Source organism: Hevea brasiliensis, chromosome 13 (assembly GCF_030052815.1).
Source record: "Hevea brasiliensis isolate MT/VB/25A 57/8 chromosome 13, ASM3005281v1, whole genome shotgun sequence".
Lineage (NCBI taxonomy): Eukaryota > Viridiplantae > Streptophyta > Magnoliopsida > Malpighiales > Euphorbiaceae > Hevea > Hevea brasiliensis.
This window is the reverse complement of record NC_079505.1, coordinates 84,168,362-84,280,345: the sequence shown is the minus strand read 5'-3', so window position 1 is coordinate 84,280,345 and position 111,984 is coordinate 84,168,362. Positions and strand designations below refer to the sequence as shown.

Here is a 111,984-nt window from a genome sequence, read left to right as displayed (position 1 = left end):
ATAATCCTCTCTCCCTATATATATATATATATATCTTCCAAATGACAAATTTCTAACAACAGAGACACAAACCTTGCGCGTCTGGAACGGCTGCAAGCACACAATGGTGGCGTCACAAATTGGTTATTGCAATAAAGTTTGTGGGTTAGCACATCACAGTCCGCTGAGAAGCGTGGTATTTGTGTGCTGCTCATGCAATTATTGAGATTTATGTCAACAAAATTTATTGATATGACCATGTGCCACTGTCAATATCAATTTATAAAAATGACAATACGTCCCAGAAAAGAAAACGTAGACGAACCAGTCACAAGAATCAGTAGCCAAAATCATTTCCCCAAACACGTCTGGAACAAGAAAACCATGAAAAAAAAATCTTGTAATTAAACTCTTACCTCCACGCATATTAACTTCCATAAAGCTATGTACAGATGGTCACTCCCAAGGAAGTTACCAAGAATTCTCGCAGCTTGCAAAACTCAAGAAATTTTACGTAGTTACAGACCTCCATGCATATCCCAAAAAAAAAAAATCCAACCAAAAACCAAGAAACAAAAATTAAGTATTTAAAAGACATCTCACATCATCACCATAAGCCACTCAGTGTTCTTTGTTATCCCAAGTTTTTAGTGTTATTTTCAGTGACAGATTACCGAAGAGACGGAGAGAGGGTAAAGGAAAGTATTCGCATACTCAAAGGAAAGTGTGCCACCATTGACCAACGGCTTGCCATTGTTAACAAGGCAATCATTGTAGCGAAGACGCTTGAAAATCTTGGGATTGATGAGCCGAGCTGAACTGAACCAGCCACAGGTAAGGTGAATGCCAGAGATATCGCAGCCAGTGACGCACACGTTCATGATCTCAACAGTGTAGGTAGGAATACCGTTAGGAAGAGGAGCAGTGGCTCCCTGGTTTATCAAAATATCGGCCTTTGTACACTTCTCTCCCCATATTCTATCAGGTTCCTCCGTTGCCAATGCTGTGTAAGGAGATACAAATAAGAAAATGGGGCTTTACAATAAATTCTTCAAGAATTGATAGCCTACGCTTTTCAAGAAGGTGCTACACTTGGCAGCTAATTAAACATTGCGTGAACACAACCAATTAACCCCCGACAAGGGACGCGTCAGCAGACAATACACTTTTTGGACGTGGTGGATCACAGGAATTATGTTTACAGGGGGAAAAAAGGAAACAGACAAATTAACTCTATTTGCAGGAGCATTATTCAAATTTATACCTTCTGTTTTCCATGTATGTGTCTTTTGATTTTCGATCTACTACTCCATTTGAAAATGCAAATTCAAAAGAAGTTTCAGCCAACTTAGAAAACGGTTTCTTCATATTAACACATGTATTCATAAAAATGGTTAGTAGTCCAAAACATTCACAAATAGAGAATTAACAGGTAGCAGAGTAAAAGCTGGCAACATGCGCCCTAGACATTAGACGCACGGGTCACAGGCTAACCAAGGCTTTTCAATGAAAAGGTTCTAAGAAAAGGTGTGATTATAACCCGATGGGTCATGAGGATCCCATAAAAAAAATAAGTCGCTGTAATTCTGTGTGGCTGGAGCACAATAGCCAACGGTGCACTTTAGCGTCAAGCATAACGAGAAAATAGAACAGACATGCACCTCTGACACCCCAATTGTACGCACATCTGTATATTCTACATTTACATGGACGCTAGTCGCTCTTACCAAAAACCCACAGCGAACAAATGCGTAACAAAAATCTGAATCGTTTCAGGATGCCTCACACAGCCAAGAATAGCACAGCAGCAAAAACCCAAATTCCCACCATAAGAAACATTCGTTTGGTCTCTCTTCATTTCAAAAACTAAAACAGGAAGCCTAAAGGAATAGGTAAGTCGGAATTATCTTACATCTCCTAAGAAGCTTTCGATGTGGAGCAAATTTTGTATAGTCCCCTCCTTTGGAGACTGACTTGTTCGATACCATGGATGTGCTGTAACTCACACCTGGAAACCAGAAATCCCGATGCAAAAGGAAGAATTAGATATGCTATTTAAGAGAAAAAATAATATCAGGCTATTTGTATAGTTTATTCCTACTGAAAAAAGGCGACAAAATAAAGGGAGAGAAGGAAAGTGGCGAGGAAACAAACATGGATACCCACCAATGTCACTGAAAGACAGACGCATCATCCATTAAACAAAATGCAAACCGACCATAATAATGATAGAAACAATAAACAAATACAAGGAATGTCTAGATCCATGGAATATTACAATATATAATATTGTACAAGAATACATATACGCACCTGTCGAATAAAGAAGCATGAATAATAGCACTACGGAGAAAAAAAGAACCAAAACGACGGCGACTCTACGCTTTGAAAAGGCTCTCATCTTCGAGGATGAATCTCTACTTTTAGGTGCAGAGATAGAGGAATCCAAGAACTTTTTTTATTTTCCCGAAGAGAAAAAGAACAATAAAAGTCAAATATATCGATAACTCAATGGAAGCAGCGAGTCGACTCGGCTGACTAAACCACCATGGATATGATGTTTCACTGGAAACGAAGAGTCTCTGAGCCTCTCTCTCTCTCTATCTCAGTCTCAGATATTGAAATCTGCATAAAAGAACGCGTTTGCATCTAAAAATGAGTGTTCATAATATCACATCATCAGTTAAAAAGGAAAAACTCAAAAACAACAACCGTCCGATTAGAACATAAAGCGGTTCAGATTTGACTGCAAATGTAGCTATAAATCCCTAGGACTCACGAGCTAGTATTTAGCTTTAAAATGACCTAGAAACGACGGCGATTGGTACAAGCCTCAAACAACTTGTTTAGCGTAAAAAAGCAAAAACACTAAAAGCACACGGCGATTGGCTTAATGGAGTTTTTTTTTTTCCCCAATAAATAAATTAATAATAAAAAAAGAGAAGAGCAGTTGTCTCTCGAAACGAAGACTTGAGGCAAGTCTTGAAGGAAGCGGAAGGTACTATGCTGTGACTGAAATGGAAAAGGTGTATTCTCCGGGAAAATTTTGGAAACAGGAAAATTGGAAATAAAAAAATGGCACCGGCAGCAATTGCAGCAGCGGAATTTACTGCGCGAGAACAGTGTCGACAAGGCAAAGAGTACAGTACCGCAATACAACAGAGACAGCGAGAGAAAGAAGCTTAAGAGACAGAAATGGCAGAGAGAATCGGTAAAGCCAGAAATGACAAAACCACATGAATTCCTAAAAGTGGTTCTCCGATCAAACGCATTTAATTTCCATGACCAAGGCTAATGAATATACGCATACAAAACTATACAAGCGTATGTCTAGGAGAGTGTTTCCTTCACCTCTGAAAAGGACTTGGATGATCAATCAACAATCAACACCGAAACGCGCGCTTTTTAGAGGGAGAAACTCTGATTCCTGGTTTTCAAGTCAAGGGAGAAAAGGGGGAAGAGGTTTTGAGTTTTTGTCTCGTTGTGGGAGTTACGAGCCATGGTGCCATTTCCATCGGCTGTATTTATAGCGTGGATTGGGAAGGTTAGGAATATGCTTAACCATGGTTAAAGCGCACGTGGCTATGTTAACTGTAAATATGTGAGCAGCTGAAGATGCACGTGGCTGTGTGACAGAGACAGTGGATATGATGGTTGCGGTGATTAGGGAACGTGTGGGCATATTTTAAGAATCTAATGTGGATTAGTAATAATAAATAATAATTGCAGGGATATTTATGATGCCGGGTTTGTTGGCTTTTTGGTCCCAATCACAAACTCTTAATGGAATTTTTGGCGTTTGTTTTGGTGAAGCCTGAAGGGCTAGAGCAGGGTTCATGGAAACTTGTCAACCAAATTGGGATGGGGTTAGATAAAAAGGCCTAAAAATGGCATTTCTGGCTAGAAGGTGGTCATGGTTATTACCTTCCTGCAGCTTTCCCAGTGTCTCAACGGGGCGGTCATTCTAGTTCTGTCTCAGAATATCATTATTGTGCACAAATTCACCAATTAAATGAAGCTCTAGAATTTCATTACTGGGTACAAATTCACCCACTAAAAAAAATAAACAAGTCTGTCTTTATATGTGCCTTTTGATGCTAGCAATAATGTGAGATAAACAGTCAAGGCAAAAATCTCTACCCTCATTGATCCAATTTTCACTTGATAACAATATGGGTTGGAATCACGCAATGAAGCAACATGGTAAGCGGCCAATCTCACCGCTAAATTCCCCCCTTGCTTACCCTGCACCGAATCCCTAGTTACGGTTTGACCAAACTCAATATGGCCCTTCTTTTTCCTTTATTTTTGCCAAAAAAAATTGATCTTCTTTACAAAAATATATAACTACATAATTGTCCATCACATTCTTTTTCTTTTCAGATATTAGCAAAAAAAAAAAAAAAAAAAAGAAAAAAGTAAAACAGAGAATGCATTTAAAGATTGTGCTTGAAAGGCAAAAAGATGACTTAGAATTACCTTTTAAAAAACATTCTTTTAAAAGTCATTTAGAATTAAGATTTAAAAATTTTAAATAAATATTTTTTAAATACTTTTCTAAAAACAATTCAAGCATACCACAAAAAGGTTCTACTTTAAATTAAAGTGCAAAAAAACAAGTCATTTGCGTCAAGTAGAAACAATGGAGATAAAAACTGGTCCCTTGACGTTCATTAGCTCTGCAAGCTTCTTAGCACCACCCCAGGATGAACAATCGCGGAAATTAAAGAACGAACATCACGTCCTTTCAGATTGTGTTTCAAGTCATCTTATGTTTAGTCTTCACATTATCATGTAATCTAATTCTAATTAGATAATTGAAATTTCTTGACTGCCTATCAATTTTCTGTCATAATCTCGGAGGTGGATCATGCGTGAGAAATAAGAACCTAATAATGAATATCATCATATACAAAGAAGTTTGGTAACAACGCTAGTTTCTAACAAGTCAAGACGCAATCCGGCATGACCACTAAGGGAAAATTATACCCGGTCCGCGTGTGGCCAATTCTGCTCTGTGGAGGATATGAACTTGATCCAAGCCACGGGGCAGTTCAGCCCCATCCACTTCCTAGCAGTTATGATTGGTTTCATTTCGATTCGGGCGGTCACTGGTTCACGATTTTGGAGGAGAAAAACTGAACCCAGCCCTTGCTATTCCCGAGGCCCTTGAACCGTTGACCAATCACAGGCCCAACTCCAACCGAGGCCGAATTAATTATGCCCGAAGATTGCATTTATATACACAACTGGCAGGTTAGACGGTTAGTACCAATGGTACTCCCCACTAGCATGCTAACGGCTACAGTTCCACAAAAATCACAGAAGCGCCACTCTAATCCAAAATTTGGCAATTGTAAGGGACTCTGCAGTTCAATACTCTGATCCAGCAGCTCAGATCCCTGCACCTTCTCATTTTTCACATCTACTTGAAACAAAATTACGGGGGAGTAGTTGACGAGAGCCCAATGCTAGAGAACATTCAATGAACAATTCTACACCTAACTTAGCAATGTTCAAAAGCCTATGTCTAGTGAAGTCATGAAAACCAGGTGCCTTTACAGTCCTCCAGGAAAAAGGAAGCAAAAGTGCTGTTAATTTAATGTGCTCTGATCATTCTGCTTTGTTAGTTAGGATATTTCATCTTTTCCAACAGCCTCACCTTGTCAAGCAACTCTTGGATAGTATTGGAAGCATCCTGCAACAAAAAAGCAACACATGAGATGCCCTACTCAGGTAAAAAGGAAGCATTCCAATTTCAGAAAGGAAACATAAAATATTTTTCTCCTTTAAAAAGGAACAAAAACCTTCAACTTTTTCCTCAAATTTTCCTCTTCTAGGTCACGTCGGTCCCTCTCCTCCGAAAAAATATCAATAAGACTTTCTTGTTCCTTGTTCAATTCCTCAATTTTTTGCTGTGCTTCCTTTAACTGGGCCAGAGCATACAGGAGTTTCAGAGGAAAACTAACTTTAAAAAAATGCAAGAGAAATAGAAGTGAATTGTCTAATAACTGATTAAAATCTTTTCTTCTTCATCTTCTTACCTTTTTTCCTTTTTTTTGTGGTACAGTAAAATAAAATGGTTGCTGTTGAATGAAGGAGTCCATTACAAATAGCACAAATAACACATGCAAAAGCACATGCATTGGTCACTTGGGTTCCTGTTTTCCCCAGATCTTCCAGCACAATAATTAATATAAGATGATAAACAAACCTGCATCTCGAGCGATTTACACTTATCACACTGCAAACCATGCCTCAATTCACCTCGAAACTCTGCTTCCCTTTTCTCTAATCTATAAATGAAAAAGAAGGGAGTTAAAAGTGAAAAATGAAGCACAATACTAGGAACTGCAGAGAAAAAGAAAGTACCTTTCCTTCAGCTTTTGGTTCTCTTGCTTCAGCTGATCAATAGTGCATAAATCTGATTCTGAAAGGGCAAGTTGACTGTGATCAACATCACCTGCCTGTAAATAAAACTATAACTATTTAACAAACATTAACAGAGTACATATAAAATGACATGCGCCAAGAGAAAGGCCAACAACCAATGTCTTCAGCTTTTGTCAATAAATAGAACGGACAATCAACATCTGTAATACATTCCATTGAAGACAGCTTCATTTGATCTACTATTCAGTATAACAAATTGAAAATAAATCAATTTATAACTACAATTACTTTAAAAAACTACTCAAGCATGACCAACTCAACTCAACTCAACTCAACTCAATTAAGCCTTTATCCCAAAAATTTATTGGATTCGGCTATATGGATTCTCTTTCTCCACTCTAAACGATTTTGGGTTAAATAGTCGGAAATGTGTAATACTTCTAGGTCATGTTACTCAAGCATGACCAAAGAGGTAAATTTCAGGTGGATATGAAAACACACTAAAACTCAAGTGAGCTAAAGCCATTGCAATTCTTAGAAAACTAAGAACAGAAACTTCTATGGCAGTTCTGTTCCTCATTTAATCTACATTTAAGGAAGGACCTCAAAGTATGTTGTTTAACAATAAGCAAGTGTTCCATTCACTTACATCTTCTTGTCACTCATCCTTTTTATGAAACTTGCCACCCAAGCTTTCATTCCGGGAAAAATACCATTTATGCATTGAAGATATTATTACACATTCTTAAAAGCTTAAGGGAGCCATTTATATCTGAAGCATGCAACCCAGCACAATTTTTCCAATCCAACTAAAGCTCAATACATAATATATTTTAAGAGACATAACCTTTGACTTGGATCGTGTGACTGCTCGCTGAGAGGAATCTTCAAAGCAAGAAGATGACCGAGCCGTCCGCAACCCATATTCTCTAGTAGGATGGGCAAAATGCACATAGTCATCATCACTGACATCTTCTAAACATGATGATTCAAACGACTTCATGTTTCTACTAGAGTTGGCTGGTGACTTTTTTTTGTCACTTCCTTTGCTTGGTCCATGTCCATTCCCATAGCCAAGGTCCCCATTTCTTGCAAAGCTTTGGGATCCCTTGCCTCCTTTTTGGTTTACATGAACATGAGAAAAGAATTTGGCTGAATGTGAAGATCCCTTGCCAGTAAAGGCAGTATGCTTCTTAGATTGAGAAGATATGTGTGAATCGTCAGGAGATGATCCTACAGAACCAAGAAAAATTTGTGCAATACTACTGGCAAGTAGCCATTAAAGCATTCACCACCAGTAACAAGAAGACATTACATCTGGTAGAAGGTAATTAAAAGCACTACAAGATCCCAGAATTTACCTTCAGCTGCACTTTCATTTATGAGTTTCTTATTTCGCCGCGGAGCATATCCAATTTTGTGACAGTAAGTGGACCTAACAAAGTAATGCATGATTATAAGTCACAGATAAACACCAGAAACAATTCAATACGGACAAGCAGAGCAAAACTACAGTTAAAATTTAAAAATTGAGGGACATGAGAAACAAACCAGTAACTCTTTTGCATTTGTACAAGCCGACCCTCAAGTCTAGCAAGAACTGTTGTACGTTCAAATCCCTGCTTATCATGAGCTGGTTCAACGAAATTTGCTTCCAGCACACCTGTCAACAGAGATTAATTGCCTCGTAGTTAGTAATAGATTCCAACGAACTACAAATAGATTGCAATACCTATAACTCCACGGCCATCACTTCCAGCTGCATTCCAAAGCCTCCAAAATGGCTGAAAAACAACAGTGCTTAGTCAAAGGATAACAAAAATCAATTTAAAATTATGTTCAGCAAACATGAGCAACATGAAAATACGGATGTGGGGGAGTTCCTGGTACCAAGATATATGTTATCATGCAATTTTACAGAGATGTTAGCTAGGAAAATACTTCCTCATTACCATGTTTCAAAGTACATTAAACTTAACAATGGGGATTATAACTTTCTCCCTTCCTAATTCCCATAAACACTCCACCCCATTCAGCATAACACAGGAACAGTTAAACTTTCTCTGAGACAAATTAACAAAATATACACCATTACCATATCCATTAACCCATAGCTTAACAAGACCAGTTTTGCATTAATCATCTTTCTTAAAAATACTCAGCAATTTTGGAAGAGCAAGAAAATAAACAATCCAAAGAAAAAGAAAACAAATTTAAAAAGAAGGATGAGGCAATCGTGATGATATACTAGGAAAGAACACAAAAGATAGTACTAACAAGTGCATGCATATATTTATCACTTCATCAAACAAACCTTAATGAGTCTATTTTTGTGATAAACATTGAAACCTTGAACATCAATATGATATTTCGCATCCTTCACAAAGCCAACAGTCACAATAGCTGCCATCTGTTGTCAACAGTTGCAAACAATCAGCATTCAGTTTGAGATAAGCAAAGAAAGAACTATGATAAAAGAATCATGATGTATTACATTTGAATCTTTTGAGACCCCATCAGCACCATGCTGTGGCCGGTAAGTTATCTCTTGAGACAACATCATATCATTCACTATATTGTGGTGCTCAACATCTTGTCCACGAAGAATGATTCGAAAGCCAGGAGGGGGTCTCAAGTAAAGAATTGAAGTATAACTCTGGACATTAACATGGAGCAGCACAATCACCACCAAGTCATAGAATAAAAGGGATACAAAAATTATTAAGGTAAGCAATTATCCATTGAGAGAAGCCAACACAATTTGAAGAATCCTACAAGTGATCCATCCACATCTGAATTTACCTGCTGGTTGATATATCTTCACCAAATAATTTTGGAAAACTCATCCAAGCACATTATAACTAACCACAGTAATGGTCCAGAAAAGTTGGAAAACAGATTCTAAATCTTTACAAGGAACATGTCGTTGATGGAAGTTCTAAGAGGAAAAAGAAATTGCAAGTCTAAGCCTCATTTATTTGATTTATTTTAATTCGTACAATGTCTAATTTAGTTGTTTGTAAGTTAATTTTAGCAACTCAGCCAATGTTGGTGCTTCTCAATTCACCGGAAATTATTTGTGAAAGACGTGCATGGATCCTCGATTGGATCTAGGACTTTTCAAGTCCCATTCATAATAGTAGGTAGATTAAGTTTCAAAGCTTACATTATTCTATTCATGTTCCCGAGTCCTTAATTTAAACCTATAAGTTCATAAAATCTATAAATGAACAAATATAGATTAATAAAGAAATTTCAAAAAAATTTCACTCTTTCTTCCCTCAAAATTCTTGTCCATCAATTAGCAAAAAAAATTTAAAAAAAAATGCATAAGACCAGCCCTAAATCCCTATTCACATATGCTATTTCTTGTATCAGTATTGCATCTAGCTTGCTCCACTGGAATTAGTTCAAAATTCACCTCTTAAAGACTACTAGTCCAATCGGATATTCTAATTTTTTAGCCTTTAAAAATCACCTATAAGACAATTTCTACAGTACCATACATTAGTCTTTGAGAGTTTATAGAAACCGTTAGCATTTACATCTGAAAAGCACAATACAAACAAGGCAACAACCACATTGGGACCAAAAGTGTTGGTTATCCAATTACACTAACAGCAATGAAAATAAGAAAAGACTATATTTAAATTAAAAATAATGAAAGAACCAAAGCAGTTTGCCATATTGGCAATAAATATAGTAAGACAAAAGAAAAATCTTCTAAATTGTTCATTTGAATATTATAAAATAGTTTAAAGCGATTAGCTACCCTTAATGAGTGCCTATAAGTCAGGAAGTGCCTGGAGTTTGGAAACTCTCTTGCCATCTGTATATTCTTCTCATCTCGATTGACACCTCGAAGTTGGATATCCTGCCAGATGTAAACCACATAAAACTACCATCACAAGCAAAGATAATGATAGAAGCAGCCCATTAGTGAATCATGAAGATTTGGGCCAAGATCAAGCACCAAAGCCCTTAAGGTTATATTATAGAAAGAAGTTGGGAAGGAAGAATGAGCTGGCAGGAATGGAAGGTTCTGTTAATGAGCTGTCACCCGAGAATCATTGGGAGGTTAAGCAGTTAGAGGAAATTGCGGATGAAGAATCACATGGCAATTAGTACTGTTGAAGGGTTTTCTTTTGTATACAAATAAAGAAATTGCAGAGAGGAGAGGGGGAGAAGAAATTGATGTATTTAGCATTTTGCTAAGGGCTAGCTTGAAGCTGGTTCGGGAGAGTGCTTCCTGGTTTTGTTTTATTTTAAAGGAATTGAGTCTTTGTATTTGCTGTTTGAGCATTCTCTGTATTATAATACTAACTCAGTTCCATTTCTATTCTGATTGTTTATAATTGCTGTTCTTCATTCTATCAGATAATGTTTGAAATTTTATTTGACATCAACCACAGAAAAAGGAAAAACTTAAGCAAAGGACGTCAGCAACTGATAGCATACATGAGGATCAGTGTCAAAATCAAGCTCCAATAATCCTTGATCATCCTCCCAAAGATTGTAGATTATTATTCTTGTCCCATGATCTGACATCGGATTGAACTATACAGTAAAAAAATCAATCCGTTAATAATTTAAAGAAAGACCATAATAATACAATTGATAACCATAAAGCTGCCCCGTGCAGAAGATTAGAAACAAAAAACTTCAAACTGAAAAACAAGCATAAAATTTATAAGCATTAATTGTTGGCTAAGCAGCGATAACATAAAGGTTAAAACTCAAAACAAAAAAAGATGAATAGGAGGCAAATTTATAAGTTCACACTTGTACATGTGTGCACAAGCATGCAAGTGTCTAAATTATTAAGATAAATAACATGAACTTGTAAGTCCCAAGTCATGATGAGGGACTCTGCAGTTAAGTATATTGAGAAGTGCATAATTTATTAATTTTACTCCCATCACATTTAGTATTTTTAGTGTGTTTTTTATGTTTAATTCAGTTGGTTAAAATATATTTATCATTTAGGCATATTTTTAGATAGTTATGGAATAATTGTGTTAAATGGAGAAATTTTCAGCATTTGACCTTTGTTGTATTTTTCAGGTGTTTCTAAAGTTGTGGGTCTCCAAATTGATTGCTATTTAATCCATTGAAAAGCTAAGATAGAGCACTTCAAATGATAAAGAGGGACCAAAGCCCAAATCAGTCTCCTAGGTTGACAAAATGAGCTATGGATCTATTGTAAAAGCCCAGACTCGATGGGTCACGACCAATTTCAGTATTTATTTTGAATCTGGAGTTCCAGACGTCCAAATGAAGCAAGGCCAAGCCCAATTGAAACTTAAGAGCCACCTCTACAACCTCTATGAAGGGCTGGACGAGAGATGAGGCCATTTTAATTGTCAAAAACGGCAATGAAGTCGTCATAATGGGCTGGATCATCTGACTGAACCAGTCTCGGTTTTTGGGCCATAACTTGGGCTGTAGACTTCGAATTTGGGTCCATGAGTACCTGTTGGAAAGCTAAGAAATAGGGCTACAACTTTCCTGAAGAGGGCAAAGGCAGATTCGGAAAGAAAGTCGCTGAAAATCTGCCTTGATTCCAGAAACATGAATGCAGACTGAAAATATACATCTTGAATTTCAAAACCTTTCCTAGTTTGGTTTGGTTTCTATCTTTGGGATTAGATTTTTTTAATATAAATACGTCTTTGGGCAGCAGCTAAGAGCATCTCAATTTAGACTTTCGTTCTCCATTTACATTCTAGATTTCTTCTTTAATTTTCTACAAGCCATGAAAATGAGTGGCTAAGTTTTTAATTCAGTTCAAGGGATTCAAGTTCTTATGTGTGATTTGTGAGACCAGGTTCTCAATTTAATTTATGTCTTTTTGAATATCTATTGTTTTCTGATTTAATTGTTTTTGATCTGTTGAATGATTTGCTAAAAAGGCCTATTAGTTAATTGTTTGATTTGATCAGTTGCTAGTTCATCTTCACAATCCGTAATTGTTGTGTAAGATTGAACATGAGTAGCAATTAGATTTTATTGATTATGATCCCAGTTTTCGATAATAACCTAAGGAAAATAATAGGGTGGATTAAATGATTTATGCTTTATAAATTGTTGTTCAACTTAACTACTGCCTTTTTTTAAAGCAGTTATTAATTTGATGAGGATTGCTTAATACCAACTCAGTTAATAATTAAAGTCAATAAGAGTGCTGGGCTCGAATTGATGAATATAGGGAAGTCAGGGGTTTACCTCACCGTTTGATAAATCTACGTTAAGTATTCAATAAGAGATAATTGTATTTCTTTTGTCTATGATCAAATCAATACATTGGAATGCGAATTACCTTAGACTGAAGTTTGTTTAAATTGAGATTTTCATATTTAGTTCTTGAATTTCTAATTTCTTCTGATTTTGTGTTACAACCCCCCCCCCCAAAAAAAAATCTTTGTTTCTTTCATTTTCCATTACACACAAGTCCACGAAATTTTATAATTCAGTCTCTAGGGTTCGACCTGAATTTACCACTTGCTGCAGAAAATATTTCATTACTGGTAATTTCAGTTAATTTTATTTCTGGTGGATTCGACACCCATCATATATCATACCTCAAAGGTCAAGAAGAAGAACATTCAACAGAGCACATAAACCGTTGACCAATATCTTGTTGATAAAACTAAAAGCAGAGATTCAAAAAATTGGCCAGTTGCTAAACTTCAGTTCTTTGGACTTAAACGGTTCATAGTTCATACTCACAATATTATCTTCCTTTTCAATTCTAATTATATTTTCCCTTTTCTTTTCACACATAAATTTTGTATCTAACACACTATAGGGTAATTAAGAGCAGTTCGTGGTATTCTTAATTTCTTAGTACCTTATTTTACACTTCAAGATTAGATAATCACATTCACCTGATGAAGGAGGTCTGCCTCACTAGAAAATGGGGACCATTGAACTATTGTTTGTGCATTTCTGTTCCAATCACCAATAGAGACTCGTGTCATCTTGTTCCATTCTCCCCCTTTTCTTTCATAGTCAAGCTTTTCATAAGAATTCACAAGACACCAAGAATTAGAAGTGCATAAATCAAATATGAGAATAATAAGAATCTAACAGCAAGAAAACATGTTATCCACTGAAGCAGAAGCAAGAAATTTGTAGTCAAGTTAGTGGCTCAGGTTAGGTGGAACATGTAATCCGGACTGTAACAATGTGATCAAGACAATCAACGGACAAGGAAATTTGCAGCACCTTTAGTGGCTCAGGTTAGGTGCAACATGCAATCCAGATTCTAAGAATGTAACCAAGACAATCAATGGTCAAGGGAACTCAGAACTCCTATTAATATTAAAATATACTAAAGCCCCTGATTGGAAATCATGTGCGTGTGTGCGTATGCGTTTGTGTGCGTGCGTAAAGATAGATAGATAGATAGATGGAGAGAGAGATAGTGAGAGAGAGAGAGAGAGAGAGAGAGAGAGAGAGAAAGCGAGCATCCATCAAATCAACATATCAAGAAGTAAATACTCTAAAATGAAAAGGAAAAGAGAGAGAGAGAGAGAGAGAGAGAGAGAGAGAGAGAGAGAGAGATCAATTATGCTTCTAGCATTTGTCAAAAAAAAAAATTAAAGCAGCTATGCAACTCAATCGTGAACAATTCAACTCTTTTGGTCTTCATCTCTCTCAGCCTCTATCTATCTGTCTATCAAAATATTACTGAAACACATTTGAGAAATACAATTATCTAGTCACTGGTAAATTGAAATCCAATTTCTGACCAAAGCCCATGCATGGATTTGGCTCTTCCAATTATGGACAACAGGAAAGGGTAGCCAAAAATAGTCCACAGCAATAAGTGGAACAACAACTGCAAAATTAAGGAAAATATTAAGTTATTAATGAACAGGCAACACAATAGAGCTCCAAAAACCCAAAAAATGTACAGGAAGAAAATTGATGGTTTTCCTCCATGGAGTACAAATGAAATTATCTAATTACAAATATCAACTAGGATGGCCTCGGTCAGCACGCTTATAGTTGGGGATCAAGGGTTTGAGACCCTCTCTCCAAAAGAAATAACAAATCATGAGTTCAACTCGCCAAAGCCTACCAACTAACATGGATGATATATACTGTCAAAGCTATAAAATTTAAAATTTTGAAGTCAGAGTACATACAAACTGATATATTACACAAAGAAAAAAAAATCCTTTACATTTAAAAATCAAGAAGATATTATAATATTAATCATCCTTCAACATATTTTGCATGCTGTCTATAGAAACAGTTAATATCAACCATTCTATTTTTTGAATAGATATCATGTGAACGTGGATTACAAAGCTCTTCAATACATAATAACTTAGTTTATTACCATGGGTACCACAATATCTTCTTTTCCTGTACTCCTCAGGAAAGTGTATGACAGTAATCCAATGCTCTGCGTAGGACTGAAAGCAACACAATGAGGTGACTTCCCACAACACCAAAGCACGAATGATTCTTGACTTTAATCAAACAATAGAAAACCACATAATTAACTAAACACATGAAGCAAAGCTAAGAGATATGCATGCTGACGACTGATAATATTGACCAGCAAATAAACATGAGAAAATCAAAACACTCACAGTGAAACGGTTCTTTTAATAAATTGAACAAAAGCAACTTACACAATTGGATCAAACAATATGACCACATTGTAAAGCATCATTAATTTTATTGAAATTATAGGGAAAATCACAAGGACAGGAGAAGCATGACATGCCATTCATAGAATATGCTAGCCGCTACACATCCTGTGTAGCATATATTTAACATTAAATAGTTAATCCCATGAAAAATTACTCAATACTATTAGTACATAACTCTCCTCCCAAATATAAACAACTAGCGAGAAACCTCCATCATTCACAAAAACTGAAAGATTATCCAGGCTATAGATAGAAAGGTTGGTTGACAGATCCAACAGTCCAATCACTGGTCTTATATTGCTAAAAAGCAAATTAGTAATATTTGCTATCCACAGAGGCAAGAGCTAATAAAAAAACAATTCTAAACAATAAACACAGCAAGTACAAACCTTTTTCCATCTTTCCCATGGCAACGTGAGAATACAATAACATCTGCTCCAAGCCTCATGGTGCTAGTCTTAAATCCATTGCCATCTGATAAAAAGTATAAGCAATCTCTAAATGGCTGCCATAATACAGAAATGCAGCCATAAACAAGCAAATCAAAGAAAAGGAGTTTTACACTGTCCAATGGTGTTAGCCACTTTGCTTTTTGCAGAATAACCCAAGGACATGCATTGTCGCATTTTATCAGGATCCATTCCACCACCATTATCTGCAATAAAAGTAAACATAATGTCCCAGAGGCAAACAAATTAGAAGTGAAAATAATAGCATTATTAAAAAGGAGGGAAGGGAAGGTAAGACTGGAAAAAAAAAAAAAAAGAAAAAAAATTCTCGGCATTTGAAAATACACGATCTAAAGGCTGTTAAATTGGATAAAACAAAAAAAAAATCATGAAAAGAGATGCATACTCCATTTAGGATTAAAACAAAGTTCTAGGAACACCCCCCCGCCCGAAAAAAAAAAAAAAAGGATATATATATATATATATATCCAAGAGAACTTCAGCTATATCACCGGTAATGACTAATCCACGAATCCAACAACTGATATTCATAAATGATGCTAATATTAAGTTAAACAGAAATCTCTCAAAGAAAAATACTCATAATGAAGATGAATACCTTCAATCAAAAGCATTCTGCTTCCGTTCTTCCTACTTTCAAGCATATCAATATTAACATATGTTGCTCCATTGCAAACCTGAGATCAACAACGAAACACCATCAAACAATAAAGAACAAAATTCTATTTGCCACAAAAATCCAGTAAGAAGTAAGAAGTACCTCATCCAATGAGTTGTCTAAAAGTTCCGCAAATGCTGCAAAGTAAAAGCAATAAAGAGTGGCTAATGAACTAGAAACTCACAGAGCCAATGCAAATTCTGAACATCACATCATGTTGTGAGGATTCAAAAAGGATTATGAAAGTTTACCTCCAAGAGCCCACTTATGACTGGTTGCATTGGAATGTAAAAATTTAGGATGAACCCTGACATGATCCATCCCACCTATAGATTATAAACACACATGGGATTATTGAACTCAATAGTGTAGGAAATGAAATGCCATATAAAAGACATGAAATGACTATATGGAATAGAAAGTTGCAACTAGAGATGCTCAAAAGTTCATGAAACACTAAGATGATAATCCACAATTAATGTAATCTCAAAACTTGATACTTTGTATATGCAAATAATATTTAATCTCAGCAAAATCAAAAGTCTACAAATTAATTATGTGAATATAATTTTCCCACTTATTCATTGGGCATAATCCTGTGCTGATATAATGGAAAGTTTTAGTTTGTCGATAGTGTAGTTCATGAGCAAGTGATCCAAAGGGAGTGCCATTAATATCCCTGGCAACACTCAAAACAGGTATCTAGAATAAAACACAGGCAAATGGCTGTGCCCCTGCATACATGCAAAGAAAAAATAAAGAGGAAAGAAATCCCAACCACAAATTGCAACCTTGCGTGCCTCATATGCTACATCAGTACATATTAGCATAAGAAAAGGAAATCATCCCGTTGCAACTTTTAACAACAAGAATTTAAGCAAGTATTCTTTGCCCTGGAAATGATGTGTAGATCCTATGGAATCGTGTTCAAATTTTATTCTAAATACCTAAATAAAATGTAAATGTAATCTTAAAAATAATTATTAAAAGTACATATTCAGCTTAAACTCAAGTTATTCGAAAATAAAAACATCATAAAAAAATCTTGATTTATGCCCAACAACAAAATACACTCCTATTCCAAGAGCAAACCAAACATGGCCTTAAAACACATGTAAAAGGAATCAAAAGCTCAAATGAAATTTCATGATAGCAACTCGTTGTTGTTAGCACTATACTCTCAGTTATAAATGACCCAAAGAGAGAAAATCAAAATCCCTCTAATCTCAATAAAAAAAAAAAAAAAAAAAAACGATGTTCCTGAAATTCTTCAAACATGCAACTAGAAGACGCTCCATTTAATGAGATAAATAGAGGCAATAAACGAATGAGAAAAATAGACAATAATCCCAAAGAATAGCTGAATACCCGAAGATAAATCCCAATCACCGGAAGGCGCACCCCCATAGTCTCCAGCTTTCCAAAACTGTTTACAACTGTGACCAGTTAAACTCACATCCCCATTCCCCGATGGCGCCAACGCCGCCGGAGTTGAGGTCGGAGTCAAATCCATATTCGAAATCACCGCGGAATGCGATGGCGCCAAGGCCACCGCAACCGGAGAAAGGGGAGCTAGAAACCCCACTGGCAACACGACTCCCAACTCATCAAGCTTCCTCTTCTTCTTGGAAATTCCGTTGCCGGTTGAAGAAAGCCTAGTTCCCGGGGAAACTGCAGCGTTGGCATTGTTCCCGTCATCCGAGTCAGAGTCGGAATCACTGCTACTGCTACTGCTGCTGCTGCTGCTGAGTTCGATCAACACTGGAGGCCCCTTAGAAACGCTGTCGTTCCCTCGATTCGGTTCGGGGGTAGGCAAGGTCTCGATGATCTCCTTCTTTATGGCAAAGTCCATGAATCCTTTTTCGTCCCTTGTCTAGAAACGTAAGAGATACTTTTGAATTCAATTGCCTTTGCATGAGAGATTCAGATTCTTGGGGAAAAAACAAAAAAGAAGTTCTGCATGACGCTGTGAGGGTTGCAGGGCCGGGGACTAAAGTGCTGGCCGTCGGATTGCAGCACTTCTCTCGGTTTCCGTGCAACAGTGTATCTATTGATAAGAGCCGATTTGGCGCCTCACATGTACAACTTGGAGCGGAAGATTAAGCGGCGCCAGTTAAGAGCTTCTCAACAGTGCACAACAGTTACAATACTTACGTTACGGTCCAATCAAACCTGCTCTCTTGTTTTGGACCCACCTAAAGAGGGTACGGATATGGCATTTTATTTTATTTTAGGAAATAAAATTAATCTGATTGGCCTCTTTCATTTTGGTAACAGCAACAAGTATAGAGCCAAATAAAATCTATCGGCTCCTCTGAAAATTTGGCAAGTCGGGTCATTGATTTGGATCGGGTCCTGGGACGTATAGCCATTGGTTAATGCGATATCATATATTGGCACGATTCCTGGAAAAATCATTGGCAAAAGGATCAATTTTAAATTTTTTTTTAAATTAATTTAAAAATTAAATTGTAAAGAATAAATTTTTTTTATTTAAATTAAAAATTAAGAAGTTTAATTTTTTAAATTTTGTTACTATATTTCTTGATGTAGTAATTTAAACTTAAAAATTAAGAAATTTAAAATTTTTTTTTTGCTAAATTAGACTTATATTAAAAATTCTTAGTTAATTTAGGTAAAAAAAACTAAAAATTGGCAAAAAAAAAATTTCTTTTTAAATTGTTGATTTGCAATTCAAGATGTAATTCGCAAGATACAGACAAAAGTCAAAACTAATAGCAAATACAATCTCCAAGGGCCAAATTAAGAAAATCCAAACCAAGAGATCCTCTTATCTCTAAGAGATCGGTAACTAAAGGAACAAAGTCCCTAACAATGCTGCTTGGTAAACCTTTGAGATCTAGATCGAAAAATAAGAAGGAATAAAATCTTGGAGCTTCACATCAACAAGACAACCTGCATGTATTCCGGAAAAAAAAAACCCTAAAATGATTTTTCAATCCAATCAGCCGCTGGACTTCGGAGCCAACAAACCACAATCAACGTCGGTAGCCTCCATATGGGATGAGATAGAACTCATGGCCTCTCAATTTCTTGTAGCTTGGGAAGGATTGAAGACCATCGAAATACAGTCTTAAAACCTTGAGATAACCACAGTCAAACATGCAAATAGCCCTCCATGAAGACAGTGACCACCTAACAACAGCGACTGGCTAAACCCAAACAACGCAACACAAAGTCATTACATAGATCTTCAAGGTTATTTATTTAATTTACGCAAAGCCAAACAGTAATTTATTGTCTCATTTATTTAATTTGAAAATATGTTAATAGTCCATGAAATTCTAGACCTTTCTTACTGTTAACACCTTCTCCATTTAAATAAAAAGGTTAGGCCATAGCATATTAAAAGTCATTAGGCCCATGTAAGTTCAACCAAAGGCCCATGTAAGTTTAATATTAATTAATATTAAATATTATTTAATATTTTTAATGTATTCAAAAATATTTTGTAATCTTTAAATTATTTTTTTAAAATACATTAAGAACAATAAATAACCTTCCTTCTCATTAGAAAGGAGATAGGATAACATAACAGGAATGTCAAATGAGCAGTTCTTTCTAGCCGAATGCTTTTCAATGTTTTATTTAGTTTTTTTTTATTTCTTTGGAGAGAATATATAATAAATAGTTTTGTTTTTTTTTCCCGATTACATAATGATTGTTGAACCTAATTGTATATGTTTTTGTTTTATAATCTCTCTCTCTAACCTCCCCACCACCCCCACATTTGGCCTTTGCAATTTTTTTTTTTTTTTTTTTTTTTTTTTTTTTTTTTTTTAAATTTTTTTTCTTTTTTTTTTTTTTTTTTTTATAAGTATTATTAAGTATTGAAATTAGTTTTTGACTATCGAGGGGGGTATAAAAAAAATTTAAATAATTTTTTTTAAATTATTTTTTAATATACTCTTATTAATATATTTAAAAAAATAAATTTTTTTAACAGCGATTTTAATAGCAATACCAAATAAATTTTAAATAAGCGAGATTCAATTTTAAACTGAATAAAAAAATTTAAATTACTATTTATTATAGACTAATTGAACTTATCTGAGAGATTAATCAAACTAAATCAACTTCAAATAAATTAGTTTGATTCGATTTGGATGATTGATTATATCAATTTGATTCTCAAATCTCAATATCATATCTCATTATTCACAAATTGCATTTTAAAGAAACTCAATCGCATTATAAAATTTCAACAAAATTTGTCAGAATTGGCAATAAAAAATCCCATCTAATCAATAACCCAAAAAAACTAATTAATCAACAATAAAAAAATGAAACAAAACTTTAATATAACTGAACAAGCAATGAAATTGAACAAATTCTCAATATCTTAATCCACAAAGTGGGTATGTGACTGTGAAAAGTGAGGGTGAGTGGAAAGCCTAGAACACTGAATGGCATATTGGGGGTGAGGCTAGCCACTGAACGCCAGAGACCACGAGCACTGAAAGGCAAGGACTAAAAGAAGAGTCATGGACTACCTCCCTCATGTGACCATGACTACTATAAGGCCTCCTTCCTTGGTCTTTGTGAGTCATGAGGCGCTAGATATGTGATAATTAAATCTCAATATGTGAGAGTAAAATAAAAGAAAAAGAAAAGCTAAATGATGTTGCCTGATATTTTTGGATTAGTGGACAGTCTTAGTATTGCCCGCAACGAAAAAATATATAAGATCAGTGGTTTAAACAAGGCCACTATAATACTAAAGTCAATAAATGATAAAGGAAGTCCAAATACTGAAAATAGTAATAAAATAGAATTGTGTACCTTAACTAGTATCATGAACCATTTATATAGAGCAGATTTTGGTATCTATTTTGTCCTATTTGGGATTTTGCCAACTTATACCCAACAATTTCCTTTCATATATTACGGAAACTTACCTATAGTGTAGTAGTGACAATCTCGGTAGAAATATAGCACATCCTATTAGCATGCATCCATTCTTTAGACTGTTTGAACACCTTACTTAGTTCGAACATTTTACATTCCATCCAAACTTTATGTTATTTTATTTGAACATATTTTATCTTAATTGAACACTTTACGTTTTATCTATATATATTAGGTCCTGGCCGAACACCATGTATCCTAACCGATCATATGACCGAATACCTTATGTCTTATCTGATCATTTTGTTTATTTAATAAAGTTTAGATATAATATGAACCTAAAGATCCTAACATTTTATCATCTAGATCGGACTTTTAGTCGTACTATATCATTAGACAGAGATTAACAAGCAGTAGCAACAAAGAGGGAAGGTCTCTCGCCCAAGGTTTTAAGGAAAATAAGCTTCTATATGAGAAAAAAAAGGGATGATGACTTGTATAAACACTCTAAAAGAGGCAATATGGTGTTTTTGGTCTATTCAACTTTTCTTCACTTTTTGGTAAAAATAATTGAATTGAAAAAAAAAAATTATATAAAAATACTAAGTGAAGTAAACCATTTGAATCGAAAAAACAAACCAATTAAACCAAATTAGCTTCATTCAAATTCAATATTTAGGTTTAAATTGAAAATCACCCGTATCAGCTGTATAATGGATGCACACACGTCAAAGCATATAACAGATTAATGGCTCTAACCTACTTTTCAGAGAAGTTAATTTTCAATATTATTAAGAAAATAATGTTAAAAAATAATTTAATTATATCGGATTTCGTAATTAATATAGTTAAAACAATATTTTCTGAATAATATAGTGTAAATAATAATATTTAAAAAATCCTAATTATATTAAGTATCAAATTCGTATTTTATTTCATCGATTTGCAATCAAATCCTTGAATTTGAATATATTAGGAAATAGTTTATATCCATAAGATAATTAGAAAAATCATATTCCAGTAAAAAAAAAAAAAAAAAAAAAAAAACAACTCTGGTGAGTGCAGTGGCGAAATTAAGATTTTACCTTTAAGGGTAAAAAAATATATATAATGTGATATGCAAAATTTTATCGTGCATATAATTTTATTATAACAAAATTTTACAATTTTTCTAATAAAAAATTTACATTAATTAATAAATAATTAATAAAACATTTCAATATTATAGTAGAAATTAATATTTGTATTTTTTTAATTTAAAGTAAAAAATATTAAGTAAAAATTTAAACATTGCTGAGTCACAATAATAATATTTTTTTAATATTTATTTTAGGGAGACCAATAAATAAGAATATATTAAAAATAATTATATAATATTCTAATATATTTTATACTAACAAATTTTTAAAAATTTTGAGAGGGGTATGGTCCCTTAGGTCCTCAAATGAATTTAGCTTTGGATGAGTGCATCTAAATTAATCACATATACTTATTATTTTAAGGTTATTCACTTTTATATAAAGAAAGTGAGAAGATTGTCTTTTATTGTATAATCCTTTCATTATAATTGACCTATTATAATTCCATCGAATTAAAAAAAAAATCTAACTAAATTTAAATATGAAAATAATACATGTTTTCTCCTATTCCCTTTGTTTAATTAAATATGTTTATCTGTTTGGAAAAAAAAAATAATTGACTTGTAAGATTTAAGAAGTAAGCCGTTGGGTTGTTTTTTTTAGGGGTGAGCATTCGATTCGAATCGAACTGAACAAAATCGAATTAAATTATAAAAATCAAATTTTAAATTTTAGAAATTGAACCGAATCGAAATTGGTAAAAAATTGAATCGAATCGAACCACTCTATTTCAATTCGGTTCTGTTTAAACTGATCGGTTTTGATTTTTGATTGATTTTTTAATTTAGATTTGATTTTCAAGTTATTTTGTCTAATTTTGACTTTGGTTTGAACCTAATAACCATTAATCAATGAAATTAAATAATTAATATATATATAATTAAATATAATTCATAAATTTTTCATAAAAATAAATCAATTCAAAAATCAATTCGGTTCGATTTAGTTTGATTTGAATATATAAATTACTATTCGATTCAGTTCAGTTTAACTGATTTTTTTTCTCTTAAAAACCGAACCGAAATAACAGAAATTTTTATAATGTAAAATTAAATCAAACCGATTAAATTTTAAAATCAAATTGATTGAACCAAATTGATTCAATTCAATTTAATTTTTCAATTTAAACCGAATTCTGCTCGGCTCTAGTTTTTTTAACACAGCATCTGTACATCTCCAACTGTTCCGATGGCTCTAACATATTTTTTTGAGAATTTTGATTTTAAAAGTTAACAGTCATTTAAAAGATATTTAATTGTTTGAATATTGCAAATCAATATATTTAAAATAACATTTTTTTTCAACTCAATTGGTAACAACAAGGGAATCTAACCATATTAAATATCAGCATCCTTTTTTATTTCTTCGGTTGGCTACTAACCCTTGAATTCGAATTTAAATATATATATAAAAAAAAAACCTCTTTTTCTCCTTTGTTTAGTTGAATCTCTGTTTTTTTTTTTTTTTTAAAAAAAAAAAACCCTTTTAGTAAGGCACTTGATATAATTGACAGGGTTGTTATTGAAAAAAAGGATTTTTTTTTACACGTATTAATTAAATAATATTAAAATAGTTAAATTATGAGAATAATAAAATAATTATTTTTAATTTATTTTTTTTAATGTTTAAAATAATTTCAAAAATTATTTTTTATAATTAAGTGAGATTAAATTTAAACATTTTTTTTTACTTATATTCAATATGAGATTCATATATTAAATAAATAAATTTTATATATTTATATTTTTAATTTATAATAAATAGGGTTAGATAAAATTTTTTCTTAAATATGAATAATTATCCAATCACGCAAAAATTAGCACGTATTATGATAAAAATATATATTATATTTGAATTTATGATTACAAGTTTAGTCTGAGTCTGTTTCGACATAATTCAAATCGAAACTAGTGATTCTGTGTTGAGAAAGAAATGATGAACTAAAATCGAACAGATCCTATATAATTTTGGTTTAAGGCTGATTTTGCTCTGATTCAATAACAATTCTGCTTTCAATTTATATTATATTTTTGAACAATTCAATCGCTATCAATCCATGTGGCGCTTTCCTACACCCTTTCGGTCATTTAAAAAAAAAAAACATATTAGTATATTTATTATTGAAAGAAAGAAGACAAGCAAATCCAATGTAGGATGCCAATAATTTGAGTTTTTATATATACTCAATTTAATTGAATTTTATTAAAATAAATTTAAGTAATATATAATCAGGTTTTAAATGAATTCGAAGTTGAAAAATAATACTCGTAATAGGTTTGAATTATATATATATATATATTATAATAGTATTTATAAATTATTTTATTTTAAATTTAATGGAATTTAATTATTTTATGAAATTATTAATTTTTTAAAATATAAATTATTAATAAAAAAATTATATAGATTATTAATTAAAATATATAAAATTAAATGGATTTGATTATTATTCAAGTAATAATAATTGGGTTTATGACAGATTCATATAGTTAATAGTAAATTTTAATCAGAGAATGATTCAAGTTTTGAAAATATTAATCGAATTCAAATTTGATTTGAGTGATTTTTATGAGTACTTTACCTGTTATCATCTGTAATCCGTTTAAGTAATTTTTGCATGTACTCAAGTACTAATCATTAATTGTCATTTTAATTAAAATTATAATAGGTTTGATATAATAATACATGTATATATAATTTTATATTAATTGAGTGTTTGTACACAAATAATGAAATTTCCATAAGATTTTTGGCCAATTAAAATTCTTAAACGACTGAACATTGTCGATTTCAAATTTAATACGAACTAATAATCTGATTGGATTTGGATTCTAACTCAGCCTTGGCCGAGCCTGAGTCTATGGATTTTAATTGCTTAAAATAACTCAAGTGTGTGTACGTATATATATATATATATAATCTCATCTTTGATCACACCTTAGAAAATAATGCACACAAAACAGGTGTATATATATAGACAAAAATTAAATGGCAGCACATGTGAAAAGGAGAATGCAATTTTCCGGCTAATAGTTACAGGAGGTGAACCTTCATGAGCTGACCACTGTGCATATAATGGCTACTTTTGGATCATTCATCACCAAGTCAAAATTAGAGGTGGCGAAGTTTGCATAAATTAAGAATAGAAAAAATAAAAGCTCACGGCAGTTGGATGTCTAATCTGCGCATAATTATCAGCTGACGCTAAATTATTTAAGCGAGATGAGTTAAATTTCGTCATTAGTAGAAACAAAGATTAATCCATTTATCTAAAACTACGGGCTCAAACGCATGCGGATACCCTGAGCCGCCAGTGGTCGTCATCTTTTATTACCAATCAAGGACGCAAATTTCATATTTCCTAAATTGACTGTTTAAGATCATCCATACTTCAGCAACAAGTTGTTAATCAATTTTCTTTGTATACTATTATTAATTAATTACTATTTTTTTAATTTAAAATTTTACATGTAATGTTGAAATAATTGAGCCTCTTTGATGAATTATTCATGCTATCTCGTTAAATATATAATCTCATATTAGAATTAAGGGAAAATTTAATTTTTTATTTTTAAGAAAATACCATTTTTCAATGCTCTTGATATATATATATAATAATTCATATTTATTTGATAAAAAGAAAAAACAAATTAATATATAGCTTTTTTTTTTTAAGAATTAATATATATAGCTTACTTATATACGATTTAGTGATCGAATATTTTGAAATAGTGACTAAAATTTGCACATGCTTTATCTGATTTATTCAATAAAAAAAAAAAAAAAGTGACGAAGGGTATTAGCTATAGTCTCCTTAAGGGACCGAAATTGAATAGGAAAGGAAAATGACCTCTAATTACTCCTCATATGGTCCGTCACACCCAAATGAGAAAAAGTCATTGCTTTTCTTAAAGAGAACGTAAGAGTGATGCCCTCAATAATTAAGGTCATGATCTAGAGGTTGATGAAATTAAATATTTTAGATTTCGATCCCATAATTAAGAAGTGAATCATATTTTAGAAAGGCACTTTCATATGGATATATTATATATTTTTCAACTGCAATTATATATATATTTTACTATAGTGCCCGCATATTGCATATAATATTCTTTTCTAAAAAATAAAAAAAAGAATTTGTTGAATTTACCATGGTAAAACAATTATTCCTGCCTCTACTTCTAGCTACTTGTATTTCTTCTTGCTCCTCATCATCTTCTTCTATTCATATGAATCGGAATATCGAGCTCTCGCTGCCGTAGTTGCTGAATTTGTTGGTTACTATCGTATGCAATGTATCATTTATTTTCTGCTGTTTACAAATGAAGCCATATTAATTAAATTAATAATAATGTAATAAAATAAATTTAATGAATAAAAAGTTTAATTTGTAACCATAAAAAATCATGCGACCAACAAGTAATATATATACTTTTCTTCTGAACCACAGAGATATACATATAATAAGTGGCGACTTACAGGGAAGTTCACTTTACCTACGCCCACTTGGGAAGTGATTTATGATTATATATTTTTTCTATGGAAAGAGCCAATGAAAACGCTCGTAATTGGGTTACATATTTGGTTTTACTGGTGAGCTCTCTCCTTGAAAGTTCCACTGTTGCCTTTCCATTCAATTAATTATCATCCTACTGTTATATTTTGACATAATTATTTAATAATATTACACGTGTCGTGGACATGAAATTTAATTACCAAATAATTTTCTTATTCACTCCGCACGGCAGGCGTTGAATATAATTATAAACACAAGGAAGTGGGCTGTGGCCCACTTTCTTTTGTCATTTTTCGATTCCTTTGGACCAGGTATATTCAAACTCTAGGCGCTGTTAGTGGCGTTGACAAGTGCCATATCATTAGGAGTCGCTACATGGGTATGGAACTATATATCAGTGCAGCCTTTCCTTTGCAAGCCACTACCCGAGTTGTGAACTCCTTTCTCATTGAGCATATCTTGTGGGGTTCTCTTCTCTGCGTTTTTCAGAGTTGAAAATTTATAATACAGACAAAAGCTACATTTATTATGATCGGTTTCTTCTTATCTTGATCTCTACTTCAATTTTGGATAGGTCTCTTTCTGTTTCTCATCTTGCTCTCTGAAGAATGGATATTGGAAAAGGTAACTGGAAGAGAAACCTGTTTCTCAGGGCATGGGAAAGGTGTCGATCTCTGGGTTCTGGCAACAAGAAATCTGCAAGAAATATTCGCAACTCTTTGACAAAAAGCAAATCATGGCACCGCACCAAGAGATCAAGCGAAGGAGATAATGAAAAGCGAAAAAAGAAGTGCCACGTAGCTCCTTACGGCTGCTTCTCAGTCTACGTAGGACCCGAGAAACAAAGGTTCGTGATAAAGACAGAGTTCGCTAACCATCCATTGTTCAAGTTGTTGCTAGACGATGCTGAACTTGAATACGGGTTCAATAGCGAAGGTCCAATATTGCTTCCCTGCGATGTTGATTTGTTCTATAAAGTTCTAGCAGAAATGGATTGCGGGGAAGAGATGAGCATCCCAAGTTGGAGTCCACTAAATCTTTGCAGTCCTTGTCGTCGCTCCATCAATATCGGGTATGGAGGGTATAGACCAGTCCATCGTGCGAGGATGCTAAAGATGAATCGAATATAACGATATATGTAGTATCTTCGTGTACAATATCAAAATTTTCCCTTTTGTAGTTTTATGCGCATGTATAAATACAGCGTGCAACTAAATTACTTATTTTCAATTTTGGTTATGATCAATATACACAAATTACACTTGAAATCTCTCTGAAATTAATTGTGCTATATGCATAATTGGCTATCATCTTGGTGAATTGTAAGGGTATATGTATGTAAAGGAAATTGTGATAGTCAATTTTGCCATACCTCAAGGTCAAGCACTCATCATTATCAATTTTATGAATATTGTCGCAAGGTATTTTGCGGTCGCCTGGACAAAGCTCTTCACAGAAATGTGAAAAGTGAAGAGTTACTACTTTAATTTTGAGGGAAATTAAAAAAAAAAAACATCTGTGAAGGTAAATAAAGAAAAACAAACACTTCGAAAACAGAGATTCTAGGTTCGGGGTCCGTAAACGGGTGGGGAAGGTGTTAGGTACCTTACCTCGTCCCTCAACGAGAGTAAACAGATTTAATGTTATGCTCTTCACAAGTTAAAAAGATAATTAGAGGGTTGGGATAGTGATGTTGTTAATCCTTTGTGCGACATAAAAGAATATTTGATATTTCACTTATTTTGGATTGTCCAAGAACACGAGTTCACGAGATGGCCCTTTAGTGAATAGGTATCGAGTAAAATTATCTTGTGTATTGGAGTTGTGTTATTTTAATTTGGATTTTGTTAAGAGAGCTCGGATAAGAAGTTTCTACCGATCTCTAGGTATGTTTTTAGAGTTTTAAGCGAGAGATTTCGGATAAGAACTCTCCTCCGATCTTCACATATTTTATTAAGGTTTTGGCTGAGAATCGGGTAAGAACTCTCCCCCGATCTCTTAAAGTATTCGGTTTAAGGTTTTAAGTGAAGGATCTCGGATAAGAACTCTCCTCCGATCTCCATGTTTTATTTAAATGAGAATCAGGTAAGAACTCTCCCCCAATCTCTTAGAATATTTTGTTTAAAATTTTAAGTGAAGGATCTCGGATAAGAACTCTCCTCCAATCTCCATGTTTTATTTAAATGAGAAACAAGTAAGAACTCTCATTTGATCTCTTAAAGTATTTGTTAGGATCGTATATCGCAAGGACTTTAAACTAAGGATTCTGGCGCTAGGGAGTGCCAGAAACCCACGCAAAGCTTTTCTTAACCCACAGAGCCTTATAACTAGAGGGTGGATACAAGATCAAACTTTTCGCCGATCTCCTATATGATCGCCTTATCAGAACTCTTTGACTGGTGATATCCGATCTCTTTTGGTTACTAGTCCGGGACCCGATCTCATCTCGATTCCTGCTCTATTATGTTATCTCCTGGGCTCGTTTCGTAACCTGACCTCATAACTTAGTCCTCTGATCTACTATTCAACCTTTTGTTATTTTTATTTATTCAAAAACTTTCGCGTTAAGATACTTCTACCAATATTTTTTTTTTAAGTTACCTACAATTTGCCCACAACCAGAATATCTATTTTCAAAGGAAATGAAAATTAAGAAGAAGTAAATAAAGTTTACGAATGATAGAAGAAGTAAACTTAAGAAATAACTATCGGCCTAAATAATCTACGTTGGGATTTTTAGCGCAACTGAACTTAATGGAAATTTTGAGGATAAAAGCAGATAAAATAAAACACGAGCATTCGGTAAAGTGACAGTCTAGGCACTTACCTGCAGGAGGTTGAGGCTATTGAACTAACTCTGGTATCCACAAGCCTTATGGAGATGGAAACCGATGACACAAAGACTAAAACTTACCCGACGTAGTAGGAACCAGTTCGGAATGAAGTTGGATGAGGAGAATAATATAACGATATCGGGGAGGTGGGAATGAAACTGAGTAAAGCAAATGGCCCTTCGGAGCGATGAACAGGCACTGAAAATGGAGATTTCAGGGTTCAGAACTCCTTCGACGAAGATACTTAAGAAAACTAGTTTCTAAAGTTTCTTGAAAGCTTAGAATGACAAGGTAGCAAGACTGAATTAAATTTCAGAGCCTTTCCACTATAATCACCACCACCTTTTTCGTCCGTCCCCTCTACAGTATTGCATGCAGGTATTTATAGGGAACGGGTGCTCTTAATGAAGGGTCAAGATCTCCCTAGGGGAGACGGAGGGTTTGGATTTAAAGGAACATGATCCGATGTCTGAGAATTAAAGAGAATCAAAATGGAGGGCTGGGATCCTATTCAGAATACCCGTCCTTTCCCCTTTTAATAGAACGGCTCAGGGTCCTGCCTACAAGATGGATCCGAGGGCTGGGAATAAAAAGCGCCGATCCTGTCATCTACTTTTCGATCCAAGGGCTCCGGGTTCGTCCTTACAAGTATGATCAACGGTTGAGATCAAGGTGTACAGGACTGTCGTAACTATTTTGGCGTATGTCCGCCAGGTGGGCTTTTCTACAGATGAGGCATGCGGTGAAGATTTGATCCCCCTGGCACTGATTATAAAGAGAGTTGATTGGAGGTTATTTTATCCTCTTCATGCTTTCCGATCTCTATTCCTTTCGATCTCTCTATTATGACCCTTTTCTTTTCTGATCTTCCTCACATCGGGTCCCCTATCGCTTCCCGATCTCTCCAATTCTAGATTCTTTCTCTTTATCCGTCCTGCCTTGGTCAAAGCAATTAATTCTTCAGTTACCGATGCATCCGCTTCGGTTTCTGTATGCAATAAATGCTCAGGCCCTATATATATGCACCCGTGAGAAAGCCCCTTCACACTTCACTTCTCCTTCAGTTTCTCTATTTCTCTAATTCTAGCTTCTCCGGTAATAATTCTGACTATGGTGACTGCTTTTGATCTTTTTTCGACTATTTTCTTTGCCCCTCGCCTGAAAATTTACGATCCCGGCAATCAGAGAATCATGAGAACAATATCTGATAACAGTGAGGGAACCGAACTAATTTATAGATCAAGATAAAAAATGACGATCGTACCGATCTCGAATCGGTCCACCAGTATAATTAGTGGGCTGATCTAGGGCAAGAGTACTGCTAATTTCAATCTTAATGTCGATGACCTCCTCTTGAAGTTCATTTGGCTCCTCACCACATCGGGCGTCCCAACTGCAGCTTAGTTCTAGTCGATGATATCGACGATGACTCCACTCACCATCATGAGAGTTATAGTCACCCTATCTGAGCTGCACATCTATCCGATACCTATGGCTGGCTTTCTGATCAAACACATCTTTTGATTCAGCCACAAGGCTAGGCTTTGACATATGTCCTTTCTAGGTAAGATGTAGTGCTGATCTTTAAAGATTGCCCAAATGATATAATCTGATATTTAAAGGTTCTCTTAATGATGTAATCTGATCTCTTGAGATCGCCCAAATGATATAATCTGACCTTTTGAAAATGAAATGAAATTTTATTTGAAGGTTATTATTTAATTATTGCATTGGTTATTTTTCCGATCTCTGATAAGTGCATCCGATCTGATCGCTAGACGAATCACCATTAGCCGATCCGTGGTTTTGTAAGTTTGCTCAATCTGATAACCCTAGCTAACCGATCTCTTTGATTTGATTTTATTATTGCATTTCTGGAATCTTCCTTTGATGTGTCAGGAAAGCGAGCCGATTCTGCTAACCGATGCGCCGCTTAGACTTCGTGAGCATTAAATACTCAAACGGGTATAAATAAGGGGAGGGTAAGTCAATTGCGTCCTTATGTCATTTTCAGAACCCCCCCTAGCAATCTCAGCATTCTCTCATTTTTCAAGCTTTTTCGGCACTAATCACATTCTGGTAAGGATTTTGATTCTTTTTCTCAGTTAATTTCTTCTGTTTTTTTCTTTCTGAAAATGAACAGCACCGAGGGTCAGAGAGCTGCGAGCCCACCTTCCATCCATGTTTCGTGGACCTCAAAAGAGGGCGACGTGATTAGATCAGGCGACCGAACCAGCACGGCCATCATTCCGATTACTAGACTGACTACTGGATTGAGGCGAGGGGCGTCTTTGAGGAGAGAAAACTTGCCAATTGATGAGTTACCTTCAATCTTGAGAGAAACCGATCTCCAATCTATAAGTGAGGAGTACAATCTGGGGATCGACTCCTTTGAACTGATCAAATGCCACGGCGATCATCGAGCCGATCACTTATTTAATGAGAGTGATCTCATCATGGTGTATGAAGAGCAGCTGAAGGCTGGGCTCCATTTCCCTTTGGACGAATTTTACAAGGCCGTCCTAAAGTTCTACCACGTGTCGGTAGCTCAAGTGCATCCAAACTCCTGGCGGACTCTAATAGCTTTCCAGGGCCTCTGCCGAGCTAAGGGACTGAAACCCACGGCTAAAGTTTTTGCCGAGCTACATAGGCTTGCCTGAAGGAAGGATGATGAGTTTTGATTCTTTCAGGCTAAGCCTAAGTGCTCCCTCTTTACTGATCTCCCTTCTTCATTGAAGAATTGGAAGAACCGGTTCTTTATTTTGAGGAGCAAGATTCGGAACGGCTTTGAGGGTATCCCACGGAGTTGGCAACATCTGGTCGCTCCAATCTCGAAAAAGATCGCCTTAAATAAGGACAAAGACGCCGTGGTGAAAGAGTTAAAGTCTTAGGCGTCCACCCAGAAATTCTCTTGCTTAGACGCAGTGATGGCCGAACTGAAGTATTGGATGATGCGGCTGATTACTGACAAAGAATACGAGCTTCAGCTCTCTAACCTCGGCCCTGGTACTACCCATATCTCTGGTCTCTGAATCTTAGCGAACTCACTGACTTCTTCTTTGTGTAGGTATGGCGGGCGGCGATGCTTCCAAGGAGAGCCGCAAGCGAAAGAGGGAGGTCTTCAGAAAAGTGAGGGCGATGAAGGGAGCCACCATTGCTGATGCTCAGACCCCTCGTTGTGAATCAGTAGAGGTGCTGAGCTCTCCTCCCCGATCTCAAGAGTAACTGATCCCTGAGGTAGAGGTCGTCGCTCCTGCTCCTCAGCAAATCGAGCTTCCGCCTCCCCTGCCTCCTCCGATCTCTTCCAATGTAGAAGGGGAGTCTTTAGGTCCTACGGTTAGGACACTTTCCTGAGGTGCTCAACTTCTGATCCAATCGTTGGAAAGGAACCACTCTACAAAGGGGAATCCCAGCTTGGCCAAAGTCATGGGATCTTCCATCTACTTCCAAGAAGATCGGAACCGGTTGGCAGAGGAGAGCATGGATGATATCTTAGCTCAGACAATGAGCTTGGGCTTAGAGGCCATTGCAAATCAGCACGTACTCATAGAGAAAGACCACGCCTTAAAGAAGGAGATCCTTGAGGGGGTCCAAGACGCCTCAGCTGCACAAGCTCAACTCTCCTCTGCTAAAAACTACATCGCTAGAATGGAAGAGCGGATGAAGCATTATGAGGAGAGGATAGCGGAGGTGGAATGAGAACTTGAAGATTCCTGAGCTGGTCGGCCTGCTGATCTCGCTCATTATGCTAAAGACCTTCGGGTGAAGGAGGAAGAACTCCGAGCCAAGGATGAGGAACTCCAAGCCAAGGAAGAGGAGAGCACCACAAAGGAGGTCGGGGCTTATGTGAACGCCCATAATGACCTTCTGGCTGAGCTGAGGAAGCGGTATCCTGAAGAGGACTTCTCCTGGATGAATGAGCTCGCCCTAGAGGCCGAAGATAAGAGCGACGAGGATCCAAAGAGAGAGAGAGAATGAGAGAAATGATGATGTACTTAGAGAATAGGCTGGGGGAGACCCTCTAGTCGAATGACTTGTAAATTTTTATTTTGAAATGAAGTGAAGTCCTCTCTTTTGTTCAATTTCTTGATAAGATCAGAAAGTGTCCCAATTGTATGAGTACTTAATTGTTTGAACGTATTAGAACATCAAACTTAAAAGTAACTATTAACTTAAGTATAAGAGGTCGGAAAAATATTGTAAGCATGAGATCGAACTAAGCCATGACCAAACACCGGGTATAACTTTAGAACATTAGAATTGGAAAGACTTGATTCGAATTCTTAAGATCAGAATCATTATTAGATCGGACAGAAACTTTAACTTTATTTTAAGGAATATCTGGGACATACAAGTGAGGAACCCGATTCTAGCATTAGCTAAATGACTTTCCACAATATTTGTAAAGAGAGATCGGGAGGCAAGACTGGATGGTACGGAGACCTGAAATTGGTTTGAACCCCTCTGATAAGAGATCGGAAAACAATTAACTAAGTGTGAGATCGGTTTATTTCGTGATCAAGCAATCGATGTGTTTGGAAAAGTCATTTGTGATAGAAGGACGTCGGCTGGGAGTCGATTTTAAGGTCCCTTGACTTCGGTGATCGACCAAAATATGGTGTCGACAAATATATAAAGTAATTTAGCAAATTATTGAGTGCACTTATGTATGTGAATCTCCACCCATAAAGATGTAGGTTCTATTTTTCTAAATTTAAAATTTAATTACTTTTTAAGAGTACTTAATCCATTGTTTTTTCAATTATAACAAGTTAATTTATAAATAGGATGCTGATCTCTTAATAAGCTATATATTAATTTAACTGCTCATTCAAGATATATAATTATTGGGGCATATGACATTTTTTTTTATTAGGTAGGAGAGATATATTCATCAAATAATTTTCATGAAAAGAGAAATAATATAATACATCCTTCTCTCCCTTAAAAATAAGGGTTAGGATACATTAATTGCACCAAAAATGTGAGCCTTTGGTCTTGTGGACTTAATTATAAAAGCTTGAACAGTTCTTTCTCTATTTTTTTTTTTTTTAAAGAATGGGGCCGAAGCCCACCTACATAACACAAACATAAAATAATAACCCCCCAAGTCCAATCTATAATAAAAGAAAGAAATTTCGAGTCCAATTGAGTCCATTGTTATCTTGGTCATTTTTCCAAAATGTCCTTCTTGGTTTTCCTTATCTCATACCAAATTGCAATAAGATCACTATTTTAAAAACATTATCTAAATTCAATATAAAATATATTTAAAATATATATATATAAATATATATATATATATATATTAAAGTTACGATATAAATTAAATTTAAATAAGAATTTCTTCTATTTGTATTACATAAATTTTTTTTCTTATCATTGTAATTACTTGCTAACATTATTTAATTACAGTATAAATAAATTCTATAAATATAAGTGTTTATTACCATACTACCTATTTTTTATCTTCTTACATAACATATCAGAATTATATTGAACTTCTTCTCAAAAAAGAGTTAGATTGAACATAAAAAAAAAAAAAAAAAATTCTCATATGACTTGATAGTAATTTTTCATTGGATTTAAACTTGCTAAAATACTTACTATATATCATTTAAATCAAACTAAATTTATATTGTTATAGAAAAAATAATTATTTATAGTAAATAATTTTAAAATAAATATGACTACACAATTTAATTATGAGAATGAACTAAATAATTCTTTGATATTTTTTTAAAAGAGGTAATTATACATATATAATGGTAAATGTGCAAATGTCAATTACATTTTTTATCATATATTTTCATTTTTTTTTCATATTATTATATTGGTTAATTGGTTAAAAAATTTATAATATAAAACAGTAAGATTATTATATATTTATTGTACTAAATCCCAACACAATTTTTCTTAAGATAGCAATGGGTTAAGTATCAGATAATATATAGTCGAATTTAAAATGAATTTTGAGTTTGAGAAATAATACTCATGTTAAATTTGAATTTTATATATTAAGTATTTATTACTGAACCTACTTATATAAATAATTAATTAAATATAAGATATATATTTTTCTAATAATATTTTTAAATTTTTATCTACTATAAATAAATACAATTTAAAAATTTTATAAAATTATTAAATTTTAAATATAAAACAGTAATAAAAAATATTTTTTTATCTACATTGTTAATTAAAAATATAAAATTAAATGATTTAAATATTTTTCGAATAATAATAATTAAATTTTGCATGAGTTTAAGTAGTTGAGTATAAATTTTAATCAGGTTTTATAACGAGTTTAAGTATTAAGTATATTAATTAAATTCAAATAAGGTAATTTTTTTTTTTTGAGTTTTTTTAGATAGGGTGCTACTGGCCATTTTGGCCTAAGCACCCCTTATCTCTTTCTTTTTTGTTTTTTAGGGTTTTTTGACATTTCCTTAAAATAATGTCTAGATCAAATATTTTTTTGTGAATTACTCTCAAATCTAGAGGTTTTCTATCTTCTTTTGGAGATTTATGTCTTCTTCATCTCGTGTGGAGTATTAGTTTTGTTTTATTGGATTGATGTGTGATGCTTATTTTGTAGAGGTTAATTTTCTTCTACTAGAGCCTGATAATACTTGTTATTTCAATGGAATTTGTGATTCATACATTTTACGTTCCTCATTCACAATCAAAATTTGGAAAGTCAGACATAAAAGATCTAAAGAGCTATTAAGACACTTTGAAGATTTGCCAATTTTGTTTTGACTAGGCACGATCTCTTGTTTTATGTAAAAATTTATGTAAGATTAGTGCACTCTACTGTGTTATGATAGTTTTTTCTTAGTCTAGTCTTTAGGATAGGGGTCTTGAATTTAATAAATAACCTCATATTTTTTTGTTAAAAAAAAAGAAAAAATTTATTTTATGTTTTATGATTTCGTTAATTTAGAATGATTATTCAATGCATTCATAAACATAAACCCTTACTTGTAAAATTTGTTTTCTTTATATTGTAAAAAAAATATATTCTAAAAAATAAGAAAATATTATATGAAAAATATTTTAATATCTTATTTAATTTAAACTATTTACTTACTAGAAAGTTCACTTCTTAAAAAGTAATTTACCTATAGAAAAATAAGTTATTTTTCTTAAATTAAAAGAAGTTATTTTAACTTATTTTAAAAGTTTAAGTTACTAAGTGAATTTATACCAACCAAACAACGCCTAAAATTTCTCTCATTACCGTTCCCTTGTTTGGATTGGGACATAATCTGGCCATCAATGCATAGGCTTTTAAATGAAATCTGCCTTGACCGCGACATGGCCAAATCATTGCATGTTTAAATAAAGTGACTGAATGTTATATATATTTTTGGGATAAAATCCTTGTCATTATCAAATTGGTGGGTGTTTAAAACGAAGCTGCCAGGTGCTAGCCTGTGGGCTCACCTTCATTCTCCTGGTCATCTCCCTTTCAGTTCACCTCAATCCATGCATAGTATTAATGTGCTGCCGACAAAATGGAAGAGCCGCATCACCATCTGGTGATTATCTGAGCATTCATTATATTTGGTGATAACTCGTTCGCAACGTTGCCAAAGTCAGCGTCAAATCACTTATGATCAATGTCAAGGAGTTGAGATCTTTTAATCATCCACGAGCATGTAGGAGAAATTTGTGGGATATTTCTAGCTGTCCTAACTCTTGATATGGAAGAATTGAATATATGGGGTTTGTCATGCCCATGTTCAACTTCGTGCAAATCAACAAACAATTAATGATATCAGAAAATATAATTTTCTGTTAATTCAAGAACTTGAAACTATCTGTCTCGGAGTGTTCCTGGTTTTTAACGAAATTGTACTTCGAATCGTAAACCATTATATTCTCCAATGTTGGAATTGGAAGACGTTCTCTGCAATGTTATTGAAAGTACTTCAGCTATTGCTGGTGGAACCTTCAAGTTCACTTTTGGATGATGCCATTTTATTCTTGGTGGCTAATGATCAAGCAAATTCACTATATATAATTCTGTTCATTCTTATTTCAACACAATTGATGAGAACACGATACGGAAGTTCCATTCAACTAATAAAACAGCAGCAAAATATTATAAGATCAAGAAACTACGCCTTTGCTTTCTCATCTAAGTATTGCACTTGACATAGAGTCTCAGGTACATGTTCAGGTAAGAAATGATAGAGAAGAAGCAGGAGACTTGAATTTTCACTTCATCTGTTATTTTTGTTTAGAGTACAATATTTTCATTATGAATTTGTTCCTCCATTTGATGTCATTATTATGACGAAGTGCACCTTTTGGCAACAGAAAACACATAATAATATACTTGAGTACATAAATAAATTCAGGAAGACTTCTCCACCAGTAAAAGCATCAAATGATTTCTTATATATGATTGTTCAGATCTGCATTAATTCTTCAAAGATTTTCATGGCAGAAGCTGGCAAACCCAAAAGCACATTTATGCTTTTCCTATCTTCCCCGTGAGAAAGGAAAAGAATTACTTCCTTCTCAGGCAAAGCAACAGGCCCTGATAAAATAGGCTCTCCCCAGCCGAAGTCTGTTGTGTGGAAAGATAACCTAGACCAAGTAGTGATTAAAAGAGTTGCAGCCAGAGAAGGTCTAGCTCTTGTAACTTCAAAGTAGTCTATGGCCGATCTCATGTAACTGTCCCTAACCAATTTAACTGCTTCCTGAACAAGCTCCATTGCAAAAGATAGATGAATATCCAGCAACTCCCCTGCTTTACACAAGGAATTTGTTAACACAATTCCATTGCCGAAGTACCCTTCAGGTATTGGTGGAACAAATCTAGATCGTCCATCTACAGCAAACAGTAATTTTGTTTGTTGATCTGGAAGCATCCTTAATGCCTGACATCGAGCTTTCCACACAAAGGCCGAAAGAGCTTCAAATTTTGTGCACTTGGCTACAACTTCATCTTCCATGGCCTTTTCCTTGAGTTGTTCAAGCTTCTCAGGATCAAAACAGAATGACCTAAAATGCATTTCTTCTTCATAAAGCTTGCTGCTATTTGATACATCTTCAATCTCAGCAAATTCATGGTGGGGAAACTCTATCTTAGGTGGGTTTCGAGCTTTTAGCATGCTTCTATCTAGAAATGGAGGGACCTTCAGAGGCAAGCCCCTTGCAGTCTCACCCCATGAGTTCACAAATTCCATTGCAATGATTCCATCGAGCATACAGTGGTTCACGCATAGTCCAAGAACAAATCCTCCACATTTGAATCTAGTCACCTTGCAGTTTTAAATAGGAACTCTTCAGAATTTCTATTTTTCTATTTTGTAATTATTCCATATAAAAGGGATACCTCAAGGTTATTATACGCTGATCCAATTTGGCACCTGAAAGAACCGTCATTTTGGACCCAAAACCAAAAGCATGGCATAAACTATAAACAACTTTCCAGAAACTTATTGTAGACTTTGTTTATATTTCAAGTAATACTGGCAAAGATGAGAAGTAACAAAGCACCCAAATCACAAACGCAAACTTTATGATTGAACACTTAGTAAACTTGCCAATTAAAAGGCACTAAAAGAAAAGGCAACTGAGCAACAGAAATAGTCAGAGAATTCGCAAACCTGAGCCACCACAGGAGGTATCTGAAGTATGTTCTGTGCACCCGGAATATCATAAACCAACTTCCCAAGCGTGACAGGGTCGGGCTTTGTGGTCTCTCCTATCTCACTTATGGCACAGTTGGCTTCAGCTTCAACAAAAACAGCACCCTCTCCAGTGCAATCCACTATCAGCTTCCCTTCTGAGCTAATCGTTAACCGCCCAGCAAGAGGATAGTAGTGAACAAGAACTTTTGATAAAGCATCCTTAATAACTTCCACTGCATCTTCATTCCCTTTCACATCAGACTTAAAGCAGTAAATAGTACGAACTATCACTGCAATGTTCTGGTCAAGGTTAGAAAGGAAGTAAAGACCCTTCTCTGTCTTCTCCGCAGGAGGAACCAGAGTTGGTTCATTCTGCTTGACATTAAGTTGAAAGGTATTATCGCTACCATCTGCCATTGATGAGACTCCTTAAAGCCTGGCACACCAATGAATGAAGAATTGAAGATTAATCCACATGCTACCTTCTTGGATAGATTGGTGGTAACAGAATAATGATAATAAATTGACATGGGGTCAGTTACCGGAGAGATACCTTCTACAGAAGAGTAATAAATTGGACGCAATTGGGCGGCAATGAAATCGCGTTTCTATATTCTCCTGAAAAAGGTGTTGAAGTTATATAGAAAAAGATGGGCCAGAAATCTTTTGGTTAACAAAATGCTACGACATGACAGGGACAGGTTTCAATTCCCATTTTGAAATAATCATACGAAATGTCGCGTTAATGGAGGAACCTCACCAAGTTTAGAGAGAAATTGGTATCTTTTCCGAGTATTGTTTTGGACATTGTCCTTTCTGCAGATTGTGTAAAGGTCACAGGGATTGTGGTAGGCTACTTGCCAAGGAACTCAAATATTACCAGCAAGCAAGTCTGGCGTGAGAAAGGAGCGACCCTGGAGGCGTCCAAAAATTAAATTACCTGAATTACTTAATTAGTGTTTTTTAACCCAAATTTGAATCTAGGTCTAATATGTTTTACAGAAGATTTTTTTTTTTAACACAAATTATGACTATAGTGAGCAGAGAATCAAGGAAAGAGTCTCTATCATATGGATGCAACGTACGCCGCTTGATTAACGTCGTTTTTGGACATTCGAAGAGGATAATTCATCAGGCGGTTGTAATCCTGCAACTGCACGACCAAAATCCAGCAATCAGAGCAAAGAAAACCCTTCATTGAAGATTCCAAGTTAAAAGCTCATTGTTGAGAGCCTACTTGTTGAAACTTTAAACATAATTTTTCATTGTGGTTGATTTTGGAGTACAATTCAACCTTCTCAAGTAGCACAGAACAAAATCCATAAAGAATCTAGATATCCCTAAAGGTCCCAGGGTAGGCCGACACCTTGCATCAGGTGAACAACATCCACCATGATGGTGACGAGCGCTAATTTATGAAAACCATACGAACATCAGTGTAAACCTGATGATGAATCTCTTCCGGGGATCTAAATTTACTAATCTACTTAGCCACGGGATGCGGGTCCCAACACCTGCCAGAAACGTATAACAGTGTCGGCTATCGAGATATGTTAGAGATCCAGTAATATCTACGCAAACATTACCCTAATAAATCTAAATTCATTTAATCAAATTTGGTCACGCAAGTAAAAAACACACCTCCAAGGCAAGCCGAATGCAATTTCACGGTCACGAAAGTTTTCAGCAATTATCAAGTTATGGCTATACGCAAGAAAACCAATAATAACACATTCCGTTCAACAGGATGACAGTACAAACAATGCACAAACTTCAAAAGAATTCTGAGTCAAGTCATAACACCACTAGGGTGAGCTCTGGAGCTCACTTAATGTTCAACTCAAAGACTTGATCACATTATTTCTCCCAAAGAGCTCCAAAGTACATGAATTACGGCAAGCATTGAGAACCTGTTAACTAAAACATTTTGCTCTTGCAAAACAATAATAGTTGCATCCAAAATGCTAGATATATGACCATTGACGGCATGATATGCAGCAATTGGTAGTACTATATCAAATTCCTTCTAATAAGTCATGATCATCTAGAATTTAAGAGCATCACCTATCTGCAACACCCACACAAAACAGCTAAAATACAACCATATATGAAATGTTGCTGAACTATTCAAATTCTACTTCTATAATTAGCTTGGACAGCACAAAAACAATAATTTTCCAAAAGCATACTTCTAGCAAATCAACATTAGAGTTGCCATTCAATTAAATAAAGATAATCATTCACTGCTCATTTGTAGAGGAACAGTCAATAAATACATCTTAAAGACAAATTTAATGAGAAGATGAAGGGATTTTGAGAGGAAAACAGACCTGGGACAGAAACTACTAAAAAGTAAGGTCAGCTCAACACTACTTGTACAAAGAAAAGAGTTCCTAATGCATATGGTACAAAACCTGTGGTGTACTTTCATAAGGAAATAGTCATTCGTTCCATATTTGCAGTGATTGGTTTGTCATCAACTACAACTGTTGAAAACCCCTCCATGGAGATGGCTCCCTGGAGTGGCATACCTTCTGTTCTTCAATGATCAAGTTAATCATCACACTGAAAAAGACTAAGCATCATCATCATCCCCATCTCCATCCTTGTCCACATCATCACCAGCCTCAGCATTGTCCTCAGCTTCCTCCCCTTCTTCCTCATCAGACATATTGTTTATCACCTCCGTAATAATATCTTTTACTTCTGCTTTTCTATGCATAAGATCTACATTAAAGTGGGTACCTAATATGAACACAATTATATGCATTAATAGAATTGCATTGAAAGTATGACAATACATAATAATGAAAGATGAATAGTACCAAGTTGTCTGAGAATATCTGATAAAGTTGCCTGCACATTAACATAGACAGAAACATTAGAGATGACATGACTAAGAAACTCTAACCATTCAAACTATTTAAGGCCAAGCAAAAAACAGGACTTACAGTATTGAAATCTACTTCCTTCAGAATATCTACTACAACCGCATGCATATCCTCTCTACTGGGTTCTGCCTTAGCCTTCCTGCCAGATTTGGCTTTACCTAATTGTTCAGCATAAAAACCATTAGCTAAGCAATTGATTTGCATAATTACAGGAGCTTCAGAAAAGCAAAATAGAGAGAACCCCTTGTAAAAGCAAAAATCATTTTGACAATTAATTAAAATAGAAATGCAATGATACTATAACCAGATAATCAAACACCAATCCACCATAATTAGAGGCTTGTTTCAAAGATTATCTACCAAGCATAGCAAAATTCAAATCCAAGGGGGAGGTTAGTAATGACAAGTATTGAACACATCAAGATATCTTCGCTACAGTACTGGAAACTTCATAATGCTGAAACTCCATTTTCCCTCAGGAGTTGGTATGATCTGGCATAGAAACATCACATTATACAAATGACCCCTTCCACATGTTGGATGCTTTTTCAACCCCTTGTTTGAATTGCATTTTTTTTACTCCTTATAACATAACAAGTTAACAACTCACTCCTTTACTCTCCCATATAAAAGTCCTTACAGTTCAACATATTTTTCCATTCAAATCACTAAGTTGACTTGCAATAAGCCGTTAAAATTTGTAGTGGCAACTGGCAACAATCACAGCCTTTCTCCTAACTCTTCACTATGCATGTTTTATCTTTTCAAGTTCAATTATAGACATTTCCACAAATAAAATATGGAACCATTGGAATGCACAAGGATATAAATAAAATAGGTAACAACCAAAATGCAGAAGAACACTACCACACATGTAACAGGAAGAGATCAGTCACAACAGTTGGAAATGAAAAACCTTAGCAATCGAGAATATAAACAGAAAATAATGCACCTTGGTCCTTTGCAGAAGCGTTTGATGGCAACTTGCCTAACAGTTTCTTGCTTGAGCCCTTGTTCTTGCTGGGAGCACTTCGATCTGTTGGACTTTCCTTTTCAACTTTCTGTTTCTTTGATGTAGATCCCTTTGATTTGGATTGTGAAAAAGAAGTTCCATCAGTGTCTGCAGCACCTTGCTTTGATGATTTTTTGGTAGATTTTGAAGGACTTTTTATTGGTTTTGCCTGGGTGCTCTTCTTGCCAGGTGTGAGTTTGTCCTTGCTTTTAGCCCCTGAACTTTCCTTCTCATTTTTTTTGGATGCCTTTGGAGTTGACATCTGCTCCTTTGGTTCATCTTCCTCTTCCCCTGATTTGCTCTCCTCATGATCACTCTCCTCTTTTGGCATTGTCTCATTTTCATCACAGTCATCATCTTGAGAGTCATTTTTAGCATCCTTAGCATCTGGGGATTCAACTTTATCTTCATCCTCATCATCATCACCTTTTGATGATTGCTTCAGTTTTTCTCTAGTTTGGGATGTACGCCTTTGTTTCTATGGACAAGGTAACAAATGAATACCAATCAATCACACAAGCTTTGCATCATCAAACCAATTAAAAAAAAATACACCAGAAACGAGATGAATTCTGTTATACCTACAATTAAAATTAAATAAATTAATTAATTAAAAAGAAAGATGAAGCAACATTAAGTATTATTTGCCCTTTGTTGAGGAAGGTGTGCATAACAACACACTAAAGCATACTTTCAATTTTAAAAGTTGATACTTACGAGTTGACCCAACTATGGAGCAGTCCAACCCAGAACAGAAACCCAAGATTGACTGAAACTATATTTGAACTGGACTGAAACCAACCACTCCAGTTCAGGGCCAAAACCAAATTTTCCCTTAAAAAAAGGAATTGAAAAAAAAAATTTGTTGAATTTTGATTGGGACCAGAACCACAACCAGCTGGGACCATTCAGTCCAATTCCAGTCCACCCAGCCCCAGAACCAGAAATACTGGTTAAGGCTCAGAACCAGACCAGGGCCAGCCCTATTTAGGAGTCCTATTACTGAATTAAACAACTCAACATGTTGCAACATCATGCCAATCATCAGTCAAATATGCATGTCTGCATATGCATATTCAGGCAATTTGGAGCATGGACCTCAAAAACAAAAATCCATAGCTGAGCAATTGTATGACATGTATTAGCATTCATACCACTTAGGATGAATAGAACTGACATTCAAGAGCCAATAAATCTAGCTAAGGAAAGGCAAAGATGTGAATGCATATGCATGTTGAGATACATAGAGCACATCAAGGTGTTTAAATGAGGCTTTATCTTCTCAGCAATCAGCAGATGTCCATTATACTTCACATGACACCATGATCACAACTGGTTATGCTCATTTTATTCCCTTTAAATAGCAACAGACTTATGGCCTCACAATTGAAACCATCCGACTTCACCATGCAATGACAACAGAACAGAATATAAGGGAATCTTACTTGTGCCTTCAACATTCCACAGGAAATTGAAGTGTTTTCATCAAAAGATTTACAATAAAATTAATTAAGTACTTACAAGAAGTGAAAAAACAAGACATTGTCAAAGGTAAGTTACAATCAAGTCATTGAAATGGTTTCACTATTATTCCAAGATGTAGCTTTAAAAACTTTACACTCTACAACATAACAGGAAGCCAGTAACAGCATTGAAAAAGTAGAAGCAAGGAAGCTTAACAGAAGCTTAACCCAAGCTTAACAGATTTATTCTGCAAATTGAAAGTACACCAAATGCTTAGTAAGAAAGAAAAAAGAAAAGATAAAAGAAAAAAAAAAAAGCAATGCAGTAAGCCTCAAAAGGAACCCAGGCAGAAAATTTATTCTGCAAATTGAAAGTACACCAGATGCTTAGTAAGAAAAAAAAAAAGCAATGCAGCAAGCCTTAAGAGGAACCCAGGCAGAGCTAGAGTCACCCATATAGCAAGACCATCCATTCCATGCATTTTAATTTATTAGGAAATGATTGCATCAAATTATATAAACATTTAAGTTTAACGTGCATTGCATTTTGTTAGCATTTAATATTCTTTTGTATTTATATGTTTTCATTATTATTTTAGAAAATATGTTAAATCAACTAAATTCATTGATTTTTATATTTTATCAAGTGTTTTTATTTAGTTCTAGAATCAAAGATGAGTTTAGAAGAGATCTGCAAATTAAAACATGAAGAATACAAGGTTATAAGCAATACACAAGCCGTATATCCCACTCCATGTAACTTCCTGGATCCCATGCAACCTTCTGGACAAAGAAAACTCGAAAAATAAAAGTGACAAAAAGTTAGATGGGGCATGTATCACTACACGATCCACATAAAGTCCCCTGACAGCAATTCTAATATGACTTTTCTTGCTTCCAACTCGACCCGGATGGACTCCTAATACTTCTAAAACTCTGAAATTAGAGTTTTTACACGAAATATAAATATAACAAATCAAGAATTGAGGGAAAAAAGAGAATTTACAAAGAGCTAATTTTTACATTCAATGATGCACATCAACCTCAAGAGAAGCAAGGGAGAAATAAGATCTGCAAAATTTCTCTAAGGGATTTTCAACTAAAGTTCCAAAAGTCCAAAACTACAACTCTCTTTCTGAGTTCTTTCACTCTATTTTCTTCTCATGTTTTCTTTTTATCTTTTTATAAACTTGATTGTAAAACTAACCACTGATAAATAGGTTTTTTATTTTAGGGTTAGGGTGTACCACTAAACTTCATTATGGATCTAGTTTGATTTTATTTAATACATTGGGCATTTTATTCTCTGATTCAATCTCTTGTGATCTTAATACATGTTATGTATTGATATTCACTTAATATTCATTACAGATATTAATTAAAAGATTAAAAGATGAAGATTAATATTAAAAAATCAGGATTTTAAACCTAGGAAATCTGACCTAGAGATAGGCTGATGACCTTTGTGGAATTTCAAAATTAATTAAAAATCTTAAAGAGCTTTAATTAATTTAATCACCACGAAAATAGGATTTATGTTAATTAAAATACACCTTGAATGCCTTAAGAGAGGACTTAAGATAACTTAAGATTAATTTCCATCAAAGTAATAATCTCCCATTTATTGAATGAATCAAATTAATTCTACAATTGATTGAAGTGTAAACCCCTAGCTCTAGAATGCCTTTATCAATTAGTATTTTATTTTAGTTAATTATTTAGATTTTATTTTTTTCAATTTGGATATAATTATTATTTTTCTACAATTCAATCGTCTAGATAATTAAAATCACTATAGTTTAGTATTCAACACAGTCCTTGTGAGAACGATACTCTACTCATCACTTTATTACTTGTTAGCGATCTGTGCACTTGCGATAGTTGAAAAACCAGCAAATAAGTTTTTAACACCGTTACCGAGGACCAATGCTTGATATTGAATGATTAGTGATTTAATTATTCTAGACATTCTTACTTCTTTTATAGTTTATTTCTTCTCTAATTTTATTTTTACATGTTTTTCTTGTGAAGATCATTAAGGTGTTTCACCAACAAGTCTTCACAAACTTTATTCAACAACACAATAAACCTTTTCACGATGCTTGGAAAAGATTTAATGAATTGGTAAAGCAATTTGCCAATCATAATCTTTCAAATTATGAACTCACTCTCAATTTCTACAATGGTTTGAATGAAGCAACAAGGAATTAAGTAGATTGTGGAGCTTGGACTACTAGTGATCATATTCTTCAAAGAAACCATGAGGAAGACATTCACTTGTCAAACGACATGACAGATTTTGATTACCATTGATATTGTGATCCTTCATTGCAAGATTGGAATCATCAATATCCCCCATACATTTATCAGCCTAACATTCCACACCAACCATTTGAGCTACAATTAGAGAAGAGAGTGGGACTTGAAGAGGCAATAGCTCCATTTGAAAATTTTGACAACCTTCTAATAAACAATGAGCTATCATTCTATGAGGAGGAAACAAATGAACAAAGTAGGGAGAATGAAGAAGCTTCATTAGAATTTGAACCTATAGAAGAAATTGAGCCTGAAGAACAAAATTCTTTTGAAGATGACTTACCACTAGAATTCCCACAAAAACAAGAGTTACTTGAAAAAGAAGTGAAACCTAAAGTTAAAGAAAATAACTCCTTTATTGTCGAAAGGTCATTAGAAGAATTCTTACATGAAAATAGATCAGAAGTGAAAGTGGTAGATGAAGAAAATGACAAGATTATCAACTTGAGCTCATTAACAATGTTTACACATACACCACCAGAAGACCCCTTTCTATCATGGACATCTCCTACATCATCATATATCCTCTATAAGCTAAAGCAGCCCTCATCCCAAGCATATCACTCTAAACCATGTGTTGTTCACACAATGTGCAATCCCGTTTCAAATATTGTCAATCTTAAGAGTACCACAAATCAAAACTCATATGTGGTGTTACATGACAACCACTATGGGCGAAAATCACTTTTTGATCAGTAATTCTAAAAGGGGTCAAGCTAATGATTTTAAATTAGCACTTCTTGGGAGGCAACTTAAGTTTTAAATTTAATCTTTGCATTTGTCTTTTTTTTTATCACCATCCCAAATTTGATTTCAATATTTATTCACTTTGTAGGTTCAAGAAGCACTTAAAAGAGCAATGGAGACTAAGCATACAAATCTTTGAGGGCATACACACTTCAAAGAGGAGTATTCTATATCCATTAACTTTTTCTTATTATCATAATTATGATATTGCTCTTGACCTGATTGTGCTATCTTGATAACATTGAAAACAATGTCAAATTTGAGTTTGGAGATACATTTCATGCATTGCATTCATATATTAAATTTTATTTTACATCACCTTATTATGTTTGTATTATATTTGTGTATCAAAAATTTTAAAAAAATTTATAAATTTTGAAATTCTAAACTTTTTCAAAAAACTTTTCACTTAGAATTATAACTAAAATCTTGATAAGCTAATGATTAGACTATCTGGAAAAGAAAAATAAATGTAATTGGATAGGCAAAAAGGCTTCAATATGTTATTTGTGAAAAACTAAATCACCTAAGTGGAGTTAAACTAGTTAAACCCCTTTATAGCCATTAATTTGTCATATTAAACTTGCAAAATTAAGAAAAAAACTTTGAAATACAAGCAAACCTAAAAATGTCTCATTAATTCTAGAACATGTCTTTTGAATCTATTGAGGCAAAATCTTAACATATGCTTGATGAAAAAATGATTAAGGCATTCTTTAATATAACCTCACTAAACCTTAACCACCCTTAATTAAAATACATATTCCTTGTAGCCAATTTGATGAAAATGTGAAGATATTAATCATAAAATTAAAGCCAAATGATTAAAGCGGAGACGTACCATGAGAATTTTATGTGATCTCAATATTCCAAATAAATTAAAAAGAAAATTTTATTATAGAGCCATACAACCGGCTATATTATATAATAGTGAGTAGTGAACACTGAAAGAGTCTTATGCATCTAAAATAAGAATTGCAGAGATAAAAATGTTAAAGTAGATAAGTGGTCATACTAAACTAAATAAAATCCGTGATGAGAGTATTAAAGAAAAGGTAAAAGTGATGCCAATTGAAAATAAATTGAGAAAAAGGAGATTGAGGTGATTTATCTAACCCTTAGCCTAAACACCTATCCTATCCTTTTGAGGAGACTAAATGCATAACTAAAAAGTACATTAAGTGAAACAAAAAAAAAAAATAGAGAGGATGTAAAACTAAAAAAAAAGTGCAAGTGTACAATTAAAATCAAAGAAAAATTTGCCTTTCCAACCCAGTAAAAGCAATGAATTTGAGAGAGAGGACAAAAAGAACATAAATAAGAAAAAAAAAATCCCAAGATAAGTATTATAAAAGCATACTTGACACTATAAAAAACCAAAAGTCCCTCCTTTTCATACAAAATCAATAGAATAAACTTAGTATACTTAGTATTTTATGCATAAATGTTATTCTCATATTTACATTCTCTAAAAACCTTTCATTAGCAACCAAGTCATTATCCCTTTAGCCCCATTACAATTTTTTTAAAGACCTTTTGATCTTTTAAAAAGTGTATACTATATTAATGAAGATAGAAATTTGAGATATGCCTATTGAGTTGAAATTGAATCACTTCATTATAATTATCTATAATAGAAGCAAATTTGAGAAAGCAAATATTTATCAAATCTATCCTGATAAAACAAGTTATTTATAACTTATTAATGACCTTACATAGAAGAATAATTAGTTGAAACACCATGAAAGGTAAAGGGAGTGAAGTTCTAGCGAGCAACTATTGAGATCTCTATGCCTTGAAAGTGAAAATTGATATGAAGGTTAAAAAGTAAAAATGTATATAATTATTATTTTATTTTTTTTTATTTTTTTTTTAAAATCACTTTTTGTTTTTTTTTTTTTTTTTTTTAAAAACAAAAAAGCAAAGATTTGAAGAATTTATAATATTTTTTTTATTATATATATTTTTTTATTTATAATATGCATTTTTTTTTATTAGCATTTTATTTTTTTTTTTTTTTTTTATATTTTTTTTATTTATTTTTAAAAATATGTTAATTCAATTCAATTCATTGATTTTTAAAAAAAAAAAAAAAAAGCAAAAAAAGTACAACACGAGGCATATACACTACACCCCACAAAAAATTCCAAGAATACAACTTTTCTTACTTTCAACTTTACATGAATGGACTCTTAATGCTTCTGGGACTCTGAAATTAGAATTTTTACACCAGATACAAATATAACAAGTCAAGAATTGAGAGAAAAAAGAAAATTTAGAGAGAGCCAATTTTTATATTCAAGGACGCACATCAACCTCAAGAAAGACAAGAGAGAAACAAAATCTCCAAAATTTCTCTAAAGGATTTTCAGCTGAAATTCCAAAAATCCAATACTGCAACTCTCTTTCTGAGTTTTTTCACTCTATTTTCTTCTCATATCTTCTCTTTATTTTTCTATAAACTTGATTATAAAACTCATTATAAGTGAATAGATTCTTTATTTCAGGGTTAGAATGTAACACTAAATTTCATTATAGATCTAATTTAATTTTATTTAATACATTGAATATTTTATTCTTTGATTCATTCTCTTATAATCTTAATGCATGCTATGTATTGATATCTACTTAGTATTGATTACAAATATTAATTGAAAAATTAAAAGATAAATATTAATATTAAAAAATCAGAATTTTGAACCTAGAAAATCTAACCTAGAGATAGACCGATGACCTTTATAGAATTTCAAAATTAATCAAAAATCTTAAAGGATTTTAATTAATTTAATCAACACAAAAATAAGATTTATATTAATTAAAATAAACATTGAGTGCCTTGAAAAAGGACTTACCATCAAAGTAATAATCTTTCTTTTATTAAATGAATTAAATTGATTTTATAATTGATTTAAATATGAACACCTAGTTCTAGAATGTATTTGTCCATTAATATTTTATTTTAATTAATTATTTAGATTTTATTTCTTTCAATTTGGATATAATTATTATTTCTTTACAATTCAATCATTTAGATAATTAAAATCACTATAATTTAGTATTCAACACAATACATGCACTTGCGGTGGTTGAAAAACAAGCAAACAGAAAACATCAATGAGACGTCACATTTACATTTAGAAGATTCTAAAAAGAAAGGAATTTCCCCAAAACCAACATTTTTCACTAAATACCACTTCAGTTTGCATCATCAAATATCAACAGGCATCTTGAAAATACATCCATATAATAATTTTAACTAACTTATTTCATTGCCACAGTTTTCATTCACAAATAAACTGAAAAAAAATACATACCTTAGCTGGTGTAACTGATGCTTCTCCAGGAGTTGCATTTTTGCCCATTGTGACCTTACGCTTCTTACCTTTCTGAGCACAAAATTACACCAACTCTCAGTTTAATGAAAAACTGCTTAATATTTCAGGAATAAGCCAAAACAGTTTATAAATATAGAACCTGTTCCTTATCAGCAAGCAAAACATCAGTAGTAGCATGTGGTGATTCCAAGAACTCCAATAATTTTACAGTGAGTTCTTCCTGTAAAAATAACCCAAACAAGCAACATTATTCTTTTTAAGCAAATTTAAACCACACAACATAGCATTTTCTGAAGTACTACCAACCTTTTTCACAACAGTCTTACTTATTGGAATATTGAGCACATCACAAAAATCAACCAACTTTTCTTTAAAACACCTGTCAAGCTTCTCCCTTACTTTTGCTTTCTGTTTTTCCTGCAATGAACATGGAAAAAAAAAACCAATCGAAAAGCATTTCCAGGAACAAATAATAGTTTAGCCAAGCGTAGGAATTAATGATGAATCCTGGACAAAATCCTACTATCAACAAAAAATGTTTTTGTGCAAGAGAAAAATGCAAGTGCAAATAGGTCAAAGTATGTGAACGGGTAAGCTTTCACCCATGAGATAGAACACCTCATTCTCAGCCCACACATATCCCGAAAACTGGCCTATGTTTTTCTTCAAATTGTGTGCCTGAAACCACCAAAATAGTAATTTTATGATGTGAAAAGAAAATAATAAACAACGAATCCAGGGGCAAAAATCAATTACAGCTAAAGATAAAGAATGTTATTATTTTCACGGTAAGAATTTGCATTCATGCACTTGTATGCTGTGAGTCCATACTCCACATAGCAGAAATGCAGAGACAGACTCATTTTGCATGGAATAAACCCCTTCAAAACAAAATTAATCGAGCACCTTTGCTTTCTTTCCAAAAAGTATTGTGTGAAGCATCTGCAGATTGTCATCAGGTTTTCTCTTGGACAACTTGAAAGCCACTGAAACAGTTCACAATATCAGACAAAAAAATAGACCAGCCTGCTGTAAAAAGCAAAGTTGAATAAAAAGTAAATAACATCATCCAAACTAATTCTTCTTTTGGTCAACAATAGGAAATTCTCTGCTCTTTTATATGCATGAAAATCTGCTCCATGTGCAAGTATCATTTGAAATTCAAACTAGCATCAAGGGCCAGATTTTGGGAATATAAACTGAGTAGTACCATTGGGAATATCCTTTAGCTGTGTCCCACGTCCCTGCAATCACAATAAAACTCCAATTTGATCAAGAACACGCTAATTTATCCTCAACCCAACCAAGCACTCAAACCTAAAAAAATAGTAAGAAAAAAGGATGAAAAATTTGCCTTCTCAATGGACACAGGCTTGCTCCCTGATCTACCAGGCTCAGGTGCAGAGTACCTTTCTACAGTTTTTCTCTCCCTTGTAGGCCTCTCACTGCTGGGAGTCACAGGCTCTTTCTCTTTCTTCTGTATTGATTCTTTAGTCTGATTCTTCTCTTTCTTCCCAGAGCGCCTTGGGCCACCTCGCTTAAGTTTCCTTGTCCGTTCTGCTTCCTGCTCCTGCTCTTCCTCCTGTGCATCCTCTTCCTTCTCCTCTTTAGGTACCTCCACTTTCACCTCATCTTTTTGTATCTCTTCAACTTGTTTATCTCCCGACTCTTCATTTTCATTTCCCTGAGCTTCCGAATTCCCTTCGTCCTCTCTCATCTGAGTATCCTTGGGTTGCTCCCTTTCTTCTTCGGGTTTGGACTCCTCTTTCTCCTGGACAGGAGCTTCCCCCTCAGATTTCTTCTCCTCTAGGGTTTCGCTGGCCATGGGAGCTAAGAAATCGAACAGAGAAAAAGAGTAGAAAACAGAGTAATTAAACCCTAGAAATAAAGGAGGGTGATTTTGAGTGCAAACCGAGTGTGATTTTAGGGATTGATGAAGGGGAAAGGAAGCCAATAGGGCGGGGAAATGGGAAAGGCGGGGTTCAAAAAATTTTGATGCCAAAATTGAAAGCGGGATTGGATGTTTTTTCGGGGCAATGAAAATTTTTTGGAGGCAAATCTTATGACTCTCGCCCTCTTTGCTTACTCACCATGTCTTGTTTTTAGTGCACTGCAAGATTTGGCATTAATTTCGTTCCTTGATCTTATCCTCGACTTATATTGCAGTAGAGAGATGAATGAGCTCAATCAAATTTCGTGGTCTCGAATTATTATGACATTGGATGATGTGCTCTAGCAAATATCATCCTTGCTGAAATGTATGCTACATTAAAAAATTAAGATTAAATATTTATTATATATTGTTGTTAGAAGTTATTGCTAGGAAAAAAAAAATATATATATATATATATTAAAGATTAATATTAATATGTACTATATTTTAAGGAATTATAATAATTTAATAAACAATAAATTTGACAAACATTAATAAATATAATAGAAAAAATTTAAAATTATGAATTTTAAATCCAAAAAAGCTAATGTTTAAATTGCGAAAAACTTCTAATGTTTTAATATTTGTTTGATATTATTATTAGAAGCCATCACGAAGAAAAATATTTCACTAAAAATCTTAATAGTATGATATTGAAAATAATTTAAATTTATATTTAATATATTTTAATTATAAAATAATCAAATAAATTTTAATTTTTTTTTTTACTCCTACCTTAATCTAACAGTATTATTTCATTCTCTTAAATTTGCCCGATCTATGGCTTCACAACCCAAGTTTGGGAATGCGGCTAATACCAAACAGTGCCTAATGTTTATAAAGTTATTTAAAAATTATAAATATTTATAATTTTAAATAACTATTTATTTTATTTAAATATTTATAAATGATTGATAAGTAATTAATTTTTTTATAAATAAGATAAATAATTAATATATTTAATAAAATGAAATTTATATTTATATTTATTATTAAAATAATTAAAAAAATACTAAATTATTTTTCACAAATAATAAATTATAATAGTTTAATTTTTTACTATAATTTTATCCAAATGTATTTCAATTATATTATAAAAAATTTACTTTTAAATTAAATAAACAAATATTTTGTTAAAAAATAAGAGAAATGGTTTTTGAATTTATTAAAATTAGTGTAAATAATCTATTTAAATTAATGTAAGAATGCAAATGACGAATGTTAGATCAATCAAAAAATTCAATTTTTTTTTAATTTCAATAGTAAACAATGGGTATGAAAATAAATAAAATTGGTTATATAGTGTTATTTTAAAAATAAATAAGAGTAATATAATAACTTACTTGACAAAATTAATTTATAAATACTTAATTTAAAGCTACTCTTTCATTTTAATTTCTTTGGGCTTATAAAATGTTCTTATAAGTACTATAAATCTTTTAAACAAATAAATCAACTTAAAATTATAGTTTATTAGCCTAGAAAGTAAGCCAAATACGTTCTAATTTTTATATTATAATTATTAATTTGAAAATGTTTTATAATTAATTTTGTATTATTCGGTTACAATCCTTAAAAATTGTAATACATTTAATTTATTTCACACGTCATCTCTAAATATTGTAAAATTATTACAAACTAAAATAAATCTATCATTTTTTTTTACTATAATTAACTTGATTGAAATTCGAATTAAAGAATTCACAATCTTAAGATGACTCCAACACCACTAAACATTCATCAATGGCAATCATGAAACTATTACCACCTCATTAAAAACAAATAATTCTATATGAATTATTCCTTACATGTATTTTAATAATAAAACAACATTTTTATAAAAATAAACCCTAACAATCAAATAAGAAATTTCCAACATAATTTTTATAAAAAATAAACCCTAATAATCAATCGAGGATTTCTCAATCCAACCATTTCTCTTTATAATACTTATTAGTAAATAATTGAATCTTGGTATATTTCATTGATTGTGGTTGTCAAATTTGATCTCATAATAGCTCTATTGCAGAGCAATATGTCCAAATGTATATGTCTTCTTCATTAATACCCTCAAACACACCATGTGTCGATAATAACGTTGGTTGTATTTAGCTCTGAGATTATTTTCTCCCTTATAATTGAGGCAAAACACACTCTGAGCTTGAAAGATTTTGCCGGATAAGTAATAACTTTTGTTAGGAGTATAAATGAATTAAAATTTGACTTGTTAATACTTGGCTCACTCGTATTGATTTAAGCTCGAGTTCTATTCGAACTTTAAAATTAAGGTTTAAGTTGGGTTCATTTGAAATATATTAAGTTTGCGTTCAGCTAGTTTTAAGTTTGTTTATTATATTAACGAGTCAATATCGAATGCGGCTTGTGTCAAGCTTGATAAGCTTGATCTCGAATTCGATAAGTTTAAGTTTGAGTTTGATAAGTTATGACTCAAGCTTGAGCTTGACTTTTATTGTAACTATTTTAACTTACAATTATTTTATTAATCTATTATTACATGAGTTTATAGTCATTAATGATATAAGATAAAAAAGAAAAAAAAAGTTTATAACACATTATAATTAATTTTAAAATAACACAAATTATAATAAACATTGTAATTTAAATAAAATTAATTGTTATTTATTATTTTAATTTAAAACTATATAATTTTAAATCAAAATTACTATATATATAAAAACTTTTAAAGCTTCATGAGAGTGTACCATATAAACTAATAAGTATACCTAAAAAATTATAATGTTACAACTCTTCTATTATAGTGCCACATAAGCTGTAAGCATGCTTAAAAAAATTAACATATGACATATCTTTCATTATATTTATTTTTAAATTTATTTATAAAATTATGTTATCATATTAAATATCAATTCTATGTAAATATTTTTAAATTTCAATTATTAAAATTAAAATTTATTTTAATATATATTTTTAAGAAATTTAAAATTTATTAAGTTTACAAATTCAAATATTATAAAACTATATTCATCATATTATATATCCTTACAATCATTTATTTTTTGTTAAAATTTTAATTACATTAAAACAAAGACGAATTACTTTTAAAAATTTATATATATAAAATTAGTTTTTCACTAAAAAAATATTTAGAAAAATTTAAATATATATTTTTAAAATCATTTCTTACATTTAAAATATAAAAATTTTAATAACGGTGTTTCTAAAATCACAAAAGTGGCATATGTATTTTCTGTCCATTTTATTTACTCTTTTATTGGTATATGTCAAATAATTTTAAGACTAATAAAAAATAATTTATTAATCAACTTATTTATTTATTAAATTTAAAATAAAATTATAATTAATTAAAATGTCATTATTATTGAAATTATATAATATAATTTGAAAATATAAAATATAGTAAAATATATATTAAATTATATTATTAAAATAAAATAATAAATAATTTATTCAATACACGAGTAAAATGACTAATTATATAATAAAATAATAATTTTATATAAAATATTTTAAATAAAATTACAATCCAATAATAAATTGATAAGTATATTTTTGTGGCCATCAATGAATAAACATATAAGCATCGGTGCGTGACTTTTTTTTGTTAGATTTAAAAAATTTGTAATTAAAAAAAAACAAGATTTTTTTTTGACAAAAATTAGACTTATTCAAATTTAATAAATAAATATATACTAACTGAGTAATTATCTGTTTGGCATTATGGATTATGAGTAAAAAACTGTGTTCTGAAAAATAATATTTTAAATTTTATTTAAAAAATAATTTAAAAAATTCAATTATTTTATTTTTTATGATTAAAATTATTAAATTTAGTATTTTTTATTATTAATATATTAAAAAATATTTTTAAATAGTAACTTTAACAGAAATGCTAATTGGATTCAAAAGATTGTTTTTGAAAATATTAAGGCACATTTAAACGTTCTCGTTAAGGGAAGCAGAGAAAATAGGGAATAAGAGAGTATTTAATTCATATGTCGGGTATAATTAATAGTTGATAGATATCTAAATAGGTAAATTAGAGTATTTGATAAGTTTAAAAAAATAAAGCTGAGTAACTGATATAATACTCATTAGTTACAGTTTGTATCAATTTTATTTTTAAAACTATTTCTCATAAGCTGATTTGATTTTTTATCTTGATTATATTATATTTTTTAATTTAACTCTAAAATTAATATTATTAATATTTTTTATTTACAATTTTAAAATTCTAATTAATACATTCAATTTTGTTAAAATATTTTTATTAATAATATAAAATATAAAATAATTATTTACATCAAAAAACTTAAAATTAATTATAAATTTTCTCTTTATCAATAATAAAAATTATTTTTATTATTTTATCTATATTTTTAAAACTATTTAATTTTTTTAAATTAAATTATTATTTTTATTTTAATAATAAAATAAATATTATAATAGATTAATAATTATATATTTATTTTACTAATATAATATATTAAATTAAAAATAATATATTTAATTTAATAATAAAATAAATAATATAATATATATTTACACCTATTTTAAAAATAAAATAAATTATATGATATATATTTTTATTAATTATTTTATATATAAATAATAACATTTAAATATAATTTTATTAAATATTTAATATAAATTAATTATTATTAATTAATTATTATTTATTATTAATTATTAATTAATAGTAATAAATATTAATTAGGAATTATCAGTCCTGTTAAATAGTTAAACCAAGTAGAGCTTAAGAAAAAAAAAAAAAAAGGGCCGATTTGCTGTAGCAAAAGTCATCTCATCGGTAGGTGATTCAAACATGCACGTGCCTTGTGATACTAGACTAACCAATTTCCCTCTGACAATATTACATCCAGCAAATTACCATACCGGACTCAGCTCGCCCACTAGGTCCATAATGGAGGCAAAGCTTCACGACCCGGATCCAAGACCGACCCGGACAGGCGAACCAGAGCTCGATCTCTACACCATCCCTAGCTACTCCAGTGAGTCGCTTCGTCTCTCCTGTTTGTTTCCTTAGATAAAAGTTTCTCAGGAAACCTCAGAACTTTTCTTTCTTCTTTTGGTTTTATGTTTTTGTTTCTCAGGCTGGTTTTCGTGGGACGATATCCACGAAACAGAAAGAGCCGGGTTGAGAGAGTTCTTCGATGGAAGCTCGATCACAAGAACCCCAAAAATCTACAAAGAATACAGGGACTTTATCATCAACAAGTACCGTGAAGATCCTTCTAGAAGGCTTACTTTCACGGAGATTCGCAAGTCACTGGTCGGCGACGTTACGTTGCTCCACAAGGTGTTTCAATTCCTGGACAAGTGGGGATTGATAAACTTCGGTGCGATTTCGACTCGCTACGATGATTTGGAGAGGGAGGAAACGGGTAAGTTTAGGGTTGAGGACGGTCCTCCGAATGGCGTGCGGGTTGTGGCTATGCCGAATTCTCTGAAGCCGCTCTCGGTGCCGCAAGGTGCGGCAGGTAATGCGGATATTGATGAGAATGGATTGAAATTGCCGCCGTTAACTTCCTATTCGAATGTGTTTGGTGAGCTGAGGAAGCAAAAGGGGCTTCTGTGTGGGAATTGTAGTGAAAGTTGTGATTCAGGGCTGTACGAATATACTAAGGTATTATAAATTGTCTTCATTTTTAGCTCTAGATTGTTTTGCTTGAATTATTATATCATCTAATTTCATTTAACTTAGGTTTTTTTTTTTTTTTTTTTTTTTTTTTCTTCTCTTTCTTTTATGTTTATGTTATTTTTCTATTACAGATTATATAATCTGACTATTCAAGTTGTTAAGATGTAATTGGTGGCTTCGTGCACCAATAGAATTTTTCATTTAATCTGATTAGGTGATTCTTTATCATAGGGACCGTCAATTTGGTAGTCTTTACCCTTGTTTATTTCAAGTGTACTGCATCTAAACTCTCAACCTAGGCTGGTTAGGGAGAAGATTAGCTCAATACTTTATATGGGTAATTCTAGGGTGCCTCTCTTAGCTTTCCCGGAAAAAAAGGTTTACTTCCCTGATTAACCTTATCTGCTCGATACTAATGAAAGGCTATTTTTGCTTGTCCTTGTGGCAGAGTTTGGCGATTTTGCACTTTGCAATGTTTGTGTAACTGAACCTACCTAGTGAAATTTCATATGAGTTTTGTATGTTTGGAAAATGATTTACTTGCATTTGTGGGCCACTGCATCCTTGTGGCTCCCTTCCTTTTGGCAAGTTCATGTTTGGAAGCATCGTCCCTCTCCTATGTTTTGTTTCTTGGTGGTGAATTTGTCTATTTTAGTTTATTTTTTACTAACAATCACATCTGCAGGGCTGTTATGTACTTTGTATTAAATGTTTCAAAGATGGAAGTTATGGAGAAAACAAGTCCAAGGATGACTTTAAGTTGATTGACAATGTTGATAGCAGCAGTACAAATGAAGCTGTTTGGACTGAGGCAGAGACTTTACTTCTTTTAGAATCTATTCTGAAGCATGGGGATGACTGGGATCTTGTTGCTCAAGATGTTCAAACCAAGACCAAACTTGATTGCATTTCTAAGTTAATTGAGCTGCCATTTGGGGATCTTATATTGAGTTCTGCATATAGAAATGGTAATTTGAGTGTACCAGGTGGGGACGTAAACAACTCAAAACAAGTTCCATTATCTTCATCTGAACATCAAGACACAGTAAAGGATGAGGATTTAATGCTTGACCAGACAAATGTGAATGAACAGAATGGAGATGCAGTGGATGAAGGACCTCCATTGAAAAGAAAACGAACCACTTTTCTTTCAGATGCTGGTAGTTCTTTGATGAAACAGGTAGGAATTGTTTCCTGTAAGTACCATCAGAATTGAAACTTTGAATCCGTATAACTTCTTGGAATACATTAAATATTTGTAATTGATTTTATGTTTTTGTTATATCTGGATGCATGAAATAATTTTTGAAGGAAGTCATATGCCTTCCCTTTGCACATTATGATTGAAAAGGTTGGCAATGAACTCAACTAAACTAAGTTTTAATCCTAAACTAGTTGGGGTTAACCATATGAACCCTTTTCCTCCATTCCTCCGGTTTTAGGGCTACATCTTTAAAATAAAATAAAGTATTTATGTAACATACTCTTCCTTAGTTTTTGTTTTATATAATTCTAATTTTTAGACTTCAGAAAAAAAAAATGTTGATGAGTTCAGGTATCATCTCCGTACCTTGAGATTGTTTACCCGGAGATTGTTTTCCCATCTTAACACATATAGGTAATGTTTGGTATAAATGAATTCCATAAAATTTTGTAGAATTTATTTGTAAATATAAAATTTTAGTATTTTGTTTAAATAGAAATTCATTTGGAATTTTTAATAATCAATTTCATGTAATTTATTGTAACTAAACTAAATTCTATAAAAATTGATAGAATTTGCAAATGAATTCTAAATATAAAATCATATATATTTCAAGTGAGAAAATTATCCTTTTATTATATATTATTTTATTTTATTTTATTTATTCTAAATACAATATTCATTTCATTTTAAATGAATTTCATATTTATATAAAATATACCAAACAAAGAAATTTATTTGTAAATGAATTTTATCAAGAAATTTATTTACAAATGAAATAAATTTTACCATAGAATTAAACTAAATAGGGTCGTAGATGATGATAATATGATATATAGTAAGCAAGATGGTCATAGACAACTCCATGTGTGTGATTTCTAGGTACATTAGGCTATGTTTGGTATGATGTAATCAAAGTTGTAATATAGTTGTGATTGCATTGCATATTTAATTATGTTGTTGGATAACACATAAAAATTTGATTTAATAGAATGACAATTATATAATATGTTCAATTATGTTTAAAGTAAAATAATGATCTTTACATACAAAAATAGATGTAATCATGATTACTTATTTTATTTTATTTTTTTTCATTTATTGTCATCACTAACACCGCTTTCACAATTACCACCACCCTGTTACCGATACCACCTTGTTACCACCATCGCTCTCATTACCACCACCACCACTACCTTATTACCACCATCGCTATCAACATTACCACCACCACCACTTGATTACCACTATCACTATTTAGCCACTGCTACCTCAACCATTGCCTGGCCATCATCATCAGTATTACCTCACCTTGTCATCACTATTACTTAACCACTGTTGTTGCCGCCACCCGACTATCAATTATTGCAACCATTACCGCTTATTATTAACATTATAAATAAATTAAATATTAAAATCAAAATTATCATTATATTACGCTGCCTATATTTTTATTTTACAACTAAATATAGGAATGTAATGGCAATTATATATTACATTACATAATTGATTGCATTGCATTACATTACGTTCTATCAAACATAACCTTAAAGCACAGGATGAGAATTAAAAGGAAATATGTTATGGGCCTTATCTCTTTGTACCAACACTCTGCCAACATTCTCATTCTTGTTAAAGACCTCTTATCCCGTCACAGCTTTATTAGTTCAAAACTCTCCTTTTCCATTTCTAAGGTGACTAAGAACTTTCTCTTAAGGATTTTATGGAAAAGAGTATCCCCGAATTTGGTCTGAGAAGTCCTGAAAAAATCCAACTTCTTATTGATGGCTTGGGAAGCTCTGAACAAGCTGAATATTACATGACCTTGTATGATGATAGGAGTGCCATTGTTGCTGAACAAAGGCAAATATTTCTAGTTTATATCTGTAGCTCATATAATAACTCCTTAAAATGCCCAGACTCTTAATTTTTCATGAGCTTGCTGTACATCATACTGATAATAAGGGAACATCATGATTAAGTGAGACCTGTAAACTGTTTGCTGAAATTAATGAATGGAAATGTAATTAATCTAAATCAGGTGAGAAACTGCCAAATGCGTCATAATCGATGGACCAAGTGATTTTGGTCTTGATTCTGGCATTGGAATATATGAATGAAACCAAAATTTCAACTAGAGCTATTATTAGAGATGGTGGTAAGCATGTAATTTGGTATCTCTTGAGAAGGAGAATAACTGGGGGTGAATGACTGCAACATGGTGTTGGTATGTTCTCTAACAGGTCATTTACCCTTTCTTGTCATTGGTGTGATGTGCTGTTGTTGCAGGTGCATGATTGGGCAATTCACTGCAGAATCAAATAATATTGTTAGGTTTTTTGGATAAGAGTTTGAGTAGATGCTACAGATCCTAGTGTGAATATAGGCTTATCAAATATAAATTAGGATGTGTTTTTTGATGCAGATTTCTCATCTTACATAGTTATGTTTTATGAGATATAATTTTCAATTTTTCCATCAGGCAGCTCTTATCTCAACCATAACCGGCCCTGATATTGCAGCTGCTGCAGCTGAGGCTGCTTTTGCAGCACTTTGTGATCAAACCTCATGTCCAAGGGAGATTTTTGATGGCAAGGATGATTTTCCAACTAATGGGTTGTGGTCTCCTATTGTCCATTCCAAGCCAGAAAGGTGATTTATTTCTATAATTTTGATCTGCTGATGCTCATAAGCATATTGTTTATATCATGATTCTTTGCTAAATGTTTTTCTTTTTGCATTTTCTTTGTTAAGAGCCCATCAGGTTGAAGACTCAGAGATAAAGGAGAGGTCCACTCAATCAGGTAAATGCAGTTGTGCAAATGGTCTGGATGATATCCGGAGATAACTAAATGAATAATAGAGTTTACCTATTCTAAGATTTGCCATATATGCCTACATGATACTTTGGTGTTCTTTGTTTAGTAAAAGTTTGATTAAAAACTATCAACCATGTTAGTGTATATGTGGTTCTATTAATAGCTTCTTTAATGTTTGCTCAGCTCTTTCCCTTTGTTTTTATTGCATATTGTTAATCATGCAGCTTCATCCTTTTCAGAAACTCAGGAGACATCTCCAGGGCAGAATAACATACCTTTAACTTTGCGACTTAGAACTGCAATTGCAACAGCTCTAGGGGCAGCTGCTGCTCATGCCAAACTATTGGCTGATAAGGAAGACCAAGAAATTGAAAATTTGGTGACAACAATAATTGAGACACAGGTAGGTCATTTTGCTACTTTGTTTTCTGTAATGTAGATTCTACAATGAATGAGGCAAGCGGTGATTAATGTTTGTTCCTTGCGTGGTTGCAATAATAGTTGAGGAAATTGCATTACAAAATCAACTGTTTTGACAATCTGGAGCTCATAATGGAGAAGGAATATGCAGAATTGGAGGATTTGAAAGAGTCATTAATTGAGGAGAGGATTGATGTCTTACAGAGGGCAATTGCTGCTGGGATGCCTAAATGGCGGGATCATACTTGTGTGAAATCATAGTGGTAGTTTATTTTGATGTAGCCCTAATGTGTTGTAAAGAAGTGGTAAAATGGACTAGATTTAACATTGATTTTTCTGGAATATCATTGTGCGCTAGAGTCTAATTTTCCAGTGTATCAAATTTCTTAACCCACTGTAGCTGAATTTGTAATTAGGCTGATGAACATAAACCGGTATGCAACACTGCGACTAATTAATTATAACCCCCTGGGATGCTAATCTCTATTCTAATGTAGTTCATTTGCATGTTTACTGCTTTTCTTTGTGAAATATTTGATGTTACTTTCAGTTACAGTGTTATGCCCTTTTTTCTTCCTTGAAAGTAACAATTTCTGCCATAATCAAGTTTATTTTAGAGTTATTTGCTGTTGGTATTGCGATGATCTCAAGGTGGGATCCGCATTGATAAAAGACGATAGCATGTTGTTTTGTCGTGTGAAAACTGTAAGAATGAAGAGTGCCAGAGGAAAATTGTCCCCAGGTCTCCGAAGATAATCAAAATATGGGAGGAAAATAGAACCGGGAGAAAAATGGTAGATAAGGTACAGAAATCTCTTCAGTGAATATACCATAAACATATTGAGCAGACTGATTCTAATTGACCTTAAAAAACATATTTTTCTTTTCCTTTTCTTTGAGAGATAAGTTTCTGTACAATCTCTCTTGTTTCTGTACAACCCAAATTCAATGTCTTCATGAACTGTGTAAGAGGCCAATTGAAATGACGAGAACCTTCCAAGTAATTTCAAAATACAATCAAATCTTTGAGATGAGAGTATGAAGTGTCTTTTCTGTTGTGCTTCTTTCCCTTTTCATCGTAATTAGTATCGTGTGATAGTAGCAAACTATGAGTAAGATTTAATGAGTCCAAAATTTTGGAAACTTCGACATCTGAAAAGGGTCCCAAAAAGGAAACTTCTAGGCGTCTCCTTGGGAGATTCCGGTAGCACATTTGATTTCCCTCTCACATGTAAAACAGTTTTTCCGATTTGTTGCTGAATCAAAAGGACAATTTTGGGGTCAACAGGGTCCCCTGACACATCTGTGACAAAGAAACTATCTTTTGCTTTTCCATCCTTCGTCGAAATTTCGGCTCTTCTAATGCTCAAGCCGTTTTCGCGAAGTATCCTCGTGATATCCGAAAGGAGTCCAAAGCGGTCATCTGTGCACATCTCTAGTTCTAGTCCCTGCAGGAGATGGGAATGATCATTATTTGGAGGACATGACAAAAATATAAAGCAAGCCAAGCAGTAAAGCAATACCTCTGATGATCGCCTCTCAATTGCTGCCTCAAGACACTCTGTAACCCGTTGTCGTTCAGCTTCTGAACTTATGGGCAGTCCATCCACATGCCTGATATAATACTCCTGCAAAATTCTAGAGTTTAAAATAAAGCCAATGCAGTAAAGATGATAAGCTAATAATTAACTGGTTTTTATGCTCTGAATCGCATTAAACCTTATCCAATATCAGGATAAAAGAGAAGTCTATTGTTTTTAACTTTTCTGGTTTACAAATCAACGGAAGAGGATCTTGAGCTTGGAACGTTGGATTCATCTATCTAAAGGCCTGGGGATCTCTTTTTCCTGCTAAGGAACTTCATTGTAACGGGATGGGATTAAAAAAGTACCTGATAAGCTTCCTTTCTACCAGTAATGACTGTTCCATGGAACACCTCATACTGCATGTCTGTTAGAGCGAATACAGTGTCAAACAATAGCTTTGGCCGGTCTATGCACCTTACTGTAACAACTGTGTAATCTCTGTCAGCGCAATCGGACACATTAACATAGGGTCCTGTGCTGTTTTCATTTACACTCTCAAGCTTTTCAAAGTCCCTAGCTGCAAACATCATCTGGTGCAATCTTCTCCCTGTGTGCGTTTCCTCGGGAGACGAAATGCATATTATTGCGCTCCTAAAATTCCCGTTTGCTCTTAGGACATTAGAAAGCAGTTCCTTTATCAGAGAGAGCCGCTTAGGGTCTTCGATAGCACTCCCAGTTGACTGTTCTGTAATGTGCATTACAGCTGCTGCTCTAGCATTGTGTGTCCAAATCTCAGCATTTACCACGTTACATCCCAGATCAGTCAGTACTGCAGATACATCTGACAGCAAACCAGGCCTATCTGTGCCAGATAGTTCAATTGAGGTATACTCTCCAATAGAACTCCTTATTGAATTAACCACGGATGCATCAATTTCAAGCGCCTGCCAAATTGATTAAAACAGGTGCATTGTAAGGATCATTTAGCTTACATGCCTTGCTTGGTTTAAAAGAAGTTAAGTTTACTCTCAGTACAACTTGGACAGTGAAGAAGTACAGTTCAATATTAAGTTTGCTTTGAGCAGTGAACAGCGGAAAAGCCAAATATCAAATACCTTCTGTATGTAATTCAGAACCCTTTCATCTTCAGCTTTGTTCCCATCATTACCAGTCACGTAAAACACTGAATTTTGAAATCCATGAGATTGAAGGAACTAAGCGATAATTTCTTCAAGGTGCAGTTCTCAATTAACAAATTTAACCTTACCATCCATGAACCACACTCCATCACGGGATATGTAAGCTTTTGTTATCACAAGGTTTAGGTCTGTGAGGACTTGAACAACTTCAAGGAGAGTACCATGCCTATTGACAGTATCCACCTACACAAGAAAACTGCCCAATTGAAATTTTTTACAGGCAGTATGTGCTGCCTGAAAAAGTACACAAAAAATAACAGTAGAAAGACAATTTAGTTGGCTTGCTAGCTAATTTGAACCTGTTTGTTCAAGCACATTTCAACTTATTGTAAATATTAATTCAAGGTGTACCTTTATAACTGTGGCGTGCTCACTAGCATCATTGTCAATCACAACTCTGCAACCACAAAAGCATATTTCATTCAATGAGAAGTGTATTTACAGAAACAATAAAAATAAGGTACTTTGTAGAGAAATTTTGGCATACAGTTTGTGCTAATAGGACACAGCGCCTTGACATCACCAATCATAGAAACAATTAGTAAAGGTAGACTGTTGAGCAAATTACTAAAACACTTTAGCTTCAATGAAAGGAGCTGGGTAAAAACGAGAAGGTATCATTTCATCAACTAAAACAGAACAAGAATCGATAATGATAAACAACTGAAACAAGATGTAATCGAAGTTCAAAGATGAATGTCTTCTTAAGACAGAATGCAAAACCTTCAAAATGCCAGCAAGCTATAAAAATGACAAAGAAAAAAAAGCAGAAGAGAAACAGAAACGTAAAAGGAAACATTAAAAAGGCCTATTAAGATCTCTTGTGACTTCTCAAAAGAAAAAATTTGTGTCCGTGAAAGGAAGGGAGATAAAGAAAAACCAGTAATTACTAATAATGTACAATTGAGAGAGAAATAGAACACCTAGGAGAGTTCATTCTCCTGATGAGCTTTGCATACTCATCACCATCATCCATTTCTGGGTTTCAGGTATCTCCACAAAACCCAACTAAAATTTGAAGAATAATTATTAACCCACAGCACCGCAACCTGCTAAATGTATCAGAGACTTGTATCCACGAGGAAGAAAGAGTGAAAATTAATGAAAACAGGAAGTGGTATAACTATTTATGATAAGAGAGAAGAAACCTGAAAGAAAGGCGGTTAATTTACCCGCAAGCTGGCTAACGTACAATGCCAGTAGTGTTTTATATAGTAGTGGATGGATATAACAGTTGAGACGTTACCTATAGAGTAATTAAATCTGTCCTGTCCTCTAAAGATCTTGTAGGTGAAATTTCTCATTTTCCTAATCCAACTATCCTTTTTCTTCATTATCTTTGAGCTGGACACCACCATATATATTCATCGTTAGAGGAAGTTTAATTACCATTATCTCCTTGATGCTTTAGGTAGTTAATCTGTGATTACTGATTAGAATGAGATTATCAACTTCTTAAGCAGTGGATAAGGTTGTGGATAGGATACTTAACGTACGAAAGCTAAGAGACTGAAGACAATGATGCTGCAACTGATTTGGGATAATTTCCCCTCTCTTTGTTTCCAGGATAGTGATAGAAAAATTATGAACGTGGCAATATCAAGTGAGCGCACAACATGCCACAAAGGCTAAAGACTCTGTTGCACGCACGGGAACCATGCGATATGAGCTCGGGACATAGTAAATTTGAAAATATTAGAAAATTATGTTAAATATAATAATATTTAATTTAATTTAACATAAAAAATTTTAACAACTCTCTTCTAAAATGAGCCATCTTTGTTCGTCCACGTCAGTCCTCACTAGTCCAGCTGTTTCATAACATGTTGGGACTTGGGAGTACCAAAAAAATCTAAAAGATTAAACCCCATATATGAGTTGGGCTTGGGCGTTGAGGCTGGGCCAGTAAGGATGGTGGGGAGTTTAAGTGCTGATTGGTGATGGCCTGATGGGGATCTTACAACTGAACTGTACGTTGATGCAGATGGTTTTATTGTTTGATTGCCTGGATTATTACGGTATCTCACCAACCTTGTGCCCATTCTCCTGTCAGCAACAGCTCAACTTATAAAAACTACCAACCCAATGAAATTGAATTTCGTCTTCCACTGCAAAAAAAACTCCTTTCATTGTTTAAAGGGCCTGATTTAGTTGGCATGTATTCGCTGATTATTAAGTTTACATCTAAATGCATAAATGGCGCGCAGTTTTAGTTGATTAGATTTGGTGGCTGATTCGTGGTGGCCTGGTAGCCACCACTCTCCACATCCACATCAGAAAACAGTCCAATGGGCAATAGGTTTAACTTTTTATTAGTTTTTAAGAACTCAAGCATGCAATACAGTAAATTGATTTGCAGTTGGTCTGCTGCTAGTTTATATTAGTTGATAGTCTTCACACATTTATTTCCATTAATTTTTAATGTTTTTAAGATTTTAAATGAGGCATAAAACAACACAACAAGCGATCTTATTAAGGCAGCAGAATTACAACAGTTTTTTAACGAGTTGGGGTAAAGTTACCTCAATTTTTGAGGTAATTTTTTTCAACTGTTTTAATAACACTTGAAAACACATACAGGTACTAATTATACACTTGGATTACGTACTGGACATTAGTTGTCAGAATTTATTACCCTAGGCAGATGCAGAACTTTCCCTGAGATCCTGTCGCACAGGTTGCACTGAGGTACTTCTCCTGCAGGGCTTTTTTGCACTCAGCAATGCACTGGGCAAGTGTGCAAGGGTTGAGTTGGATGCCAAATGCACCCTCCACATGATTTGCACCGAAAATCATTATCCCCAGCACCAGGACTACCACCGTCACCGCCAACATTCCTCTTTTGCCTTCCATTGATAACTTGCCTGAATCTGTCTCTACTACACTCCTAAGGCTACTAAGTTTATGTCCTGCAAAGAAACCGCATCCGACACTCGTTTATATGGAGAGAATAGATATCCACAATGATTGGCGCATATCAAAGTAGCAAATAATATATGTTGTGATGGAACTTGGAAGGAGATAGCGATAAGCCGCCATTGCAGTTTAGTGATCTGCGCTTACTGCTGAATTCACCAAAACACTACATTGGCCTCTTTTTCCAAGATTAGTGAATCTCAACCAATTAGAGATCAACATAAGTAAAGGGTATTTGCTAGTTTTTTACACGTGTAGATGTTCGATTTTCAGCTTCATTTACCAATTGGGTAGCTCTGGTTTTCATTTCTAAAGGTATCCGAGGCCACACTGACGTGTATCAACCACTTAAAGGAAAACAGCACTTGATTAATATCAAGCCATGATTCTTTCTTTTGAAAACTGAGCACACAAATCTTGTAGAATATTTTGTTTAGATGCTAATCAGGTTTATTAGTTCATAATATGTCGCGGAAATCCCAGCTACATGGTGGTACTGTTGTTGGTAGCCATAAACCATAATCTTTTTTGCCGACAAATGAAATGGCGTACTGGAGGGGTCATGACCAGTGCGACAATAAAGGCACCAACCTAATCTGTTCCCTCCTTTGGTTTCCATGGATGGTCCATTTGTTTGCAGCACCAATCATCTAAATATTCTATTATTCTCTCCATGTCCACATTTCCTTCTTTACGCATTCAAAAAAACTATTCACGGTAGAAAATCACTGTTTTCTTTTTAAATTGAAATAAGTTTGACTTCATTAGAACGACCAATCCTCCAGTAACATTATTATCTTATATATATATATATAATAATTTTCTTTCCATTTCTAAAAGTACAAAGAAATATTTGCTATTATTTGATTGTGATGCTAGGCTGTTGATATGTATTTATATCAAATACATATATTTTAATAAAATTATTAAAAATTTATAAATTAAAAAATATTTTTTTTGAAAAGAGAAAGTTTTTTCTCTTAAAAATGGAAAAAATATTTATATTATTTATCTATTTTTTTCTATTCCAAATATTAAAAAATATAAAAAATATTTTACAGCAAATATTTCTACAAAATAAACGAAAATTAAATCTCGAGAGGGCACTGTATCTGTCATATATAATTTATTAATTATTCCATCAATTGAGTTCCTTCTGAATAAAAAAATATTTTTTTTTCAAAAAATTTAAAATTATAAAAAATCCTCTTCAAATTGATAAAAAAAGGAGATAACTAGTGAAAACAAAAAAATTTTTGGACACTAGCTTATATTGAATATCAATTTTTTTTTTTAATTTTTTCCTTTTCAATCCATAGATCATTGTTTAATTTTTATTTTTCTTTAAATCTACTTTTTTTTCCAATTTTAAAATCCACTTGAATATGTACCAATTTCAATTATTTAAATTTAATATTATGTTGAAATTTTATAATTTTATTTAAAATACAAATTCAAATTATTAATTGTTCTAAATGTACATCTATTCAAATGAAGCAACTAGATATTGAATCATATAATTATAAACTCTTAATCATATAATTATAAACTCTTACTTATTTTTACTAAAAAATCTTCATATTTTATTTTCAATAATATTTAGTATAAGCCATTAGTCCCGTAGTAATAGCAAAAAGAAAAACTCATTTTATGAAAAAAAAATGTTATTGGATCGGGGTGCAAAGGTTACCCAAACAAATTGGGGAATCAGCGAATGGACTTGGAGGCCCAATATCTACTATTTAAATTGGGCTTTGAAGGGGCCTATTATTTCGATAGAATATACTTTCCCTCCCCAACTTGAAATTTTATAGAACAAAGTGGAGGGAAAAACCCCAAACTCCTCCGACGCTTCCGAAGAAGAAATGCCCAGGAGACGACTTATGCTCAACTCCTATTCCGATGAAGACGAAGATCAAGAAAATCAACTACAAGAGCAAGACCATGAGAATGGAGTTCATTCGCAGCACGAGCCTGCTGCCAATCATCTGCCTTCAAACCCTAACCCTAACCTCCAGGAACCAGTCCCTATCTCAGACGACGACGATTTCGTTGACGTCTCCGACAATCTCACTCCTCCCTCCCCTCCACTGGATCCGATCCCTAATCACTCGCCGCAACAATCGCCACTTGTGCCTCCGGGGACATCTGGTTGTCCGGTTGGGGATTTTCTCTTAAGGATGGGATTGAAGTTAAAGAGAGAGTGGTTGAATTCTTGTCTTCACGGACTTGAGAGCTCTGTTCGGCACCTTGATGTTGAGGCCAAGGCCAAGCTTTGCTTCCAGCAGTTTTTGTTTTCAGATATGAATTATTGCGGCGGTGGTGTGCTTCCCCCAAATGTGGATTCCATGCATCTAGTGCATCTCGCAGGGCCATTCGTGTTGCAGGTGTAGTTCAATTTGATCGCCTATGCATTTACGCTTAATATAGCACCATTTTTTTTCTCTCTTTTTTGGTATTCTTGGAAGTCTATGAAACTTTGCAACTTTTTATTTGTTCTTTTTATATAAGTTAATGTATTTTGTTGTGATTTTCCCCCTTTTTCTTTTGCCTTCTGTTTTCTTTACGAAACTTTTAATCAGGGATAAGGAGCATTTTGTAATAGAAATTTATGCTCACATTGAGTCGCTTGTTTCCAGGTTGATGAGATTGTTAATATTAGTTGTCCCCTCAAAGGCAGGTATCAAGATGCTCCATCAGGGGTCAAGAGGTGCCTCAAATTATCCATGACAGATGGACTTCAACGTGTTTTTGGCATGGAATACAGGCCTATCAAGGATCTCCAAGTCTTAGCCTCTGCAGGATTGAAGGTGCCCCTTTCTATTGACTGCTAATGGTTTATACAATTGGAATTTCTTTTTGCAAACAGTGACTCTGACTCTGTGAGTGCTAGTTATTGCAACATACACTCTAATAATTGTGTGGCTTATAAATTGTCAAATTTGATAATGGATTTTATTGATAATTATGGCAGGAGTGTAATTGTTGATGTCCATGTAAGGTGCTCAAATGGCTAGTTCAAAAGAAAATAAAAATTGATGTCAATTATTATTGTGCTGTAATATATTGTCTTTCATGCATAAATGCTAGTTTTGAACAGAAAAAGTTGGAAGTGTTATTCCCTTTTCATGTAGGTTGTAATCTGTAATGTGCATATCTGGCATGGGCTTCTAATGCTGGTCCCTGAAGCTTTAGAAGTTCTTGGAGGGATGGTTGATGAGCTGGAAGCAGCACGCCAACTTCTTGTTAATGAAGTAAATAAGCCACCAAGGGGAAAAAGGTATAATTGAAGTATCTTAGATATACTGTGCCTGCCTAACATCTACGCTCTGTTATCCTTCCTGTTGTATTATTTAGATTTTGCTACTTATATCTGAATGTAAATTTAATTGTTCTCGCCATATATTTGTCCTATGTTGTTGATTGTGGCTTCTAAATGTGGTTTTTGTGTGAGATATTAGATTGTCCACAACTTAGGCTTTGCATGTGTCAACTTCTTTAAATGGTTAACCCTTGAGAAAATGATTGTGATCTAAAATACTCTAGAGTTCATGCTTAATTTCACTGTATTTTGTGGGGATGCAAACTTGGATATGACTGAAGATTTCTCCAAAGAGAATACTCTGTAAATTTCAATCAATGATTAAGTTACGTTAAGAGACTATTGCAATTTTGGAACAGCTATGCACGTTATCTGTTTTCAATAATAAGCTTCTGATCTCCTTTTTTTTTTGTTGTGCTTTTTTGATTGAAATGTTAAAAGAGTTCAGTCCTTAGGGTCACTTCAAATACAACTTCTCATTTCAGACAATGTTACTACGTTTGCTTCTGTTTTCTCTGTTATTCTGTTGTGCTACAGATCAAGGACAGGAGTGGTGCCTCCTTTAGCAACTAGAGCAACTCTGGCTGCATGGCCTTGTAATGCTGTTAATATTCCTGGAAATACCAATACCTCTGTTGATGTCCATGGAAATACCAATAGCTCTTCTACTGTTCTCAGCCATAACAATGATTTTGTCAATGTCCTTGGACACACCAATCCTTCTGTTAGTGTTCATGGACATGCCAATAGTTCTGATGTTATTAGATCCACCAATAGTTCCATATTACAAGGTGTAACTCCCTTTCAGGCAGACCAAGGTTAGATTGCTTTCTTTTCCTCCTCCTTCTTCATGCAATTTTAGCCATGTAAGGTGTGATTTCTTTTGCATGTTCAAAGTTGAATATTAACATGTATGGGAAGTATACTTCCCAAAACTTTATAGAATTTTCTCTTTCCCTTTTCACTGATTCTTTCTTTCCTGTTCTGTGCATCACATGTTGAAAGGTTCTTTCCAGTGTCTAGGAAGATGTCAATACTCAATAAGGCAGTTTCATGGTTGACTTTGAATTGAACGACTTAAGACTGGCGTTTATTTGGGTACAGTTTTTACTATTACCCATCAATTTCCATTCTTAAAGACATAAGTAGCTATTACGTGAAATCTTAGCATATAAGATGTTCTAGCCGATAATGATATCTTGGAAGTGACTCAGATTAACAAAATTTTCAGAACAATATTTTTGTTGGGACATACTTTAGCTATGTTTGCTGTGATATTCCATGCTTGTGGATATAATCGCCAAAAGCTATACTTTTACTCCATACATGCCAGTTGATGATCCGTGTTGTATTTTTGGTCATTGTTTAGCAAACTCTGAAAATGTGGGCGCTGAAATTTATTGGAATATATATCAATAGGTTTTGTTGTTATTATTTAGTAATGTTCCTTTTTAACTTGAAAAGAAAGAAAAATTTGATGTGGTTGCTGTCTTCTAGGTGCTACTATTGTTGCCCCTGGAACTAGTCGAAGGACTACAGAAGAATTTGCTGCTTCAATGAGCTCAGGGAACAACATGCCTAATTCATCATCTAGTGTTGTTTCTGATGTTGAGGAGATGCATATTGATGCTTCCTTTAACAGGGAAAATGCTGTTTCCAATGTCATTTCGAATCATGAGGATGTCCATATGGTTGATGAGTTTGAACACCCCCTCATATTGTCTGGAGACCGAGAAATCCCATTTACATACTTGGCTAGTTTGTCTGCTAAGTGGGCTGCGATGAAGGAAAAAACATCTTTTGTCCAAGGAAAAGTTAAGGTGTATTTATTTTTCTCATTTTTGCATGTGTACATACACACATAACCATTATATATATATATATATATATATTATGCTTTTACCAACAACTTATGAAACTAGTAAAGATGGAATATTTGGGCTCTTGTTTCTTTACTTCCAACGCTGGGTAAATCTAGTCATTAAATACACCTTCAAAATGTTTAAATCCTATTTGATGCTCTAATTGCAAAGAAAATATGATATTAAACTTATATAGTCTTTAATTTTTTGTTATTAATTTCTAATATTTCGAGGAAACTTTGTAGTGCTTTTTGACTGGTGTAAAGAGGTTCCAGTATAAGCGGAGGACAACATATGAGCTTCGAGTTTATGTTGATGATGGCAGCCTCATTTCTGAGATCCTAATTGATCACGATGTGAGTTTAAGTTGGATGTTCACCTATTGATCTCCTTTGACATGTTAAAATTTAACATATTAATCAGTCATTTTAAATCTTCAGGTGGTACAGAAGGGAATAGGTCATTCTCCTGAGGAGGTCACTGGCGCTCTTTCTTCATCAGATGCAAAGAGAGTTGGTGATATGAAGGAAACACTGAGACAGTTCCAAATATTCTTAGTGAATTTTGAGGTAATAGATAACTTTGTCATGAACTTTGAGAAAAATTAATCATGTTATCTTCATTACATCGTTTGTGAATGCTTTGGTCCAGGGAACAATGCGTGTAGAGATGAATCGAACCTCTCCTCTTCCAGTTGCCCTTGAGATGAGCCGAGGCTGTTCTGCTTCTGATGCCTGGTTGCTAATGAGAAGGCTGAAGTCTTCTGCTTCTGGTCAGATACCGCACCGACCCTCCTCAGATCCAATTGACATATCACCATGATTGCCTCCTCTAAATTAATGCATTTTTTCTCAGAAGGAAGTTTGGACTTTTAAAGTTGGTTATGGTGAAATATTTCTTGTTGTTTTCTGATTGAAAGAGGAAACTTTTGAGCTTTGTTATTCAGATTCATGGGTCATGATTACTCTCAGCAGGCATAATGGCAGGCCATGAAACTGAAGTTATGAGAGAAACTATGCAATCATTCCTGGTCTTCAGTTACATGCCTAGATGTACGAGAAATGGTCAGAGGATGGAACTTTTCCGGGCTTGATCCTGATTCAAGTAATGGTTTCACAAGATTTTGATCCAGGCCAGGCACCATCCCCTGAAGGCTGGTTAACTGTTCAAGTCATTTGGTAATGAGTAGAGGCAAACTAGGAAATGCAGTTTACCCCTGAACAAAATGTAATTTCATGCGGTTTTCTCCATGCAAATGTGAAGCCAACCAGATTAGATGGGAGGAGACCAGCCTGGGTAATACCAGAGAAATCTGGAGAAGCCATCGTCTTGAGTTCATTGAGACTGCATATATTAGCACCATTGTATATTCTATCCTCCTTTTTGCCTTTTTAAGGTATTTTGTCTTTATATATATATATATATATCTGTGTGTGTGTGTGATTTGTTTTATCCTTATTCTTTTGTATTATTACATCATATCCACAAGTGCATCACGGTTAAGCAGACTTGTTCTTCAAGTACAACAGACATTCCAATGTTGCCTGTACAAAACCTGATATAATTTTAATCTGTATGATGCAGGAAAGCTTCCGTTATCCATACAGAGCACAAACTCAGGAAATTTTAATGTCTACAATTCCTTTATCTAAGTTAGCAGATCAAGGATATCTTCTTGCTAATCATATCTCTGTGACTGGCCACGGCCCGGTATTAAAAACAAACGGTTGCTCCACTCTATTACCTCGGGCAAGAAAACCTTCCAAAAGAATATTGCACGGTACCAAGCTGGTTCTGTCAAGTATTTCTCTCCACGGCATGCACCTTCCACAATTGCTTTGGCACACTCTCGAGTGGACTCAAATGTACGACACTTATTTGGACCTAACAGCAAAATGTCTAGGTTACAGGTACAATTCGAGAAGACCCGCTTATGTGCATGTAAAATGCCAGTAGAATCTTACATCTCTCATTTCTTCATCCACTGCCAATTGGCCTTGCTGATTTAGGAATTTTCCTCCGGTCTTTTCTGACTCGATCAATCCAGGATTAACAATTGTTATTCCAATTGGTGGCCCCAATTCTATCCTCAGTGTCTCGTACGTGCTAACCAATGCTGCTTTACTTGCCTATACCATCGAGAAAACGGAATTCGTCACAACCCATAATTCTAAAGGAACACGTGAGATAGAGAGCACACACATACACTGAAATGAAAGATGCTCGACGGGATACCTTACATTATAAAAGCTCATTCTTGGGGCAGGTAGCCATGAGGCACACAAAGCAATAACTATGATCTTCCCTTTGCTCCTTTTTAAGTGAGGGATTGCAAAGTAAGAGCTATATACTGAACCCCAGAAGTTTATGTCCTATATGGAAATCATAACATAGCATGTTAATGGAAACATATTTCTGTACAAAAATCCTATTCTTGTGTTTATTGTATGGTTTATAATTAATACTAAAGCTTACTAGTTTCCTATGTAATAATATCTGGAGAACTTGCTACTGGGTAGGTTCATTTATGGTAAGGTATGCTAAGCTTAGATTATTGTCTAAAAAAAAAGTTTAATGAACTGATATATAGCAGTGCTGAGCCCTGTTGCATGGAAGTAAAATTTTGCATTGAACAGTTGATTACCATGGCTGGAGCAAGATTAGTTATATTGGGAATGTCATCGAACATGGTCAGGTTGCAACTCCGGCGTTGGCCGCTAGATGATCCACTGTTATCAAAGAAGGCCCATCAAGAGTTGGCAAGAATCTCGAGAGAGAGAGAGAGTTGGAAAGATCTTAATCAAGGGGAGTTGGTTAAAATGAATTTGTATGCATATATTATTCTTTTTTTAAATGTAATTGAAACATATACCCGAATTAAAGCTCAACTAAATCATAAATATTGAATTTACTGAATTATTATGCTAAGCATTAATATTAGAGAGAGAGAGAGAGAGAGGAAGAGAGAGAGAGAGAGAGAGAGATAGAGTTCCATTTACATCGACCAAAGTGCTTCACCGTCGAATTAACAAACCCTTGACAATCTTGAATCTTAAACATCTCCAGGAATAATAATAGCATCAGGGGAGCCGATCTCCTCAGCCATGGCAGCAACATTCCGGAGACGGTCCTCTCTTCTTGCAACAAGGGCTAAACGAGCCCCTTTCGTAGCATACTCGTATGCCAAACGCTTCAAACCCACAAAATAAAAAGCACAGGCATCGTAAGATAAAAGAGGGATACCTTATATCTTGTAAAGAAATTAAACAAATGCTTTAGGGATAAGTAATATAGGCTGCGACCTCGCCGATGCCGGAGGATGCTCGAGTGATAAGGACTACTTTCCCTGCTACGTCTTCTGTGAATATGCTGCTGAAAGTTGGGAGAAGATACTTGAAAAAGAGATAAGGTGGCAGGAAAAAGGAGTGCTAGTATAGCTAGAGGGGCAAACACAATATTCATCAAGTTGTTGATCAAATCCATGGCTTGTCTAGTCCAGTCTCTGGAGTTCTGGATGTCAAAGTAAATAAATAGATACATTTCTGGTTCGCCACATACCTTATTTGCATGGAGAGGATACAACACGTACCTCCCTAGGTCCCTTGCTTCCATTATAATTTTTTGGTTTTTTTTCTAAATGATTGAAAGTGATCAGTACAACTTTTGTTCCCTTGATTTTCATGGAATATTAGATTCGTAATGTAAATGATGTCTCCAATTTTCTATGAGAACAAATTGATCGATATACATATACAAGGAAACGATCAGGAAAATTTATTAATATTTTTTTTAAACTGAAGAGAAACTTTATTAAAACAAGTCTTGAAGACGTCCATAAAGTAAAACACAAGATATTCAGGAGTTGATGCGGAGAATTACACAACACAGCCAATCCTGGAGACAGGTTAATTATAACTAGGGCTGCTTTTAATGACCAATCTGCAGCTAACTCTTGTCAATTTTACAAAATTAGACAGTTCTAGCTAAAACAACAACAAAGAGAGGAAAAACGAACGCAAATGAAATTATTAATAGACATAGTTGGGAGTCCCACTTCTTTAGTGGACAGGCTCATTCTATCTTGGGCTGAGGAGATTGGGTTAAGCTGCTCTTTGAAGCCACTTGCCTTCTGTAAATAGCCCAGTGGTTGCAAAACTCCACCACCTCAGGATACAGAACCTTGCACGGATACAGCACCCTAATCCATGATGGCTCCACCAAGTACTTATCTCCACGGCAGCCACTTTTCACTATTGCCTTTGCACATGCCTCTTTAGACTCTAATGGAATAATCAAATCTACTTTTCCCTACATTTACATAATTCATCATTTTCAAGATTCATCTCTATGCACAAATAATAGGATTATCAATTACCTTTTTTGCCAGGTTATCAGACATTTCCGACTTTATCAGGCCAGGAGTTACAATTGTAATGCCAACATCCCCACCAATTTCACTTCTCAGGGACTCATAGAAGTTTATTACTGCTGCTTTGCTTGCCTGGAGTCGAAAGGAATTTCTATGATAAATCAAAGCAAAAATATATGATATTAATGGATACTAGTTAAATGGCTTACAACATAGAAACCCAGCTTCGGAGCAGGGTACCATCCCAGAGTTGAGGCAATCACGATGATTTTGCCTTTGCTCTTCGTCAGATGTGGGAGGGCAAAATGGGTGCTGTAAATTGTACCCCAAAAGTTTACGTCCTGTACATTAATTTAAGCACTCAATAACACTATGAATTAATCCACAATTCATCTTATAAAAATGCCTTAAATAAGATTGGACAAATATATTCTCATTTAATTACTTCCTCCATTAAATAAGGAGACATACTTGATTATTTCTGTGTTATGGTGAATTATCTATTGGGAGGAGATTGTACATATAAAAAAGCCAAATTCAAACGAAAAGATTGAAATAGTATCTTCTCTAATTATTCTAACTGATCATTACCATAACTCGACGGGGTAGTAAATTTTTCATGTCCTTTAATTGGCCTGATACTCCAATTCCAGCATTGTTCACCAGATGATCCACTTTTGCACCAGCCCCAACATACCCAGAATTTCGAATGAATATGGAGTTAAAAAAAATTAGGGAGAAAAAAAAGAGAGGTCCAAGAACAAGAGCACATACATCTACCAAAATGGTCCACTGCTGCACGAACAAATCTCTCAGAATCTTCCACCTTAGAAACATCTGCACCGACTGCTATGACATCTGGGGAGCCAAGATTTCTTGCCTTCTCAACAACTGCTCCAAGACGATCCTCTTTTATGTCAACCAAGACTAAACAAGCTCCTCTCTTAGCGTACTCATAGCTAATTTGCTTTAAATTGACAAGAGAACACCATAATAGATAAATAAAGATACCCATTCACCAAGAAATTAATTTCTAAGCTGACGATGGATTCATTTGTGTAAGTAGCTAAAAAATCTTACCTCGCCAATTCCTGAGGCTGCTCCTGTGATGAGCACCACTTTTCCAGACACATTTTCGCTGAATATATGCCTTTTTATGTAATAAAGAAACTTGAATACAAGATAGAGTGGGAAGAAACATAGGAGCAGGATGGTACTTATAGGAGGAAGTAGAATGTTCAACACCTTGTGAACCAAATCCATGAACTTTGCTTATGCTGTTGTGAATTTCAGTAGGAGCAGCAAGCTGCTGTGCTTACGTGCATATAATGCGCGAAGCAAAGAACGAAACGGCACTCACTCTAGTCTTCTGTTGAGCTTTGCTTAATAAATTTAATTTAACCACAAATTTTTTGTTTAAATTTAAACAAATTTAATTAATTACTTAAACACAACTATCATAACAATCTCAACGTAAAACATGTTCATTTATTTATTAATTTATAGTTAATATAATTAAAAAAATAAATTTTATTTAATTTTTTTCTTAACATATCATTTGTTCATATAATTTTATTAAAAATTAATTTACATTATTATATTATTTTTAAAATTAATAAATTTTAAATTTTTAATGTATAATAAATAAAAATATATTAATAAATTAATAAATAAATTATTATTTTAAAAGAAAAAGTAAGCCATGGAGGAGATTTTTTTTTTCTTCAAAGAGTTTCTAAAATGATAACTCCATTATCAGTCTATTTAGCATTAAGTTTTAAAGGATAAAATTAATTTTTTAAATAAAAATATTATTTTAATTATTATTAAAAAAATTTATTAAAGAAAAATTGTTATGTTTTTTAATATTTTTATAATTAAATTTAATTTTTAATTATTTTTTAATAATTTTTAATGAAAATATTTAAAAAAATAAATTTTTTAATAATAATTTTAACTGTAGTATGAAACAGGCCTTGTAGTAATTCAGGTGAAGCAAGTAACGAATTAAGCAAATGTTTAAGGGTGAAGGGGACTGGTGTCGCATCTCATCTCAAGGGTTGTCGGTGGCGGAGCAGAGCCAATGTTTGACATTACACCTTCCGTGGATGTTCCACCGACCCCTTGTCCCTATCATCTTATTAATTATCATACACTGCAACCTCCTCTGCGTCTGCTTAGCTGGCTAATCAATATTAATATATTTATATATTAATTATTATTATAATTAATTAATATTAATTAATAATTAAATTATAATTATTATATTTTAAATTAATATTTAATTATTTATTATTTTTATATATTATATATAATAAATATATAATATATATATATATTATTTAATTTTTAATTTTTAATAATAAATAATTATATTTATATTATATTATTATTATTATATTTTATTTATTATATAATTATTAAATTATTATATTTATTATATATTTATATTAAATAATTATTAATATATTAATATATTATATTATATTATTTATTTTATTGTTAAAATAAAATAAAAAAATTATTTATTTTATAAATAAAAAATAAAAAATAAAATAATAATTATTATTAATATATATTAATTTTTATATTTAATATATATATAAATATTTATATTTATTAATAAATATAAAATAAAAAAAATTAAATAATAATTAAAATTATTAAAAAAAATAAAAAAATAAAAAAAAAATAATATAATTAATAATAAAAAAAAAAAAAAAAAAAAAAAATAATAAAAAAAAAAAAATAAAAAAAAAAAATTATTAAATAAAATAAAAAAAAAATAAAAAAAAAATTAAACATACAACAACTGATGATGATCATAATAATTATCCATCATCAATCATATTTACTTTTTTTTTTTTTATCAAAAACAGCATCAAAAAAAAAAAAACAAACACTCCCAAAACTTCTTTCTCAGAAGGGTACAGGGGAGTAATAATCCTACATAATTTATTAACAAGGGCCACTTCTCTTCAGAGGGCGATAAATTTCACAGAGAAATTTTTAAACCCATAATAAATTGCCTACTTTTAAAGGATTAATTATTAAAATAATATAATTTAAAAAATTATTTATAAATATAATGTAATTTTAAAATTATTTATTAAAATAATATTTATTTTAAAAAATATGATTAAAAAAATAATTTTAAATGGTATTACATCACATTTAAATACTTAAAAAAATAATATTTAAAATGACATTTTTTTAAAGTACAATATATTATATTAAAAAATATAAAAATTATTTAATAAAATATTATTTAAAATAATATTTTTTAAAGTGGTGTCATATCACATTAAGTAGTATAAAAATTATTTAAAAAAATATTATTTAAAATAACTTTTTCTGAAATATTTATCAAAATTTACTTAAAATTTTGAAAATTCATGAAATTCAAATAATTTATTCTCTACTTATTATATTGTTTACTCTGCAATTCAATTTAATTTTTTTTATAAACTTACTATGATCTCTCTAGCTAGTTTTGACCTAACTAATATGTGCATAAAATAAATTTATTTGGAATTATTCATTTCATTTTTTTAATTTTCATTTTAAGGATAACGGCATAAAAGAAAATTTTATGTTTATTTAATGTGATAAACAATTATTAAATTAATAAATATAATACAATAAATTTTAATTAAAACCTTTTCTCATAAAATTAAAAAAATTAATTTATATTAATAATAAAATAAAAATTATTATTTTCATTTATATAATTGATATTTTTATTAATAGCTAGAAAATTCATTTCCGATGGTAAGTTTATAAAAAAAATAAAATTGAATTGTAGAGTAGACAATATAATGGGTGGAAAATAAATTCTCTAAACTTCACACGTTTTTAAAGTTTTAAATAAATTTTGATAAATATTTTAGAAAATGCTATTTTAAAAAGTATTTTTTTAGTAATTTTTGTGATGTGACATCGCTTTAGAAAATATTATTTTAAATAGTTTTTTTTAAACATTCTGATATGATGTGGCATCATTTAAAATAATTTTTTTAAGTGGTGTTTTATTAAGCAAATATTATTTTGGCAAATAGTTCGGAATCACATCTTTGTAAATAGTTTTTTAAATTATATTATTTTAATAGTTAATTCACTTTTAAAAATTTCTTATTTTTTATTATCCAAAATTTATAATGTAATTTTAATAAGCACTCAGTGTTATTAAATCCGGTATAGAGGTTGACATAATAAATGGGTTAATAGTTCAACTAATGGGTCAATGATTTAATTAGTGAGTCATTAAAAATTAATTAAATATATAAATTAATTAAAATTAATTAAATATAACACATAGTAATATAAAAAATATAATTAATTAAATTTTAATTATTTAAAATAAAACTTTAACATTTATTAAGTTATATTTAATAAATTTTAATAATATTTTTAAATTTTATATAAAAGTATTTAAGTAATATAATGTATAAAAATTTTTATAAATGTATAATCCTCTTTTCAATATTTATGAAATATTAAATATATATTAAAAAATAAATATGTTGAAATAAAAAAATATATATAACTACAAAAGTTAGCTCAATTGATTTTGATTTTAAAGACTTTTTATGAAATTTTGAGTTCAATTATCTATACCAAAAATTAAAAGAAAAAGGAAAATTGTATTGAATAATTAAACCGGCCAGGTCACACTGGTTCAACTGTTGAGTTGACTAGGTCATCCTTACCTTGTTCAATTATAAATTTAAACTAATTTGAGGGCCAATTCACTGGTTTAATCAACCAATTTGGTCCATATTTAATAACTATATAAGTACCATTCTTGTATATTAAGTCCATTTAATTTATTTATAATTGTTAGAATTATGACTCAAAATCCTAAAGGGATTTGGAGAGAGATATTTTCCTAATTTGAGTGGGAAAAATATTACTCAATAAGATGGAGGAATATTTTCCATAATGAGTATAACTCTTATTTTAGTGTTATTCCTAAATTGAGTAGCACTTCTAATCAGATAATAATTGAGGGAATTAACACTATAAATATGAGAATGATGAAAAAAGTTATTTGACTTTTTCTCATTGAAGAAAGTGACTTTTAGCTCATGTAGTGAGGCTGTCACCCATTGTAAAGAAGGGCTTTGTCAATTGCTGCAGATTTGGCTTTTGCCCATTGCAGTGGAGAGAGGCATCGGCTTAAGGTGGAGAAAGGACATAGAATTCAAGAGGAAGATATTCTTGTCCATTGGTGAGAGGGCTTTTACCCATATAGTTGAAGATACCCTTTGTGGTGTAATATTGTAATAGTAAACATATTGGGTTATGTCTAGAGGAGACTGAGAGGGACTAACTAATATATTTACTATGAGTAGATGTTGTATGGGCTCTCTTGGGTGTAATTGGGTTTATGGGTAGTATAGCTTTGAGCTTGTAATGATGATTCATTATTGCTGATAGTAGAAGATGACATGCTCGTGGATGTAGCCCTATGTTGAGAGGGTGAACCACGTAAATATTGGTGTTTTGTGTGTTTACTTTATTTATTTCTGGGTTGCTCATTGGAGGAGAAAGGAGGGTTGCTTAGGGCAGTTATTTAACTTTTCCTTTCATAATTGTGCACAGGATTGAGTGGACTGAAAAGAAAAGTAGGCATAAGAAAGGGGAAGTGGGATATTTTTAAAGTCGTTGGCACAGTAGCGTGCCCTGGTTTAGATTGTAGTTATTTTTTGTTCTTGGCCTTCAGAAGAAGTATTTGTTTCAAATTTATAATTCCTAGCTGAAACTAGTTTTACCAATTACACCAATCTCATTTATTCCGTCATCATATTTCTCTTTATACAAATTAGGTCGTTTTATGTATGCAAAATAAATCAGGAATGAAGAGATGAATTTTTTTTTTTTTCTCAACATTCCTCATTCATTTCAATTATGACAAAGGTACGATAATATGATAATGGCAGGCTGTTTATAATCATAGATGTACACTTCTCAATTTTGTTGTCCATTGAACTGCATGTAGAAATTAGAACAATTGCAAGCTTCCTTTCTTGGCAAAACTCCTCTGATATGTGGATCTACACAGGACTAGATAAGCAAACAAGAACCAATTTTCTTTTTAATTTACAAACCCGAATATTATGGATGGTATACAATGTTATGTTGGACGTAGATAAATCTACCACTCTAAACACTGTCTTGAAGCACATAATTAACAAATTTCTTCAATCGAAAAATAATATTTATATTTCCTTGTGTTTGACGTCTGCATTTCTATGGGGAATCGCTATCAACCTGTTTACTTTTGCTAAAGTGCATTGCTTGCGCTTTTGCAAAAAAGTGTGTAATTTTACTTCAAATTTATGTCATTCGAGTTGGTTTATTGGTTAGCAAACGAACCATTACTATTTGGGCAATCGCTTTCGGTGAGGAAATGAGGGTTAGTGTCGGTTCAGTTGTGGGTAAATGACATTTGTAAGGTCAAAATAATTTAGCTGGCCCTGTGGATTTTTTTTTAATTTTTTTTTTTGGTGGAAAAGAATGAAAAGGAAGGAGCTTATTTGAAAGGGTATCGAAATTATTTAAATTTTGGATAGTGGAAAGAAATAAAGGAAGGAGAATGGTCCATTCTGCTTCTTTGGGCCATTTACAGGCATGGGATTAGCTGCCGCTTTGGCCCATTTAAAGAAATGGGATGATGCTCCATTTTTTAACAGTTTTCCAATTTGCCATAAAGATCTCCAACAATACATGCTCATTTGTACCAGAGGAAGCTTCTTACATTAGTGGGCACGAGGGACGAATGGAGAGCTAAAGTGGCATTTGTTAAATTAGTGCACAACTATAGCCTATAAATGCCAAAGATGAATATAGTATCGGGATTAGACGAAACATCATGGCAATAACCCTAAAGGGAAGGTTTGGCAAAGTATAATTTACATTAATATAATATTAATTAGGAATCGCTAATAATCTTTACCAGAGACGGCATATGTAATAAAGTGCTTTAGGCACATGGTGTCTCGTAAGCACACGGTGTCTCGCTGTGTAAAGGTGAGAACGGGAGAATCATGGTGAACTGCTTCTTTTTAAAGGGGATATGGTATGGATAGATAGGCAAAGCCATGTTCATTGAGTACATGCCTGTATACGCACGAATAGAAGCATTATTTTTCTTTTTTTTATTATATACACGTATATTATATAAGAAAATTTACAGGTTGAACGTCATTATTTCGATATAAAGTTTAAGATGATGATTTTAAGCGTATGGATGAATCAAGGGTACCTTTTGCACGCAAGTAGCCAACAAATTTGCGTAAGAATTGTGAATTCTCTTATAAGCTTACAGGCTTTGAACTTATCAAAAATTTTCTTTATGAACATGTGCACGCATAATTATTTGTTTATGTGTATATTTAAACTAGGATAGTGAAGCGGCATATTCGATGGACCGTAGCATTGTTTAATTGCACCATTTTAAGGGTACATGGTTGATCTCTGCCATCCTAGAGTTAATTATGTTGATTTGGATACTCTCATTCCTGTTACTTCATCTGCTACTCAAGCTTCACAAAATCCTACTTCACTTTCTCATTCACAAACGGCTTCTCTACCCACTGTTTCTAGACAATCTAACAAAGCAAGAAAAGCTCCTTCCTATTTACAAGAGCGTCATTGTTCACTTACTTCAACAACTATCAATACAGATCTCCAAGTGCTTCCTGTATATTTCTTCTAGACAAAATAAAACTGTATGGGAAATGAACTTTTTCTTCTTTGTTCCTAATTTGTTCTACATCACAAAAACTCTTTGAAGTAGTCCAACATAGGTGTTGGAGAATAAAATACTCTCTGATCTTCCTTCAGGCAAATTGCGTGTAGGTTGCAAGTGGATCCATAAAATAAAATACAAATTAGATGGCCCTATTAAAAGATGTAAAGCCGGATTTGAGGCTAAAGGTTGCAGACTGAGGGTATTGATTACCTTTATACTTTTTCACCGGTTTGTTACAAAAATGACCACAATTACATTATCCAAAATCAAGTAAAATAGTCAACGTTCCAATGAAAAGTCCAACGTAGTAGTTAAAATATTAACGCATGGTCTAAGAATCGCACTAAGCAAAATACCACTTGACAGCCTAAACTGAGCAAAAGTTTGGTTGCGCTTTTTAGATTGAGCGGAAGCTTGCTCAGCCTAAACCAAGCAAAGATTTGGTTGCGCTTTCTAGATTGAGCGGAAGCCTGCTTAGCCTAAACCGAGCAAATGTTTGGTTGCCCTTTCTAAACCAAGTGGAAGCTTGCCTGGGCAACCCAGACCAAGCAAAATAAGAGTTGATGAAAAATAAATTGCCCGCCCGGCAAACCGAGCATTAGAAGCTCCTGTCAATGATAATGCTAGATTATTAGGAGATAGTATCGAGATATTCATCTGATATCAGAGATTCATGCAAGATTGTTACAAGTACTATTTAGCTTTTTATTTATAAATATGAAAAATAGCCGTTAAACATGTATTTACTTTGCCAAAATCATTATAGAAGCTTTCTTTCTTCTGTCAACACCAATCATGTCACGACTCAACCCATGGGCCAGACCGGCACTAGGACCTGGGCCAGCCTAAAGCCCCTGAGGCCCGTAGTAAGCCTAACTATTCACTTAACCCAACTCTAAGGCCCATTTGGGCCCAATTTCAAGAAATCAACAGGACAGAGTCCGACCATAAAGTGGACCTTTCAACGGGGAGTTTTTGGCTCACCCGACCTGTAAACAAAATATATCATCAATTGGGGAGCTCAGCTCACCCTCCACATACTCTCAACATAAAATAAATGGGAGCTCAGCTCCCTCATCCAATCCATCAATCATGCATAGAATGTTTTTACAGGTCCACATAACAATTATATTATAGACCTGAATCATTTAAACATTTCTAACACATGCGGAAATCCTAAGATTTAACAAGTTTATACAAACATTAATAATCGACCTGCGAGGGAGAAAGTAGGTTAGCCTCAAAAATATCCTCCTGTGGCCTGGAAAAATATTGAACAAGAGCGAGCGTTCGACTCAGAGAGTAAATTATCAATTTTAACCATAATCTCTATAACTATCTAGGACTAGTGCACCCTGTAGAGTGAAATGCAGCATTAGCAATAAATTCACATCATAACATCAAAAAGATAATTTGGAGCACTCACGCACCCAGCAATATCAATCATATATATATGGGAGCTGATCCCCTATACAGCTCTCTTTATTCCAACTGTGCCAGCGAAGAACTCAGCTCGGACTTCCACTTAATAACCAAATCGGGGTCCCAGCGAAGAACTCAAGCCGTGTCTACCCCGAAGGACCAGGTCCCAGCGAAGATCTCAAGCCGTGTCTACCCGTCCTATCCATAGTCCACACCACATCACACGCACGCCAACGCACGCACACTACTCCAACTTACCACAACAACATACATGGCACTTTCACAGTTATGAATGCAACATAAATCGTGCCTAAAGTTTATCTACATAGATATATGCATATAAGTGATGCATGGGCATGTTCGAACATATAATAATAGTGAAATTACAATTAAAATTAATATTTTACTCACAAACTTGACAACAGTCACTGTGGCGGCTGGGCGGAGGAAGAAGGCTGTCCCGGCTCACCTGACAATTACATTACAATTATTTAATACAAATGACTTAATACAATCAAGAAAAGACCAAATACGTCCTAAGTCGTGCCGAAAATCCGGCACAGTCTCCCCTATACCTAGGACCTACCCAACCTGCAAAATGGCTCAAAACACACTTCTATATTCACAATCCATATATCTACAACTCAATCACATCACACAGCCCCTCCTGGGCCCATCAAATCAGTCATCCATCACAATATGTAAAATTTCAATTTAGTCCTTATAATTGATCATTTTTGCAAAAATTACCCAAACAAGCTCTAAAAATTCTAAAACTTTGCCCCGCTGTCCTTAGCAATATTACTAGGCTATTGCAAAAAGAATCATAATTTTCTGAGCTACCACGAATATTTTATGAATTTTTAATCCTATTTAAGCACTAGAAAATTATGAAAAAACAAGGTTCGGGTTTACCTTTGCTGATTCCGACTTTGGGAACGCGCTCGGGACGTTTGACAATGGGGGGGTAGCCAAAACCTCGGTCCAATTCGGAGACTTTTTAGGTAGCAGTGCATGCGGCGAAATTTGCGAACCGGTCAGCCGAATTTCCGCGAATTGAGGATACCTACACGAAGCCCACAACACGGGGGTTAGTACATAAATTTTTCAGAATTTTCTAAGCTCATTTAATGCTCGGAAAAACACTGCGAAGTTCCGTGGGACCCACCGAAAAACGGTGTCGAAAAAATTTGATGTCGCCGCGAAGCTCTCGACGAGTGGAGCGCTCTGGTACTCTCGGTTTTCTTGTGGGATTCACGGTTTGCGAGAAATCTAGCCCGAAAGTCAAAATAGGCTAAAACTTCCCGGGCAAAAATTGGACAAATCACTCGATGGATTTCGGTGTTCTTGGTGTCTATGGAAAGCTCTCGCTGAGTAGATGATTTTAGACACAAAACCCGGTCCAATTGGTGGCCGGATCGGCCGGATTTTGGCCGGGAAGTCCAGGCGTCGCGCACGCGCTGCGCGTCCTTTCTGAGGCCGTTTTCCGGCGTTTCAGGCGGCGGCCGGCCGTGGGGGAGGATTGAGGTGGGGGGCCGGCGAGGTGGGAAGGCAGGGGAGGCGGCGACGCGACAAGGGGAGGAGGGAGGAGAGAGAAAAGAGAGAGAGAAGGGAGAGGGGTCAGACACGCGCGGGAGGAAGAAGGAAGAAAAAGAAAAGGTCGGTTCGATTCGACCGGTCTGATCCAGTCCGGTTCGATTCAACCGGTCTGATTCAGGATACAAAATTTTAAATTTTTACTCTGCCTCGGGACCGAAAACGAGGTCCAAAAATTCCGAAAAATTTTCAGAAAACTCAGAAAAATACGTAGACTCCAAATATATTTTTAGTTTTGCCACGTGGTCTTTAAATTAATTTTTAAAAATCATCAAAGTTTATAATTTCGGAAAATCGAACCCGATTTTTAAAATCCGAAAAATCTCAAAAAAATTCCTAAAATTTAAATAAAATTAAAATACCAAAAATGCTCATAAAATAATAAAATTTAAAATTTTGGGGTGTTACATTCTTCTCCCCTTACAGAAAATTCGTCCTCGAATTTTACACATGGCAGAATAAAGTACATGATTATACATTGAACAGATAAGGGTACTTGCTACGCATGTCCCGTTCTGACTCCCAGGTGCACTCTTCCACTGACTGGCTCCTCCACAAGACCTTAACCATAGGGATCTGTTTTGATCTTAGCTGTCTCACTTGGTAGTCCACTATGGCTACAGGTTGCTCCTCAAATGTCAAATTCTCCTTTAACTCTATTACCTCCGGCTGTAGTACATGAGAAGGATCTGGAATGTATTTCCTGAGCATGGAGATGTGAAATACGGGATGAACGTGAGAAAGGTTGGGTGGTAGCTCCAACTGGTAGGCAACTGCTCCAACTCTATCCGTAACCTTAAAAGGTCCAATATACCGAGGTGCCAACTTGCCCTTCTTTCCAAATCTCATGACTCCCTTCATTGGAGAAACCTTCAAAAATACATAGTCGCCTACTGCAAACTCCACATCCCTCCGTCTGGGGTCTGCATAACTCTTCTGCCTACTGAAAGCTGTTTTTAATCGTTCCTTGATTAAGGGAACCATCTCTGATGTGTACTGCACTAGGTCTACATCATGCACCTTCGCTTCCCCTATTTCTGTCCAACACAGAGGAGACCTACACTTTCCTCCATAAAGTGCCTCATAGGGTGCAATCCCTACGCTGGAATGGTAACTGTTGTGTAGGCAAACTCCACCAAAGCTAGCTGATCATCCCATTGACCTCCAAAATCCAAAACACTCATGCGAAGCATGTCTTCCAGTGTTTGGATTGTCCTTCGAATTTGTCTGGCATGCGAGGGTGGAAAGCCGTACTAAAGTTCAACTGTGTGCCAAGTGCCTCCTGCAACTTTCTCCAAAACCGAGAAGTGAACTGGGGCCCTCTGTTAGATATTATGGAAGCCGGAACTCCATGCAATCTGACTATTTCTCGAATGTAGAGTCAGGCGTACTGTGCCACAGAATATGTAGTCTTCACAGGCAAAAAGTGAGCTGATTTGGTTAGACGGTCCACAATTACCCATATCGAATCATATCCTCGCGTGGTACGAGGCAACTCAGTCACAAAATCTATAGTGATTATTTCCCACTTCCATTCTGGGATAGGGAGCTCTTGCAGCTTCCCTGACGGTCTCTGGTGTTCAAACTTCACCTTCTGACAAGTCAAGCACTTGGACACAAAGTCTGCTATGTCTCTCTTCATGCCATTCCACCAATAACTATCTTTCACATCATGGTACATCTTGGTGGAACACAGGTGGACAGCATGCAGGGTATAGTGTGCCTCTTGCATGATTTCATTTCTGAGATTGTCCACATCGGGCACACATATCCTAGAACCTTGCATAAGGGCGCCATCATTGGCAAACCCGAACTCACCACCTTCACCTTGCTGTACTCTTTCTATGATCTTCATCAATTGTTGGTCTCTGTGCTGGGAAACTTTAACTCTGTCTCTCAAGTCTGGCCTCACTGAAAAATGAGCCAGCAATACCCCCTCATCTGAAAGATCTAGGATTAAACCTTGATCCATCAATTGATGTACTTCTTGAATCAACGGTCTCTTCTCTGCTGAAATGTGCGCCAAACTGCCAGAAGATTTTCTGCTTAAAGCATCTGCTACTACATTGGCTTTCCCAGGGTGGTACTGGATGGTGCAATCATAGTCTTTCAGAAGCTCCATCCATCTCCTCTGTCTCAAGTTTAAGTCCCTCTGTTGGAAGATGTACTTCAAACTCTTATGGTCGGTGTATATCTCGCACACTTCACCATACAGGTAGTGTCTCCAGATTTTTAGTGCAAAGATTACAGCCGCCATTTCCAAATCATGGGTGGGGTAGTTCTGCTCATGCCTCTTTAGCTGTCTTGAAGCATAAGCCACTACTTTTTCATTCTGCATTAAAACACACCCTAGGCCAACTCTGGAGGCGTCACGATTGCAGTCTATCCTTCACCACTCATAGGTAGTGTCAACACAGGGGCAGTGGTTAGACACTCCTTAAGCTTCTGGAAACTCTCCTCACAGTCATCTGTCCAAATGAATGGAACATTCTTCCGGGTTAACTTAGTTAGGGGAGCTGCTATCCTGGAAAAATCTGCATACAAACGCCTATAGTAGCTACTAAACTCGTAAAACTTCGCACCTCAGTGACTGTTGTAGGCCTAAGCCAATCAGTTACAGCTTCAATTTTCTTGGGATCCACTTGAATGCCGTCACTAGAAACCACGTGTCCCAAGAATGAGATGCTTTCTAGCCAAAATTCACATTTCGAAAATTTGGCATATAGCTGGTGCTCCCTCAAAGTTTGCAACACCATTCTCAAGTGCCACACGTGTTCTCCCTCGGTCCGAGAGTATACCAAAATGTCATCTATAAATACGATGACAAAACGGTCCAAAAATGGCTTGAACACCATGTTCATCAAGTCCATGAAGGCTGCTGGTGCATTAGTGAGTCCAAAAGACATCACCAAGAACTCATAATGACCATATCTTGTCCTGAATGCCGTTTTGGACACGTCCTCATTCCCGATTCTCAAGATGGTATCACGATCGCAGTCTATCTTGGAAAAGAATCTAGCCCCTTGGGTGATCAAGCAGATCATCGATCCGAGGAAGTGGATACTTGTTCTTCACGATCACCTTGTTCACCTGTAGTCAATACACAACCTCAATGACCCATCTTTCTTTCTTACAAATAGCACAGGAGCGCCCCAGGGTGAAGTGCTCGGACGTATGAAACCTTTGTCCAACAGCTCCTGTAGTTGCTCCTTTAACTCTTTCAATTCTGCTGGGGTCATCCTGTAAGGTGGCATTGATATGGGATTTGTACCCGGAACAACATTAATGTAGAACTCTATTTCCCCTTCTGGTGGCAACCCTGGAAGCTCTTCAGGGAAGACATCCATAAATTTCCTGACAACAGGAACATTTTCCATGCTGACACCTTCTACAGATGTATTTCTCACCAATGCCAAATACCCATGGCATCCATGCCTCAACATTTTTCTAGCACTAATTGCTGACACCAAGTTATATGGAGCCACGCTCCTGTCACCATCAAAGCTAAACTCTTCCACACCAGGTATGTGGAAATGCACCTTTTTGTTCCTGCAGTCTAAAGTGGCATAATGAGTTGCCAACCAATCCATCCCCAAGATTACATCGAAATCCATCACTGGTAGAGGAACTAAGTCTGCTAGGAGGATCTTTCCATCCACCACTACTGGGCTACCCGGAAAAACCATATCTACATCTATGTTGTCACTAAGTGGGGTAGCTACCGACAAAGGACATTCTAAGGTTGTAGGGTTTCTACCCAACCTCATGGAAAACATAGGAGAGACAAATGAGTGCGTAGCACCTGGATCTATCAAAACACGAGCTTCATAGGAACATACCAGAAGAATACCTGCCACAACTGCATTTGAAGCTTGAGCATCCTGGTGGGTCAGGGTGAAAACCCGAGCTTGACCCCTACCCTGAGTGGCAGAACCCTGATATTGACTTCTACCTCCTGATCTGCCTCCAAATCCACGTCCCCTTGTCCTCGGCCCTGTTGGCCACTGAACTGACTGCCTGCAATGCTGGAAGCACCCAGATACAACTGACGAGGAACATTCGCACGAACCTCGTGACCCCATCGTGGCTCATCGAACACGGGCCATTCCTAGCAAAGTGACCTGGTTGGCCACAACTGAAGCATACTCCTGAACACATCAAACAAGGTCCTGAATGTACTTGTCCACACTGTTCACAAGGTGCTAAGGAAGATCTGAACTGGACCAGCTGCTGTACCCAGCTGTGACCGCTTTGGATCGTACCACCGTCTGAACCCTCGGGATTTGTGTCTAAAACCACTCCTCTTATTCCTTCTTCTTCCTCTGTAAGTAGTTTGGCCACCACTATCCGTAGTACCCATGTGGGGAACACCTGAAGAACCCTCTGCTCTGTTTTTCTTTGCTCTTCATTGTCATCCGCAGCATAGCTAATCTCTATCTATTTGGCTCGATCAACTACCACATCAACCGACTGATCAGACATCATGGCCAGGTTTGCATACCTCCTGTCAAGTCCCTTGAGGAATCTTTTCACCTTCATAGTCTCTGTAGATACTGCTGTGGGGGCATACCGCCGGTTCGAAATTGCAGAGCATACTCATCTACAAACCTGCCATTCTGTCTTAAGGCCTCGAAGGCCCACTGCTTTTGATCGCTGAAGCTTTCTGGTACAAACCGGTTGATGAACATTTCCACAAACTGAGTCCACGACAAACCCTCCATCCGAGGTAATATGTAGTCATTCATCCATTGTCTAGGCATAGGCCCCATGACATGCTGCATACACTCTATTAGTCTTCTATCAGTCAACTGCAATTCTGTTCCTGCCTGTCTGCAGGAATCCAAAAACCGATATGCATCGTCTGACACATCATAAGTACCAGGCACCAACTTCTTGAAATTGATGATCTGTTTGTAAGGTTCCCCTCTTGGTGCGGTGGACTGCTGCTGCTGTGGAGGGTGGACCATATACTGTGCCATCATATCGATGGTTCTCTGCAACCCAGCTAGAGTAGCTGCCATGGGGTCCATGGGACCCTGTGCCATGAAAGACTGATCCTGAACTGTTGGCAGCTGCTCTTCTACTTGAGCAGCTCTAGGCCTCCTACCCCGCCTCCTCGGGGCAGGCGCCTCATCCTGTGCTGACACCTCGTCAGGCACATCTGGTTCTGGTGCAGTGGCAGCTCTCCTGCTTCTGCGCATTTTCTTGAAATTCAGCAGCATTAGCCCACAAAATTCAAAATTACTCATTACACAGCTCTATAGACTCATATTTACACAATATATGAAGCAGAAACTAGAACCAAAGATGACAATGCAAGACGAATGGGAACCCTATTTTCCGCATGTGACTCCTAGTAGACTCTTCCCAACACTTAGACAATTTTTCCCTATGAATCTGGAGCCTAAGCTCTGATACCACATTTCTCACGACCCAACCCATGGGCCGGACCGGCACTAGGACCTGGGCCAGCCTAAAGCCCCCGAGGCCCGTAGTAAGCATAACTATTCACTTAACCCAACTCTAAGGCCCATTTGGGCCCAATTTCAAGAAATCAACCGGACAGAGTCGGGCCATAAAGTGGACCTTTCAACGGGGAGTTTTTGGCTCACCCGACCTGTAAACAAAATATATCATCAATTGGGGAGCTCAGCTCACCCTCCATATACTCTCAGCATAAAATATATGGGAGCTCAGCTCCCTCATCTAATCCATCAATCATGCATAGAATGTTTTTACAGGTCAACATAACAATTATATTACAGACCCGAATCATTTAAACATTTCTAACACATACGGAAATTCTAAGATTTAACAAGTTTATACAAATATTAATAATCGACCTGCGAGGGAGAAAGCAGGTTAGCCTCAAAAATATCCTCCTGTGGCCTGAAAAAATATTGAACAGGAGTGAACGTTCGACTCAGAGAGTAAAATATCAATTTTAACCATAATCTCTATAACTATCTAGGACTAGTGCACCCTGTAGAGTGAAATGCAGCATCAGCAATAAATTCACATCATAACATCAAAAAGGTAATTTGGAGCACTCACGCACCCAGCAATATCAATCATATATATGTGGGAGCTGATCCCCTATACAGCTCTCTTTATTCCAACTGTGCCAGCGAAGAACTCAGCTCGGACTTCCACTTAATAACCAAATCGGGGTCCCAGCGAAGAACTCAAGCCGTGTCTACCCCGAAGGACCGGGTCCCAGCGAAGATCTCAAGCCGTGTCTACCCCGAAGGACACCACATCACACGCACGCCAACGCACGCACACTGCTCCAAATTACCACAACAACATACATGGCACTTTCACAGTTATGAATGCAACATAAATCGTGCCTAAAGTTTATCTACATAGATATATGCATATAAGTGATGCATGGGCATGCTCGAACATATAATTATAGTGAAATTACAATTAAAATTAATATTTTACTCACAGACTTGACAACGATCCTTTGTGGCGGTGAGGCGGAGGAAGAAGGTCATCGGCTCACGACAATTACATTACAATTATTTAATACAAATGACTTAATACAATCAAGAAAAGACCAAATACGTCCTAAGTCGTGCCGAAAATCCGGCAGAGTCTCCCATATACCTAGGACTTACCCAACTTGCAAAATGGCTCAAAACACACTTCTATATTCACAATCCATATATCCACAACTCAATCACATCACACAGCCCCTCCTGGGCCCATCAAATCAGTCATCCATTATAATATGTAAAATTTCAATTTAGTCCTTATAATTGATCATTTTTGCAAAAATTACCCAAACAAGCTCTAAAAATTCTAAAACTTTGCCCCGCGGTCCTTAGCAATATTACTAGGCTATTGCAAAAAGAATCATAATTTTCTGAGCTACCACGAATATTTTATGAATTTTTAATCCTATTCAAGCACTAGAAAATTACGAAAAAGTAAGGTTTGGGTTTACCTTTGCTTATTCCGACTTCGGGAACGCGCTCGGGACATCTGACAATGGGTGGGTAGCCAAAACTTCGGTCCAATTCGGAGACTTTTCCGGTAACGGGTCTGTCTGGCCCGAAATTTACAGATTCGGTCAACTGTCGAATTTCCGCGAATTGAGGATACTTACACGAAGCCCACAACACAGGGGTTAGTACATAAATTTTTCAGAATTTTCTAAGCTCATTTAATGCTCGGAAAAACACTGCGAAGTTTCGTGGGACCCACCGAAAAACGGTGTCGAAAAAATTCGAAATTTATGTCGCCGCTAAGCTCTCGACGAGTGGAGCGCTCTGGTGTTCTCGGTTTTCTCGTGGGATTCACGGTTTGCGAGAAATCTAGCCCGAAAGTCAAAATGGGCTAAAACTTCCCGAGCAAAAATTGGACAAACCGCTCGATGGATTTCGGTGTTCTTGGTGTCTATGGAAAGCTCTCGCCGAGTAGATGATTTTAGACACAAGACCCGATCCAATTGGTGGCCGGATCGGCCGGATTTTGGCTGGGAAGTCTAGGCGTCGCGCGCGCTGCGCGTCCTTTTTGATGCTGTTTTCCGGCGTTCTAGGCGGCGGCAGGCCGTTGGGGAGGACCGAGGTGGGGCGCCGGCGAGGTGTGAAGGCAGGGGAGGCGGTGGCGTGGCAAGAGGAGGAGGGAGGAGAGAGAAAAGAGAGAGAGAAAGGAGAGGGGTCAGACGCGCGCGGGAGGAAGAAGGAAGAAAAAGAAATGGCCGGTCTGATTCGATCGGTACGATCCGGTCTGGTTCGATTCGGCCGGTCCGATTCAGGATACAAAATTTTGAATTTTTACTCTGCCTTGGGACCGAAAACGAGGTCTAAAAATTCCGAAAAATACGTAGACTCCAAATATATTTTTAGTTTTACCACGTGGTCTTTAAATTAATTTTTAAAAATCATCAAAGTTTATAATTTCGAAAAATCGAATCCGATTTTTAAAATCCGAAAAATCTCAAAAAAATTCCTAAAATTTAAATAAAATTAAATTACCAAAAATACTCATAAAATAATAAAATTTAAAATTTTGGGGTGTTACAAATCATTAACTTGAACATCGAAGTGATTGGCCAGAAAATTACTAACCTCACTATTTTTCTATTTTGCAAGCTTACTAAAAACTTATGTGACACTTTTGACTATTTTTTTGGAGTTTCACATTAACATCAATTATCATCAGCTCTTATCTCAATTCACAGCTAGCATTTATAATAGTTACAAGTTAACCATGCTTTTATTCACAAACATTTGGATTAGGAAAATGTAAAATCAATAAAGTTGATCTGATATGTGGATTAAGAAAAAAAAAACAAAAGCAATTTATATCTGAAATGAATTTAAAATGGAAGAGTATGAAGGGTTCAAACTTAAATATAGAAATTTGATTTGATTGTTGACAATAATGAAAAATTGTGTATGGTAAATAGATTTTAAATTAAGATAAAAATTTATCACTGCATGACTCAAAATTTTTGTAAGATTTAAAAAATATTTTTCTAATTCAAGTGAAAAAATTCTTTAATTAAATAAAAGATTACTTATTTTTTAAAGTTAGGAAAGGACTTTCATTTCATGTAGAGAATATTACTCACTTTATTTATTTGTTCAAGTGAAATGATGTATTTGTATAATTTATTGATATTGAAAAATGATATATTCATGAAAAAAAAAAAGAAAAATGATATATTCATAACCGTAATAAATTATATAAAATGTTGAATTATTTATTTGCTTTATTTCTTTAATTTAAGTACTTGGCATGTTAATTGTCATTACCCATTGCCAAAAGAATGGAGTACGCGTGGACTAAGGCCGCAGATCATTGACATAAAAGACGGTTGCAACGGAAAACTGTACGAACGCGTAACACCGAAGAAAATTAGGCAAAGCATTGCTATCGTTGGCCCACCAGCGCTACTACCATTGACAAAGATCGCACGAAGCTGATTGATAGTAGCAGAGATAATTGTACATTAATTCATCATTAAAAAGATATACAATCAACGAAGAAAAGAAACGAGCCCAACTACATTTATCATATCCACACCAAAAAAGAAAACGTCTTCACTTTGCCTTCTTCCTCATCGGTAAGGTTCATGCTCTCCCTGTCCATCCACAATAACAAACAATTCACTATGTTAAAACAATCAAACTTCCTAATTGATTAATGAAACGGTTTAATTTCCTTCTTCAAAAGCTGTTGGCATGAACAATTTTTTTTATACATGTATGCGTTTATTGATTCTTTTCATAAAGTTGAAGGTTAAACCTCAAAAGTTGTGGTTGTGGCTGTTTGCCTCTTTCGTAAGGCATGAACTAATCATTAATTAAAGCAAGCATGCTTAGATTTGATAACTTACTTTCTTTGTGGTTATGAATCGAACAAATTTTTTTTTGCCCTTGCCACTGCCGTTGGGGAAACTGTGATGGGAATGGTGCTGATCTCTCGCTCCTGTATATCTCTTCACATTTTCCCTTACGAATTTGTCGTATATGAAAGCTGCCCCTCTGAACTGTGGTAGAACTAGCCATGCCACCAACACTAACTTCACGGTGTACCAGATAGGGATCCTAGACAACACCCACTTGATCAAATTCTGGAATATTGCAAAATTTTCATCAGTTGGAATAAGTACTTTTCTTTTCTTTTCTTACCATTCTAGGATGGATTGGAGGATCATCTCTGTGAGAGTAAGAAAAGAATAGATGATCCAATAAGCAAGCCACTGCTCATCATCCAATTTGGAGGGGCTTTCTATGGCCATCACAGATGCATATCTATTTAACAACAGAACCAAACATCCTTACAAAACTGTTTGATCATTTGGTGCATATAAATAACTAACAACACAACCAGGCACACGTATAATCAATGGTTGAGAAATCCTTACAAGGGGTATAGCAACATCAACACTGGCCTGTACATGATTAAACAAACAGAGAAATAAGACAACCAGGAAAGAGCAAATATCTAATTAGAAAGAGAAAAAACCATCTTCTGCCAATAATTAATTACCCAGAAAGTGCATGAACATGAGTAAGCAACGTCCATAAACGACCCATATTTGCACTATTCCTGCTTATTTTTGGGTTCTAACTTGTAACTGAAACGGACACAAAACCAGTCAAGAACTGATAACAGAAATGGGAAAAAGGTTGGGACTTTAGAGGTGTCAAGGACGAGTGAACAGAAATTGGGAAGACAATTTATTGTGAAGGGAATATATAGTTATATTGGAGACCTGAGGACACGTGGCATTCGTGGAGCCAGTATCGGATTCTGCGTAAAACTTGTCGAAGTAGATTTAGCACCGTCCAGATGAATGAATAATAAAGATGGTGGGCATGCCTTAATAAATAATCTTGCTTTAAATGTTAATCACCGTTTGATGATTATTATAATAAAAAATTAATGGGTTTGTTCCTTTCCACAAGCACAAGCCACGTGTTCTTTTTTAATTGTAAGGTCGGTGACACGTGCCATCAAGTGGATGGTCCATGTATGATAAGACAACGTTCTGCTTTTTTAATGTATCTGGGCGGGTGTACCAAGAAGTACCTATGGGCCACCAAATCTGTGCTACTACTCACCATTCATTTGAGCCAAATGCATCATCAACTTTGGACCTTAATCTCATACTAGCTTTCGGCAATCATGGGCCAAAAGTAGATAGCCCACTTCCATCAGACCTTTGTTAGTTAGACTGTACTCGAAAACATTTTTTTCTCCTGAGCTACAGGCCTTTTTTTTTTTTTTTTTACAGAGGTAAACTTCATTGAAGGACCTACAAGAGGCTAGATAAAATACAAAAGAGACCTGCTCAAGGCCTTTTGAGCAAGTAAAATGGGCTGCTGAATTGCAACCTCTAGTTACACGATGGAAATCCAAGTTTCTAAAAGCATTACAAAAAATTGAGATGTCCATCATGATGCCTTCTATTTTGCTGAAATTCAATTCTCCATTTGCTGTTGAAATAACCTATTTGGAATCTCCTTCAATAATAACTAGATTCAACCTTTCTGCAGAAGCTAAAACGATAGCCTCTCTACAAGCTAAAATCTTTAAAATCAAGAGATCAGTTAACCTAGGTATTTCTTAGAGCTTCAACCTATGGGGTGGCCAGCATTGTTGCGGGCTAGTATAGCTGCTGCCCCAGAATTTGTGTAAAAACTTATTACATCAAAATTCACCTTGAAAAAGCCCCAACCTGGAGGGGACCTAGATTCTATGGAACTAATACCTTCCGCATGAAGAGGAGAATGATCTTGTGAAACAGACTGATATTCTTAAAAAGAATTCAAAGCCATCGCAATAAACTCATGAAAACTCAGTCCCTGATTGCGGAATTCTAGCAATTTGTCATGTGATCACTCACTAGCAAGGAAGAGTGTAACTAAAAGGGGAATGCCACCATATTTCAACAGTTCTATGGCAGGAGAAAAAAAAATGCTTTTAAGGACTTTCTTTCCCCACAAAAGCTACATTCTGAAGAAACATTCAAAAGTTTATGATGGAGTAAAGATCCTGCTGGAAGTCTTTCTTGAAGAAATTTTAGGAGGAAAATGGAAATTTCTTTTCGAAGATGAAGCTGCTAGATACTTTTCCAAAAAGTAGAACTCTATCGTTGATTGTTTGGTCCTGGACCAGCTCCCATAAAACCATCTAAAGCCAAATGACACTCATGGGCTAAGTGATAGCCTAATTTTACTCTGTAGATCCCCTGTTGATTGCAGTGCCATATTAACTTATCTTCTTTCCTTTTTTAACTGATAAGAATTTAGAGAATGCTGGCAACTTCCTCCTCTTCAAAGTTTTCTCTAAGCAAATGCAGGTTCCAAGAGTTATAGTATTTGGCTCTATAAGTTGCGAAACCCAAATAATGCCCGGGTAGTTATTTTCCTTAACTCTTAGAGGGGAAGGAAAAGATGCGGGAATCCAACGCTCTGATTTGCAATGTCCCCCCACTGATGCTCCATCTCAAACCCTTATTCAAAATCTTTCTGCCACAGAGAATGCTCCTCCAGCCTAAGGATGCATCTCTAGACACTTGAGCATCCATGAAGGAAAACAAAAGGAAGTATTTCCCTTTTAAGAACATTGCTAATAAAGAATTTGAATTTGCTAGGAGTCTCCAACCCTGTTTGGCCAATAACGCCATATTAAAATTCTGAAGCTCCTTAAATCCGAATCCGCCCTTAGACTTTGCCTCACAAATTCTATCCCAAGCGATCCAATGGATTCGCCTCTCCTCCTTCTGTTGCCCCCACCAAAAGTTTGCCACCAGATTGTTAATATCTTTACATAACGCTTTCGGTAATCTGAAACAATTCATAGCATAAACCGGAATGGCTTGTGTGACAGCCTTGATTAAAACTTCTCCCCCCCTCCCCCCCCGGGGCGAAACGAGTTTCTGTTTCCAACTTGCCGATTTGCTCTGAATTTTTTCTCTGATAGCATTGGAAGCTTGTTTTTTTGATCTAGGAATAGAGGCTAGAAGTCCCAGGAATCGATCCTGACCATTAGTGTGACACCTCCCGAAATGCTAGCCTTCAATTCTCTTGAAATATTTTTGCTAGAAGCATTGGCAGACTTTTCAAAGTTTATTAATTGATCACTTGCTGAAGCATATTTTCCGAGGACACCCTTGATAATATGAGCTTTTTCAACTGACAAGCTGCACCTATTCTTTTTCCAAACTATAAATTTTCGTCAGTTCTTTATATTTTGGTACAAAACTGATGATCACTTAGCGATATATCAATATGGCTGCAAATGGCAGCGTTAGATTATACTTCCTCGGGAACTTTCACCGGGCAGAGAAAACGAATATGACGATGGCCAAGGCAGAATTTGATTGCACCGAAAATTCCAAGGTTTTTTAGTGATAACGAGCGCTAGCAATCCTCAAAGCGTGAACATAATCAATGGGAAAAGGTGAACGGAATATAAGGAAGCTGTGTAGATCAACCCCTTCACAAATGCTTCATTGGGAGGTTTCTGCAGGAAAGTTTGGTCTATAGACAGACTTTTTCATAGTTAGGTGTTACGAGATAGGAACCGACTTGCCCAAAATAGTCCAAGAGGGGGGTGAATTGGACTTTAATAATTTTTCGACCCTTGCTTGTAGCCTAATAAAAAATTGTGGTTTTGTTCAACTAGGTACTTCTTAATATATAATGACAATGATATGTATTTCAAGAAAGTGTCCTTAAGTTACAATTCAAGCTTTAATCAATATTTATGGCTATTACAATATGCATCATAAAATATTTAACTAATTTCTTATCATACTCATAAATCCTCAAATATACCAACTCAATATATTCAATCAACATTCAAGGTCATGTATAAAAATTAAATTGCACAACAGTAAAGAGGTAAAGGTTAGAGAGATCAAACACAACGATTTTTATAGTGGTTTGGCTTAACTAGCCTAAATCCACTCTCTCAAAGAACTCTCTTTGAGTCTTCTCTCTACTATTAGCTCTTTTAAAGGCAAGAGACCAAAAGCCCTTTACAACTTTTCAACACCAAGCTTTTACCAAGGTAGCTTGAACCCTTAACAAGTGCTATCTCAAGTACTCACACTCTCAAGTTTCAATAGGTGCTTGTACAACCTCTCTTAAATGTAACTTAATGTTTTAACACTCACTTTTACTTAATACAAATCAAACTATAAAGAAGAGATGAGTTGATTTGCCAATGGTAACTTAAAGTCTTTAAAGCTCTTGAATGAAAGTAATAAATGAAAAATCAAAGTTGAAGTTCAAATGTAAGCTTTCATCAAAAATAAAATGAAGTAAAGAAGGTGTATTTATAGTTCCAAATCATTTTAGACCGTTTGAAACCTTTTTGGAACGTTATACACACTGCTCAAGACAAAATGGCCGTCATTTTGTCATTTTGTGCGAAGTTGAGTAGCTCTGATCATTTAGCAAACTAATGAAATTTTAGCAACAGTAGTAAACTGGTTAGTAAACTAATGTTTTAGCAAACACATTAGCAAACTAATATTTTAGCAAACTAGTTAGCAAACTAAGTCAACAGCTGCATGTTTCAACTTGTAAAAATTTAGACCTTAAGAAAAATAAGTTCCAATAGCAGTATCTAAGGTCATGATGAGAAAAAGTAATCAGAAAATAAAGTTCATTTTTGAGTTTCATTTGACTAAATTCTCATCTATGCTTTTCACATAAGACCTAAGACTCAATTTCTAACTTTATGACTTTTATACCTTTACTTCGAGTCTTGGCTTTCATATTCTCGTTCTTTTCTCACTTTGAATTTGTCTTGGGATGCCTTTGAGTATTCTTCCTTCGTAAATGCAACTTCAAAAATTCTTTATGAATAAGAGAAGGAATCTACACATCACTTTAAAGTTGGGTTAGATAGATTCTGTTTGAGTTTTGTTATTATCAAAATCAATACTCATTTTGAGCTACACGGGGTCAACAATCTCCCCCTTTTTGATGATGACAAAACTCAATTGAATCAATAATAAAAAATAAAAGTGTGTGAAGGTTTATGTGAGTATGTGAATCCAAGCAATATAGTATGCCTAAAGTGCTCCCCCTAAATATATGCACATAATTTCCAAGAAATTTATTTGCTGTACAAAAACTCCCCCTGAGTTTATGCTATAAAGCATGTTTATAAGATTTTCACAATATTCTAAAAAATAATATTCATATAAACATACTTCCATTTGTCACAAGTATAAACACAAGTATAAACACATATCCATATCCATCCTATAAACACATATTCACATATTCATATCCATCCTATTCTCCCCCTTTTTGTCATCAATCAAAAAGGAAACAGGAGAAAATAACCCAAAAAGAATCATGTTAGCCCAAATTTAAACGCAGTAAGGGGAACAATAGCAAACTAAAAACCAATAGTAGCAAACAGACTAGTAAACTAAAAATGCAGATAGGAAACTAAAATTCAGATTTTGTGCTAATCATTAAGTCTTTTGCTTCTACGAGGGGCTTTGGAAGGCACCATCTTCTTCCTGGTGGGTTTAGCAACAGGTGGCTGAGAACCTTGGTCAGCCAACTGGTCATGCTTCTGGGCTTCGTCTTCATCAGATGATGGTTGAAGGGCAGCAGCTAGAGACTAGTATGGATTTGACACGGTAGACTTAGATCTTTTTCTATCTTTCTTGGCCGGAGGTGCAGTAGCTGCAGATAATTGAGATGGAGCACTCTCTTGGTGATCCTTTAGAGAGGCTTCCTTCTACTGCATAGGGGCAGCTGCAGGTTCAGGCAGTGGTGCACTTGGAGGTTCAACAAGTGGCTCACTTTCTGGTTCTACAATCTTTTCACGATCATGCTCAATAGGGACATCAGTTGCAGGACCAACTTCAGGTTCAATAACCTGTTCACTAGCATGTTTAACAGGGGCTTCAGCTGCAGGTTCAAGTTCAGGTTCAACCACTTGTTCACTTTTATGTGCCACAGCAGCTGGAGACTCACTAGCCTCATTACTCTCACCCCTATCAGGACTATGAGCAGAGATTTGAGTAGCAGCCTCCACTTTAGTTGGAAAACCAGTTTCCTTGGCCTGCTGAAGATCCACAATTAGCTTCTTTAATTCCTCGTTTTGAGCAAGCAAGTGACTCACTTTGTAGTCAACCACATCCACAAATTTTCTCAGAAGTTCAATGGACTGATGGGTTGAACTAAATTGCTCATTAACAGCAGCTTTTAGCCCTTGAAGCTCACCCATAAACTCATTTGTAGAATCTGAACCAACCTTAGCTGAGGAAGAACCACCTTTTTCAAACCTTTTCTTTCTTCCATCAGTGTTAGAGTGAATTTCTCTAAGCATAATCAAATCAGTCCTAGAACTTTTCTTAGAGACATTTACATTCAGCTCTTTAAACACAGCAGTCAAAAGATGTGCATAAGGCAATTTTCCAATCCCATAAGCTTTGCACATGTTCTTAAAAATCAAATAAGCCAAATTCATCCGTACTTTGTTAACAATGTGCCACATGATACACATGTCTAGGTAACTCAAATAACCATAACTCCCAGACTTAGGACAGAAAATGTAGTTCACCATACTGTGAATGATTTTAATATGTTGAAAGCCTTTTGTGCTAGTAGATTTTTCATTTTTGGCAGTGTTGGCAGGGAAGACTTCGTTTTCAAACTCAGCCAAATTAAAGCCTGGCACCCTAGCAACATCTCTATGTGTGGAGATTTTATTTCCATCATTAGGCAAGTTCAAAGCCGTAGCAATCATCTCAACAGAAACAATATACACACTATCATTCAAAACAACTTTAAATTTGTCCTCATCATCAACTGTTCTTAAAGTTCTATAAAAATCTTGAACAAGCCTAGGGTAATACGCATTTGTACACTCACAAATAGCCATCCATTCTTGAAATTCAAAAAGTTCTTTGAACTGAAAATTTACCTGATCAAAGTACTCCCATTTGATAAATTTACAGTCAAGCAGTGCCTTATCCACTGAACCCGAAGAATGGGCAGCGCCCTTTTTGCGTTGGGTACCAATCCCTCGCATTCTTCACTTTTTTTTCTTTTCTGGTGCCGATACAGTGGGTTCAGCAGCCTTGGATGGGTCGAGAGATGCACTAGTTGATTTCGATTCAGGTGAGTTCTTCTTTCCCTTCAATTTCTTTCATAATGTGGCGACAGGGATATCGTCGGACGCTAATGAGGATGACGAAGCAGCAGTAGCAGCTGGGGATTTGCGTTTAGTGCGAGCCATCGAAAAAAAAAGAAAAAAAATGGTGAAATCTAAAATGGCTTTTGGTAAGTGATGAACGAAGAAGAGAAGAGAGAGATGAGCGGATAGATGAGAATGGGTTTGTTTTGCCGGAAAGGAAATGAGTTTGTTTTAGAGGTGAAATGTCGTGAACCAATGCAGAGGAGAGAGAGGGTGACGGTTTCGGGTGGCAGAGGATTTAAGTTCTCTTGAGTCCCGCGCTTTTCTATTCCAGTGTACTTTATCTGAACCTATTAATTTTTTTTTAATTCCAAATATGTCTATCTATCTTTATATGCACATATATATATATTTCTACATGTCTGACATAGCACTAAGATTGTGATACCAAATGTGAATAGGTAAGTGCATTGCTAGACAAGCAGAGAGTTTCAAGCTCAATCACCTTTTGGTTTGAAATTTGAACAGTACACGATATAGCAAACTAGTTTTAGTCATGCAACATTAGCATACAACGTAGTAAACTAATTTCTCGAGTACACAAACAAGTTAGCTAATGTTCTTTAGAGATTTCTCAGCAAACTTATATCACTGCAAATCACTCACACATTGGATAATATGCATATATATTACTATGACTTAAATTTTAAGCAAGCGATTCACACATACCAATTTCCCTTCTAATTCTACAGAAGGTTTCCTCATTAAGTGGTTTTGTAAAGATATCAGCAAGTTGATTTTCAGAGGCAACAAATTCAATTTTGATATTTCCATTTTGAACATGATCTCTAATAAAATGATGTCTGATCTCAACATGTTTTGTTCTTGAATGTTGGACTGGATTTTTGATCAAGTTTATGGCACTTGTGTTATCACATCTAATTGGAACAAGATTATATTTTAAACCAAAATCTTCCAATTGTTGTTTCATCCATAAAATTTGAGCAACACAACTACCAGCAGCTATATATTCTACCTCAGCTATAGATAAAGCTACTGAAGTTTGTTTCTTACTGTGCCAAGAAACTAGTGCAAGACCAAGAAATTGACAAGTACCTGAAGTACTTTTTCTATCCAATCTACTTTCAGCAAAATCAGAATCACTATAACCAACAAGATTAAATGATTCACATTTAGGATACCATAAACCAATTGAGTATATGCCAATGAGATATCTAGAGATCCTTAACTGCACTTAGATGGGATTCTTTCGGACACGATTGAAATCTTGCACACAAGCAAACACTAAAGTGTATGTCTGGTCTAGATGCAGTAAGGTACAAAAGAGAGCCAATCATACCTCTATAAAGCTTGGTATCCACTTCTTTACCTTTTTCATCATTGTCCATTTTAATTGTTGAACTCATAGTAGTGCTCATGCTCTTCAAATCTTCCATTTTAAATTTCTTTAGCATATCCTTGATGTACTTTGATTGATTTATGAAGATGCCATCTTTCATTTGCTTAATTTGAAGTCTAAGGAAGAATGTGAGCTCACCCATCATGCTCATTTCAAATTCATTCTGCATAATCTTATGAAATTTCTTGCAAAGAGGTTCTTTAGTAGCACCAAAAATTATATCATCAACATAAATTTGTACAATGAGCATATCATTATGATGCTTCTTAACAAAAAGTGTTGTGTCCACTTTGCCTCTTTGGAAATCATTTTGTAAAAGAAATTTACTAAGCCTTTCATACCATGCTCTAGGAGCTTGCTTTAAACCATATAAAGCTTTAGTAAGTTTATAAACATGATTTGGATGCTCATGATTTTCAAAACCTGGAGGTTGTGCAACATACACTTCCTCATCAATATAACCATTTAAAAATGCACTCTTGACATCCATTTGATAAAGCATAAAATCCTTGTAACATGCAAAGACACACAACATTCTAATAGTTTCAATTCTAGCAACTGGAGTAAAGGTTTCATCAAAATCAATCCCTTCCTCTTGGTTGTAGCCTTGAGCCACTAGTCTAGCTTTGTTCTAATAACATTGCCTTTTTCATCCATTTTGTTTCTAAAAACCCATTTAGTACCAATAATTGAATGATCTTTTGGTTTAGGCACTAAATTCCAAACTCTATTCCTCTCAAATTGATTTAGTTCTTCTTGCATGGCAAGAATCCAACTTTCATCATTTTGAGCATCTTCAAAACATTTAGGTTCAATTTGTGAAACAAAAGCAATATTACCAAAATATCTTCTCAATTGTGCTATAGTCATCATCCTCTGAGATGGATCATCAATAATGTCTTCTTGGGGATGATTTCTATGGAATCTCCATTCTTTAGGTAAATTTTCATGTTGAGGCTCATTTACTTGTAATTCTTCCAAATTTGGCATTTCTTCATTGATTTGATCATCATTGGCATCAAGGACATCTATTGTGATATCTCCTTGAGTTTCTTCATCTTTGTCATCAATTTGTTCCGTTTCTTGACTTGATATTATATTTTCTTTTCCAAAAACCTGCTCATTATTATCATCACAAACATTTTTCTTTCTGATAGAAGGGTTAGTCTCATCAAACAAAACATGAATAGTTTCCTTAATAACTAAAGTTCTTCTATTAAACACTCTATAGGCTTTACTCTTTGTTGAATACCCAAGAAAGATTCCTTCATTAGATTTAGCATCAAATTTCTTTAAGTTATCCTTCTTGTTATTTAAAATATAGTATTTACAACCAAATGCTTTGAAATATAAGATATTTGGTTTTCTTCCTTTCCAAAGCTCATAGGGGGTCTTTTTCAAAATTGGTCTAATCAAAACTCTATTCAACACATAGCAAGATGTATTAACAGCTTCAGCCCAAAAGTACTTTGGCAAATTATTTTCACTCAACATAGTTCTAGTCATTTCTTGCAAAGTCCTATTTTTCCTTTCTACTACCCCATTTTGTTGTGGTGTTCTAGGAGCTGAAAAATTATGGTTGATTCCATATTTATCACAATATTTCTCAAATAAATGATTTTTAAATTCAGTTCCATGGTCACTTCTTATAGATGTGATGCAAAAACCTTTTTCATTTTGAACCATTTTACTAAAAGAGGTGAATTTTTCAAAAGTCTCATCCTTGTGAGCAAGGAAGAATGTCCATGTATATCTTGAATAGTTATCAACAATAACTAAAGCATATGACTTCCCACCAAGACTAGTAGGAGTTACGGGTCCAAATAAATCAAGATGAAGCAATTCTAATGGCCTAGTGATAGACACAATATTTTTATATTTAAAAGATGCTCTAGTATGTTTTCCTAGTGCACATGCTCTACATTGAAATTCATTTTCATAATTAATCTTAGGAAGACCATTAATAAGTTCTTTCTTAGACAATTTTGAGAGTGTATGCATGCTTGCATTACCTAGTCTTCTATGCCACAAATAACTAGAATTATCAAAAGATACTAGACATGTACCATGATTAGTTTCAAAATTATTCATGTCAAGCAAGTAAACATTATTAGATCTATTGGCAATGAACAACGTGTCTTTTTCTAAGTTATTGATAGTACATAGAGAAGAAGTAAACTTTACCTCAAAACCCTTTATCGCAAAGTTGGCTTACACTTAGCAAGTTGTATTTCAAACCTTCAACAAGCGACACATCTTCAATACAAGGTTTGGTTCCAATTGTGCCATTTCCAATTATTTTTCCTTTTCCTTTATCTCCAAATTTTACATATCCTCCATCTTTCATTGTGATTTTTGAAAACTTGTCCTTTTCACCAGTCATGTGCTTTGAACAACCACTATCTATATACCATTTTTCACTTTCCTTCATCCCTTTGAAACATACCTCATTGTCACTTTCTTCTTCCTTTTGTGAACTCTCGACTTTCTCTTCAAGTGCCATCATACAAAGAAGAGCAGTCTCTTTGTCACTTGATTCATCATTTGAAGATTCTTCACTGTTACTCCATACTACTTTCATAGCTTTTTTGCTTCTATCTTCTTTTCCTTTCTTCTTTTTGAGTAATGGACATTTGGGCTTGATATGTCCAGGTTTGTGACACTCATAACATACAACTTCTTCTTTTGAATCTCTGAAATATTTATCCTTGGGAGTATACTTTTTCAAGAATTTCTTGTATTTGCTTCCTCCCTTCTTGAAAGCTCTTTTGAATTTTCTTGCAAGCATAGCCAATTCATCATCATCATCACTTGAAGCACTTGAGTTGTCACTTGAGTCAACTTTGAATGCAACTCCTTTCTTCTTATCTTCCTCCTTGTTTGACTTGAGAACAATGCTTTTCTTCTTCTTTTGCTTATTTTCAACTTCATCTTTCTTATATACCATCTCATGTGCAATGAGAGATCCAATGAGTTCATCAAAAGTGAATGTTTTAAAATCCTTGGTATCTTGGATAACTGTTGTTTTTGCTTCCCAAGATTTTGGAAGTGATCTAAGAATTTTCTTCACAAGTTCGGCTTCCTCAAATCTTTTACCAAGTGCTTTGAGAAGATTTACAATATCAGTAAACCTTGTACTCATATCCGCAATTGATTCTCCTGGCCTCATTTCGAACAGCTCATAATCTCGGATAAGAAGATTTGCTTTGGACTCTTTGAGGACATCAGTTCCTTCATAAGTGACTTCAAGCTTATCCCAAATTTCCTTAGCAGATTGACATTCTGAAATTCGATTCTATTCATTAAGGTCAAGTGAGCAATGCAAAATATTAATAGCTTTAGCATTTATAGAAATTTTCTTCCAATCATTGTCATCATATTCATCTTCATGTTTTGGAACTTTTGTAGTTCCTGGACCATTCTTTTGAGGAACATATGGACCATTTTTAATAATTCTCCATGCATCAATATCTACAGATTGTATGAAATTTCTCATTCTTACTTTCCAAAATGAATAATTAGTGCCATTAAAGAGTGGTGGTCTAGTGATTGAGTAGCCTTCAGCTAATGGTGCGGGTATACCGGCAGTATTGCTAGATGAACCAGCCATTATGGATCACTCTAAGGTTGTAACACTCTAAGCAAGAGAGATAGGCTCTTATACCAATTTGTTGTCCCAAAATAGTCCAAGAGGGGGGTGAATTGAACTTTAACAAATTTTCGGCCCTTGCTTGTAGCCTAATGAAAAATTGTGGCTTTGTTCAACTAGGTTCTTCTTAATATATAATGACAGTGATATGTATTTTAAGAAAGTGTCCCTAAGTTGTAATTCAAGCTTTAATCAATATTTATGGCTATTACAACATGCATCACAAAATATTTAACTAATTTCTTATCATACTCATAAATCCTCAAATATACCAACTCAATATATTCAATCAACATTCAAGGTCATGTATAAAAATTAAATTGCACAAAAGTAAAGAGGTAAAAGTTAGAGAGATCAAACACAATGATTTTTATAGTGGTTTAGCTTAACTAGCCTACATCCACTCTCTCAAAGAACCCTCTTTGAGTCTTCTCTCCACTATTAGCTCTTTTAAAGGCAAGAGACCAAAAGCCCTTTACAACTTTTCAACACCAAGCTTTTACCAAGATAGCTTGAACCCTTGACAAGTGCTATCTCAAGCACTCACACTCTCAAGCTTCAATAGGTGCTTGTACAACCTCTCTTAAATGCAACTTAATGTTTTAACACTCACTCTTACTCAATACAAATCAAACTATAAAAAAGAGATGAATTGATTTGCCAATGGTAGCTCAAAGTCTTTAAAGCTCTTGAATGAAAGCAATAAATGAAAAATCAAAGTTGGAGTTCAAATGTAAGCTTTCATCAAAAATAAAATGAAGTAAAGAAGGTGTATTTGTAGTCCCAAATCATTTTAGACCGTTTGAAACCTTTTTAGAACGTTATACACACTGCTCAAGACAAAATGGCCGTTATTTTGTCCTTCTGTGTGAAGTTGAGCAGCTCTGATCATTTAGCAAACTAATGAAATTTTGGCAACAGTAGTAAACTGGTTAGTAAACTAATGTTTTAGCAAACACATTAGCAAACTAATATTTTAGCAAACTAAGTCAACAGCAGCTGCATGTCTCAACTTGTAAAAATTTAGACCTTAAGAAAAATAAGTTCCAATAGCTTTGTCATCATTTTCAAACTACTGAACAATCTTCAGTACATTTTATTTTTAATCAATGCCAAGCCCCTTCTATTTTTCCATATAACTGCATTTACTCCTCTTTGGCCAGTAATGCTCTGGAAATCGACACCAACCTTCAAATAAATTAACACAATATATTTTGATGGGAACACTGCTGCAGGAGACTGCACTTAACCATTTAAAAGCTCTGGCCTTGCCGGATAATAATTCAAGATTATAATACCCAAGAGATCATAACAAGAACAGCAAGGCGCA

At 34.4% G+C, this 111,984-nt stretch overlaps 10 protein-coding genes and 1 pseudogene across 17 annotated transcripts; 3 read left to right on the top strand and 8 right to left on the bottom strand.

Annotated features, from left to right (window-relative positions):
* Positions 1-348: 348 nt before the first annotated feature.
* On the bottom strand, positions 349-3,486 carry LOC110671846 (protein TAPETUM DETERMINANT 1). The gene is made up of 4 exons (XM_021834447.2): positions 3,331-3,486; positions 2,293-2,604; positions 1,892-1,987; positions 349-982 (listed from the first exon to the last, which is right to left on the bottom strand). The coding sequence occupies exons 2-4, from the start codon at positions 2,378-2,380 to the stop codon at positions 639-641; spliced, it is 528 nt and encodes a 175-aa protein (XP_021690139.1). The 5' UTR covers positions 2,381-2,604; positions 3,331-3,486; the 3' UTR covers positions 349-638.
* A 1,364-nt stretch (positions 3,487-4,850) lies between these two features.
* On the bottom strand, positions 4,851-18,264 carry LOC110671851 (protein MICRORCHIDIA 7). 2 transcript variants are annotated; one of them, XM_021834460.2, is made up of 21 exons: positions 17,538-18,264; positions 16,421-16,495; positions 16,272-16,306; positions 16,110-16,188; positions 15,604-15,696; positions 15,431-15,515; positions 14,723-14,798; positions 13,260-13,388; positions 10,831-10,929; positions 10,145-10,246; positions 8,867-9,028; positions 8,687-8,782; positions 8,105-8,156; positions 7,924-8,035; positions 7,734-7,807; positions 7,220-7,605; positions 6,352-6,446; positions 6,194-6,275; positions 6,024-6,065; positions 5,787-5,909; positions 4,851-5,677 (listed from the first exon to the last, which is right to left on the bottom strand). In XM_021834460.2, the coding sequence occupies exons 1-21, from the start codon at positions 18,019-18,021 to the stop codon at positions 5,606-5,608; spliced, it is 2,553 nt and encodes an 850-aa protein (XP_021690152.2). In that variant the 5' UTR covers positions 18,022-18,264; the 3' UTR covers positions 4,851-5,605. The 2 variants fall into 2 exon arrangements, with proteins under 2 accessions (XP_021690152.2, XP_021690153.2); XM_021834461.2 differs by lacking the exon at positions 6,024-6,065 and having other exon boundaries at positions 17,538-18,263.
* Positions 18,265-27,097: 8,833 nt separating this feature from the next.
* LOC110671921 (auxin-responsive protein SAUR72-like) lies at positions 27,098-27,963 on the top strand. Its single transcript, XM_021834547.2, has one exon. It carries the CDS (start codon positions 27,302-27,304, stop codon positions 27,821-27,823), a length of 522 nt encoding a protein of 173 aa, XP_021690239.1. The 5' UTR covers positions 27,098-27,301; the 3' UTR covers positions 27,824-27,963.
* A 9,680-nt stretch (positions 27,964-37,643) lies between these two features.
* Positions 37,644-40,091, bottom strand: LOC110671844 (omega-hydroxypalmitate O-feruloyl transferase-like). The gene is made up of 3 exons (XM_058132610.1): positions 39,731-40,091; positions 39,154-39,613; positions 37,644-38,805 (listed from the first exon to the last, which is right to left on the bottom strand). Exons 2-3 carry the CDS (start codon positions 39,592-39,594, stop codon positions 37,948-37,950), a joined length of 1,299 nt encoding a protein of 432 aa, XP_057988593.1. The 5' UTR covers positions 39,595-39,613; positions 39,731-40,091; the 3' UTR covers positions 37,644-37,947.
* Positions 40,092-41,366: 1,275 nt separating this feature from the next.
* On the bottom strand, positions 41,367-53,131 carry LOC110671843 (DEK domain-containing chromatin-associated protein 1). Its single transcript, XM_021834445.2, has 11 exons — positions 52,296-53,131; positions 52,152-52,185; positions 51,848-51,927; positions 51,560-51,619; positions 51,248-51,358; positions 51,081-51,161; positions 50,921-50,992; positions 43,021-43,558; positions 42,129-42,226; positions 42,003-42,033; positions 41,367-41,922 (listed from the first exon to the last, which is right to left on the bottom strand). The coding sequence occupies exons 1-11, from the start codon at positions 52,764-52,766 to the stop codon at positions 41,753-41,755; spliced, it is 1,746 nt and encodes a 581-aa protein (XP_021690137.2). The 5' UTR covers positions 52,767-53,131; the 3' UTR covers positions 41,367-41,752.
* A 4,568-nt stretch (positions 53,132-57,699) lies between these two features.
* LOC110671848 (SWI/SNF complex subunit SWI3A) lies at positions 57,700-63,492 on the top strand. Of its 2 annotated transcripts, none has more exons than XM_021834450.2 (7): positions 57,700-57,886; positions 57,989-58,521; positions 59,222-59,716; positions 62,223-62,392; positions 62,495-62,544; positions 62,799-62,962; positions 63,061-63,492. In XM_021834450.2, exons 1-7 carry the CDS (start codon positions 57,700-57,702, stop codon positions 63,238-63,240), a joined length of 1,779 nt encoding a protein of 592 aa, XP_021690142.2. In that variant the 3' UTR covers positions 63,241-63,492. The 2 variants fall into 2 exon arrangements, with proteins under 2 accessions (XP_021690142.2, XP_021690141.1); XM_021834449.2 differs by having other exon boundaries at positions 57,728-57,886; positions 62,784-62,962.
* Positions 63,493-63,771: 279 nt separating this feature from the next.
* LOC110671849 (ACT domain-containing protein ACR6) lies at positions 63,772-67,010 on the bottom strand. Of its 5 annotated transcripts, none has more exons than XM_021834453.2 (7): positions 66,628-67,004; positions 66,056-66,101; positions 65,773-65,887; positions 65,621-65,688; positions 64,871-65,449; positions 64,503-64,607; positions 63,772-64,427 (listed from the first exon to the last, which is right to left on the bottom strand). In XM_021834453.2, the coding sequence occupies exons 1-7, from the start codon at positions 66,678-66,680 to the stop codon at positions 64,086-64,088; spliced, it is 1,308 nt and encodes a 435-aa protein (XP_021690145.2). In that variant the 5' UTR covers positions 66,681-67,004; the 3' UTR covers positions 63,772-64,085. The 5 variants fall into 5 exon arrangements, with proteins under 5 accessions (XP_021690145.2, XP_057988590.1, XP_057988591.1 ...); XM_058132607.1 differs by having other exon boundaries at positions 66,192-67,001; XM_058132608.1 differs by having other exon boundaries at positions 65,773-65,938; positions 66,626-67,001.
* A 3,418-nt stretch (positions 67,011-70,428) lies between these two features.
* LOC110671929 (recQ-mediated genome instability protein 1) lies at positions 70,429-76,315 on the top strand. The gene is made up of 9 exons (XM_058132605.1): positions 70,429-71,007; positions 71,260-71,430; positions 71,755-71,900; positions 72,480-72,760; positions 73,440-73,762; positions 74,050-74,160; positions 74,245-74,373; positions 74,456-75,200; positions 75,389-76,315. Exons 1-8 carry the CDS (start codon positions 70,486-70,488, stop codon positions 74,624-74,626), a joined length of 1,854 nt encoding a protein of 617 aa, XP_057988588.1. The 5' UTR covers positions 70,429-70,485; the 3' UTR covers positions 74,627-75,200; positions 75,389-76,315.
* On the bottom strand, positions 75,483-77,287 carry LOC110671863 (11-beta-hydroxysteroid dehydrogenase 1A-like; annotated as a pseudogene).
* Positions 77,288-77,587: 300 nt separating this feature from the next.
* On the bottom strand, positions 77,588-79,519 carry LOC110671841 (11-beta-hydroxysteroid dehydrogenase-like 4A). Of its 2 annotated transcripts, none has more exons than XM_021834440.2 (6): positions 79,254-79,519; positions 78,948-79,140; positions 78,765-78,847; positions 78,383-78,514; positions 78,180-78,305; positions 77,588-78,112 (listed from the first exon to the last, which is right to left on the bottom strand). In XM_021834440.2, exons 1-6 carry the CDS (start codon positions 79,434-79,436, stop codon positions 77,876-77,878), a joined length of 954 nt encoding a protein of 317 aa, XP_021690132.2. In that variant the 5' UTR covers positions 79,437-79,519; the 3' UTR covers positions 77,588-77,875. The 2 variants fall into 2 exon arrangements, with proteins under 2 accessions (XP_021690132.2, XP_021690133.2); XM_021834441.2 differs by having other exon boundaries at positions 78,948-79,132; positions 79,254-79,450.
* Positions 79,520-97,886: 18,367 nt separating this feature from the next.
* Positions 97,887-99,189, bottom strand: LOC110671904 (HVA22-like protein e). Its single transcript, XM_021834527.2, has 5 exons — positions 98,956-99,189; positions 98,831-98,857; positions 98,595-98,717; positions 98,300-98,510; positions 97,887-98,044 (listed from the first exon to the last, which is right to left on the bottom strand). The coding sequence occupies exons 1-5, from the start codon at positions 99,000-99,002 to the stop codon at positions 98,021-98,023; spliced, it is 432 nt and encodes a 143-aa protein (XP_021690219.2). The 5' UTR covers positions 99,003-99,189; the 3' UTR covers positions 97,887-98,020.
* Between the last annotated feature and the right edge of the window lie 12,795 nt (positions 99,190-111,984).

Coding starts and splice junctions, on each gene's coding strand:
- LOC110671841 (XM_021834440.2), bottom strand. CDS start 79,436: ATGGATTTGGTTCACAAGGTGTTGAACATTCTACTTCCTCCTATAAGT. Junction 79,141..79,253: donor CAGCCTCAGGAATTGGCGAG/GTAAGATTTTTT, acceptor GTCAATTTAAAG/CAAATTAGCTATGAGTACGC. Junction 78,306..78,382: donor CGAAGCTGGGTTTCTATGTT/GTAAGCCATTTA, acceptor TTTCGACTCCAG/GCAAGCAAAGCAGCAGTAAT.
- LOC110671851 (XM_021834460.2), bottom strand. CDS start 18,021: ATGGACTTTGCCATAAAGAAGGAGATCATCGAGACCTTGCCTACCCCC. Junction 16,496..17,537: donor TGATTGGGATTTATCTTCGG/GTATTCAGCTAT, acceptor TATAATCTATAG/GTGGGATGGATCATGTCAGG. Junction 13,389..14,722: donor AAGATATTGTGGTACCCATG/GTAATAAACTAA, acceptor TCTTATGAAAAG/CTTGACTATGAAAGAAAAGG.
- LOC110671921 (XM_021834547.2), top strand. CDS start 27,302: ATGGATATTGGAAAAGGTAACTGGAAGAGAAACCTGTTTCTCAGGGCA.
- LOC110671849 (XM_021834452.2), bottom strand. CDS start 66,680: ATGGATGATGGTGATGAGTATGCAAAGCTCATCAGGAGAATGAACTCT. Junction 65,689..65,772: donor TGGAGTGTGGTTCATGGATG/GTAAGGTTAAAT, acceptor TTCAAAATTCAG/TGTTTTACGTGACTGGTAAT. Junction 64,608..64,870: donor GTAGAAAGGAAGCTTATCAG/GTACTTTTTTAA, acceptor AGAATTTTGCAG/GAGTATTATATCAGGCATGT.
- LOC110671904 (XM_021834527.2), bottom strand. CDS start 99,002: ATGGGTCGTTTATGGACGTTGCTTACTCATGTTCATGCACTTTCTGG. Junction 98,718..98,830: donor TTGATGTTGCTATACCCCTT/GTAAGGATTTCT, acceptor GTTGTTAAATAG/ATATGCATCTGTGATGGCCA. Junction 98,045..98,299: donor GATTCATAACCACAAAGAAA/GTAAGTTATCAA, acceptor GTGGATGGACAG/GGAGAGCATGAACCTTACCG.
- LOC110671844 (XM_058132610.1), bottom strand. CDS start 39,594: ATGGCAGATGGTAGCGATAATACCTTTCAACTTAATGTCAAGCAGAAT. Junction 38,806..39,153: donor TACCTCCTGTGGTGGCTCAG/GTTTGCGAATTC, acceptor TAAAACTGCAAG/GTGACTAGATTCAAATGTGG.
- LOC110671846 (XM_021834447.2), bottom strand. CDS start 2,380: ATGAGAGCCTTTTCAAAGCGTAGAGTCGCCGTCGTTTTGGTTCTTTTT. Junction 1,988..2,292: donor CATGCTTCTTTATTCGACAG/GTGCGTATATGT, acceptor TCTGGTTTCCAG/GTGTGAGTTACAGCACATCC. Junction 983..1,891: donor TCGAAAGCTTCTTAGGAGAT/GTAAGATAATTC, acceptor CTCCTTACACAG/CATTGGCAACGGAGGAACCT.
- LOC110671848 (XM_021834450.2), top strand. CDS start 57,700: ATGCACGTGCCTTGTGATACTAGACTAACCAATTTCCCTCTGACAATA. Junction 59,717..62,222: donor GTAGTTCTTTGATGAAACAG/GTAGGAATTGTT, acceptor TTTTTCCATCAG/GCAGCTCTTATCTCAACCAT. Junction 62,545..62,798: donor GGAGAGGTCCACTCAATCAG/GTAAATGCAGTT, acceptor CATCCTTTTCAG/AAACTCAGGAGACATCTCCA.
- LOC110671843 (XM_021834445.2), bottom strand. CDS start 52,766: ATGGCCAGCGAAACCCTAGAGGAGAAGAAATCTGAGGGGGAAGCTCCT. Junction 51,620..51,847: donor TTTTTGGAAAGAAAGCAAAG/GTGCTCGATTAA, acceptor TGGTGGTTTCAG/GCACACAATTTGAAGAAAAA. Junction 42,227..43,020: donor CGCTTCTGCAAAGGACCAAG/GTGCATTATTTT, acceptor CTGAACAATTAG/GTAAAGCCAAATCTGGCAGG.
- LOC110671929 (XM_058132605.1), top strand. CDS start 70,486: ATGCCCAGGAGACGACTTATGCTCAACTCCTATTCCGATGAAGACGAA. Junction 73,763..74,049: donor TTGTCCAAGGAAAAGTTAAG/GTGTATTTATTT, acceptor GAAACTTTGTAG/TGCTTTTTGACTGGTGTAAA. Junction 74,374..74,455: donor TATTCTTAGTGAATTTTGAG/GTAATAGATAAC, acceptor GCTTTGGTCCAG/GGAACAATGCGTGTAGAGAT.